The 144,179-nt window shown below is 41.1% G+C and overlaps 6 protein-coding genes across 11 annotated transcripts in view; 2 read left to right on the top strand and 4 right to left on the bottom strand.

Annotated features, from left to right (window-relative positions):
• The window catches only part of mapk6 (mitogen-activated protein kinase 6), a 16,267-nt gene extending 3,401 nt beyond the window's left edge, over nt 1–12,866 (bottom strand). Inside the window, exons 1-3 of one of the 2 annotated variants that reach the window (XM_028574386.1) lie at nt 12,671–12,866; nt 7,430–8,270; nt 6,992–7,309 (exon numbers count right to left, since the gene is read on the bottom strand). In XM_028574386.1, the coding sequence (XP_028430187.1) occupies nt 6,992–7,309; nt 7,430–7,666 (555 nt within the window). In that variant the 5' untranslated portion in view covers nt 7,667–8,270; nt 12,671–12,866. Of the gene's footprint in view, nt 1–6,991; nt 7,310–7,429; nt 8,271–9,103; nt 9,241–12,670 lie in introns of those variants that run through there. The other variant, XM_028574376.1, reaches the window with a different exon arrangement.
• Nucleotides 12,867–34,070: 21,204 nt separating this feature from the next.
• Nucleotides 34,071–49,499, bottom strand: leo1 (LEO1 homolog, Paf1/RNA polymerase II complex component). The gene is made up of 14 exons (XM_028585540.1): nt 48,961–49,499; nt 48,016–48,167; nt 46,978–47,267; nt 46,109–46,311; nt 45,647–45,751; nt 44,966–45,060; nt 44,595–44,743; nt 44,259–44,343; nt 44,029–44,123; nt 43,789–43,923; nt 40,152–40,287; nt 34,945–35,137; nt 34,712–34,809; nt 34,071–34,414 (listed from the first exon to the last, which is right to left on the bottom strand). The coding sequence occupies exons 1-14, from the start codon at nt 49,016–49,018 to the stop codon at nt 34,280–34,282; spliced, it is 1,929 nt and encodes a 642-aa protein (XP_028441341.1). The 5' UTR covers nt 49,019–49,499; the 3' UTR covers nt 34,071–34,279.
• Nucleotides 49,500–51,422: 1,923 nt separating this feature from the next.
• On the top strand, nt 51,423–79,657 carry tmod2 (tropomodulin 2). 4 transcript variants are annotated; one of them, XM_028583542.1, is made up of 12 exons: nt 51,423–51,557; nt 52,227–52,283; nt 52,511–52,604; nt 59,031–59,251; nt 60,709–60,865; nt 73,371–73,493; nt 74,639–74,713; nt 74,799–74,929; nt 75,017–75,124; nt 75,217–75,360; nt 76,425–76,569; nt 77,441–79,657. In XM_028583542.1, exons 4-12 carry the CDS (start codon nt 59,126–59,128, stop codon nt 77,470–77,472), a joined length of 1,041 nt encoding a protein of 346 aa, XP_028439343.1. In that variant the 5' UTR covers nt 51,423–51,557; nt 52,227–52,283; nt 52,511–52,604; nt 59,031–59,125; the 3' UTR covers nt 77,473–79,657. The 4 variants fall into 4 exon arrangements, with proteins under 4 accessions (XP_028439343.1, XP_028439351.1, XP_028439334.1 ...); XM_028583550.1 differs by lacking the exon at nt 52,227–52,283; XM_028583533.1 differs by lacking the exons at nt 52,227–52,283; nt 52,511–52,604.
• Nucleotides 79,658–87,719: 8,062 nt separating this feature from the next.
• lysmd2 (LysM, putative peptidoglycan-binding, domain containing 2) lies at nt 87,720–94,745 on the top strand. Its single transcript, XM_028576150.1, has 3 exons — nt 87,720–88,678; nt 89,800–90,116; nt 93,925–94,745. Exons 1-3 carry the CDS (start codon nt 88,433–88,435, stop codon nt 93,974–93,976), a joined length of 615 nt encoding a protein of 204 aa, XP_028431951.1. The 5' UTR covers nt 87,720–88,432; the 3' UTR covers nt 93,977–94,745.
• Nucleotides 94,746–95,656: 911 nt separating this feature from the next.
• On the bottom strand, nt 95,657–108,838 carry scg3 (secretogranin III). The gene is made up of 12 exons (XM_028583895.1): nt 108,454–108,838; nt 107,565–107,623; nt 107,357–107,399; nt 106,930–107,157; nt 105,532–105,674; nt 105,022–105,180; nt 104,700–104,931; nt 104,228–104,344; nt 100,059–100,142; nt 99,247–99,357; nt 98,047–98,136; nt 95,657–95,775 (listed from the first exon to the last, which is right to left on the bottom strand). Exons 1-12 carry the CDS (start codon nt 108,554–108,556, stop codon nt 95,657–95,659), a joined length of 1,488 nt encoding a protein of 495 aa, XP_028439696.1. The 5' UTR covers nt 108,557–108,838.
• An 8,303-nt stretch (nt 108,839–117,141) lies between these two features.
• tnfaip8l3 (tumor necrosis factor, alpha-induced protein 8-like 3) lies at nt 117,142–138,352 on the bottom strand. 2 transcript variants are annotated; one of them, XM_028582528.1, is made up of 3 exons: nt 137,974–138,352; nt 120,975–121,031; nt 117,142–118,251 (listed from the first exon to the last, which is right to left on the bottom strand). In XM_028582528.1, the coding sequence occupies exons 1-3, from the start codon at nt 138,017–138,019 to the stop codon at nt 117,689–117,691; spliced, it is 666 nt and encodes a 221-aa protein (XP_028438329.1). In that variant the 5' UTR covers nt 138,020–138,352; the 3' UTR covers nt 117,142–117,688. The 2 variants fall into 2 exon arrangements, with proteins under 2 accessions (XP_028438329.1, XP_028438338.1); XM_028582537.1 differs by lacking the exon at nt 120,975–121,031.
• Between the last annotated feature and the right edge of the window lie 5,827 nt (nt 138,353–144,179).

The raw sequence follows: 144,179 nt of genomic DNA, 5'->3' as shown, positions 1-144,179 counted from the left end.
CCTTTGCTGCCCTCTCACTCTCAACATGCAGCGGTGAAACCAATATGGTGGTCGTGCTCACCACTGAGCCCGGCTCCCGTTTCTGCCCGTAGTTCGCTGCAAATGCTTGACGTCACACTATCATGTAGTGTATCACTGAAGCACACCCTTGTTTTGGGGCCTATAAATCAGTCCCTCCAGAAAAAAAAAAAAAAAAAAAAAAAAAAACGCGATTATGCGATCACATAATTTAATGCATAATCAGCCAAAGTCCGCATATTTATGCGGGGGCTGCATTTTTTCAAATACGCCGCACTGTCGGCGCATAAATTGCCGATTTCCGCGCAAAATATGCGGGGCTGGCATTATTTCATAATCCCCACATTTTCATTGCAAAAAAGTCAAATGCATTTTAACAGAAAGTTGAAAAATGTTGCGTTTACTTCACACAAGAGCAGCCATTTTCCCCTGTTGCCATGGGAACGCTATGAAGTGACCGCAGTCAAGTGACCGCAATCAAACCGCAGTTTTTGCAAGTTCCCGCAATTTCATTGCATAAAATTGCATAAATATCCCGCATATTCAGTCGCATTTTTTTAAGAAAATGTGCCGCATAATCAAGAACAACATCCCGCAACAAACACAAAACATTTTTCTGGAAGGACTGATAAAAGACACGCCACGTAGAATGTAGCTGTGACTCCTTCAGGTAACCAGCTACTCAGTTTGTCTGAGTGTAGCAGTGGCTTTCACCACAAAGCTTGTGGAGGGAAATTACATGGCAGGCCACACCCACTGACTGGAACTTGCAAGGCTTTTCAGCACCCATTATAAGAAACCTATGTGAATGTGGTTACAGCTGAGAAAATGCACACCAACAGATTAGCAGGGCATTTCAACAGATTTAGATTAGGTTATCTTGAAAGAGTCATTGCGTTACGACAATTCTGTGTATGATGGACTCTGTACTAAAAGGAGCAGATTAGAGTTTGACTAGCAGCTGAGGGTATTAAAGTGCATTAGCTGAACATTCCAGCTTGCCTCTTACTTTTTAGTGATCTCTAAGTGAGCCACTCACCACAAAGACAGACGCAGGAATTAAAGCATCAGTCATCTCAATACCTCTGGCAACAGTTGGTGAATAACTTAACAGCCTGATCCAGATCAGACCAGGCTGACATTTAGTAGACAATGACACTGACTCATAAAAGGCTCCCTCAGCATTTCTGGCTGCAGTGAGTCATAGCAACCTTTAGCAGGTCTGACCAGATGTCAGTAAAAAGGTGGATGGTGAAGAGTCTATGACCCGTTTTTACCTGGTAGTAAGATCCAGTCTGAGGGATTGGATCACAAGTGGACAGCTCTAAGTACAGGTGAAAACTCTCAGGACTCATTGAGATCGGATCGCAAAAACCACATTTGGAGGTGGTTCGAGCCCAATGTGTCCACATTAAAGAGCGCCTCTCAATTGTAAAACGGAACTACGTACTCATTCAAAGTATTTCTCATGTCACAGGAACCAGAGTGAATTGTGCGTTTTGGATCTTATCATATACAGTTAGTAATCGGTCTGTGTTTTTGTTACTCTACTGCCTGCACTCCTATATCCCTGGCTGTCTTGAGCTCTCTGCAGTGCTGTTGCCTTGAAGATAACATTTTTAGTTTCATAAAAACGTCCCCAAATTCACCAATATGTAAGGCATTACTACAGAACTTCCTGCTATTATGTCTCCTTCTGTTAATTATTAGTCTTGTATGACCAGACCTAAACAGCAGTGTCTGGAGTTGACAGTGAAATTTCCTATAAGTTCTTCACAATAAAAGTCCCGTTATTTTGGTATTTGAACGTTTTTATTATGAAGCAGCAAAATCAGGAAATGTTGGGTCTTCATCAGCAGTAATGTAACGCGACTCCTAGCGAACATAAAATAAAAGGGTTTCCATATGAACTAAACTTTAAGCCACAGAGACTGTTAGAAGCTACAAACGTACTGAGAGTTGAACACAAAAACTTAAAAAAAACGCCACAACGAAACGATCAGGATATTAGGGGTGTCACGATTTCAAAATTGATCGAAATAAGCTTTCGACTATCAAAATAAAAGCAGGATCGCAGAGTCCCCCTGTATCCCCCCCCTTCTCTCCACCCCCGCCTACTTGCGCACGTCCAAAGAAAAAAAAACATAGAAAACAACACTGCTCGGCACTGTCGGATTCAGAGATAACAGAGGAAAAACAGAACTGGAAAATCCTCTTGCTTCCCTTAAGTCACCAGTGTGGCAACGTTTTGCATTTCCCGTGAGCGAGAAAAACAAAAAATGAAGGTAAAGCATTTGGGCTCTGATGGGACTTTACGTACAACTCGATAAACTAATCGTTGCAAACGGTTGTTGTAAAGTACCCTTCAGAATCAGAGTAGAATTAATTGCCTAGTAACAAGGAATTTGCCTTGGTAGATGGTGCATACATAAACATTAAAAGAAAATAAACAATGAAAGTAAAAGAAACTGTATAGCTGGGCCAGAGGGGTGCAGTTCCACCGTTGGCGGCTAAGCCCATGGTTGCTTTAAGACATGGCACTGTTCCTGGGGGCTTGATTGGCTGCTTGACAAGCCGATCGGATGTGATGTGGGGGCGTGGCAGCATCAACGATTCCATTTTTTTATTCGAGATTGTGACTTGACTTAATTGAAATCGTCACACCCTTAGTATATACACACACAGTATTATCTCTCTTGCTTGTTAAAAGGGAGGGCTACAACTGGAAATAAACACAGACTTTAGATTATCTTCAAATAAGGCCATGAGCAAAGCTCCAAAAACAAGACAAAGAGCTGGCTGGAATAGGAGGGGAATCAGGGTTGGAGAAGTTGGATGAGTGCACGCAAATTCTTGCCATTCTTGATCCTGGGCCACCACGAGGGCCGTGGCAGAAACGGCCTGCTTTCTCAAAACAATGGAAAAATATCCCAGAAACACAGGTACTCTTGGCAAGCTTCATTCAGCATACTTAAAACAAAGCCATACAGGATTAATGAAAGCCTGAAGGGAATGATGGAGGTTTTGTTTTTTTTATTAGCCCCAAGCAATACAAGAAAATAGGAAAAGTGGGAGGAAAAGGACGAACAAATGACTTGAGCCTGCCCCACTGATGCACGAATCTATTTACCACATTACTGAAACTACGCCAGAAACCGAGGTTCACTGGCAAAGAGCGCTTCTTAATTTAGAAACAACAGTATTCAAATAACATGCACTCAGTCACCCAGCTGCTCCGCCTCACCCAGCCTACTACAAGTAGAGGGTGGTTGTGAAAGCAAATTTGTTGCTGAGATTCTGCCCCAATGTCCGGTCAACGCCGAAACCCAAATGTTTATTAGTGCCTTCCGCCACACTCCACTGGGCACCCTAGTGTCGTGTGTGGGTGATGGGTTCACTTTCAGACAAGCCTGATTTGGTCCGAGACACCAGCCTTTCATGGCTATGGGGACCATGAGAGATATCAGCGTTCGTCCTCCCCACCACACCACAAATGTTATCATAGTAGAGACAGACCAAGCCCAGCAACACAGTTTGGAAACAAGAGCAGGGTCAAAGCCTATTAAAGTCGGTCTGACTTAGATCCTGACCGATATATCGGCATTTATAATGGGCGATAAACCGAGTGTGAAGCGGTTGGGATGAGGATCAGCACCTCTAAATCGGAGGCCATGGTTCTCAGCAGGAAACCGATGGAATGCCTTCTCCAGGTAGGGAATGAGTCCTTACCCTAAGTGAAGGAGTTCAAGTACCTCTGGGTTTTGTTCGCGAGTGAGGGGACAATGGAGCGGGAGATTGGTCGGAGAATCGGCGCAGCGGGTGCGGTATTGCATTCAATCTATCGCACCTTTGTGACGAAAAGAGAGCTTAGCCAGAAGGCAAACCTCTCGATCTACCGGTCAGTTTTCGTTCCTACCCTCACCTATGGTCATGAAGGCTGGGTCATGACCGAAAGAACGAGATCCAGGGTACAAGCGGCCGAAATGGGTTTCCTCAGGAGGGTGGCTGGCGTCTCCCTTAGAGATAGGGTGAGAAGCTCAGTCATCCGTGAGGAGCTCGGAGTAGAGCCGCTGCTCCTTTGTGTCGAAAGGAGCCAGTTGAGGTGGTTCGTGCATCTGGTAAGGATGCCCCCTGGTCGCCTCCCTAGGGAGGTGTTCCAGGCACGTCCAGCTGGGAGGAGGCCTCGGGGAAGACCCAGGACTAGGTGGAGGGATTATATCTCCAACCTGGCCTGGGAACGCCTCGGGATCCCCCAGTCGGAGCTGGTCAATGTTGCTCGGGAAAGGGAAGTTTGGGGTCCCCTGCTGGAGCTGCTCCCCCCGCAACCCGACACCGGATAAGCGGACAAAGATGGATGGATGGATAAATTAATAATAAATTAAAAAAACGGACAAAAACACCCTTCAACCATGTTATGAGTGTTGCCGTTGCATAATTTGGTGGACAAACTATGCAACGGCGACACTCATAACATGGTTGAAGGGCATTTCGTCCGGGTGTTGTAGGGCGCTCTACAACGTCCCTGTTGGCCACCCTCGTGTTTGACCCTTTAAGTTTCATATCTTAAGTTTGTATTTTTATAAATTTTATTTATCAGAACTTTGTTCCGTTGTGACAATAAAAACAAGTTCATTTTTAAACTGCTTTATCATATTATTTTAGTCAGGACTCAAATAACAAATTTTAGGGAAATTTGTTTTGTTACGAGTTTCTGGAATTTTATTCATTTAATTAATTCATTATTATTTATATATATATTATTTATTTATATATCATTTTTAAATCACCAAATATTTGTATCGATATCTGCCTGAAAAATCCTTTATTGGTCGGGCTTTAGTCTGACTACATCACTACAGCATTTGTCCTTGAAAAAGTCAGCAGCAGTAGTCTGCTGACAATCGTCAAACACAAGACAGCTGACTCCAGCCAAGCAGCGTTTCAATACCCACTTGCCTGCATGTTTCCCCATCAGGAAAAACTGCTTATGTAGAGGGGAAAAGGCCCACATGGCAAACCTGCTGTAAGGGAGGAGTGCAGTAACATTGGGTGGGTGGCTACAGTGATTGAACGGTGTGAGAAATTCTCACTTCTACCCAACATCTACGAACGCTCGCCTTCCTCTTCCTATTGCAGAAAGAGTCAACGTAAGATATGACTCATATGAAAATAAAGAAGTCAGAGCTGAAAATGTGACTACACTACAAAAACAATAGTAGTGGGGGGTTTGCTGGAAATGAACAGTTCTGGTAAACAAACGTGTGCAAGGCGGTCATAGAGTGATGTATGCTGTGGCAGGACCCAGGCCGTGTAAGGGATATGAATGAGGCTGTGCCAGCCAGAGGGATCCCATCACGTGAGCCCACTTTAGACCCTCCAATGACTAATCTGAGACACATGTGAGCATCGGACGACCTCTGTGCTCTAAAGAAATCCTGCAGCTACACAGAGAGAGAGAGACTTCCCAACCTAGAATTCCTCACATCACCATATGGCCTTTGACTAGAATTTCCTTATTTAATTTATTTATTTATTTATTTATTTATTTATTTATTTATTTATTTATTTATTTATTTATATATATATATATATATATATATATATATATATATATATATATATATATAAAAATAAAAAAGGTGACAGAAACACACAGTGGCAATACAGCCCTTCCACCTGGCTACAATTAGACAGGGTGACCCATACTTTTCTTGTACTAAGGACAAAGCAAACTAATTCACAAAACACGGGCCTATAAAAACATTAAAATGTGTAAATTTTTTAGGGCTGGGCGATATGGAGAAAATCAGATATCACGATATTCTTGACCAAATACGTCGATATCGATATTGCGGCAAATTCTAGGGTTGACAATTGGTGCTTTAACAAAATAGCTTCACACTTAGATTTTAGATAGATAATAATCAGTAATGTGGACATAGTGTCTAAGTGGGGAAAAGGCAAATAACAGAACAGCTAGAACAGTCTGGTGTGTTCAGAAAAGTACATCACTTTACTGTAATGCAGCCTTTAAAACCGGTAAAAGACAACACTTATGTCATATCATGATATCCAAAATCTAAGACGATATCTAGTCTCATATCACAATATCGATATAATAGATATATTGCCCAGCCCTAGTATATTCAACATTTGGTTAGTCAGCATCTGGCTTTTATATACCCTGGTTTACATAATGCTGGCATCTGATGAGAAGAGAGACAAGGGAAAGGCCTATAACAACAGAAACAGCCTTCTGTTTTCTTGACTCAAAGGCATGAAAATGGAGTAATGACTTTGTGCAAATGCAACTGGGGTAAAACAAAGTCTTTATGTCATTTACCACAGCATGTCACTAACTGATTTGTCGCAGCCTCAAGCCTTCAACATCATTAGATGCCAATGAAGGCTCAAGGCTGAACTGTGCCTGTTTAGAGCATTCTACATCTGAATATTTGCTCTTTTGTTTTGACCTGGGAATGAGGATTATCTTCATCTTTGTTAAGCCACATCATCATGAACCCACCCATTTTTATATTTAGACTTGGAATTAAGCCCATTCTTACTTGCAACCGTATACACTTGGTACATGGAAAAAACAAAAAAAGTTCCCAGGGTTGTGTTTTCCACAGCCTCACTTCTCCTGACAAGGGAAACAGAGGCGTTACCACAAGGAACCACTCCTGTCGCGTTTACTTCCTGCTGTGAAAGTGCGTCACCCTGAGGGGCACCGCATTACTGGGCCATAACTTAAACTTCGCGTGTCAGTAACAAAGCACTCCTCTTTGGGCAGAAATTGTGCAAAAAAATTGCCATGTTTGCTCTTCTTCAAGCTCTAGTCTATCTGGCATTTCAACGCACACTCACAAACCTCCCCCCCAAAAAAAAAAAAATCATATTCTCCATGTGGTGGAAAGTACTGTGACATGCAATACAAGACTGACAGGAACAGCTACTCAGAGACTGGTCCTACCTTGTGAGAGTAGTGTGGGTCCATGATGCGGGCCAGCCCAAAGTCTCCGATCTTTAGTACCAGGTCCTCTGTGTTGAGAAACAGGTTGGCAGGCTTGAGGTCGCGGTGCAGCACATTAGCAGAGTGGATGTACTTTAGGCCCCGTAGGAGCTGGTACATGAAGAGCCTGGCGTGGCCCTCAGACAAAATGCCCCTCTCCAACAGCTGACACAGGTCTGTCTCCATGTACTCCTGCACAATGTAGACCGAGTTGACCTCTGTCAGGGACACCACATCCTCAGTTAGCCTGCGACCATTGGGGCCCAATGTCTCAAACACCTGGTGACATAAGAAGACAGGGCAGTGCTGAAAGCCAGGTCTTTTTTTTTTTTCTTCCCTCCACCAACTCCAGAAAATGAGATAAATATTCTTTGCTAATTTGAGCAGACCCTTGCTTACCTTGACAGTGTTGTCGTGGTCGAGACGTCTGATAATTTTGATTTCCCGCAGGGCATGCTTCACACTCTGGGGGTCAGTCAAGATAATCTTCTTCACGGCAACACGCTTGTCACAGTCCGTGTCAACTGCTGAGAACACCAGGCCGTTCCCCCCGTAGCCCAGAGGCTTCAAGTCCATGTAGCGAGAACCCAGGTCAAAGCCATGGATGTTCATCAGTGAGTCAAACTTCTCTGCCATGACGACTGTTTTTCAGCTTTTAGGCCAAGCTCCTGCTACCTGTAACGTTTGGAGTCTGGCCTGTGTCAAGTCAAACTTCAACACCTATGGAGGAATTTCTATGACAATTCCCACACTGCTTCAGCAGCTGAGCTAACTGACCCCTGTACGGAAGACTACTGAGTCCCCCGTGTAGACGTCACTGTCTAATGATGGGCACTAATGCGAGGTCAAACTTCTGTTCCATTTTGAATAAGGAGAGAAAATGTAAAACTTCTTAGTAGACTAGTGTTTACAGACTGCAACGGAATGGACTTTGAGGCCAATTAAAAAGCACGGACACTATATTAAACTATAAAAGCATGTAGTTGCATCCTTACAGTGCAGATAGATTCAGTGTATGACAGGTCCTGAGCAGCTTCAGATTATTATTTTTTTCCTCTTCTTTTCGTTTATATTTATTTATTTACTTATCTGTGATTTCCCTGTCAAGTCACCTGATCTATAAAACTGAAATGAGTCTGGCCTTTAAGTCTTCAAAGTAATTGTTCACCCTCAATGATCAGGTGGCTCAAGCTCGCCACAGTCGCAATCAAAGCTATCCTCCATTTTACTTGGGTATAACCTGAAAGACAGAGAAAAACACAACAACAAAAAGTTAGAAAAAAACTCAAAAGTAGTGCCAGCGTGGACGAGTTTAAAGTCCATCATTTCACAATATTATACTTCGCCGAAATAACCTACCGTTCAGCGAAATGTAGTCAAAACCTCAAACTTACTAATATGTTGGGGCTTTCACTAAATCAGCAGACAAACAACAACAACAACAACAACAAACGCACCATCTCATTCACCGGCTATGGTTTAAACGTGGAGTCATTGATTGAAACTAACCCTTCCCCGCCCGGTTTAGGCGCTTACTAGTCCGGTTTTGGGGTATCGATAAAATTATGAGATAACACAGGCTTGGTTAAGGTCAATATACCACTCATTCAAGAAAAACACAGCATTTATTCCGAGCTTTAAAAATGTCCATACGGCCTATTCTTGGCCGTCACCGGGTCTGACTGGCTGGCGGAAAAAAGCCAGGAATGGAAGCAAAACGGCGAGCTGACCAGCCACTGACGGAGCTTCTTACGTTACTTGGTTTTGAAATATCACATACATGCCCACCCGATAACTCACACGTATATCATATTATAAAAGGAAAACAAAGATCTCAACACACTGCCTTTTACGTAAATATCAAACATAACGTTTATGCGAAACCCGCCGACAGCGCGAACAAAGGAGCCGTTGTTGGCTTCTGACTAGCTACGTGGTAACGTTTCCTCGCGCTGAGCAGCACAAAGCCGACCTCGGTTAAATCGCTAAAAAAAAAACGATCGCGAATCTACGGTGAAATGACATTTAATGTTAATAATAGTGACAACATTCGACATATAAGAAAGTACTTACAGTACGTATTCGTCGCATTAGTTTCGTAATGTGTTTAATCAAACCCACACGAGGTTTGACTTCGATCCGGGCTCGAGCTCTGCGGATCTGTTGCAATCGCCATTGAGGCTGGGCGGCGCTATGAAAGGCAGCGTGACGTCACGAGGCTTCCTTCATGGACTGTCGGAAATGAATGTCAGCTATATATTTCCATTATTAATGTACATTACATTGTACTTTTAACATGTTTTTAAGGATCCCAGAAACATACTCACCGTTCTCTGTCTCATCTTTAAATATTCCTATTTGAAAATATAATACAGTATCGATAAAAGTGGCTATATGCATGGATTTGACTATTGCACTGAACTGCCTTGCACTGTAGTTATATTCAAATCTTAAATCTCAGACCATACTGATATTGCACTATTCCTTCCCTCTCTTCAATTGTTATTGTATATTTTTTTGTAAATTTCTAAATTCTATTGTATTGTTATACTGTATACTTAACAGTATTTTATTTATATTTCTCATTGTCCTTCTGTTTTTTTTATTCTGTTTTTTATTCTTATATGTTAAGTGAGTGTTGTACTTAGAGAGCAAGATTAACCAGAGTCAAATTCCTTGTTTTTTTGCGCAAACTTGGCCAATAAAGTTGATTCTGTTTCTGATTTAATAATCTTAAAAATATATACATTTTATAATTAATTTTAAATTATAAACTACATGTGATTTGTGTCAGTAACTAGTAACTAAAGTTGCCAGATTAATGTTGTTATGTAGAGTAAAAAGTACAATATTCAGCCTAGGCCTACCTCTGAAATGTAGTGGAGTAGTAGAAAATGGAATGAAAAGAAAATCCTCAAGTAAAGTACAAGTAGACCTACCTCAAATTTGTACTTAACTACAGTACATGAGTTAATGTACTTAGTTACATTGCACTACTGTCAGATATTGTATTACCATACCATACTACTATAAACCGGTCCTTTTTAAATTACAACTTGGAGCTTCGAGCGGTACTTGAAAGCAGCAGGAGTCATTCAAAATATGTGTCTGAAGTTGGAGATCACGAGACAGCGGTAGATTCAAAATCCAACTCAATATTTACAGGTTTATTGATGAAATTATAATATCATAGCCATGTAGGTCAATATAGGCTCCTAAAATATGTAAAGAAAGATGTTTGTTTGAATTATTTTTGCAGTTCCTTAAAATTTGAACAAAATGATCTATGATAAAGGATGGCAATAAAGGACATTCTATATTGACCCAAAGAGAGATTTAAAAAATCCCAAAACAGGTGAGTGATTAGGCTGCACAACTGCGTAGCCTATCTTACCTGAAACAGAGATCTTAGTATTTATGTTTTCTTCTTTCTATTTCCTGTTTATTATTATAGCCTTTATTAAAATTGATCCAAACGCAACCGAAAATCCAGGCCTGCTAGTGCAGTGAAACAGGCTATCGTCCTAGTCTGGTATCGGCCTAGTCTGGTCCTATTTATCCATGTATTTTTACAGAAGTTTGTTTATTCTTTGCAAATAGGCTGATGTTTTCCGGATTGGTCCACGATGTGTTTTCTTTAGGCTATTTGTTTTTGCTTTTGATGGGCATTAAGGCCTAGGCTATGTGAAAAACAACTTTGTAATAAACTCCATTCTGATTCTGATTATAGGCCTATAGGCTTAATACGGTTGTTTTCAGATTATGTCACGCAGTATGGCATTAATCGTTAAGTGAGAAAAATCGCTCGGACGGACAGTTCACTCACTGCGGCTTGCGGATTTAGAAAGTCCATCTGGCACCGAGATGCGCAAGGTGTTTTCTCTTTCAGCGGTCCGCCCTCCACGAGGCTCAGCCTACTCATCCCGAGCAAAACAAAGTCAAGAGACCAAGGAAGGCACACATTGTCTCTAGGCTACTCAGACTGCGGTTTGTGTCCTATACGGTACAGCGTCTCGTCCTCTCTCATGGAGGCTGTGAATGGCTGAAGGTAGCCTATGGATGGGAGGGTAAGCAGCAGCAGCAGCATCACAGCCGCAGCATCAGCATCCGCAGGCAGACCATGTGGGAACCCATGTGCCCGAGAATGCAGATGCCTCTCTCATGCCGGGATGGGCTCTGCGATGGAGAACAGGAGGTGCATGCGGACTAAGCAGGATGCGACAGACTTGGAGAGCCACTTATTGTCTCGTTTATTGGTCGGAGGAGAGATAAGACACGATATAGGCTACCTTTTATTATTATTTACCCGAGTGAGATAGTAGTTTATGACGACGTTTTGTCTCGTACATCAATCCCAAGACATAAAGTTGGGCTATGTAATAATATATATACTAATTATAATAGGCCATCTTACATAATTAGCAAGATTTTTTTTTTTTTTAAAGAGGAGAAATGGGAGGTGTCATTAATGTGGCCTTATACAGAGCCTTTATTTCATTTTTCGGACTGAGTTTATCTATTGTTTCAAAAGAAAGGAAATACGTGAATGAAACTAGCCTACTTCAAGAAGAGTTTATATTTTTAATTTAGGATATGTTTTATTTAGAAAATCATGTTAAAATGATACTTTATTGATCCAAGTTTTGATTCCCCTCCTCTACTGGAAGGTTAAAGGTCAAGTTAGTGCAGATGTCTTTGCTCTAAGACACTTCAGTAGAGCAGATGCAGCCAAGACACTCTACATCATCCACAAGTCAGAAACTAAGACACAGTTTGAAATTTCCTTTCATTAGAGCACATTATTGCTAACGTGATTCCCTCCCCTCTTTTTTACAAGACGCTTCTGTAGAAGTTCTGTTGTAGATAAGATATTGAAGCCTGCTCGTCCATATAAGTGTTCTTTGGCCTTTTTGGTAGATGAATGAATAGAGGTCAGAAAGGTAATGGCACCCTATCTCTTGGGGTCCTAAAATAATTGATTGTTTTGGAGAAGACAGATTGAAAAAATGATCTTCCTTTTCTATTATGTGTGTTGCAATCACAAACAATTACTAACAATGTGTCTCCACCAGGGTCAATACAAAGTCTGGCCTCCCATTGTCACATCTCCCTAGAAGAAGAGATCTTGTATCTCAATGGGACCTTCCTCCAGGCTAAATAAAGGATTGATTTAAAAAAGTCATTTAGACAAATAGTTGACAAGCCTTTGACTACGTAATAAAGTTTGGATGACATGTTGCATCTATTACTGCCACTTACAGTTAGTGTTAGTCCTGTATTGCTACATTGCTCTATGGTCCAAAACAAAATAAACATTGTACTGTTGCAATCCAGATTTCTTGTTTGTTAAGTACCTCTTGTGTGACTAATACAGTTGCTGTTATTAATGTTCATCTGCTGGTGGTATGACTCTTACTCTCTCATATACACTTTCACCTATACACAGCATCTGAGTGTGTCTAAGACCCATTCCTGTATTACTATCCTCTAGCTGACTATGACACAAGACAAATCACCTGTTCTCTTAGTTAAAACATTTGCCTATAGAATTTGGGGCAAAAACGAAAGAAATGCACACATCACATTTACAGTATGTCTACTTGTCCCTTATGGAAAAAAATAATTCTTCTTGCCACTCACCGAGGCTGACATTCTCCTGAGACGACCGGAGCAACATGGTACAGAAGTTAATAGTCCATGCAGGAGAGTTTACACTGTATACCCAACACTGCTAGTTCGGCAGGCAGACAGGTGGAGATTGCAGTCCAGTACCTCCCTGTGTATGTGTGGGTATGTGGCTGTATTGTCAGAGCTTTGCCAATGTGTTATCCTACGCCATGTGCCTCTGGGTGTGAGGTGGAGCTCCATGGAGAGTTAATATAGGCCAGGCCGAAGAGGGGAGGAGACTGCTCTGTGTATGGCTTGGCCTGTCAGTGTGTCAAACCCACCTCCATTAGAGGCCACTACCTCTCTCTGTCTCTCTCTTTCACTGCTACTTTCTTACTCTTCCCTCTTTCCTTTTTCTTCTAATTTAAATATCTGCTCTTAAATTTTATTTCTTCGTGTTTAGGTCCAGCCCAAGCAAAACAGAACTAATCCTGTCCTGAAATATATTTCTGGGTGAGATTTGCAAATGCAGTTTTGGCGATTCATGATTTTTATCTGTCAGCTTAAACCAAAGGATTACACAGTGCTAATGGGTTGTGAATGTTCTGCAATTTTTTTTGGATTAGGAAAAAGAATCCAAAACACATTTGAATGAAATGACAAGCAGATTGTTGTCACATAACAGCACATGCACGCACTGTATTTCTTTTCTTTTTTAGGCCCTTATTTTGATAGGACAGCTGAAGACATGAAAGGGGGAGAGAGAGGGGGAATGACATGCAGCAAAGGGACGCAGGTCGGAGTCGAACGTGCGGCCACTGCGTCGAGGCAGCCACCTCTGTATATGGGTGGGCGCTCTACCAGGTGAGCTACCCAGGTGCCCACATACTGTATTGTTAGTCAAATATTTTCACAAACTCTTGACAGTCGTCAGATCATTGTTTTGCAAAGAACAGAGCCTGCAATATATGCCTGTACATGAAGAGATTTTTATGTGTTTGCAGTTCATCCTCTGAAGGGGAGTCTTTGGGTTTTATTGCTTACTGTAATGGTCAGTATCACTGGGGGGTTTATGAAGTTGTGAATCTACAAATGCCAGAGAAGAGTCAGTGCTGATCTTCCCTCCAGAATGATGGCTGCCTGTTTGCCTCCTGTCCCACAAATCCATTTTTTCTGCTCTCTTATTACACTCACAACATCACATGGTGTCTGCCACTCTCCGCCTGCGAGACGGGTCCTGCTGGCAGGACTCCCTTCTTCCGTATTGATCTGTTTGTCATATGGCAGGTTTCTAAGGATTCTGACAGACAGGCATGATTGGACTGCAGGAGGAAATGTGTTGCATGTGATATTTAAACCTTTAAACTGCTGCAGGGTCTGGACCAGCTGTTTGTTTAAAAAATATCTGAATGGATGAGGAAATGAGGGCAAAGCTGTGGACTTTGCTTTTCCTCTGACTGTGCTATGATTACTTCAACCTAAGAGATTTATTCATGATCTGCGATGCCTGCATCACAAACCTGTGTTTGTGCGTGCTTGCAGGCCATGTGATTCTACTGTAACTAACGCTGAAAGGATAGCGTGTATGGGCAATGCTGGATTATTGGGTGTATTATTGGGTGTTGGGTGTATGAGCCATCCTCTCTACGATGTGATATAACCGCTTTTGCCTGCTCCACACCCTCAGACAAACAATAAAAAAACATTGTCAAATCTCGAGATATTCTGCAGAGATATGATTAGGGGATCTGGCAGGGCCACTGTTTGTATTGTGCGTATGTGCTGTGTGTTTGATGTGATTACATGTGTTTGTATGGGGTTAGAGATAAAACGCCATCTGTTTTATCAGGGACAAATAAAGTTGAAAGCTGAAAGTTTGGTGATGATGTTGGAGGATCAGAAGCTTTGGAATCTGGAGGTGTCTGAACAAAAATAAGCGTATGCGGGACTTTTACCCGCATCCACCTATAGGTGCTCAGTGTGTTTAAAACTACCCAACAGTCTCACTCTTCAAATGTTATCACTAGTATGCCTTGTGGCAAACCTCATACGCTATCCATACACACTATCATCCTCAGGACAGGCATTACCCAGACAAAAAGAGCAACTTTCATGTTTTGCGAAGAAAGTTGTAAAGGATACTCTTCCCAATGTTTGATGACACTTCAGTGGAAATTGTTCTTTTCTTTTTATGGCAATAAAACCATAAAGATTAAAAAATTAGGTCAAAGTCAGAAGCTGCCCTTGATTTCTTTCTCAGTAGTGACGGAACAAATCCTGGAGAAGTTCATTGTGCAATGTCTGAAAGAGGCCATAAAACTGATAATTACACAGAGAACACACTGTTCAGAGCATTACAATGAAGAGAGAGAGAGAGAGAGAGAGAGAGAGGTAGACAGAGGTTGATAGACATGAGAGCTGCAATCTAATCTAATCTGGTTATATTACCGCAGCACCTCTGTCCTCTCACTCTCTTCTTACTGTCCACAAGGTCTTATTACTCATAATATTTGGGTTTCAAATAAGATCAAGGACATCTCATCATCATCAGTAATCTGCTGTCTGAACATATTTCGTAACTCCTGCTTTTGTCTGTGTTTTGTCCACGTTATTGGTAGTGTGTTAATGATCTACCGTACGTATGTGTGACGTGACAGTAAATTACATATGTTTGCATGCAAACACTGGTGTTTTCTGTGAAAGAGAGTGCAATATCTGTCTGTGCTTGTGTATACATTTTCAAGTTGAGGTCATGATGCTGTTCCCATCTAGAAGACCTGTTACTTAATTTTCAACAATTACACAACATTCCCCTCATCTCTCCTCCCAGACTTTCCTTCAATAGAGACAAATTTCCATTCGCTGACTTTTAGCAACTCCCTCCAATCCCCAACAGCCGCAGAATCAAGCCTCTTATCTAACATTGGGTCACACCAGCGGTATGTATAGGATCGATAGGCCTCTTTTCACATAGTGTGTGTCACAGGCGCTGAACAGCAGCACTCTCCATTAATCACAGACTGATCAAAGCTGAACCTGATACTCACACAGATTGCTCAGCGTGTTGGCCTCCATTCCTCTTCAGTTTCCCTTCAACTCAACTCAGAAGGATTACAAAGTGGATGGTGCATTGATAGCAATAATGGTATTGTGTAGAACACAGCCAAACCAACAGTATTAAAGTTACCAGCATGGGTTTCAGGCCTGTCTTTTAAATGTGGCAGCAGTCAGTAAATAGTGCTGCAGTTGCTCTAACTGCCCTGCCTCCTTGGCCTCCCAGCATTGGCTCTGTGTGTCTGTCACTGCAGATCAATGCAGCACTAGAGAAGGCAAAAGCACCCAATGTTCAGTTCTATCGGCAGAGTGGCAGGTCTAATGGGGAGCCTGTCTGGCCAATCTTGGCTTGACCCAGCCAAGCTGTCACTGCATTCTGCCCACCTCTGCATACAAAGCATTGGAGAAAAAGATTCACAATGCTCTGCTAGGATTGGCTGGCTACACATCACTGGCCACCTGCCACAAAAATGCGAAATCCTTATCTGAAATGAATCCTTCATATGCCAGGATCTGAAAGTCAATATGGCTTCCTCTCCAGTGACCAAATAACACGTCTTTGAAAAGGGGATTTTTTTCCAGTCACATGACAAGCAGGTCTGTGACAGTCTATCGATTGGCCTGTGTAAAGCATCAATCATTAACCTGTGCTACTATTGCATGGTGTGATAGGAAGGGAAGTGGAAAAACACATTACTGGGGTTGCAGGCCGGCTGCACTGCATCCGTCCTCTATCAGGGGACACTCAACTCAGGTTTGTTTTGCAATAACATGTAATCCTGTACCACGGAATGCTACAGCTCTTGGATCAACTGAGGCGTGTGTTCATTGGGTAATCTGGAGACGTGTGTGTATGTGTGTGTTTATGTGTGTATATGTTTTCCCAGCTGCACTACATGCTCCACATTACACCCTAGTGTGGGATGATAAGTTGGAGCAGAGTTTTTTGGTAGATGGGTCATTGCAGTTCAGTTCATCTCTGCTCCTCTGCACTGCTGAGGAATATATTGCATAATTTAAAACAAGTGCAAATGAAACAGGATCAATGTTCTCCTTTGCATCAGTTTGACTCTTCTTTGCAGCCTGCATAACTATTATGAGGATTAGATTGGCAGATTGGAGAAGCGCTGAGTTCACCCAAAAATCCCTTTGAGAGCACATCAGAATTTAAGATAGAGGGATTGTATTATACTCCAATCGTTACATAAGATGAGAGAGGAGCCCCTACCTCTGCTCGCCTCTCTATATCCCGCTGAACCATTTTCTCTTACTGTCTAAATGAACACGTCTCCTGTGATGTCACAGTGAACTAGGAATGTCATGAAATATCTCATCCAAATGAGAGAAATTGTGAATATTTTGCTTCTTCTTTTTCTTCTCTGCAGTTTGATCAATAATTTGTATTTTTGATCACAGCTACATAAACTATTTTACGCACACCTGCAGAAGAGCTCAGCTGAGGTGGTTTCCTAAAAAGGACAATTCTGTCTCCTAGAAAGATATGTTAATTAAGGACATAGTTTGACATAAAAAAAAGCTCATCTCAAGAGTTAGATGAGAAGATCGATACAAGATCGATTAGCTTAACTTAGCATAAAGTTTAGAAACGTGGGGAAACAGCTAGCCTGGCTCTGTCCGACAGGTAACAAAATCTGACTATTACTTCACAAACTGACAAAATTAACACAGTGTATCTTGTTTGTTTAATCAGTGAACACAATCAAAGTCTATTAATGGCAATTTGTGGTTTTATGGGAAGTTTTGTGTTTGAGTAAGTCTTAGCAACTTCCTGGATTCCTATCTTCACTATGGGCTCACCAGGCAACCCAGGTTTTCTCATTGTGTTGATGAAAAACACAATACGGGTGGCATTACGTTGTCCTTCATAACCTAGTTCTCGGTGAAATAAGAATATGGTACAACACTGATTCCTATGACAAAAGAAAAAGACTTGATTAGGTAATCCGAATCCAATGTATTAACATTTCAGGGCAGATAAGAATGAAATCAATGGCTGTTTTTGTTTAATTGCATAACTGGTCTTAGTCATGCATGAGCAGCTGAACTCTGTAGGCTGTTCTCCTTTTCAAACTGCAGAGTAGAGAGCAACAGAAGTGTTGTTGTAGAGTGGCAGCTGAGTTTCATGTAGAAAGCACAAACAGACGGTGGGAAGTTCCAAGTCTAGAATGACGATTACTTGCTACACATTCAGGTGCACATGCAAATTGCACAAGCTGACACTTTGAGACTCTTTCATCATAAGGCCAGTGACAATCTCTGTCTCTCTTTGTGTCTTCTATCTCTCTACTCAATTTCTCCCTTTGTCTCTGAGATTGTTGACATCTCAGGATAATAGGTACATGTCTCACCCAAATGTCTAGGTGCTCATGGCATTGTCAAACTCTGCAGAAGGAAATTACTATGATATGCTCTTTTTATATTAGTATGCTATCAAATTTGAAGGGTGAACAAGCACAAACTCACTCGGTTTAGCTTTTCTCTGGGAGAGGGCCTGAGGCTTTGTTAGCAAGGCTACCGCTTCTGTGTGCGTACTTTTCTCACAGACTGTGCATGAGCAAATATTACCTCGTAATAATCCCATTTGTGAGACAAGAGAGTGTGTATGGCCTGGAGAAAGGCTTCAATGGATATATTTTACGTCCAGAAGATGCTATGCTTCGCTAAGACATAGGAGGAAATTAGAAGGATACAGTACACGGTACAGCAGAAGATTTACATCTTGGCAACTTTTCCATCCAATTTTGGTAACCATGGATTTATTTATTCTACAGTAAGGAATGTTAAACAGCAGAGGAGCATCCCTGCAAAACTATAATCATGAATTAAGAATATGAGTAATTTCCTAGAGGAAGCAGTGCACAACCTTTGATAAACATCTTTTAAGATTTCCGAGCATGGCTACAAGTAATATTTTTATTTCATTAATAATCATACAAGCATATGTGTCACTCGTAGTGACAAACCCACAAATAATTATCAAACAGCTCTAGGGAGCTTTTCTAGTGTCTTTCAGCTCATTGTTTGGGTTTTCCAGCCTGCATCTTTACAGTTTTGGTTCACTCTCACGTTCTCAGTTTTCAACTGCATCAAACAGCAACAACAATTGTGTTTCTGACCACATTCGCCATGTGGTCCAAAACACAACCTGAATGAATGCTAATGTTGCTCTGTGTCTGCTGGATGTGTAAATAGACAAATGTTTGCCATATCAACTTTAAAAAGTTAGTTTACAGTTTATTTATGCTGCCCCAAAGTGGCCAACAAATCCATTATTGCAGGTTGAACAGTAGAATACCTACACACACTCTTCTACTGTAGTAGTATTGGTTGTTGACTATATATATATATATATATACATGTTGTGTCTACCCTTCACGATAAAAGTCATAGACAGTAAAATTAATGGACTTATGGTGTGTTCTTTTTGTCTTGTAATCGCGACTAGTAGCACGAGTGTGACGTCACATCCGTGTCGAAAAACGAGAAACGAACTCGGGGTCCTCTGAGTTCACACGACTTGACGAGTCGTATATACGACCTCGGGGGCATTCTTTTTGCAACTTCCGGTTGGTAACTCCGAAAAATGACTCGTTGATCGACTTCGGTGGACAAAAAGAACGCACCAAAAGCGTAGACTTCCACGTTGTAACTCTTCTGGTAGCTGTGCCAAGAGAAATCTCAATCATTCCCAATCTTGCAGAGACGGAGAGCGTAGGTATATGTAAGGAGATAACATGGGCACAGGCTAATTATTGCTAACTAAAATGCTAGTTAACATTAGTAATTAAACTTAAACAGCTAATGTAAGTCGAAACTGCCTGCGAGCTTCTCCTGTACTGTACAGTAATTCCTCTACTGTGCAACAGGAAGTTGCGTGGTTATGACACAATCGTTAGCCTATTTTTACAAAAACGTTTGCTACGGAGCCATAATGTGAGACACAAGGTAATGGAGCCTTTTATACATTGTCATGTTTCTTTAGAAATAAACAATGGACAAATAGAGTCTTTAAACACTTCAGATGTAAAGTTATTCGCTGTCAAAGTGGCGCCAAAATGAATGGCAGTCAATGGAATGGTAATGGCAGGTGATGGCTTGTTAGCATTAAAATGGCTCCATAGGAGGTACGCTTTGCAGGTGCTTGCTTACCCCCTTGATAAAAGCCCCATTTGAAATTCACTCAGCATTTCCCTAAGCGTAAACTCAACCGACACTAGATTTTAAAGAAAAACCAGACACTATCTCGTATTTAGTTTCTGTGAGCTGTAAATTCCCTCCTTCTAAGCACACAGCAGAAGATACAACCCAGTCTCACTGGGCAAAGAAAGCAGTCTTCCTCCATCTCACTCAGACTCATCCTGGGTCCAGTTGTTGAAGTCTACTGCTAATTTATAACACTAATAACATTACCGTCTGCAAAATTCCCCTGCGAACCAAATCCATACTTCAACGTTTACCGTCGAGCCACTAAGCCTTTTTGGAAATGAGCACCTCTGCTAAAGTATTAGATTCATTAACGATATATGACAAGACAACACCGCCGTCATTAAACACTGACTGTGGCGATATCAACGTTGACAAAAAAGACAACACTAAAATGCTTTACAAACCGTCTCATGTTGAACAGGCACTGTAGCCTACTAGTTCTCTTAAATTGGAAGACACATCTAAATATATACTCCTCATCACTTAAAATACATTTGCAGAAGTGTTTGGATATGGTTCAACGAAAGCCTGTAAATGTTTATGTCTACAAAAGTTATCTTCTCTATCTATAAGCAGAGGCATGTTGCCGTCAACTCTGCTTAACCCAAATCTTCTGTGTATGTTTATCTTCAGTTCTAGAAATAGGTTTGCTAAAATCTTTCCACTTGACATGGAAAAGGGACTGGACAGCAGTGTTTTAACAAACGATATTCAACTATAATACAAATGCAGACCATGCAATGTATTAAGATGCATCAATGTGTTGATATTCAGGGTCTTGCTCGTTATGTAAAGAGGACCTAAGGGCCCAACAGAGGAAACAGTAGCAGACAACATAGATGAGGTGGACAAGTGTCCGGCAGCTGCTGTTCTTCTTCTGGTAGACACGCTGGGAGCGAGTTACTGAATGCACCCTACTAATGAGAAAGCAGAGCCACAAAGTGTGCAACAGTGGTCTAACATCCGCTGCTAAGCCCTCGCCATCCTTTCTGCCCATCAAGTTCGTCTGTGCAACCAAGCAGAGCATCTCCCACATGTTACTCACATACAGTGAAATGGGCTGCACGCATGACAGAACCGTATATATACTATCTACACATGCCTACACACTGACCTCCAGCAACACAACACAGCTCTAAACACAATCAGACACTAAACACGCATTCACACACACACACACACACACAAACACACACACAGACACACACACACACACATTGCCTTTACGTAATGCAGACAAACCCATAGTGACGTGCTGAAGATGTACTGAACGCCTCAGAGTTCATTTATATAATACAACAGTATCAAAACAGACAGCACAGCCTTCCATTTCTTGAAACATTTCTAAGTATGCATTTATGCTATGCTGGTTTAGGTCTATTAAAGTGTAGTCTAACCCCTTATATACATGGCTTAAATGTATCATTCAATATCACATACTTGCATGGCTTTTGGGAATATGATCTCTGGTGAATATGTTGGGTCCAGTCCTCTAATATTAGCCCATAAAAAGGTTTCCCATGACCTACTGTACCAAATGTCTAACACATTGGAGACATCTCTTGATAAAGTCATAAAATGTAGTAGCCTATATCAAGTTAATGTCCATTTTTGTTACAATGGTCAGGTGATTTTACCTTGTTCAAGATATGACATAACGCTCCTCTCACCTCAGCGACAGAACCACTTGTATCCTCATTAAATGTTGTTTATATGAGACTAAATAACTTTGTAAACCAAGACGTTTTGCAGCGTTGGTGACTGATTTCACTGACGCAAGAACTCATTTCGAATCTACATATCTATCTGAGTGTCTCGGGTTATTCTACAGTATATTGCACTGTAATAAAACTAATTCTTACACTTCAACAAGGAGGTATTTACCACCTCTGCTCAAGAGGTTAACAACTTTCACTAGAACAATTCTTGTTTTATTGGTACAACACTACATTTGATGATTTGGCAATCTTGTCAAATTGCAAAACAGCAAAAGTGCCAACAGCTACTATTATAGTGCCTTTGAGCGAGGCACTTAATTGCCAAATGTGCAGGTATTCTGCACCGAGGAGCTGGTAGCTGTAAAAGTGTACTTATATTGATAAAAAATTTGCCCATCACTTATTCAGATAAATAAACAGAACATACTGTTTTTGCACCAATGTGTGTTTTTCTCATTGCCTGATTCCACCTCATACTCTCTCCATTTCTTTTCTTCCAGCGCAAACTTGTCATGCCAATTCAGTGATACAAAGATTTAGCTGTCAGTGGTTTCCAGTGTGGTTTGGATCATGTTTAAGTTTAAAGAAGTTGAAGATATCTCTGTGCGTGGCCAGGTTAGCTCAGTTGGTAGAGCAGATGCACATAAATAGAGGTTTAGTCCTGGATGCAGCGGCAGTGGGTTCGACTCCCACCTGCGGCCCTTTGCTGCATGTCATTCCCCCCCCTCTCTCTCCCCTTTCATGTCTTCATCTGTCCTGTTAAAATAAAGGCCTAAAAATGTCCAAAAAAAATAGAAAGTGTCTTGCAGTTCTTACAATCATGAACATTTTCAACATGTCAGGCTTTGCCCCTCTACCTCTGCTCTCTGTGTGTTGCCGTTCTCAAAATCCTTTCGCGACGGGAAACAACAACAACCTTCAAGCTAGTAAGCAACAGTACACACTGAAAATTGCAAGTTTTTGCAAAGATTATTTAGATGTGAAACAAGGCAGGTCTTCTTGGTTCTCTCAGTGAATGATTGTAAAGATTTACAAAGAATATGTTTACAGCTTTTACTATCTAACTGGAATAATTTGGGACCGATTGGTGGGGATTGCTGTGGACGAAGTAAACATGGCAATACACTGGTGAGAGCAAATTACATTTAACCATGTATTTAGCAAATTTAAATACACATTACATCACATCACATTACTGTGTTGTGTGAACAGTTAACTTCATTTAATTTTGTATGCAACATCTTATTTTGCGGGGTTCAAACGTTCCACCAAAACGAGTTCCTTTCCGAGACTATTTTACAGAGGCACCGGCACTGCGTCCAGAGCTTAGTGCCGCCCAAGATGAATTTGATTGGTTTAAAGAAATGCAAACAACCTCGAGCACACATTTTTTTCTCGTTTCCCAGAATGTATTTGTGGTGTAGCCAGACCTAACTCCAAAGCGCTGTGGAAATAGGTCTTGCAATGATCCTCATAAAATCCTAATATTTCTTATCTAATGAAAAGTTAACCATTTGGAGATACGTAGTTTTCACAGGACAGCGATAAAATGTTAAAACAGAGGCAAAAAGATGAACATTCACTCTACAACACACCTAACACATAGTATGCAAGATATTTGGCCAACAGTCACTGCTCTTCTGATGGTAGACTATATATTTTCAGTGGAGACCCGCTTTAATCCTCTCAACTTTATCAGACCAACAATAAAGCAACAAGACGTACAGTAAGTTTGACAGCTAAATATAGAGTAAATCCCCTCTCTCCCACAGCCATGTGGCCCTCCAGCTCCTATATAGTCTACTACAGCACTGCTTAACTCTCCTGACAGACATAGTGCTTGAGAACCTTTAGCCTACATACCAAAAGAACTACAGTTATTCTGGGAAATAAAGTGAAGCAGAATTACCGACCGCCTGTCAGACAGATTGACACAAAAGAAATCCAGACAGTAAGGTTGTGAAACAGAAAAGAAAGAAAGGCTTGAGGAAACTAATGAGGGGTTTTCATGGGGGATGATGGGGTTTTTTTTTTAGCCAAGGAGACATGTAATGGCCAACAAGAATGCGGCCTATCTGATTAATCTGGTAAGGGGCCAAGGAAAGGAGGTGTAAGGTAGGAGTTTTGCTACTCAGAGTGACATGGCACTGTCTGTGCCCTACAACAAATACAAAACACTTCTTTTGTATTTCAGGTTTTGAGGTGAGTGAGGAAAAGTTTGTCACATAGAGGATGGGAAGGAGAGAGGATAAGATTGATGGGAGAAGAAAAAAAAGAGAAAAACTGTATGGGGCCTGGCTGTCTATTTTCTAACATCTTTTCTGAGAGGCAAAACCACCTATATGGAGCCGTCTATTTTTAACAGCTTGCCATTGGTATCATGCTGGAGTGGGGTTGCATGGGTGTTGACCTGCAGCACGTTACGTTGTCTGCATCATTATGAAGGGATCAATCATTACAGTGAACTTAAAGCTGTAAATGTAAGAGAGATTGGCCCATAGATGATGTCAGCATACTGCAGTGTTACTGATCCACATTGCCAATGCTCCACCAGCTGTAAATGAAAGAATTCATGTGCGAGGGATCTATTTTCTTCACACAGAGATGACTGTGCAGTGAGTGAGGTGGAGGCAATAGGTTTAGTTCAGTGGGTTTAGTTTAGACAGCACGTGAGGAAGTCTTTGGCTCTGGGGAGGAATGTGCTGCTCCATCCCTTCAGGCCTGCCGTGGGGATTCCTCACTAAGACAGAGACAAAGCCTCTCCCAGCATGCAACAGAGCCTGCTGAGATTTTTTAATTTAGTCAGTCAGTCACTCAGTCTCTGACTCGCCTTTTTCTGTGGTGGCATATGTAGAAACAGTGCCAGGAAATAATCAATTACAAGTAAAGGTCCTGTATTCACTGTAACACTGCATGAGGATTTTTAAATAATTAACTACATCATTATTATATGAATCTACAACAATGCATCATATTGTTGCTGTTGGATGAAAAACTCTATATACGTATAATTTGCAGGATGTCATGCTTTCCATGCTTTCTTTCCTAAACTCTTTTAAATTATGTTTTAGAATACTAATCAACCAAATAACTGGTATGTACAGCTGTCAGAAAAAAAGGTAGTGGAGTAGATTTCTGGAAATTAGTAAAAGTAGAAAGTCTTCTGAAATACAAAAATATAAAGCAAGTGTATGTAAGAACTTGGGCATGAAGAAATAACACTATACAAATTACATTTAACTATACAAATAAAAATTGAATTTATAGACAATAGAACACACCTATTGAATTATTTAAATACATTTTGATGTTGCAAAGATCCAACTGGGATTGAAACCTTGTGGATTTACTGTAAATACATGTGTCTCCGATGTCCCTGTCATATAACCTTTGTTTAATCTGGAAACTATGACCAGTAATCTTTGTCTTTTGATTGACTTTGTCTTTGTCAGGATAAAAAAGAAAAATCCACATTAGATGTTTCTTTTATGGCTGCAATCTGGCATTCAATCTGATGTAAACTACATTTGTAGCAGTACTTGTAAATGTTACTAAAGTACTTTAAAGGTAGTCTTTTCTCTAAAGTTAGTGTGTTAACATTACTTTGTCCCTCTCTGGTGTGTTTGATTGTGCTGAGCTGTGATTGTTAATATGATGTTGAAAGAGAAAATCCCTCCATAAAGGTATGTAATCTCACGGATGAATCCTCTTAACTGATTAAAACTTTACCAGAGGTTGCACTCCCTACAGCCATCCACAGGTCAGCTGCCTGCCGTTCCGGAATAAACTGTGGGTCAACACTCATTAGAGTGATTACAGCTGTTGTTATCTTTAAAGAAATAATTATGTATGATGCTAATAAAAAAATTTAACATTAAGCCATTGTATAAACAGCAGATTCTTTTGAGTAGATTTTAAGTGCAATGCTCAAAGGAATGAAACAAAATGATAATTTTGCATTCGTCTACATCCGAATGACAATAAGAAACAAAAATTTGATATCATTGTTCCAATCATTTCCAAGGTCTATTTCACTTTTAACAGGAAATGTGAACTTTCAACAACTTTTTTTGTTTTCTCCAAATTGTGCTTCAGTTTGTACAGTTTGCTCTTATCTGCTATGGCACCATTAGGGAAAGTGGGTCAGACCAAGCATGTGAGGGACCCTGAAAAGAAGCTATATGGACCATTGTTCTCACTCCAGGTATAAAATGTGTGTCTGTGTGTGTGTGTGTGTGTGTGTGTGTGTGTGTGTGTGTGTGTGTGTGTGTGTGTGTGTGTGTGTGTGTGTGTGTGTGTGTGTGTGTGTGTGTATACCTTTGGCTTCTCTCAAATGCACTGGGTGTTCTCATTCAGCTGATGCTCTATTTGTGGAAGTATCCATGGTGATGATTTGCAGTCATGAAAAAGGGGCGAGTGGACAAGTGGATGCGTCTATGAGGCACACATGGGTGAGATCTTTGCTCTCCCCGCCAGTTTATTTACCTATTCAAACAAGAGTGGGGGGGAGAGAGTTAAACTGGCATAAATGTTAAGAGGGTAAGGATGGGTAAAAAGTTCCACAAAACCACAGTATATAGTATAAGACCAAAGGCCTGACACAGAGGCCCAGTCAGGCCCCAGGGGGTAATTTGTGTTTTCAATGAGACAAGTTGCTGTACATTCCTAACACGACTAAAGCTGCTGCATCCTGCTTTCCTTTCTATTCTACAGTATAGGCCATTATATAAACAGTAGCCTACGTCAATAATTATACAGTTGACCAAACATGTAGAATATGAGAAAAGAGAACACTGCACATCAGAGAAATCCCAAAGTTTGTTAACCTTAACCCTACAACAGACATAAAGGAACTTCTGAGAGTGAGAAGTGGGGACAGGGTAGAAAAACAGATAGTTAATGGAAAGATCTGTTAGACTACAGATGAGAATGACACACACACACACACACACACACTTAAAATCATAACCAGGTTTTAGAATTCCCTCTCTGTCAGGGGTTCTGTTTTGAGCAATGAAAAGGTGTTAGCTTCAGCAGAAACCAGCTCCTCTCGCTCTCTGCAGCAGCACTCTCAGCAGTCCACTGCAGAGTGATTTCATAACTGCAGTCCAGAGAAGATAAAGACAACAGAGACCAGGCCTGACCATCAATCATCAACCAATCAAAGCAGACGTCTAGATAAAAGTGTCCCGAAGAGCATATAATTGTTACCCTGTGCTGTCACGTGACCAGGGATGAAATAAAACGTCACTGTTTGTTCTGATACTTGACAGTTGCACATTTGTTCCAAAATATTGAGGACATTATAACAATGTAGCATCAGATGTTAAAAATACAAATACTAACCCTTTCTTGCCTTGTTTCCATTACACACTGTGTAGAAGAGTAACTATTTCAGATTTCTTCAGGTTTGTTTCAGTCTGGCTCTGACATCAAGGACTCTAACAGTTAAAGAAACTTCACAAAAGAATTTATTAAAACTAAAACAATTATCCCAAATTAGACAGTAAAGTGAAGCTGGTATCCAGGCAACAAGCCAGGAATCAATTAAACTAAACTGATCACTCAACCAAAGTCTGTGGTGCACTAGTCATCCATAATCCTGCTCTAAATGCTTTGGCTTATCTAACTGGGGAGGTGAGACAGAGGGTAGACGATAGACAAATAAGATGGAAAAGAGAGAAAGACAGACAGAGAGAGAAAGAGTGTTTCCTTGGCTTGGTGCTGTCAGGCCGGTTAGATAACTGAAGGTCAGAAGTAGGGTGTAATGTACTGCGAGTCACACTGGGCTCTGAAATACCACAGGCCCAGGGGGACTGGACCAGCTCTCGGCCCACACCTGACCTCAGCACCTTTTTTTCCCCATCCTCCGCTCTCTTCCACAACACTCTTCTCCTCTCTTCTGGCCCCCATTTCAGGGCTAACCCTAACCATTTCCCCCTTCTCCTTGTGTCTATAACCTACATCCTATGGTGGGTGTGTATCCTCTGCTTTCTCATTTTAACTCCTTAAACCTCACTGACAGGCCGATGACCCATCAGCAAACTGAGAACAAACACATCAAACTCACGCTGTGCAACCAAATTCAATTTTATTCAACCAGGATAATGCACTCAAAGTCAATACTGTTTTTCAGGGATACATATTTTAAAACCAAACAATGAAACGCATGAAACAGTAGTAACATATGCAGAATCTGTTGGTAGTGTCCAGATTTCAGACAATAACACTATAATAATGGGGGCTGTTCAAAGCAGCATTTTTGGCTGCAACTAAACACTGTTCAAAGTCATTCAACTTTATTGTAGAGATCCCAACCCAATTATCCAAAGACATCAAATATGTGAAATTTGGAGAAACAAAAATTGTATAAAATTAGGCATACAAGACAGCTATACTATAGTCCCTTACTGACCAGAGGGATTTTTGCAGTTCCTAGAACATAACGTTCCTAGAACCCTTTTTTTCTCGTGTTCCGACTGGACCAATTTGGGGATTATTAAGTTCCTCTGACCGCAGTTCCTGTAACTCTTTCAGCTCCTACTTCAGGGCAGGGTCTTTTCCCTTTTCCTCATAGTGACCTAGGTTTATGTTGATTGGTCCAACTTATAAGTCACACCCACTGTCAACCCGGCACTTGCACTCCCATCATATTATTTAGCATCATATTACGCTGGAGCCTTTGTCTTCTGTGTTTCTCTGTTAAGTACTCCAGCCTAGTCTTTAAACGCCGCCGTTCAAACTCCGTTATGAGGATCCCGGGAAGGCACAACAGGAACATTCCCATGGCCTCCTCCATGCTGGTTTGTTGTTGTATGTGGCGCTAAAGTCAAGTGACGACGCTACAAAGACCGTTGCCGTGCTTGCGTCACTCCCTTACCCCTCCTGCCAGTTCTTATGGCCACTTGGCCAGTGTGAATGCAAATGGAAAAACTGGTTTTGGGGGAGAGTAGCTAGAAGAACTGTTTAGAAGTGGACTGTTCCTATAACTACGTTCCTGTAACTACTTGGTCGGAAAGAGGCTTATCTGGTGGAATAGCACAGCCATAATCAGGCACTTTTTGACCTCTTCTTACCCTTTGGAGGAAGGCTAAAGAACTTGTAGGTCAATAACAATTTAGTAACATTTGTGCATGGCTAATTACAAAGTGGAAACATTTTACAATCATACCCCTTTTTATTGTCAACATGACTGACCCATGTGGGACCCTTTCATGCCAAACCTGTGGTCCCGTGATGTTCCTCATGTCAAGCTGTTTACACACACAACTGGGTCAGGAATTGTGTCACATCATTGTCTACTCTGTGTGTAATCACTTGCCAAGCCAGGGATGGAGGACGTATTCAGATTCTTTACTTAAGAGTAAAAGTACCAATATAACAATATAAATAATCCATTACAAGTAAAAGTCCAGGATTAGACTCCTACTTAAGTAAAAGTACAGAAGTATTGTCAGCCAAATGTACATCAAATATCAAAATCCCCTTTTCTGCAGAATAATGTCTCTTCTCAATGATATATTATTATGACATTATTAGATTATTAAAATGTACGCATAAATGTGTATGCAACATTTTACTGTTTCAGTTGGTGAGGGGTTAGCTATATTAACAAATTATAAAGTTGAATTTAGTCCGGTGGTACCCAACCCAAACCAGGGGTCTGGTCCCTTTCAGTTAATTTTTAACAATGTGTTATATTTTACAAGCTGATCATTTGTTTTGTAAGGTGGAAACTCAATCTGAAAATTAACAAGTAACTACAGCTGTCAAATAAATGTAGGGGGGTAAGGGTACAGGATTTACAGCTAAAGTGTAGTGAAGAATAAGTATAAAGTAACATAGTAAGCAAAGTACAAATATCTCAACGTTTTACATAAGTAGTTGAGTAAATGTGAATAGTGACTTTCCTGTGAGCAACCCATGTTATGTGTGTGGGTGAACCAAATAATGTCCGTATGGACCGCACAGAAAAAAGTCAAAACTTTCAAAAGTAACTACCATCCTTTTCATGTGAGCTCAAAGTGTGACAAACCAAAACTGTGTTTTATTTATTTATGCATTGTGATTAATGATAAATAGGTAGATAGATAGCATATAGATAGATACAATAGATAATGATGGAGTTATGAATAGTGCATTTAAAGGGCAAACTACTTTTTGTGTTTAATGAAGTCGACGAGTGGCCCCTGCTCTGGAGAAGCTGTGCCACAGAGAGTCACCTTGCTTATTTGTTTTGTCTGTTTTTGGAAAGGCTCAAGTGTAATCTGTGTGCAGAGCAGCTCACAGCTGAAGGTAACCCGTTGTTTACAGACTAAGCCCCATTTCTTCGCCGGAACAGGCTGACCCAAATCGTTAAGGTCAGAAGGGAAAAAAAAACCCACATCATACTGAATTGTTACAGTAATGTTTGCGTGTATGTGCATGTGAATAATGCACACCGGCTTGTGCGTAAGGGAAAATGTTCCTGCTAAGACCCTCACTGCAGTCTCTGGGCCAGTGTCATGTGTGAGTGTTTGGGGATCCTGTGGAGAGAGTAGAGTATTGTGTTTCTATTTTATTTATTAGCCTCTTATATAAGCAGCAGCAGGGGGAAGAGACATACTGAGGCAGGGGTAAAGGGCACCGAGCTATGAAATACAGTCAGGGTACACAGAGTTGCACTGTTAGAATTAAATTAAGTGAACAAATGAGATATAACAGATAGAATAAAAATTGAAATATTTTGACTAAGTCTGTGAAATTAAATGGGAACTACATATAAGAAACACTTATATATTGTAGGTTTAGTGCAAAAAGGTTGTTTGTTTTCTCCCTGTTTGCAGCAGAGGAAAAGAACCTCAGGGCTGCACTGTTTGAATCTCTTTATATTAATTGTAAGGTTACTAATGTGTTCATCTGACCATCTTATAGAGCTGAACAATAACTTTCCAATCATCATGCATGCAGTATTCATTTTCAGTTAACACAACTTCCTCTCTGAAGAGGGTCAGTGACTGTAATTTACACCATTTTATTGTATTTTGAACAAGTACAACACAGCAAACAATGCTCTAGGTGACATTACAAAATGTAAAAATATAATACAAAAGATGAAAAAGAACGGGAACAAATTGTTAATGTTAATAAACCCTGTTAATAAACCAATTTCATGAAGAGGTTGGGAGGAGGTACGTACGTTAGTTATGTTTGATGTACTGGTTCAATAAATGTCTTGAAGTGGTGTGCAGGAATCACACCTCTCCAGCATCAAACATGAAACCAACACATAAGTCAAGGACCATAATATTACCTGAGCATCCTTTCACAAAGAGATACAGAGGTGGAATAATTGACCCCTCAAAATCCACCTAATAAAAAATAAATCAATCTTTTTGATTGATGTTTTTAATCTTCATGTCATGTATTGAATGTCAGGTGTGGACCCCAGGAAGATCAGCTGATTGCCATGGAATATAAACAATAAACAAATAAATGTGCGTGGACACGGACACACACACACACACACACACACACACACACACACACACACACACACACACACACACACACACACACACACACACACACACACACACACACACACACACACACACACACACACACACACACACACACACACACACACACACACACACACACACACAGGTCAACATGGGCATCAGTGCAGGCAAACAAAGAGGAGGCTGAGATTAATGAAAACACATCTCTGTTTACTTCAACAAGCACCTGACCCAGGCGCCCGTCTCCCCTCGGGCCTAATTGGCAGAACAGTGGCCCAGTTACCCCTCAGCCGTGTTTCGGTGTGTGTGTGTGTGCCTACAAGGCTCTAGGAATAGAAAACATACCCTCTTTGCTCTGCTTTGCCTCTGTCTGTGCTTTCTTTTACAGAGAATGGGATGTTACGGATTCCAGGTTCAGGCTGGACGGTGGGAAAACGGGGTAGCTGGTAGAAAGAAGTGATACAGAGAGAAAGATGAGATGAAGGGGGAGGAGAAAACAAACAAAAAGTGTGTAAAATGCTGCAGCCCTCCCCTCTGCTATATCCCCCATCAGTCAGTGTAGCAGTGCCTCCCCCTCTCCTCTCTTCCCGTCCCCTCCCTTCCTCACTCCTTGCTGTGTGGAATTGGGTTTACATAACCCACTGCAGTCTGAGATAATGCAGCACACACCACTACACCTTCTCCTTCAAGGCAACAAAGACACAACATTTGCATGAAGCGGCATTAAACATTCACAGTATGCACTTTATATAGCTTAGCATTTGCTATACTGGGGGTTCTACTCATGGCATAAATATGCAAGTGCACACGCACAGGCCTATGCTGAGTAAATGTTAGAAATGCTAACGCTGCATGGTACAACTCGACCTAAGGAATGAGTGGTTTAGTTGCACAATAACCTCACTCCAAACTAGCAAAAAAAAAAAGCAGCTTCATTATTACTTTTCTGGGAACTGGTTTCAGATTCCAAACACTCAGAAAAGGCTCTTTTAAACACGGCTGTCCTGACAGAACCTGTCTCATATTCAAGCCGTGTGAACACTACTCAAGGGGTCTTTGATACTTTACCCTGTACTGACAGTAGTCTGTGGCCATTTCAATGTGGCCCCAGATAGGCCGTTGCCAAGAGAGAAAATGCAGCCAATTTATGTAACTCTTACTTAATCACTCTTTTACCAATCAAACCATCGCTACAGCCAGTTCTGTCTGGAAAGGGCTGAGGGAGAGGTCAGATTCAGGGGTTGTTATCTATCTCTGGGAACCCATAAATGCTTGTGTGTGTGTGTGTGTGTGTGACACTGTGCGTCACTCTGGCTGATGAAGTTGAATCAGTAACAGGGACTGTTGTTCTCTACATTCCCCTCTCACTCTATGGCTCAAAGGGATCAAGTCACAATACCTCACCCAACCTAATTTGCTTCCTAACAACTGGAGCACTGACGCACCTAAACAGACTGAAAAGCTTTCTGAGAGTCCTCCAATTTCTATTTTTAAAATATTCCACAACCACATCACACAGTAGCTATGTTTTGCATTATACTATTGGCTATGGGATTTGGCATTTGTATGAATGACACAAAGGCCGCAATGATAACATTTACTTTTAAAATATAATGCTGTTGAGTAAATACCAAATAAATAATTCCACCAATACAGATTATTGTGGTTTTTAACAAGAAGCTTTTAGAAAAAGAAAACAGATATTAACAAGCCACGATATACAAATGTTTTTCTCTCCAAGTTATCAATATGCTCACATAATACATGCTAGCAGCGTGGCTCCATGATTGGCAATGTCGGTCTGTCGTCAGTCCACCAACTTGGTCCGGACTGAAATATCTTATTGGATATATTGCCATGGAATTTTGTTTTGATATTTATGGTTCCCAGAGGATCATGCCGTGCAAATTAGCTCATGTTAGCATACTAACACGCTTAACCAAGAAGGCGAAAAAGGTGAACATTATAGGCTACCTGCTTAACTTCAACATGCATGCTAACATTAGCAATTAGTTGAACCAGTGTGCCTGTAACATTACCCACAGCATCACAGAGCTGATAGTGTGGCTTTAGACTCTGCCCTGTTTGAGTACATTTTGCATTTCACATTTGGATTTAATGTTATAGACAATAACATTTACATTTTTAAATGTCAGCATTTAAAAAAAAAATCTCTATAAATTCAATGTTTAAATCTTTGTTTCCTGAAAGTATAGTTATGACAGCCAATTAGTGCTAGATATATGTATTTGTTAATAACAAAATGTAAATAAACGAGAAAGAAAAATAATGAAATAACGATTTGAAAATGTAGGATAATAAAAACACAATAAAGCTAAATGGTTATATCTACGGTGGTCCTTGTTGGAAAGCTATCAAGCTATTCAACAGGTATATTTATCGTCATGTAGCAGTGTCTCCCAGTTGTGGATATTAAGGCGGGATGATGGTGAGGAGGTGAGTAGGAAATGGTAGTGGGTACCAATGTCAACTTGTTTTTATAAAACCCATAATTCCTAGAGAGGCCTCTGCTCCCTGCCTGGGCAGCAGCTCAATTCCCAAATCCCCCATTCTCTAGCCCCTCCTGTCAGGTGGGTTTGGTTGCTTCTTTCAACACAAGTTGATTCTTTTCCCAAACTACCCTCTGCAGTTCTTTCCTCAAGGGCACATTTCCATCCACATGAACTCATTTGAACTAAATTGGCACACTGGTAAAACACTGGTCAATGATGTGTTTTGTTGTGCGAGTGAGCGGCAGGCGATGCGGTTATGCCATTTACCCAATTTAATCCCAAATCAATCCACAGCACTTATCCGATTGACCTTCTTTTTGTTTGGAAACTGGACTAAGCACTTTGTTTCATTAACTCCCAACAGTGTGATTCATGCATATGAATCGTTATGGTAAAAGAGATAAAAGGGGCCTTTGGAAACATTGGTTACATAAGACAACCATTTCTTTATTTCTCACCTCTGCTATACACAACATAAACAAGCAAACACACAATCACACCTACAGACACACTCACCCACACACAGGTCTTAAGAAAATATACAAAACAAAATATGGCTGTTTATATGCCATGTGGGCTGAGCACTGATAATACAGTGGAATGATTAAAAAAAAAAAAATACGTGAATTATTCGTCATCTTCTTCCTCCTCCACCACCTCCTCATCCTCTTCTTCTTCGTCACTGATGACATATTTCTTGGCCTTCTTGGTGGCCATTTCCTCATCGTCCTCTGCCTTTCTCTTGCCCGAACCTTCGCCCTCCTGCAAAAAAACAGAAGAGGAGCGATGACGCTCTGATGCTGACAGCAGCAGTCATTCTGTACAGCTTCTCGGTACTTTCAGTCTGTCATGTTTCAGTTGCACTTTGTTTTTTGGAAGTCCCACAACTTTGGTTTGGCATCAACAGTCAGTACATACTTAACTGCAAGTTCTATAGAAGGACTAGTATTTCTTGTCTTGTTCAGCTCACATGACAGGCGACAAGTAGGCTTTTTTTTAAGCTCCACAGTGAACTGCGTCACACTGCCCCCTCTCTGTCCAGCAGGATACTACACCTACCTCATCGCTGTCTAGCTTCTTGGCCTTCATCAGCCTCTGGGCCTTGTCATCATCAGAGCCTTCATCACTGTCTGACGAGTAGATCCTCGCTCGCTCCTCTGGATTGGGTCGAGACGGGGCAACAACAACAACAACAAAAAAAAAGGAGGAATATGCATTAGATCTCAGTGACTTCATAAAAATGTTGTGAGAAATAATAAAAAGGGAGAATGTGACCGTGTATTAGTCCTCACCTCTCAGGCCACCTCCTCCCTTGTATTTGCTCTTGATGGCTGCCAGGCTGATGGCTTCCTCGCCCTCCTCCTCGTCATCGTAGCGGTCGGGCTCCAGGTAACTGCTGCTCAGGCCTCTCTGGTGCTGCTTCTCCCTCATCCTCCTCTGCTGGGACTCTCTGCGGATAGACGCTCGCAGCCGCTCCTCCTCTTTCTGCCAGGAGAGACAACGGTGGGAATGACTTTTACTGGCTTCAAGTTTGACATTTTGTTTAGAGCTGGTAATCTAAGTGCATCATTTATGTAAGAGGAAATTCACTCTATGGAACTTCTATGTAAGAGGGGGGGGGGGATTTCATTCATGTCTTTTAATATAAGCAGTAAGGTGGTCTGTCCACATTTTTAGATATATTACAAGAATGACCATTGTTTTTGTTGAGGTAGGATGCAGTCATCTATTCAAACTAATCAACAGGTTTGGCTTTGTCAGCTATTTCTTCAATCAAATAATGTGTGGTCCACTAGCCCAAACATTTTTTTTTTTTTTTTTTTTTTTTAAATAGAGCACAAATATATACAGTACTGTGCAAAAGTTGTAGGCAGGTATGAAACAATGCTGTAAACTAAGAATGCTTTCAAACATGGAAGTGTTAATAGTTTATTTTCATCAATAAACAAAATGCAGTGAATGAACAGAAGAGGAATCTAAATCAAATCAATATTTGGTGTGACCACCCTTTGCCTTCAAGACAACATCAATTCTTCTAGGCACACTTGCACAAAGTTTTTCAAGGAACTCGGCAGGGAGGTTGTTCCAAACATCTTGGAGAACTAACCACAGGTCTTCTGTGGATGTAGGCTTCCTCAAATCCCTCTGTCTCTTCATGTTATCCCAGACAGACTCCATGATGCTGAGATCAGGGATCTATGGGTGCCATGCCATCACTTGCACGACTTCTTGTTTCTTCTTTACGCTGAAGATAGTTTTTAATGACCTTGGCTCTATTTTCGTCTTCCTTCATGTCTGCAATTGTAATCTGAGCCGTCAGTCTTGTGTCCACAGAAGCGTCAACCTGTTATGTGCTAGTATTGTGCTAGTAATAATCCTCCGTGCGGAAACACAGTGAGCCGGACAACCTTAATTACATTGATTTAACGAAGCTTCGAGGCCAAGAATTTTGCTTCGAGGATTTTTTGTAATCAAATTATTCAAGGAATCGTTTCAGCCCTAATTGTACCGCTCTCCAGCCCTTCGGCGAACCTGCCTTCTGCTACAGCCAAATATTTCATTTCATCAGTCCAGAGCACCTGCTGCCATTTTTCTGCACCCCAGTTCCTATGTTTTTGTGCATAGTTGAGTCGCTTGGCCTTGTTTCCATATCGGAGGTATGGCTGTTAGGCTGCAACTCTTCCATGAAGACCACGTCTGGCCAGACTTCTCCGGACAGTAGATGGGTGTATCTGGGTCCCACTGGTTTCTGCCAGTTCTGAGCTGACGGCACTGCTGGACATCTTCCGATTTCGAAGGGAAATAAGCTTGATGTGTTTTTCATTGGCTGCACTAAGTTTCCTTAGCCGACCACTGCGTCTACGATCCTCAACGTTGCCCGTTTCATTGTGCTTTTTCAAAAGAGCTTGAACAGCACATCTTGAAACACCAGTCAGCTTTGAAATATTTCTCTGGGAGAGACCTTGCTGATGCAGTATAACTACCTATATACTATAATTGGTTGATCATACACCGGACTACAATCCTACAAAATCCCTGACTTTTTGCTTATAAGAATTGATGCTGATTTGAAGGAAAAGGGTAGTAACACCAAATATTGATGTGATTAAGATTTTTCATTTGTTCGCTCACTTCTCATTTTGTAAATTGTTAAAAATAAATATATTTATATATCAAATATTTATATTTTTGAAAGCATTCCTAGTTTACAGCATTTTTTCACACCCGCCTAAGACTTTTGCACAGTACTGTGTGTGTGTGTGTGTGTGTGTGTGTGTGTGTGTGTGTGTGTGTGTGTGTGTGTGTGTGTGTGTGTGTGTGTATATATATTAGGGCTGTCCTCGACTAAAGAAATTCTTAGTCGACTAACACTTATACGATTTTGTCGACTAATCGATTAGTTGATTTAATTGACAGAGCTGTGCGCTTTGAGAGGTGGTTAAGACCAGAAAAGCACAATATAAATGTAGTTAATTAACCATCTGTAAAACTGAGTTTCTCCACAATTAATCCTGCAAAAGCACCACTTTAAATCTTGTGTTTACCATAAATGTGTTCAGAAGTTTCTTGGAAATAAGTCATTAAGCATGAATAAGCATAAAAAATGACTAATCGACTAAAGAAATCTTAGTAGGAACGGTCCAAAACGACCGATTAGTCGACTAATCAACTAAGAAGTAGCAGCCCAAATATATATATATAAAAAATAAAATAATGATTATACATTACATTATACATGATGAGGGTTTCAGCTATAGTTTACATATTAGTTTCAGGTATTTTTGACTCAAATATTAACCAATATTAACCATATGCTATTTGCACCATCATTGTACAGTATATTTTCAGAATATATTTAAAATTTTAGTATTGGCCAAGCTCTTCAGTTTCTCGTCTCAGTCTAGTCTGTTATTTATGGTTGTTACTGTACTTTGTTTCATATCTACCTCGTTGAGTACCCCTATCCTGCTTATTGTTTTGTGATTGATGTAACACGCCTGCTATAACAAAGCCATTTCCTACTGGGATTAATAAACTACTCTATCCATCTTGAATGGTCGGCTCAAGGCAGAGACAGGAAAGAAAAGGGAGAGTGGGGTAACCGTTAAAAGGCTGAGGCTACAGTCAAACTCAAGATGTTACAAGCACATGAGCTGCATCCAACTCTGAAAATACACTAGAAATGTAACACAAACAAGCTGAAAGTGCAGCTGAACAGCAGCCATGTTAATCGGTTTAACTCACTACAATGGGAGCGCTAAACCAAAGAGTTCTGTGTCAAAACTGGACTATAAGCATGACTGTCACGCTGGTCTGACAGATGAATCACATATCAGTATACAGAAGCACTAAGAATATATTCCCTTGTCTAAGACTTCCCAGATGTCTGTAACCAAAATATCTACAATATTTTGACACTATACTCACTGCATGAAGGTTTTTTTTATTTCAACATTTTCCATCCTCCAAGTCACCCCCCTCCAACTGAATAAGCTGTACTTTTGAATAAAAAGCTGCTTTCAAATGGTAATTAAGATATCCATTAAAAAAAAACCAAAAAAAAAAATAATCAATTTTCGACAAAATCGTTGAAACGTTCTATTGTAGTTAAATGTACAACTGCAACTTGCCCGTACAATTGAAAATGACGAGGAAAGTGTCACGCGTTATTAAGATTTTCACATTACCAGCTCCTACGGATCCGGCTGAAGTCAGACTTCATTGATACTTACCGGTTACAAAGGATGCAGGTATTAACCTGTTAACCCCCACCGGCCCGCCGACGGGCCGATGGGGGTTAACAGACGTGTTCTGATGTGTTACATAATAGTATTTACCCACAAAAGTTCAAAACTTTTGTCAATATGGACATGCTGTATATTGTTTGATTCGTAAAATTCTCTGCAATTGAATCATTCAGTTCATTTTACTGAAATCATAAGCACCAAAGCATTATTCATGATCTTAGTGCTCATGCTATTTGAAAAAAAAAAGAAAAAAAAAGAAAATTGATGCTTCCCTACCTGTACGCTGTCCTAAACGCTCAATCCGCGTCCATTCCTGGCTTATATATATTCCTCTAGTCCGTAAGTGTCCACAGATCAAAAGGATAACAAGGTTTTTTCACAAGAATTAATCCAGGTTATGAATATTGTCCTGTAGAACCCATGCTAATTGTCCGCTAACTGTCTGCTAACTTCATTAGCCGATCTCGTTCCGTCTGAAATAATATATTTCTCCTTGCCCTGCACCGTGTTGCTGGGTATAGTTGTTTTCCTCAGGTTGCTGCCTACACAATGAAATTATCCCCACCTTTTTCTGTTAAGTTTTCACCCCGGGACAGCCCCGGACGCCCAAACAAGCGCTCCCACTGTGGGCGTCAATACGCCTGCGTCATCTCTCTGAGCAGCAATCTTAGAAAAAGCTGTCATTGGCTATCAACACGTCAATCATGGAAGTTGTAGCCAATCACATTCCCTTTCCAACGGTATATAGCATGATAGGAATATCCAATGGGAACCAGTCCAAATGAATGGGTAACAGACCTAAGCCCCGCCTCCCAGAGCCAGCATGCGCATACATGTGATTTATGAGAAAAAAATATGATCAACAGTGTTTGAATGAATGTAAAAAGGTTTTTTAAGTCATTTTAAGTATTTCGTATGTTTTTTCTAATAGCATAGAAGTGAGTAAAAGCATTTAGCAACATTTGGTCACTTGGAGAAGTTTTGGAGAGGTTTTGGCACACCGGTGACACTTGTTATACCAAATACAGAAAACTCCCTAGCTCCCATTAGGTTAGGACTAGAGTTCTGAAACTTTATATAGGTCTTCTTGACAAGGTGTAGAAGGTTTGTGTTGTGTCCTTCATAGTGTGGCACCAAGTATTTTTTTGTTATTTTTTTTCAAAAATTACGTTTTTTTAGAACGGACCAAAATAACTATTTTGAACCATGTTTGAACTGCTGTAGTGTATGTTCTGTTTTAATCACATGCTAATCAAGCACATGTCTATAAAGTAGAAGAAATTAGGTTTCAAATGATGCCTCATACATGTATTTTGGCCTTACAGTTCTTCTGTTATAAGCGTTTCCCTTTGGGAACAAGAAATAGGCGAAAATCAGGCAAAAGAGGTGGATGTTAACAGGTTTTTAAGCAAAGCTGTGTTTCTACGTTCAACAACCACATTAGCCAAACACACCCCAGGTGAGTGCTGAGCACAGTGAGACTATAAATCAGCACTACTTGTTAGGTTGACACTGACAATAGAAACATAACCAGCCCCCCCTTCCAAACTTGCTGACACTATTTTCATTTCACTGACCACTGCAACCCCATTATGTAAGCACATCCGCTTATGTCATTATGTAACTGGCCGTGATGCTTGTCAACAACTGGCCTCGTGCCACATTTTTTGGTCCCTGTGGTAACAAAACCATTCTCAAACAGGGCTGGGGAAAAGACAAGCAGGACAGCACAAATGGACAGAGCGTGTTACCTTGATCATTTCGTTGCGATGCGACTCGGGATCTCGGCCAGCCATGGGAAGGATCCTGATCTTCTGCGTCTTTGAGCAGCGGTCGGCCAGAGACAGGGTCATCTTCCTGTGGGTGGCGCTGTCTGTGGAGTGGGGCCTGGAAATACAGAAGAAACACACCACCAATGTCAGACTTAAGGAGACTTCTTTTTTTTAATAGCATTCCTTCAAACAGTTTTCACCACTTTCTTTCATTTTCACCTTCAATTCCACACTCGTTTAAAAAGGTCCTGTGGAGTTACCATTGGTGACCACTAGTAGTGCTACGGAACAATGTTTTTATGAGTGGGCTATGTTTCTATCTAGAAATAAGATAGATTATTTATTCTTTTACCGTCTTTATTTATCTGTAATATTGCTGTCTTTGGGCCGATGTATCAACCGAATTCCCCCTCTGGGATCAAGGTTTACCTTATCTCTAACTTGTGCACACGGGCAATGTGATGCATATTCCTGCCAATGGTTTCACGCTCTTACACTGATTGACACTTGGTGGCGTTTAACACCCCAAGAAACGTAGCAACAAGCCAGAAAAGAAAGAAAAGGAAGACTGCTAGCAGGCAAACATGGATACAAACAATGTAGGGTTATATTCAAAAAGTCAGATTTGCAAATGTTTTTATGAGGAAGTCAATTCATTCATTCGTTATTTAGCTCAATGGTGCAATAAGAAATTCTGCAAAGCAAATAGAAATGGGTTTCTTTGCAGGAAAACGCCACAGGGCACCTTTAAGCATCACATACCTCAGACTTGTTGCCTATGGCTTGAAACTGGCAGCAGACCTCACAGGAAACCACTGTTGCTGCGGTTTTCCCCACTGTCCCCAAACCAGAACATCCTCCACCTCACAATTGTTTTTTATGAAATTGATCGTTTCTTATTTTGGCACTACAGTGGTTTCAGTGGAATCAGCATTTTTTTTTCTACCTGCATCGATGGCCTCAATTTTCCTCAACAAGAAAGAACTTTAATGATTTCCTAAATAATCAGCTCTCAGAGATATTTTTTCAACATATTTTTTAAAAAGAATTATGATTGAACCTACTGCTATCATGATTTTGCTCCGAGACTACTAGGAAGCTATTGGAAGCATGAAAGTGATGCAGTGAATGAATGCATACCTTTCGCTTTCAGATCAACGTCGGTCATATTTAAAATCTATTCTGTTGGAAAATTGAGCCTCTCAACCAGCTGTAAACAGAAAATCTAAGCCCAAACTCTGTATCCATCTTGCTTAAATGCTTTTGCTCCATTATGTTGTGAAGTCACCCCTTATATAAAAAAACAAAACAAAAACAAAAACACTGTTACCTAACCATTTGTACCCTGAGCCGCTTCAGCTCTAATCCTAATCAAAACTCTGCTCTGATGATAATACACAATCAGAACAAATGGCAATGTCCTGTCTGGCAGCGTGGAGGACTGTTTTTTGCATTAAAGCAGCTTTGGCCAGTGTCCCACTAGCCCCATGTGGTCTTAGGAGACAGAACATCCAGGTGGACTTGGGGGTGCTAAGAGGCTTACATACTTCTTCTCGGGAGAAACCTGGGCAGCTTGCATAAGGTGATCCAGGATTTACAGCATAGAGTACAATTCGGAATGGAGCTTGAATGTAGGCTGATATTGTTGTTTGGAATAAGAGACAGCCTGGGGCTTATTTACTGCACGGACAGAATGTCAGCGAGCCAGACAGAGGAGGAGTCTCTCCAACCACTCATCATTTTTTTCCTCAAGTGAAAACATGGCTCTGTGTGTGAGACTCACGTCTTAATAGCAGCCTGTCACCACTGACAACAATGGCATGTTGCCAGTGTTGTAATGTAACAAAGTACAAATACTTTGTTTATGTACTTAAGTAGAATTTTTACATATCTGTACTTTACTTTGTTATTTATATTTCTGGAAACTTTTCCTCCACTACATATCCAAAATAAAATGTATACTTTTCCTCCACTACATATCCAAAATAAAATTTATACTTTTCCTCCACTACATATTCCCCTAAGCAACTTCGTTACTTGCAAGAGATGTTTTCGTACGTTGGAGAGAAAGATTCTTTCTCGCCAAAAAAATTTAATTGTTTCTGTTTTTCTCTTTGTTGATGTCAGACTTGATGTTTAAGAAAGTGTGGAAAAACCTGAATATTATGCTTCACTATAAGGAAGCCACAATAAACTTCATAATCAAAGTTGTGTTTTTTTATTTTTACATCCAATAGTTAAGTACATTTAATATTAAATTACTTTTGATACTTAAGTACAGTAAATATCAGATACTTTGAGACTTTGGATGTGTCTCAAACCGCCTACTTGCACACTTCAAACACTTAGTTGTAAGTATATTGTGTAGACAACGCAAAAAGCCAGTGCACTGAAAGTACCCGGATGACCCCCTAAAAACGTTCAAAATGTTCAGAGTGGAACGATGGACCCTACTTGCACTAAACGGGCGCCATCTTGACTACAAAGCGGAAGGGGAGGGACCAGGGACGTCGGCAAGTTTTAAATCAGTTGAATCCAGGCTACTTTATGCAAATGAGGAGCGGCCGGCTCGGCTCGCCGCCTCTGAAAAATCTGACGAAAATCTTTTAAACTGACCTTTGTTGATCAAAAAAACAGACAGATTCAGCCACCGTATGACCCATTTCTCACTTAAAATGTTTTCAGAAACACGTTTTGGGGAACTACATTTTGGTCGGTTTTGAAATTGGGGAGCAGCCAGACCCACGTGACGTGTTCGTCCAATCAGCTGCCATGTGTTGTGTTCGTCGCGCTCATCCCGCTTGTCATTTCCACTGAGTGTTTTAACATAAGTGTTCCGTTTGGGACAATACTAGCCATCAAAAGTGGGCACTACGGCAGTAAGCGGTCAGTGCTAGAGCCCCACCGATATATCGGTGGGCCGATATTAGGCATTTTCCAAACTATTGGTATCAGCATTTATAATGGCCAATAAATGAATATTTAAAAAATAAAATAAAAACGGACTAAACACCCTTCAACCATGTTGTGAGTGTTGGCGTTGCACAGTTTGTCCACCAGAGGGCGCTCTACAACGTCCCTGTTGGCAACACTCGTGTTTGACCCTTTAAACTTCATATCTTAAGTTTGTATTTTTATACATTTTATTTATCAGAACTTTAATATATTTTGATGTTCCTCTGTTCTGTTGTGACAATAAAACAAACAAGTTTATTTTTAAACTGCATTATAATAATATTTGAGTGAGGACTTATAAATAACTACAAATAACTAATGTTAGGGAAATCTGTTTATGTTTTGCTACGCGTTTCTGGATTTTTTTTTTTTTAAATATATATCGGCCGATATATCGAATTTTTAAATCACCAAATATTTGTATAGATTTCGGCCTTAAAAATCCTTTATCGATCGGGCTCTAGTCTGTGCACATTAGCAGTGTACTGACGGAAGTATGCGGAATGAGACACAGCCTTTTACTCAAGTAATATTCTAAAAGGTGACTTTAACTTCTTCCAGTGGGTTTCGACTCTAAGGTCAATTTCTGGTAAGATACTTTTACTTTTACTCAAGTATTGCTTTCGAGTACTTTACGCAAGACTGCATGTGACTGGGTTACCTGAATGTGAGTTTGGTTTTGAACACGGCCTGTCCCTGCAGTCCGGTGCCCTGTCGGATGAACAGGTGGTTGTGGTCTCCCTGGAGAGGAGCTTTGTAAACATCAAACACTTCGTTCCCAAGGTGGAGGGACATGCTGTGGCAGGAAAAAAAAAAAGACATTTAAAAACCACAGAAAGTACAGGGCCTGTCCTGCTCACGGTGCAGTAACCTCCCACATCCAGCTCGACATAACACACACCTGCCGTCAGACCATTTGACAATGCGTGCGTTGCTCTCTCGTGCTTCATTTCCGTCCTCGTCTCTCTTGGCTCTCCACCGAATTGTATTCTCCACCTGTGGGAGACAAAGAATAAACTCTGGTCACTTTCTTGACGTCACCAGCCTTATATAAATTTTTTTAGAAGCTTATAATCGCTTTTTATTTATTCCCACACGGACAACTAAGCACACATGATGTGGACTACATACCTTCAGCTTGAGCCTGGTCCGTCCCTCTTCATCCAGCATTTCTTCATCCTCAAATTCGTCCTCATAGTACTGAGGATCAAAGGGCCTATAAAAGGGCGATTTAATTTAAATCTAAATGAGTATACCTTTAAGTTACACAGATGCTTTTACGCTGATCAAGACTCAAAAAAGTTAGCTGAACACAGTAAGCAAAGCTCCCGCAATTCTCCTCCTCACTAGCAGCAGAGTAAAATGATCAGAGGCAGTAAGTGTCTGAAAATATGCCTTTCATCATCCCCTTTCCTTCTTTTTTTAATGTGTTTATATTGCATTTATTGACAGTGTCAAGGTTCTGACCTAGGCTCCACAGACAGAAAGTTGGGCAGCTTGACGAAATAAAGGTCAGATCCCAGGTCTGTGCTGACTTTTGGGATCTCTACTTCGATACGAGTTTCGGGCGCAGGCTCCTCTTCTGCCTGATCCCCCTCCATCCCATCCTCCATATCCTAGACACAAACGCACAAAGAGAGGGAGAGGAAGAGAACATTTCAAAAAAACACTGTATGATTCAATGAGCCATGATAATAGGGATCAGCTCAGAGAGGCTTAGCGTGAAGCTCTGAGAAAAAGAGATTTGGGAACTCTTATCAAATAAGAACTGGGCACAATTTAAGAGACGTGGTGATCAGAGGAGGAAAGAGAGAGAGAGGGAGAGGACAGACACATACCAGGGGCTGTCCCGGGGTCGGAGGCTTCTCTGCATCGCTGTCTGAGGAGATGTCGTCAGCCTCTCCAAACAGATCGTCTGCTGCCGTCTTCTTCACTGTGAACAGAATGGAAGAGGGACTGCTTTAAAGTACATGAGAGCAAAACGAAGGCCAACTTCAGCTGCAACTAATAAAAGTAAAACTCAGATTTGAATCGTTGATACTACTGTGAACTAGAGATGGCCCGATACCATTTTTTGCTCCCCGATACCGATTCCGATACCCAAACTTGCGTATCGGCCGATACAGAGTACCGATCCGCGTGTCATATATTTTCTTATGTTTTAACAATTGTATACTACCTGCGTGGATGTGATATTATTTCTATCTTTGTTGTCTGTGTGGCTCAGGTTAAAAATGAACAAACACAAACAATGAATGCCACAGAACTTTCTTTTATTATCCAATTTGACATTGTCAGTTAGAATGGAAAAAGAACATAAATGAACTACTTTGACGTAGATTTTCTATAGGGCTTTATTACGTGGTATCGGATTGGTGCATAAACTCCAGTACTTCCCGATACCGATACCAGCGTTTTAGGAAGTATCGGAGCAGATACTGGTATCGGACCATCTCTACTGTGAACCAACGAGGTTAGGTTAGGAGCACAAATATTTCTTTGCTCAAGCGGTTTCTTACCTTTCTTTGTTCCGATATCGCTGTCTGAATCAGAGTCGGAGGCGGCACTTGCTTTGGTTTTCTGTCTGAGGAAATCATCTTCACTATCACTGCCCTTTGCAGACTCTGAAAAAATAAAATCACAACAGGTGATGAAGCAGTATAATTTCCACCTGACGATATAAACTGAAGGTGCAGGACACATGAACAAATCGTACAGTTAATTAAAAAAGGCTCATTACCACGTACAAAAAGTCTAAGAGAAAAATGTATCTCCTATTAATCTCAGAGTCCTGTGAATTTATTCTCAGAGTCCTGAGATTAATAGGACAGCAGCTCTGAATACCTCAGAGCTCAGGATACCAATTTCAGATTGGGCCCTAATCCTCTTCCACAAAATCCAATGTGCCAAGATTAACACAGATGGATGGCTCGGGATCCAGTCCATGTACAATATTTCCTCCACCTGGACCCTGGGAGTACCTGACTTCCTGTTCCTCGGCCCCTCGTCATCGGAGTTCTCCCGTTCTTCGTCAGAGTAATGTCGTTTCTCCTCTTCATCCTCTGACTGGTCGCTCTTAGCCCTTCCTCCCCACTTCTCATCATCTGACTGGTTCTCCCTGCCCGAAGCTTCAGAGTGAGGGGTGCCCGGCCCTGACTGCGGAGTCGCAGGATCACTGTGCACGCTGGTTTAAAAACAAACACGTTGGTAGAAATCTATCAAGAAATTAAAATCTGGTCTTCCTACAGTGAAGCTGCACAATTAAATCGCAATTTTATCGAAATCGTAATATGAACTAGTGCAATATCCAAATCGCATGGGGGGGCGCAATATTTGTTAAAGGCAAAATATGTGTCAAACCATTCTAAAATTAAGTATTGTGGTGCTGCAGAGACGTCCCGGCCTACAAATCGTATCCTACAGACTAAAGAAAAAAATATCTTTGTTTGGTACAGATCCTCGCCAAGAAAATAAATAAAAATAAATCACACTTTTCTTTTTCCAATGAAAATGAGAATAATGATACAAAAATGATATCCATTATCGTGAATCATATTGCAATCGCAATATCAGTCAAAATAATCGCAATTAGATATTTTCCTCACATCGTGCAGCCCTACTTCCTACTACAAAGGAAAGTGTCTCATAACAATACAGGTAGTTTTTTTGTTTTTTGTCCTCCAAGATGAAGAAATACAAGTAAAAATGTTTTGATAAAAGTTTAACAAATGTCAACTGCCGGGCACTGTAGTTTTATAAACCTGGAGGAAATAGTGTATTTGTTGGGGTCCCCCTCGGGCATCACTAATGTTATCTCAGTTAAACACTGACGCAGTGTGTGTCGGCGTACCTTCTGTCTGAACGGACACTGCCCCTCTCAGAGCGAGGGCTCCCTGCTCCTGACATCCCGCTGCCAGCCGGGCTTCCACCGTCTGACCGGCGGCCCCCGTCCTCCTCGTCTTCATCCTCGTCTTGATGTCCGCGCTCTGAGCCGCTGTGCTGCTCTGCATCAGAGTGGTCGTTGTCCTGCTGGTCCGAGCGCATGCTGGCGTCCGACTGGTTCCCTGAGCGGTCGGACTGGTTCTCGCTGCCGCTGTGCTGACTGTGTTGCTCATCCTCGCTGTCGTCTCCAAACAGCTCCTATGCAGTAGAAGGAAAGGTGAGTACGTTTGTAAGAGAGGCGCACACAATGTTTGTCAATTACTCAGTGTTTCGAGCAGCTTGACAATGCATTCATGGTGGCAGACCCCTGGTGTAAAAAGGTAGGGTTAACATGCTGCTGGGAAAAATAATTACGCTATAGCATATACTGGCTGCAAAACATTTCATTATTTATTTTTTTTTTTCAATCTGTCTGAGTGCACATGCACCATTCCAGCACTTTTCAAATCAGCAGCACATATTTATCTTGCCATCATTTTTGGTGAGGGCAAGATAAATAGTATAAGACTGTGAAAATACGTAATTAGAAAGACCACACACTTCAAAGTCTCATGGATGACGTCTCGCTGAAGCTACGATGTCTGTGTGTATCGTACCGGGGATGTGACGTTACTCAAATGAGCAGAGGATCTTGCTTGTTCTTTTGCTTATCTGCTGATAACACTTCACTGGATAAAACACACCAGTTCTTTGGTTGAAAAATTATCTTTTAAATTGACAAACATCATATTTGTAATCCATGGCTCAATTCAAATGGGATCAAAAAATAAATTTGCCTCTCTCCGTTCACTATCATTCATATTTTTTTCTCCAAATGAAGGTCCCATGAGGTCCACCATAAGGGGAGGGACTTTGACTCTATTAAATGTTTGAGTGACTATTGGATAGGGGTAAGACTAAATCCACACTTTTGGTGCTGGGTGTCATCAGTCAAACAGGCACACACCTTATTAATACTGGGTTTCCCTGCCTCCTGGCCTTCCTCTTCCTCATCATCATCATCTCGTTCCCTCTCACTGTTGCTGCCACTGCCTGAGGCGTTGCTGGCGGATCGGGGTCTCTCGGGCTCCGAGTCTGAACCGGAACCAGAGCCAGACTCTGAAACACAATAATGCAGTTTATCATTTTACAGTTGGTTCATGTTGTGGTGACTTGGTGACACGATTTTAGCACATTACAGTTCTTTTCGTAATTACTCTAGCACAGTTCTATATCAAATCTCAGGGTTTTTCCTGGCTAAGAACGGGCCAAATGTTTAATTTCTTGCGTACTGATTAATTTTTACGCACCAATTTATGGTGAAAATGTCTTTATATATATATATATATATATATATATATATATATATATATATATATGTGAAGGAAAACACAGAATTCCAAATGTCAAAGTTGTCAACCGGTTATGGAACTGTCTAATAACTGTGCAACAAATGGTCATGACACTAACAAGTTGGTGAATAACTCAAGTATACGAAACTGATGTGAAACTGGGAATTTACTGATGAAATTAACAGAGCTGAGTTGTGCTGCACATTTGATGAGAACATGTGCTTGACAAACAATGTAACGTTTACGTTGATGCAGTCGTGTAACGTAAGTTGGAACGACTTCCAGCTCTGCTAGCTAACAGAAATAGCCTAGTTATTTATGTTTTTTATATATGCAAATAGCTAGCTTGTGAACGCTAGCTAACGTAAAAAGTTAACTAAATGAAGGATAAAACAAACGTGTACTCGTTTATAACAAAGCTAGCTTTTAGAAAACATCCCGTTAATGCATAATTTCTAACGTAGCTAACTTTCAGGATCATCCTTCGGGCAAAGCTAATTTCTGCTTAGCATCAGGAAAAACTCGATATCCCTAATAAGCTTAACGACTTTCAACGTTACCTCGCTGCTCATTGTCGCTGTCTCCATCACTCCCGAACAATTCATCGATGTCCGCCATTTCTTCCAAACTGTAGTAAAAATGTGACCTACAGGAAATGATCGCCGGGCTTCGAGGAAAGGTTTTGTTTCCGAGTTCAAGCTGAGGCGGACATGTTGGTGTACTGAGCAATAACGGCCACAAGGTGGCGGTAAACTCACGGTCTGTGCTTGTCTCGTAGACTGTTAAAAACTAGGGTTGTCTCAACATAAAATAAATGGAAAAATGTCATGTTTGACAAATATTTTTTTCTAGTTTAAACGTACAAATGCCTTTTTTCCATCATATATTTTTGAAGAGCATATAGGCTAAAAATCAGACAAACAAAAAACCCTTCCCATCCGGTTTCCATCACTTTCTTCACACTTTCCAGCAAACATTTGGACGTTTAATGACCGTTGAAAAGACGTCCGTCCGAGACGTCCCGTCATGGTTGAAAAATAGTTCCAAAATGAAAGTTGAACCGACGTCTTTGACGTCACTTGGCCGTGAATTCCACGTCTTTTCTGGCCGTGAATTCCACGTCTTTTCTACGCGTCCCTGTACGCCAGAATTAGTCTTCTTCTGGATGTTTATAAGGTGTGTTTCTGCATAAGTGTAGGCTATAAGCCTGCATATTAAACAATCATACACCCATTGTGTTAAATCGTGAACGGCGATCTTGACGTTTACACATCTAAACTTGACAAAGGTTCTAAAAAGGTCTAACCCTAACCCTAAAAAGAGAGACAATTGTCTCTCTTTTTACAACCACTTAAATTATATTTTTATATATAAAAATCTCTATGCTTGATAATGCTTGTAATTAATTATATAAGCTTTGTTTTGACACAAGAATGAACTTTATGTTTATCATAGTGATGCTAGACTAATGGTTCACAATAGGAATATAGCAATGTTATTGTGATTGTATAAAAAAACAAAAACAAATTATGAATGGACAGATACCTAATGTAATTCACTCTGGTGTATAACTTGTTTAAAATGGCAGTGAAGAAGTCTTCCTCTCGGTAGGCCTACCTTTCACTGATTATCATTCATCTGATTTCAGCGGCCACATCTCTTACCGAAAGGCATCTTGTTTCAGTGCATATATTGTGTGAACCGAGAGGGTACTTGAAATTCTATCTTCGCTGTTGTGTAACAGTGTAAAAAGAGGATGAGCTACCCACACACTGTGTTTTTTGTGTGCCAGTGTGTGTAGGCCTATGTGTGTGTGTGTGTGTGTGTGTGAGAGAGAGAGAGAGAGAGAGAGAGAGAGAGAGAGAGAGAGAGAGAGAGAGAGAGAGATATTTTTGTTTCACACGTGTATGTGTGTGTGTTTAGTCTATCTTTCCAGGTCTCCGTGGTAGTTTATAGTCCGCTGCTTCTTGGCAGCACCTGGAGAGTTGCTTGATATCGTCTTTGATCTACAGACTTCACTCCAAACGCTTTTACATTTTGCCTGAAACACTTCAACTTTCTCTGTATTAAACCTAACATTTACTCAGTGTAACAATGTTAATTTGTGCTTAACTACCTTATTTTTAATTACTATTCTGTATCTTAGATCTTTTTATTTCTCATATTGTAATTGTAGACCGCAACTTGCACTAACTGTATTTGACTATACACTTCAGCATTTATCTAGACTGTCTATTCATATACATTGTGTTACAACTGATCTACTTCACTAACTAGCTCACTAGACTAACTGTTTATTGACTCTTTACACAATCGACTCTTAGTCTTTACACCATCTCAGCAGTGATATTTATCTGTTCATGTATATTGCACATCCATCGACTTACTTACACCTCACTACGTGCCGGCATTTGTAATGCCCACTACTTATGTAGCATATAATATTCTGTATTCTTGCACTGTATTGAAAGTGAAACTAATTGTTGTCTTGCACGCCTATGCTTTTCTTGGCCAGGTCGCCGTTGCAAATGAGAACCTGTTCTCAACGGACCTGGTTAAATAAAGGTTAAATACAAAATAAATAAATAAATTCCACCTCTGCCACATTGGTCTAGTTGTGGTGATATTATCTCAAAGTCCGCTTTTTCAGGGGTCTTTAAGTGCTTTTTCTGGTCTTAAACAGCAGATGTTGTTTGCATAGTTATTATGGAGATGTCATAATGAGTGTGCAGTCATCCAAATCTAAATAATTGGCCTACAGTGATACAATTGTTCTTGGTGGCAATACATTTTCAGTCCTGGTTCACAGGATACAGATACATCTTTTTCGTAGACAGTAAAAATGTATTAGAGCTAAACTAGTTAACACTAGGCCGTTCATTTATTTTATTGTATGTATCTTATTTTCTTTCCATATATCTCATCTGATTGGTTCTTCTAGATGAAAAGGGTGGGCTAATTTACACCATTGGTTCACGCCCGACAGACTATCTGTCTATTGGTTCAGTCAGACATCACTGAGAATGCTCTGGCTCTCCCTATCTAGCTATGGTTACCGCCCTTGGGCTGAGTGAGAAATCAAGCACTGAAGATATCGCATTCAGTGGGAAGACGGGCGTTATTTTGAGATTCCTTAGTTAGGTCCCATTAGCCTCAGGTAAGGACATAGATAGCTCGGGTTATTGGAATTGGTATGTCAAATCAGTGAACTTGCTAGCTGTACTGTTTTACTTACTGCCACTTGCATATGTGCTGGTTTAGCTACTAGGCTAGCAACTTGAGTCAACTGTTAACGTTAGCGTGTTAGCTGCTAACGTTATATGTCATCGGGCTGTTTCGCATGGTGTTACTGTATCCGAGAAATGTAGCTAAGTTGTCAAAGTAAATGTCCCAAAAACCGATAGGTCTGGCTGTAACTATTTCTAGCTAATGTGTGGTATCTTTTGCTAGGCGATGATAATCACGATCAGCGTATTTACTGTGAGTGTGATAATCATAAACATATCAAGAGAGAGTTAGCTTACGCCGTTCCGTAACCCGCTATGTCCACAAGAGATGGATGAAACTATTTCAGATAGGGCAGCTAACTTACGACCAAATGAACATAACGTTATTATTAGTAGTGCGATATGTTATGCCATTTTATGTCACTACTGATTCCATCTAATGATTGTGTTATCTGTTCGGTTGATGGTTCTTTCATTGTGTAACCTGTGACTTGCTTGTTTGTATATAGGGTACATTTAATCTTAGCTGCCCATCCCTGTCAACTTGACGAGGCATTTTACAGACAGGCCATCAATACCGTGATTGTCTGTTTCACAAGAGTTTCAGTGTTAACGAGGACGTGCTCTTAGTGGGATGACTCACACCAGTGTGCAGGGTAAGGGCAAGGCTGTGACTTTAGCTGCAGTTCTGCTTGTTTGATAGGTGCAAGGCCATTGTGTCACTGAGTCTACTGAAACGCTCCTTGTTCAAGAGCTAATGCGAGGGTTTACGTGTGTGTGTGTGTGTGTGTGTGTGTGTGTGTGTGTGTGTGTGTGTGTGTGTGTGTGTGTGTGTGTGTGTGTGTGTGTGTGTGTGTGTGTGTGTGTGTGTTCACAAAGTTAGTTCGGCCAGCAGCAGGGCTCAATGGTGAATGAAGGGTGTGGTCCAAGTCTTAGGACGCCTGAAGCAAGGCGACCTTCCTGAAGGTGTGCAGCAGGTAACTTGAGTGGAATGTTGTGGTGACCGCTGACATGGCATTTTTGATGATACTGCCTACCATACCAAGCTCTGCAGTGCAGTATTGCAGATAAACAGGCTCCTCAGATAGGATTTGTTTAACCTGCATACCTATCCACTGGAGAGTGAAACCTGGCTGTGAGTGTTTGGTTACACCCTTGGTGTAATGCAGCCAGACTAGACAATAGCGATTGTTGAGCTGGGCAATATATTTATGTTATATTGATATCGTGATATGAGACTAGCTATGGTCTTAGATTTTGGATATCGTAATATGGCTTAAGTGTTGTCTTTTCCTGGTTTTAAAGGCTGCATTACCGTAAAGTGTTGTCATTTTTTGAACTTACCAGACTGTTGTAACTGTTCTATTATTTGCTTTTACCAACTTTGTCATTATATCCACATTACTGATGATTATTTATCAAAAATCTCATTTTGTAAATATTTTGTGAAAGCACCAATAGTCAACACTACAATATCGTTGCAGTATCGATATCGAGGTATTTGGTCAAAATATCGTGATATTTGATTTTCTCCATATCACCCAGCACTAAGCGATTGTCATTCGTTTTTAACAAAGTCGTGAAAGTGGCAACCTTTCTTGAACCTGTATCTTTACTGCAGCCCTTGCAAGTCCGTGTTGAGCTGAAAGGCAAGGCACAACTTGAAATCTGTGTGTGTGGCTGAAACAGGGGAGTATACAAATCATGTGTGTTTGTTTGAGATCACACCACTTCCTGTCGGGCCCTTGCCAGTTCTGTACAAGATTTGGAGGGACAGAACATGCTTGAGTGGATAAACAACATAAATGTCGCTTGTTTTATTTTCCAGACACATTGACTGATGACAAAAAACAAGACAAAAAAATCTTCTCTATTGTTTCTACTTGTTCATGTATTGCAGTGAACATACCTTAGCGACTGCATAATCAGACCCTCTGTTGCTATCTTGGTCTCTTTCCATCTGTTTCCTATCATTTCTGACACTTTAAGGCACCTTTTTAAAAAGGATGAAGGAGAACTGAGTAACAACAGGGTGGAGAGACAGAAAGGTAGAGAATAAAACTGTAAGTGGGAGGAAGTGCAGACTCTTGTCCCATGGGTAGCAGAGCTGGGTCATACTAACTATAGTCTTTTTGTGCGTTGATGGGACGGTGCTCTATAATAATGTAATAACCAGTCAGTACTTCCTGTTTATCTCCGAGCTGCAAGTTGCTATTCCTCCTCCTGCCTCTGAGATCTAAAATAGTGCAGGCAACCTGGATATTGATTGCTAATGTTATACTTGACAGAGATTAACTTTTTAGCTGCTAAGGGTAATATAATATAAGCCAGAGATATCTGGGATGGCGTCTGGTATCATATCACATACTTAATGGCCCAAATAATCTTACAGTTGGTCTGTCAACATCGCTTTTTTTGCAGATGCAACCCCACCATTTGACCTCAAACATGTTCAGACATTTCACTTAAAAACATGGTTAAGCTTTGTTCGAGGTGGTGATGACAGAGGTCGAAACGGATATTTTACATTTCACTTTCTCCTCTTCTATTAGAGATTTAAACGTGACGAGATTTCTCGTCTCGGTAAAAAGTGTCTCAAGATCTCCGTACACAAGTGCAGAGCAGCAGCCTCGAAATTAGCATAGAAAATCCCCCGCTAAATAATGGAGCTAGTAGTACTAGCTAATGGGTAGCTAATGTTAAAATAATATCTTATATGTCCCTAAGAGCCACTTAACCAGAGATGTCTGACTTTGAGATCCAGGAAGATTTATTTACAACTCAAACATGAAGTTAACTATGAAGTTGTATCTGACATTACATGTGAACTTGGATGTGATTCTGAAATATAAGCAAATAATAAAGCACATTAATAAGCATCTGACTTACTATGAACATTATTTACCTAAACTAAATGTTATAGCCACCAGCTTATTAGAAACAATACTAAGAATTACATGCATTTCTCTGTAAAAATTAACATAAATGTATCATATTGCTCAGTAACACAAACTGAGAATAAGCCACATCTATTACAGCACACATATCCATAGCTGAGCAAACCGTGTAATATACCTTTAATAGCTAAGCACGTGGTTCCACAGCTCTAGTCTGTTTACTGGCGATTGCACGTTGCTAGATAATTGCCCTAACACAACCCGAATATCAACACGTGGCTGGCTGCACAAGTAATATTAAACAATCTGCACATCTGTCAGCTATACGAAACACAGCAACAGCATTATTATCAAGGCGATAATCTCTCTCTCTCTCTCTCTCTCTCTCTCTCTCTCTCTCTCTCTCTCTCTCTCTCTCTCTCTCTCTCCAAATAAATGTCACATCATAATGCGGGCTTAACTTATCCACACAATATGAATAAACGTAGCTTTAACGTTTACACAGATAATGAGGAAGTAAAACCCATGACAGTTTAGCAAGCTACAGAATAGTTTTAACTTATGTTCTAGGCTAAACACACTTCACTTCAACAAGTCTGAAAACGGGAAAGGAATGATAAAGAAAAAAGTCAGTTTACAGCTTCTGTTCTGTCCCCTTCTCCTGTCTGAGCCAAGTGATTGGCAGGAGATCAAAGATATGACTCTCGTCACTGATTGGTCAATCATCTCAGGAGAGAGAGCAAGTGTTACTATGGCCTTTTTTACAAGGCTGATAAATGTCCTGAGCGCTGTCATCTCCTCCTTCCGCCATGATTCCAACTTCAAGAAACGCATGTTGTAGGCAACGCAGTGCATCCGCGCGGCAACTTCAGGAGGCTCTGATGAAGCTGGGAAGGATTAAACACAGGATTTCCACACCGTGGTAATCCACGTGATAATAATGATATTTTAAATGAAAACGCTAATTCATGTCATCAACTTTTTTACCGTGGTTTACCGTAACACCGGTAACCGTTACATCCCTAGTTGGGAGTTGGAAGGACCACTACCCAGTCAGAAGCAGAGTATGAGGGCGTGCCACGCTAGCAGCTAGGCGAGCATTAAAACGTGTCTTACAAAGAGACGCGCAATGCCATGAGTCCGTGACGCTAATGTCTGATTACGCCACATTACATTCTGAATCTGCAGCGTTCTCTGTCAGGTAAATCAGTAAGTCACTAGTAGGCTCAACAGTGGAGTTGCATATTAAGTGGTTTGGGGTCCTTCTGTAAGTAATTTTGGGGTACAATTTGGTTTTGAAGAATTCTACAAGCAGCAATACCATCGGCCAAGCAATATTTAACCTGAGACAGCAGTCGTATCACATCTATACAGGGTTAGTATTATAAAAAATAAAATAAATATAAATGAGTTGAAGGAAGGATGGTAGGCGATTATTATTATTTTATTATTATTATTAAAAAATAATAATAGTATATTTATTTTTAAATGCACTGGTATTGGATTTGTACCCGGTGTCTACCGATACGCAAGTTCAGGAATTGGTATCGGGAGGGAAGAAATTATATTGGAAGTGGAACATCTCCAATCACAGGCATATCTGTATCTATTGTTATCAGTGTAGGCCTATACGTTGTCCTATGTCCGATATGCGCCGATATGAAAACCTTGTTTACAGAACGTATAATGCAGAAAACGATGCTTGATGCTTGCATGATCTTTATTTCTAGAATTGGTTGAAAATGTAATGCGTTGTGTGTATATTATTGTAAAATATTCTTTTAACAAAGTTATTTGTTTAGAAAAGCAGCCTACTGCGTACCTTGCGCAAAATCGCTACACAATCCACACAGAGCAGGCCTATTTTTATTCCAGCTCAAAAAATCACTATATTGGCCGCCATGTTGGTAATCACTGAATCTTTCCCCTCTAAAATCAGTATTGGTATCGGTCTCAAAAAGCCCGCATCTGTCTGGCCCTAGTGATCATACATCTTACATAGCCTTTGTTAATTCAGCCAGGCTTTATCACTTGAACTTTTATCACTAAACATTTAGCCTGTCAGATGAACTTAAGTGGTTATATTTGTGACTTGTGCAGTCCCCAATAATATGTTTGTGCCCCAAAATAGCCTGAGTTGTACAGGTGTGTGTAAGGTGACCCTTGTGTGCAGACAGGTTTGCAGTATTATTATTGGCTCAGAGCCATCTGTTGTTATCTTGAAGGATTAGTAGAGAGAAGGAGAAAAGAATCCATAAGGTTGGACTAATAGATCCTCTCAGTGTCTCCACTTCAGTCGCAGCCCACCCATTGCCATCATTATCTCTGTCCGCATGCTCTTCTGTCCAATACTCCAAAGTACTGGACCTCGCTGTAAACAGTGGCGGTTGTTTTAGATGTGTTGAGTTATATGTCAGCAAAGTGAAAAGTAGAATAATATGGTAAATGGTGTTATTTTGAGCTGATCTTGTCATAAGAGCATTATGTGTATGCGCGACTGTGTGTGTGACTTAAAGCTTATCCAAGACTGACGTCTTTGCTTTTTCCAGATCTTGGCCAGAAATGTCATCTCATCATTGCCTTCTGCACATTATTAGAATTAGTCTGGGTAATTTAACCAAAATTAGAACCAAGAAAGCGATAAATCAAACTTCATTTGATGCAAGAGTAAGACCAATCTTTTCACATGTTTTCTCACTGGCTAGAAAATATTTGACTGGAAGGAAATGAAAAGTTAGGCATAGATATGAGGGCTTTTTTGCAGAATACACCAGAGTCTCATAATGTGTTTTTTGTGTCCCTGGACATCTCGGTGTTGATTATGAAAGATGAACAAAACATCCCTTTCCTAAACGTGCAAACAAAGGCTTGTAATGACGTCATGAGAAACAAATCCTGGCTCTATTCCACGATCATAGCACAGACGACCGCTCTTGTGGACCCAACACTCACACACAACATTTTCATATGATTTGGATTCATGGGATATTTAGAATCGGTCAGATATAATGCTCAAGTTAAAACTGTACTTGTATAAGTGTGAGGTTCTCCAGTTTAGCACTGTGTTCATGGTTCAAAATTGATTGTTTATTTATTTTGTTTCACCACCTTGCTTGTCTAGCACTAGCATTAGCTTAGCTTCATTGCAGCTTGAAAGGCTAATCTCCTTCCTCCCAGGTAGCTGTGATAATATCCTGCAGTAGCTGAGCGCTAGTACCGACTCTCTTTTCCAAAACTACTGTACAGGGGAACATTATGGTGAGATTATTATTGTGGCTCATTATATTCATACGCTGTCATAAATGTCATCATTGCTGACATTTGAGCCCAGCTTCATCTGCTGGCTCTCAGGCTTGCAAATGCCCCTGCCTCTGTATGGCTGTCCGTAATAAATAATAAATGTGTGTAGTTGTAGTGGTCTAATGGAGGAAGTGAGGCAAAGAATTAGACAAAGACAGAGCCTGGATTGTGGAGAACCGAACGGTACGAGAGACGCAGACTGCGTCAGACTCGGACTCTGGCAGCTCCGGGGAAATGGTACTAAAAGTTTAAAGAATCCTGAACCAGAGTTGAAGAACAGGGTAATTTTGCTGCTGTAAACGGGTTTAGTGCTTTGCGTTGATGGTGCTGTATTTCCCAATTGACATGCATCGGTGAGACTGTTGCGATATTTCTGCAAGTAACCACTTGTTGTGCTCGTTTGTTGTTGTTTTTTCGACAAGGGCACGAGCAAGCCATTTGGGAAAGTAGAGTTTGAGTTTAAGTGTGTATACAGTTAAGTGTGTGTGAGTGATTACAACTACGACCATCTGTGGGAAATCATGAGGTCATTTAGTGTTCGGACTGTGGCGTGGGAGAGGGAAGTAAAGGCTCTTCATTTAGTTTGACGGGGTGCACACTCACTCCCTAACTCATTCACTTATCTGAGCTTTATTTAATCGTAACTGTGGTGTTATGTTCTTCTACATCTACAGTACTTAGAGTTTACGCCAGGATTTCCTGCCACTGTGACAGTTTGCTTCATTTGCAGGCCCTTAGTCACTACAAGGAAATTATAAACATGCATTTCATATCCAGTAGAATAAGCTTATTTTGAGTCTTCTTTAAAGTCGTTAATGTTTTCCAAAGTAGCACAGATTTGGGGTTCTCAAAGAGCTGTTGAGGTGATCCTCATGGGAGTGGTCAGATGACTATTTTGAGCCTGAGAAAGTGCTTCCTTTGTTCAGCTGTGTGTGTGTGTGTGTGTGTGTGTGTGTGTGTGTGTGTGTGTGTGTGTGTGTGTGTGTGTGTGTGTGTGTGTGTGTGTGTGTGTGTGTGTGTGTGTGTGATCATTGCAAGGCCTCATTACCCAGCCCAGCTGTGATCGACTATTGTTTCACGGGGATGAGATAAACAATGGGATGAGATAAACTAAATTTATTTTAATTTAGACATTGTTTTAGTCAGACAAATTCAAATATATGTTTTGCCCCATCGTCCTGAATGTTTGTTTGTGTGTGTCTCCAGGTAGCCTCTCCCTCTTCTGGAGCAGTTAGCCTGAGAGGTAACATTGTGGCTGTGGTCTGCTGTTCAGTGTTGCTTAGCAAGCTATAGCCGGCACCATGGCGCTGTCATTCAAGAAGGACCTGGAAAAGTACAAGGATCTCGACGAAGATGAAATCCTCAACAAACTGACGGCGGAGGAGCTCAAACAGCTGGAGACGGCCCTCGAGGAGATAGACCCTGAGGTCAGCACTCAGCGAGGATTGGAGGAGCTCCAGGGCTCTTTAGTGGGAGGAAGTTCTGTGGCAAAGGGATTTATTGGGAAATGGCCCAAAAAAAAGACAAAAAAATGATCTTTGCAATCATAATTCATTTTCTCAAATAAGGGACACAACTACAATCTTATACATGCCCCAGTTTTTACAAAAAATACACCTAGTTTTACCTTGCACCAAAAAGTATATGCTTTTTTGTCGGAATTGTAGTACGTCTAGTGAATTGAAGTAGAAAGTGGACATGGTTGAAGCAGATTAGGGAAATGGAATCCACCAAAATATAGATTATACCACGTGGTAACAGTTTAACTTCCTGGGATGCATTGAACATAATCCAATGGTAGCTTTTTCCTTTGCACCCTCCAACCACATCTCCCAGCCTCCATGGTTGAAAAAATCATTTAAAGGGGTAGTCTCAGCTGCAGCAGCTCTGTCAGCAGACTGCCAAGTGTTTGTTTGTTTATTTGTGAGTAGAGCCAGAGAGAGTAAACTGAAATCCCCTCCCCAAGCCCCCCGGCGCCTGGGCGTCTTATTTAAATTCCATCTAAACCGAGGAAGATAAATCACCCCACATGGTGACCCCACAAGGCCCACAGGAAACAGTCAGCAACAGTGGAAAAATAATAATTTCTGGATCCCATGTCATTAAATAGGCAAAGTAGAATTTGCTGTGTTCACAAAAAGAAGCACTGCATTTAGTTTGAATAAACCCAGGCTGGCTGGACAGACTTTTCTAAATTTTCACACATCCTTGTTCACCTCCCCCAAGTTTTGACTCGCCTCCAACAAACGTCCAGAGATGGTTGCATTTTTAGCCATGAGGTTTTGGTTCACATGCATCAAATTCGACAAGTTCATAGTATGTTTACTTCCTGTTTTGAGGAACTTGTAATTAATGTCTGTTTCCCCATGTGACTCTCAAACTCACATCTGGCACTGATACCATCTACCACACAGACCTAAAGATGCAACAAGGAGTATTCTGGCATTTGCTAGTCACAAACTTCCCCAGCAGTTAGCATTTAGTTGGATACAAGCAGCTAATTTCTGCACAAGTCCGTGTTAACAAAATCTCCACTCTTACCCGGCGACATGTTTCCACAACAAGAAAAACACAGTAGTCTCTGAACTCGCAATGGGAGTTTCGTTCAAGTTGGATGTACTCCAGTTTGTTGTCTAATGAGCAGACACTTGCAAACAGGATTGATGGAACAGGTGGCTGGCTAGCGTTAGCTTTCCACCTAGCTAGGTTAGCTATACTCCAGCCCCCGTTTGCGTTTCACCGCTGAGAATGTCCCCCCATGATCGCCGCCGCTGCTGCCCACTTTGACCATTTAGCATTTACCTTTTACCCAAGTCTAGAGTGAGTGTATTAAAGTCTTCATCAGTTGACAGGTCTAATGTGTCTCCTCGTCTCTTCTCCTCAGAATGCTCTTCTCCCAGCGGGCTTACGTCAGAAGGACCATACAACTAAGACAGCAACAGGATCATTCAACAGGGAAGGCCTTCTCAAGTACCTGGAGAAGGAAGCCATGGAGTACAAGGACAGAGAGGATGTAGTGCCCTTCACTGGGGAAAGAAAAGGTGTGTTTGTCCACAGAGAGTCTTTCCAAACTGAATATTAACTATTTTAAAACCTTCTAATGACTAAAAATCAAAACAGAGAAAGTTGAAGAAGAACAGTCCTTGGTTGACTGATAACCCTTGTGCGGATCAGGATCTGTATTTTTTTAATTGTTATACTTAATTGTTATAGTTAAGATACCGGTGAACAATATTACAAACAAAAAAAATATTCCAATTGAGAAAAAAATATTAAGTATTGTCATTAAAATTATGACCACGAAACAAATTCCAGTAGGGATGTTATACAGTGTTGTATATTGTACCATGCCTAACTGTCATTAAGAACATCATTATTGTGTTGCCATCACATGTTAGTAATGTGTTTCTCAGGGGATGCAAAACCCTGTGTCTGTGTGTGTGTGTGTGTGTGTGTGTGTGTGTGTGTGTGTGTGTTTCTGTATCAGCAGTACAGACACACAGCAGTAATTACCGTTCTGCTGTCTTAGCAGGTATTATTATTAATGCGTGTCTGCGCTTATGCAACATGCAGCCGTGTGGGGGAGGTGTGTTTGTACCAGGGGATAGGAGGTAGGCTGTCCCAAAGGGGAGCCAGGGTTATGATTAAATGTCTTGAATACATCTGTGTATGTTTTAGAGTAGGGCTGCACGATTATGGCCAACATGATAATCACGATTATTTTGATCAATATTGAGATCACGATTAATTATCACGATTATTTGTTGATTTTAACCAAAACACATTTTATTGTCACATAGGCTAATTATAACTGCTTTCACATGCATATTGCGCTACATTCCTCCTTTATTGAAGGATACTATGAAGAAGTGTGCCATTTCAGCTGTTGTGCGACCGCTTTCCACACACGCGCGTTTACTAGGGGTGGGAATCACCAGAGGCCTTACGTTACGATATCATCACGATGCTTATGTCACGATACGATATTATTGCGATATACAGCGGCTGCTGCCCACTTTTCGGCCGCCGCTGCTGCCCACTCTTCGGCCGCGGCTGCTGCCCACTCCGGCCGCCGCTGCTGCCCCCTGGTCAAACTAACCTGTACGGCGGGCCGCAGCAACCGAACAGCAACCTCTTATTTCCGAACATTCATCTCTCCCCCGCCCACCGAGAGCCGGTGGTCTACTAAAGTTTCCAGTGTCCCACTTCGCCGCAGATTCCGTCGGAAAAAACCAACATCCCCGCCCACACTTTTTCTTCTTCTTCTGATTTCAGCAGTATAGACGCTGTTAAGCGTATTACTGCCCTCCACAGGTCAGATTTAAATCTAAATTCTCACACACTCACATCTAAGCCTACACATGTCAAATACACAGGAATGATTCACATCGGCCCTATTCATCGGCCCTATTTTGACATCGGAACGATACCGATGAGTAAAAAAATGACCATATCGGCCGATATTATATCGGCTGCCGATATATCGTGCACCACTAATTGCAATTCATTAACTTTTTTCCAACTTCAAATTTTTCCCAATTTCAAATTATGTCCCCAAAAGGAAACTTTGTCAACATCTGTTTCATCTAAAAAAGATACATTTCTCTGTTTATTCATCTCACTTCAGTTGTATTGCCGCAAAATCAGATTGTCAAGCAGACAAACTGACCAACACATATATAATAAAAGATCGATACTTGGTGTCTGTGTATTGATACAGTATTGCCACAGAAAATATTGCGATACTATGCTGTATTGATTTTTTTTTTTCCCCATCCGTAGCGTTTACCCGTGAAAAGATACAGGCAACGCAATTTTCTGTTCATGTTAACGGCGCATGTGGTGCCCGGTATCTACCGGACAAAATAGCGACGCGGATTTCGGTGCCTCATTATGGTGCCACTTAAATGTCTGCGTTGCGCTCTGATGCTCCGAAACCCACGTTAGAGGCAACATAAACATCGCTGCATGTCACGCTAGTAAACACTAATAACACGTTACACAGCAGGTAACGTTAGCCTACCGTTAGCTACAGTAGTAACTGGATTAAACACGGCTAAAATGCTGACCTCTAAATGGTGTAGTGTGACTGTATTTCACTGTAGAGGATTCCAACAGCGGGACGTCAAACAGTCTGCCGCTAAAGCTATGAGCTTAAAGACACAAACTAGCACTTGGTCACTGCTGTTGTCTGATAAACAACACAGAGGGGACAAAATGTTCTGTTTACTGGTGAACTGGAAAACATTGTGACCAGCTTATGACAGACTATCTGTTGTGGAATTTTCCTCACGTTACTCTGTCTTCTGTGACTCAGACAGTGGTTTACGGAGCGCTAGATTGGCTTTGCAAAAAAAAAAAAAAAAAAAAAAGCTTTGATACAGAGCGTTCTGAATGATGCATTTTAAATATCGCTCGATCATGCGAATTTGATCGTGAGAAGCCAAAATCGTGATTGTGATTAAAATCCGATTAATTATGTAGCCCTATTCTAGAGATTAGTAAACCTTGAATCAATGTCATCAGGCTGAGGTTTTTCCTTAGACAAAATTATGCAAATCTGAGCCTAGAAGCTTATTTGAATGGGACCGATTTCTTTGTTTGGTTTTGCTCATTGATTAAAACTAGTACAGTGCCCGTTTGGAACGGGCAGATTGCTTGGCCTGTGGTGTTGCTTTCTCCAGAACCATTGTACACCAAAATTACTTACAGAAGGACCCCAAAGCACTTAATATGGAACCCCACTGTATAGTCTGCTACTGACTTACGGTGTACTGAAACCATTGTGCTAGTACATTTACCTGATGGAGATAGAGAGTTGCAGATTCAGATTTTAAAAATGCCTTTTTATTGAGTTTCCTCTTAGTAAAATGATCTGAGTGAATTTAAGCTGGGCTTTTATTGTGAAGGGTAGACACAGAAGAACCAGCGTTATGGCAGCGGGGTTTTTTTCTCAACATTTTTTCCTCAATCTTTTCTTGTTCGCTTGTTTAGTTTAATTCACAGTTTATTAATATCCGATATCCAACGCTGCCTGAACTGCTCCAAATTCCAAACCCCAAGTTCATCGGGTACCCAGGAAACCAAGTGTGAAATAGATTAAACGCTTCTCGAAATATTTGAAAGACACACACACACACACACACACACACACACACACACACACACACACACACACACACACACACACACAGATTCCCCGATTTATTAGAGAGATGTCAATCAATGACAAATACCTTGGAGCTTACTAGTTAAAGATGCATACTGTGACTTCAGCTATGGACCTTTTGACTCATGTTGTAACTAAACAATAATGTAATTTTAAATTAAATATTTGATATCAGTTGTATGTGATGCTCACACATTTGCTGTATATAATCAGGCCTTTTAGCAGGCCTTGGTTTTGGCATTAAAGGAGTGAAAATAGGCTTTAAATGTGGGATGTGTCATCATGGCAACAGTCTGTGATATGAAGTTGTCTACCTAAAGGGGAACACAATTGTCAGAGGACCCCTGAGTTTTGTCACAACACAGTAGATGTTTGGGGCAGGAATTACAATACAGGAAGGCGAAATGAACACCCACCGCTGATCCAGATGGGATTAATGTTGCTGTAAGTGAAATAACGATAATGATCTTCTCAAGGGAAACCAGTACTGTTCAAACAGGTTTTAAGACATACTTGTGGTAATCTGAGTCACTTTCTAAAAGAGAGAGAAAGGAGAGCCTTTATGTGACAAAATGACAGAAAAGAAGGCAGTAGAGTAGAAATATTTCTGGGTGCAGATCTCGTCTAGAGGAATTCCTTTTTGTTGGGACCTCCAGAGATCTAACCACTACTCCCTCACTGGAGGGGAAACATGGAGCTGACATCTTCCCCCTGACCCAACCCTAGCCTGTTAGAAATTAAACTCCAGCTGTGTGCGAATATGTGTGTGTGCGCTTGCCATGCATGAGTGTGTGTGCACACCCTCTGACAACATGGAAAACTCAGATCACTGTGGTGGTTCTGTGGAATGTAGCTGATTCTCGTCCCCTTGTTAAACTCACCCCCCGCTGTGTGTGTGTGTGTGTGTGTGTGTGTGTGTGTGTGTGTGTGTGTGTGTGTGTGTGTGTGTGTGTGTGTGTGTGTGTGTGTGTGTGTGTGTGTGTGTGTGTGTGTGTGTGTGTGTGTGTGTGTGTGTGTGTGTGTGTGTGTCCTTTCAATAACTCACATAATTCAGAGGAAAACAGCCTACTTAAATGCCATGGCAACCACTACAGCCTTCAGACCATTATTATATTGGATCAGTTCTTCTTAATATATTCTATAATCCATTGTCCATTCCTTCTGTCGTCCCTGATTTCCTTCAGAGTTTGGGAACATTATTAACATTATAACGTTCTGGCTAAATGTTTATGTATTTTTCAGCGGGGTTCAGTTGAGGTTTAAAATGTGTTGCCGCAATGGAATATTTATTACTTGTTGCGCTAATTGGAGCATTCAAGGCATGCTTCTGTTCAAGTCTGATAAACATCATGTTTGTAGAGGTTACAGTAGAGGGTGGGGCTGTTGGACCAGTGACAACACACAAACACACAGCAGCTCTGTGCCAAATGCCTCAAGTGTTCAGTTGTTATAAATTGCTTTCACAGTTGAAGCATATGCCATTAAGCAGCCTTGTGTAACCGGGAACTGGTACTGCAAAGGCAATAAATCAGGTGCTGCAAATTTGCTGTGCAAGATGTAATAATAGTTCAGTTTACTGGTTGATGACATCATATTTTCCTCATTTTGGCCTCATTTCTATGTGGTCAACCACAAACCCACAGGTCACAGTTTAGCTGAACTTATTTGGAAGAGAAAACAAAAGCCAACCTTTTATTGTAAACACCACAGACCAATGTCTAGGTTCAACTGGCCCTTCTGACCGGCTGTAGTTGTACTGTACGTGAATGTCTTATTTTCTGCACGCTGATCTTTCCTACAAAAGTATGACATAGGGCTGGGCGATATATCGATATTAAAAATATATCGATATATTTTTAAATGAGATATGGAATTAGACCATATCGCATATATCGATATAGTTCAAATGTGATCCTTGCTCCCATAGATATATACACAGATGTCGCCTTGAGGTTCTAAACATACGTCAAAACCGCCGCCATCTTGGAACAGGGGTGCGAAGCATTCAGATCAACGCTAAAGATGCCGGACTTTTGTACTGCTTAATTATGTTTGATAGAGGAAATGAAAAGAACAAACAGCAATGAATAACATTTAACAGGTGACAATGTGTTTTATGATTATGTATGCCGCCGACCAGCAACCTGAGCTCCGGCGGCAGCGGGAGGCGGAGAGCTCCGTGGCCGGCCGCAGCGTCTCTTCCCCGGGAAAAACACAGCTTTGCCTCGCTGCTGCGCGGGTCCCCGCTGATCCAAATCGGACCAGCCAAAGACAGAGTGGTGATCGGTAGGATCTACACGTAGTCCAGGACGACCTGTATGTCGATATCGGGGAAAGTTCCAATAAGTTTGCCGGCGGCAGGCGGACGGAGAGAAGCTACAGCGGGGCAGCAGAGACCGTCTGCAGCTGCAGGATCTGGAGCTCAGTGCCCGTTAAAATGACACACGAACGCATAAATACATACAGAAATAAATAGTGGAGGAATGAGCCTGGACATTTCAGTCTGTTTTAACTTCACCTTGAAGCAGAAACTCTTAGTTCAGAAGGGTGAAGTTTCCGTTTGGACTCAGATCTGTGAACCGATCATAATAAATATTCTTTGTATTAACACATTAATTAGTTTCTTTGTTTTGTAGTCGATAGTTCATCTTTTAGTTTACTTAAGTGGAAGCAGTATCAAGTGGAAGAATGGGACTATAAACCTAGGCTTACAGGCATGAGGCATTACATTTTGAACAAAGTAGATTATATTAATATCAAAAGCTTAATTGACCTTTGGAACGAATCACAAATATGGAGCTTTGATTTCAAAAAAGGTACTCCTGTTATACAGTATTTAGGTTTACATTTTATTGTTATTTGAACAGCTGAGCATTTAATCATGAACCAGGTGAAGAAACCGGTTTATTATTTATTTGATTTTGCAACTGTCTCTATGAAACTACTTGTGACATGTCATATTTGATTTTGGCTTTGACTGAACATTTGCTCTCACTTTGCGGAAAAAAATATCGGGATATATATCGTATATCGATATTCAGCCAAAATATATCGGGATATGACTTTTGGTCCATATCGCCCAGCCCTAGTATGACACAAATTTGAATAAACAGGAATTATCCTTTTTAAAGGGCCAGTGTGTAGAATTTAGGTAGTCTGGCTATCACCAGACCAAGCTCAATCTTTTAAGATTGAACATTTAGTCTGGGGAGTCTGCTCTGTATTTTCTACTGCACAAGAGGCGTGATCAACGGGCATAGTTCAAATGACTCTTGGATAGTCGCAATTGGATAGTCCTTCAACCAATCAGACCAACGATCCGTGTGACGTAGCAGCGACAGCGGCATCAACGGGTTGCTGCCATGGAGTGCTGCGCTTCGGTAGCCGCTATGTTGAATGTAAACAAAAAGCTGCTTGGTCGTTTCTCTATCGTCATCGTGTTAAACCCGCCAATGGCGCGCCAGGTGGATAAGCCAGTTTGTGATTGGTTACCGCAAATTTGTAACGGAAGCAGGATAGATAAACGTGCAGGTTTCCAGCCTGAGCTGCTGGGCGAAATCAAATCGCCGGCAGATTGGGCTAGTTTACCCAGCCTAGAATTTAGGGTGATCTTTTGGCAGAAATGGAATACATTCTTTGTAATAATGTTTTTGTGAAAGGGCAGCTGACAACAAGGGAAAGTCTTTGACAGCATGGAAAGATAGCTGGCAGGAGGGAATAGACCCCAACGTGGCTGCCATGGGCTAGCTACCCGTGGCGGCGGGATCCAGCACGAGTGGTGTATGGGTCCCACCCACAGATTGCTACGAAAAGTCATAAGAAGAAAATACCCCTTGAGCCAGCGAGAGCGGGGGCGGAAGATGGCTCGTCGGCAGACAACCCGGTAACGAACACAGGAATGGAACAGACTACGAGATTGATGATCAGCCTACCTGAGGCTCCGACAGCTACAGCAGGACGTAAGCTCCAGAACTGCATATGTGGACAAAGGTTACTTCTATCCTAGGCCTGAAAATACATCAGGGCAAGAAAGGGTGCCTAAAGAAGGGGCAACAGGGAAGTCGCATCGACAGCTACTTTCTGAGAAGCAGGTCGAGTCAGTCGACAGAAGTTCAGCAGCAAGACACACACCACAGTCTGCAGGACATCGACACCTCTGCCCCAGAGGAGGAAGAACAAGGCACAGGGAAGCAACCCGAACCCAACCCATCACGTCCAACAGCAGAGAAGAAGATCCAGGGGCGACGGCCCTTGGTCAGGTGGCCAAAGGCCTGCGACAAAACGCTGTGGAAGGAGGTCAACACTGATCTCTGCAACATACTGGAAGGGATCAGAGATACAACCATGAAGAAGTTGGAAAGAATGGGCGATCTTATCTATGCCTATGGGGTGGAACAGTTCGGAGTGGTCGAAGGTAAAAAAGCTACTCTCTCAATCCCCACAAAATCGAGAAGACCGACAGAAATAGACCGCCTAGTCAAGGAGAGGAGACAGCTGAAGAAGCAATGGAGGAAGGCCTCAGAGGAAGAGAAGGGGGGGCATAAACCTGCTGCAGGAAGAGATTCAGAGTAGGCTTGTAACACTGAGGAGAGCTGAAAACCTTCTGAGGAAGCACAGAAGGAAGGAGCAAACAAGATCACACTTTTATAAAGATTCCTTCAAATTTGTGAAGAGTCTCTTCACAATGGAGAAGAGTGGAAGTCTCTTGGTATCAAAGGCCGACCTGGAAGAACATCTAAAAAATTCCTGCACAGATGATAGACACCAGGAAGAAGTTACGCTCTCTCCTGACATGCCACCAGCCAATCCACCAGAGCACAAACTGGATATCAGTCTACCCAGATGGAGTGAGTTAGAACAAATCTTGCGTAGAGCAAGGGCTGCATCATCTCCAGGTCCTAACGGAGTTCCATAAAGGCTCTACAAAAACGCACCTGATGTCCTGCGATTCCTCTGGAAACTGATGAGAGTCGTGTGGCAAAAGAAGGAAATACCAACGTCCTGGCGGAGAGCCGGAGGGATTCTTATCTCCAAGGAAAAGGGCTCATCAGTGATTGGGCAGTTCCGCCAGATCAGCCTTCTAAACGTCGAGGGAAAAATCTTCTTCAGTGTGGTCGCTCACAGATTGGCAGAATACCTGCAAAGAAACAACCTGATTGACACGTCAATTCAGAAAGCAGGCATCTCAGGCTTTTCTGGTTGTGTAGAACACGCTAGTGTCATCTGGCATCAGATCCAGGTCGCCAAAAAGGAGGGAACAGATCTTCACGTGGTATTCCTGCATCTCGCGAACGCTTTTGGTTCAGTACCTCACACCCTCCTGTGGACAGCCTTTGACTACTTCAGGGTTCCAGCAGCTCTCACAACCCTTGTTGAGGCCTACTTTGAGGATGTCCAACTCTGTGTGACAACAGCAGAGTACACAACAGCATGGCAACACCTGGAGGTGGGAATCATGGCCGGCTGTACCATCTCTCCGTTGGCCTTTACCATGGCCATGGAGGTCATTATCCGGGCCTCGCGATGGACGGTTGGCGGACAGCGAATAAGACCTGTGCTGAGGCTGCCACCGCTCAGAGCCTTCATGGACGAACTCATAACTTTAACCACGACCAAGGTTTGCACTGTACGGCTACTAAGAAAGCTACAGGAAAACATTGAGCGGGCCTGCATGAAGATCAAGCCGAGCAAGTCCAGAAGCATCTCCATTGTCAAGGGGAAACTGTCAGAGCACCGCTTCCATATTGGCGAGGAACCCATTCCAACGGTCTCCGAGAAGCCTGTGAAGAGCCTAGATCGGTGGTATGATGCCTCCCTTAAAGACAAAGAGCAAGTAGAGCAGCTCAGGAGGGAGGTAACCAGCGGCCTGAAGAACATCGACAGAACCCTGCTTCCTGGCAAGCTGAAGCTCTGGTGCATGCAGTATGGACTACTCCCACGTCTCCTGTGGCCGCTAACCCTCTATGAAGTCCCGCTCTCAAAGGTGGAAAAGCTGGAGAGACTGGTTAGTTCATATGTAAGGAAGTGGCTTGGCCTTCCCAGGTACCTCAGCAGCATTGGGCTCTATGGCAAAGGGATGTTACATCTGCCCATTTCCAGCCTGGCAGAGGAGTACAAGTGCGCCAAAGTCAGACTGGAGATGATGCTACTGGATTCGAGCGATCCATTTGTAGCCCAAGCTGCTCCCATCCTGGCTACTGGGAGGAAATGGACTCCATTGGCTGCAACTGAGCAGGCAAAAGCAGCACTCAGACACAAGGACATTGTGGGTCGAGTGCCGGAGGGGAGGAGTGGTTTTGGCCTGGGTGCCAGTACACCAGTGTGGCGTAAGGCTTCTCCATTTCAAAGACGCAAGCTGGTGGTCCAGGAGGTACGTCGGGAGGAGGAAGCAAGAAGGTGTGCTCAAGCTGTGGCACAGGCAAAGCAAGGGCAGTGGATGGAATGGAAAGGAGTGGAGAAGAGGAAGATCTCCTGGAGTGAATTGTGGGAGATGGAGGCATTCAGGGCAAGCTTTACCATCAGGGCTGTCTACGATGTCCTGCCTTCTCCTGCAAACCTAAGCCAGTGGTATGCTGAAGACCTCACATGGCCTCTATGTCCAAGTCCAGCAACACTGAAGCACATCTTAGTGGGATGTAAGACCAGTCTCACCCAAGGCCGTTACACCTGGTGGCACAACCAGGTGCTAAAGTGTCTTGCAGCAGTGCTGGAAAGCCGACGGACAGGTGTGAATGCCCTTCCTCCCCCGTCATCTCGGTGGCGGCCAACACCATTTGTCCGGGAGGGTGAGTAAAGGCAGCCTCACTACTGTAAGACCAGACACTGGGAGGCTGAGCAGAGCATGCGACTGGAAGCTGCTGGCAGACCTGGATAAGAAACTCTGCTTCCCAGCCGAGATTGCAGCTACCAACCGGCGACCAGACCTTGTTCTGTGGTCAGCCTCGCTGAAGCTTGTCTACATCATCGAGCTCACCGTGCCCTGGGAGGGTGCAGTGGAGGAGGCCTATGAACGGAAAAGGCTGAGGTACGCAGAACTTGCAGCCGATGCGCAACAACAGGGCTGGAATGCGAAGGTACACCCAGTGGAAGTAGGTTGCAGAGGGTTCGTAGCCACCTCAACATCTAGGCTACTCAGGGAGATGGGAGTGCGAGGGAAGGCCCATCGACAGGCAATCAAAGACCTCTCCAAGGCTGCTGAAAAGGGGAGCCAGTGGCTGTGGATGAAAAGAAAGGACTCCGCCTGGGCTTTCAAGTGAGTTGATGGCATCTAGGGAGTGAACCTGGGACGCTGGGACTCACTGCTGAACCCTCTGGAGGTGTCGTGGGCCTATCAGCGAAACACCTAAGAAGGAGGGTGCCCACTTGACAACCCAAAGGGTGCCATCACTCAATTGACCATCCCACGGAGTCTCATCGGTGCCTCAAGTGCGAATAATTTAGGGATATTAACATCTAGTCCTACACAACAGACCTTCATTACTGTTTAATCACGAAAAAGTTAGAATAAATGTGTTTTCGTTATCTTAGAATGAGCCATATATATCTACATAGAGAGAGCGGCCCTACATGTTGCCCTGCTTTGAAGCCCAGAACGGACACGCCAAACACTGGCTCTAGAGAGGGCCTTTCTTGTTTTTACGGTACCTGAAGGCCACCCTATATTCTGCTTCAAGCTTGAAAAGGGTGGGTTGGCCGGAGGGGTATTCAGTTGATTGCAATCCTCAACCTCACAGCTAGATGCCACAAAATCCTACGCACTGCACCCTTAAGTGTGTTACAATGTCAGCTGTTATCTTCTGTTTAAAAAATCAGTACAGTACTGCTATCAGCATGGACAGCACCAGGGTCATGTATTATGTGTCTAATTTTTTGCATCCGACTAATGGCAGTGATGAATGACTTGTCACATGGAATTAAAATAAGGCATTGGTGCATGAATGACAATGTTTTCCTTTGACTGGACAGAATCTCAACACCCCCGATACTCTAGTTACAGGCAGACACTGTGTTATTGACGTCATGCCTATTTTCCCATTTGTACATTGTTGTACCATGATGTGTTTTCCTCATTTAGTCCATGATATCTTCTCCTGTGGGATCATGCAGATGACAAGACTTTAGGGCTGTTGGCCTCCTGGCTCGTTCTTCTTTTTGCTCAATGGCTAAATGTCGCTCCAGAGGGACTGGCATAGGATGCTGCCTAATGACTGTATTTTACTGTTTACTGGCTTTCAGGAAGTGCCAGAGCCCCCACTTGGGACCAGTTTGAACAATTTGACTGGCTTGACTGACTTAGGAGGGAAAGAGGGAGGGCCTGTTCTTGGGGTGTTTTTGTTTAAGGAGACAGGCATATAAAAGCAAATGGCACCCACTGGATGCTCTCTCCGTCCAGTGCAAGTGTTTGTTGCCCCGGCAGTGCAGTTGAGATTAGACTCCAGTCTCGTCATTGTTCCATGACTTCCTTCGCTCTTTCCGTTTCTTTCCTCAGATAGGTTACTATGGCAATACCATAGTTGTCAGACAGTCATGGCTTGACTGAGTTCAGCTAGACTGAACCACTGGTGGTTGGGGAATGTTGTGTAAAACAGCAGGAGGCCCAGACTTATTTAAACAGCCCCTTTCTGTTGTTCAGACTTCACTTCCTTGTCAGAAACATTATCATTATTATAAGCTGGCCTAAACAAGATTTTCTTTTTCTTTCTTTTTTCAGTCAATCACAGCGGATGTAATTAGATTTTGCAAAACTTAATAACAAAAAGAAATACAGAAGATGCCAAAGTGAAAATATGTATGAAGATCTGTGCTGATTCTCTGTGCATGATTGCAAAGAAGCATAAAACATTTAATGGATTGAAGTAAACAAGCCAAGAAACTCATAGTGTAGAAATAACTAGAAATGTGAGAAGAGCAAAGGAGAGCGATGGCCATTTCAAGGCCCTGCTGTGCTGTGAAGTGTGCTGTCTGATGTCAAACAAAAAGAGCAAGACTCGAGATACAAGCCCTGATTAGTGTTGGTGTTAATTCCAAATCTATCTGTGTTTATTATTCGCTTAATATGGAAATGTGTCCATCTGCTCGTAGACTCACACAGCACTTGGCAGTCATGCAGTCTTAGACTGTGGCACAAGGCAAGAGGATAGGAATGGCTGTAGGAGAATAACGAGGCACATTAACTGACAGGTAACAGTTTTTTTTATAGATATCGGAGGTTGTGTAACATCTCATAAAACCGTCACCTGGCCTGCATATACCCGTTTCTTCCGCCTGCGTTGATGTTTAAGTAATTTATTGCCTGCCCATTTTTATGAGGGCTGAATCATGGTCTTTGAGTTTAGAAGTTCTTCTTTCCTCACTGTACTTTTCTTCTTTCTCCATAGGTAAAGCATTTGTTCCTAAGCAGAAACCAATGGAAACCCGCCAGGAGGAAGTCACAACCCTCGATCCAGAATTAGAGGAAGCCCTGTCAAGCGCCACAGATACAGAACTGTGTGATCTAGCAGGTAAGAATGAATAAATACCTGTGAGAAAGCTAATAAAGTCATTGTTAAAAGGTTTTGAAAACATAACTCCGTATGAGGCTTTCTTTAAAGGTCCCATGGCATGAAAATGTCACTTTATGAGCCCTGGGTATCCTGCTCTGCCTTTGAGAAAATGAAAGCTCAGATGGGCCGATCTGGAATCTTAAGAGGTCATAAGGAGCAAGGTTACCTCCCCTTTCTCTGCTTTGCCCGCCCAGAGAATTTGGCCCACCCATGAGAAAAAGAGAGACATCATGGCTTTCAAACAAGCAAAGTGGCAGTTGGTCAAGGCCCGGTCAGCGAGCTTGTTACGTTTATGCCCGCAATCTCTTGTGGAGCATTATAACTTCAAAAAAACCACAGGTTCCAGTTAAAGGAGAATTCCGGTCGATATCAACATGTAGCTCTGTTGTTCGTGGTCCGGGAGTGCTGTCAGTAGCGAGAAAAACGAAAATAATCGGTGTTGCCTACACCGTGTTATCCAGTGTTTTTAGCTGAGCTGGACCACAGAATATTTGGTGTAAAACAAACCGGTGATGCTGTTCTGCTCTCATTGTTCTCCGTGTAGTGAGACACAGTCGGACAAAATTTGCAATTCGCCATCACGTTTCGTAAAACGGCCCATATTTGAATTTAGTGATGAAATAGCAGACAAACAACGTAAAAAGTTTCCAGTTGTTGGCCACGACAGCAATCCACGGTTGTTGTGATTGTTGCGGCACTTTGCATTGTGGGATACAGTAGGCGAGAGACTCATCCGAGGCATACTGGAGATTTTCTCAGAATCAGTACGACCTCCGGGTATTTTTGGCATACTGCAGATTTTGCATTTTTTTTGCATACTACATGCTACATTTTGGCCAAATCGGTACGCACTGCAGTGCTAGTATAGTACGCAGTTTTGAAAATGGCCTGTGACTGTCCTTCCCAGGGCTCCGTCCTGTGTGTGTTGATGGGGGAATAAAAGGGCTTACTGAGCAAAATAACACTACTTCTCTTCTATGGCCTCTAGATTTGGTTACCCTTCATTCACTTACTGGTGCATTTTTTTAACCCTGGAGAATACATGCTTACACACTGATTCCTTACTAAAGCTACTGACTCTATGGTTTGCTTTTGTTTTGCAGCGATCCTGGGTGTTCACACGCTGGTCACCAGTAGTCAGACATATGATGGGACTACATCTAAAGAGGGTTACAACAGTAAGTACAATCTGAGAATTTAACCGTTCATTCAAAGGTCCCAAAAGGATCAACATCTTGACCTCTGCGTGCGTGTCTTTTCTAGATGTGATCAAAGGGGAGAAGATGAACCCAGTGTTTGATGAGCCTCCCAATCCCACTAATGTAGAAGAAACTCTGCAGAGGATAAAAAGCAATGACAGCTCCTTAACGGAGGTCAACCTTAACAACATTAAGGTACACAGAAACACAAGCTTTCAGACCGTCCGAGTGTGTATATGCTACTAGACTGCTACAGCACTGTGTTTTTTGTTGGTTTTCTAGAACATTCCAATTCCCACACTGAAGGACTTCGCCAAAGCCATGGAAAAGAACACGACCGTCAAGAAGTTCAGCCTGGCAGCAACGCGGAGTAACGACCCCATTGCTGTGGTGAGAGCGGTTTGCTTGTGTTCTTTTAATGGCTTCATTGACACCTGGCGTGACCATATTTACGTCTTTGCTCCATTTCCTCCTCCTCCCAGGCGTTCAGTGACATGCTGCGAGAGAACAAGACGTTGCGAGCATTGAACTTGGAGTCCAACTTCATCACCGGGGCAGGGGTGCAGGCTTTGGTTGATGCGTTGCGAGACAACGACACACTCACAGAAATCAAGATAGACAACCAGGTACCGGATCCTTTTGTGACACACACACACACACAAACCTACTGTACATACATGCATCGGCACGCCAGCATCTGAAATGATCAGAGTTTATTTTTGTATTTCTCCTTTTTTGTTGCTGTCATCATTCAGGGTCACTGTAGGTGATTACAGGGAACGTATGACAGAGGAAGTTTATGCACTCTTTTTTTTTTTTTTTTTTTTTTAATAAAGTGGTTTCACAAAGCCTTAAGTAGTATAACATGTCTGTGTTATGCAGTGTGTAGTTGACGAATATGCCAACCAACACAAACCACTGCCCGAATTAAACGAGTGAGAGTTTCCAGTAGTGGAGAAGAAGTTGAACCATATCCCTGTGGTGCAAGTCTTAAGCTGCAGACACACCAACCAGACGGCCGACCTTCGGCAGAAAAGGCAGTCGGACTGATCAGTCTCCCCGAGTTGGTCAAAAAAGTGCCTCGGGACACACCGAAGAGACGAGACGTAATACATCTCCATAACAGCAGGCGGCGCTAATCTGTATTGTCGCCCAAAAATGAAAACCGGCAGCTGATTGGACGAACGCGTCACGTGGGTCTGGTTTCTCTGGAAATTCAAAGACGGACTGTCATGGCGGCTTGTTCAGAATACGAGCTCATATTGTACTAAAATAGTTCACTGAAACGTGTTTCTGAAAACATTTTAAGCGAGAAATAGGCCACGCAGTTGCTGAATCTGTCTTCATTTAAGATCAACAAAGGTCAGTTTAGAAGACTTTCGTCTGATTTTGAGAGACTCTAGTCACGCTCATTCCGCTCCCCGTTTCCATCAGATGGGTCATTTGAGTCCAACTGCCGGCAGTGCCCACCCCGCCGATTATACATGTCAAATCAGCCAAAATGAAGGCCGACGGCCCCTCGGACGGACGACAGCACGGAACACACCGAACCGACTCGAGTCACTGACCTCGCCAGACCGTCCCAACGGCCGATTATCGGCTCGGTGTGTCAGCGCCTTAGGTCTCACAGTCTTTAAACCAAAGTGAATGTTCAGGTCTTGACCGCTCTATATTTGTGTGTGTGTTTCAGAGGCAGCAGCTGGGTACTACTGTAGAGATGGAGATAGCTAAGATGTTGGAAGAGAACAACAACATAGTGAAGTTTGGCTACCACTTCACCCAGCAAGGACCTCGCTCCAGAGCTGCTGCTGCTATCACCAAGAACAATGATCTGGGTATGACACACGCGCACAAGAATTGTTGAGAGTTGTTTAAACTTGCTAAAGTGGGTTGCATTTTTGCCCATTACGTTATCCTCCACCTGGTATCTCTCTCTGTGGGAGAATGAGTCATTACAATTCCAGCATCTCTGCAGTTTCATCTGCATCTGTATCTACAATGTGTTTTTTTTTTTTCTCCATAAGACGTCAGTCCTCAGTGACGACCTCTGCTCTCTTTTAGCTCCTCATCCTGTCAGAGTCGCGGTAGCACAGGTCTGATGCATGGGGTGTGACTCCGAAGTGTGATCACAGTGTTTGAATGAATTAACAGTATGGAGATTTGACACGGTGTGATCGCACAGCTTTGAGAGTGATGACATCTCACTTCCTGTTTTCTGCACACACTGACACATGTTGTTGAAATGGGTCTAAACTTTGACCGCTTAGTTCATGATAGAGAGAGAGAGAGAGAGATTGCTCGATACATAGATACGGCTCAATACATAGATACGGATAGATACGGATATATACAGATACATAGATAGATACAGATAGATAGATAGATAGATACAGATACATAGATAGATACAGATACATAGATAGATACAGATACATAAATAGATACAGATACATAGATAGATACAGATACATAGATAGATACAGATACATAGATGGATACAGATACGGATAGATAGATAGATAGATAGATAGATAGATAGATAGATAGATAGACTAACATGCCTGTGTAGGTTCAAGGTTGCGTAGCATGTTTACAGTTCATTCTTATTGTGAAATTATTATTATATGTCAGAACTAAATATTATTTCATGTGATTGATTTTGTGGAATAATTCACGCTTTTTGCTCTTTTTCATTTTACTCTCTAGTCCGCAAGAAGCGAGTGGAAGGGGACCAATAGGGACGAAGCCCAACCCGTCTCCCAGCCAATCCTGTTGTTTCATCTCACCATGTGGAATAATTTCAGCCAATGCCCTGGTCTCATCTCACTGTGTGGAAACTTTAGTCTTGTGCCAAACTGCGGGGCAAGGCGCGCTCAACCAGAACATACATCTGAGAAGAAGGGAAATAACTGGAATTGCCCTCTCCCATTTACATGTTCATACTTATGTTTATTATTATGTTATTGAAGGTGTAAATCTGATTTGTTTTTAGTCATTTCATTTCAGCTGCTTTTTTTTTTTTTTTTTTTTTAGCCTTTATGTGATCTGTCCAGACTTTTTACTTGCTTTTTTCCCTTTTTATACTATGCTATAATCATGTGGAATAAACATGAACATTACCAAGTAACAATAACATCTTTTGAAAAACAATAACTAACATTGAAAGAGCCCTGTATCCAACCATGATAGTTTGAAGCCTAAGCTCCCAGTGGAATACCTGTATTGAATCAGCAAAATAGTCATTAGAACAATAGGTATATAGCTCTAAAGTCGATCTTAGGCTTAAGCATCAGAAAGTGACGTGAAACAAAGTCAGACCAGTCTGTTAGAGCCACAGCTTACTGGCAGAATAGTTATAATCTAGCGTAGCCATGACTACTGCAAACCTTGTCTGACTGTAGATACCACAAGTTATCCTAAGGTAACATTAGTCAGCATGTGGTTAGATCACTGTTGTACATTCCATCTGCATGGTGGTTTGCAGGTGTTTATTGGAGTTGCCTTGTAAAGCCAGCTTGATTGTCTGGCTGGTTATGTAACGGTTAAGTTTGTGCTGTCCTCAGAACAGATGCTGGCTCGCCCCCTTATATGAATTAAATTCTGTATGTATCAATGCATAACGTTTTTACATTATTGTTTTATTCTAACTCAAGAGCTTGTTTTTTATATACGGTTCGATTCTGATGTTGGTTATTGTAATCATTCGTATCCCTTAACAATCAAATATAACTAGCTTTGGATATTTTGGATCAAGTAAAAGGGGGATTGTACTGTAAAAGGAACAGGATATTAACTCAAACAGGCTTTGACCTGCTCTTACAAATGATGCCGTAAAATGTCTGCTCAACACACTGGGTTTCTCTGATGCTTAACCATGCCAAAGACTAACACATGCAGTGCTTAAAGTTTCAATATGTAACGTGAGGGTTACTGGTTCAGGTTTTGGCTTTGTCAGCTACAGTCACTTCCTTGCAGTAAACATCCGGGAAAGTCTGAGTCTGTGGGTTAACAAAAATGATCTATACATTTCTTTAGATCTCATCATGCCATTACGTTTTTTATTTTGTGGGCCATTTGTAGCTTAAATGTTTAGCAAGTAGTTCACTAAGATGCGAGGAGGAGTTGGCAAACACTTTGTTTTACTTCTCAGGTTGGGACTATGACGGTTGTGACATGTTTTCTGTGAACTTTATCTCCCAGATAGAAAGTTTTGTACGGATCTTGAATTAGAATGTTCTACTCCCTCTTTCACACTTTGACTTGGCTCCCAGCACTAACATGTCATTCATTCATTATGTAACTGAAAACAACATGCTACGCGTGCCTCAAACTGAACTTCCTGAGGTACACTAACCTGCTTGAGATGGGTATAACGGGACTAATTCAGGATTACTTGAAACATTGTATATACTGTTTATGTGTAATAGGAACAGTATGCTGGCATGAACATCACTCATGTACATCACGTTTCTATCGACCAAAAATGTTCTTTCATCCTCACAGCCTCACGTTCCCTGGACAAGAGTTGTATGGCTGAATTCAGTACTCCTGGGTTTTATATCTGTGTGCTTCTTCTGTGGTCATATCTGCTACTGCTATTTTTCTTTTTTCTTGGACCTTTTGTTTTTACATTACTGTGCTTTGCTGGTGGACAGTCAGCTTAAGTGGAAAACTGATTTTTGGCCTGGGCTTGTTAAGAATATTCTGTGATTCATAATATACATTAATTGTGAAATGCCATCTCAAATTCAAAGTGCACACACACACACTTGTATGTGTATACCACCTAAATCTTCAGTTTTTTTGTACCTTATAACCCAGGTTTAGACTCAATATAAGGAATATGTACTATTATAAAACCACAAGACTGGTAAAACGCACTGCTGAATATAAGACATCCTCAACAATAAATGTTTTTACATACTCTGTGCCAATTTTTTTAAATGTTTTAAAGCTACAGTTGGTAATTAAAAAAAATAATAACCTGATCGTACAACATGAATCAGGTAATCTGTGGTGCTCGGAATGCCATAAGGAAAACAGCTGGGTTGGTTTTGGCTCGACTTGGTCACAAATTTTCTCATTTTACAACCAAACTGTACACTTTACATACGATCTGAAAACATTGACACTGCGTCAGAGACTGCTCTGCTCTGATTGGTTGTTTATCTTCGGGCGCAGTGGAAACCAGGTGGAAGTGCTCCTAATTTATTAATTTAAATATTTTCACAGGTAATCTGTCTCATCTGCTACTGTCAGAATATAGTGGCAGTTTCAGCAAATATGACAAAAAGTTATTTTTTTTTATAAAATGTACAAATTGATTTGACAAAATAAATTCTCAGCACAAGGTCCACTTTTGGAAAATGTCCATAGCCTTCAGCTTCATCTAGTGGTTTCATCATCAGCTGGAGTTCCTCAGTTGTCATAGAGATGCTGTTGACAAAGGAGCAAACTCCATTCACTGATAAGGTCAATAATGACATCAGCTATATTGTAGCTATTGTGTGCATATTCATAGATAGAAAAAGATAGGTGGAGATGGTGTTGATATGGATGTTAACATGCTAACATTTTATTTATATTAGCACTAAACAAAGCTGAGGCTAATGGAAATGTCCTTAGTTTAGCAATAATTTAACCAAAGTATTTGACAAATGACATTTTTGACCTCATGGTGGCACTAAAGGAAAAGTCAGCAGGCTTTATTCTCTGGGGACCATGAATGTCTGTACCAAACACTGAGATATTTCCATCTGGACCAAAGTCAGACGCTAGCATGAGTAATAAACTGCCTATATACTGTGTACTGAAGTGCATATTTAAAGCTGGTTGTGGCTAAATCTCAAGTTCCAACAGCATATTGACTGATATGCAGGCCTTTTGGTTTGGGAGGTACTCTAGGTGGTGTACGTATGCATCCTTTAATCAGATCCAGTTTTTCAGGTTGTTTGCACATGCCTGAGAGATGATGTAATGTATATGACTCCATGCCTCTCTGGGTTTCCTGTGCCAGTGTGCTGCGGTGAGCTGCTGTCAGAGAAAACTCTGTGAACTGTGGCTGGTGGGGGGAAGTGAATGACTCAAGTATTTCCACTCTGTGAGAATAGAGAGGACGAGAACAGGAGGTTTATGCCGTGCTGTTAATCCCACCACAAGGCATCATTTCAAAGGAAAAAAATCCAGTGAAATATACAGTTGTGTGCTTATGTAAGTACAGTACAACTTTTCCCTCAGGCCATGACCATTAATAAGCACTGCTCCTCTGCATGTGGAAAAAATAACTTACAGCTTCTAGCCCATGTCTTCATTGCAGGTTGATGTCCAGAGAGCACGGTCATAAATAGGATGCTAGGGAGAGGCTCAGGCAATAATGAAGCCTTAAAGGAGATATTCATGCATCATCCAAAACCAAGCTTGCATGCTGACTGTACAGCCCAGCTTATTGCAGAAATGAGACTAGTTGTGCTTAAAATCAAACAGCAAAGCACCAGCTTATAATGAAAAAACCTACTAAGTATCAGTAACTGAATGTGATATTCTCTTTAGCACGGCCATCTGATTAGATGTGATATTAATGCAGCTGCTGGTCAGGAGTTTGGATTAGGTGTAGCCCAGGCAGTGATGCTAACAGGGCTTAAACATCACTGGACTGGACCGACTCCAACACCAGAGTTGCCCCCACATGAACTGGAGTGATGCAAAAAGACAGTAGATGTTTATGTGCATTTGCTTGATATGAACTTCTTTTAATACTCTCCAAAAGTGTTTTTTCTGACATATTTATGTATGTTATATTTATTTTTGCCCCCAGATGCTGTCCTTCCTATTCTCTCCCTCTGCTAGTTTTCACACAGAGGCTTTGTTCTTAAACAGGTATGTTTACCTGCAGTCCTGCAGTTGATTTTCCATCAGAATGAGTGAGTCAGTCCCTCTCTATCATGACCTCATCATGCGCTTGGTAAACAAAGACTCATAGATTACAGAGAGAGGAGAGAATGGGAAGGACACTCGTATTGTACTGTACTTACAAACAGCCAAGCAAAGAGGTGTGAGCAGTGGCGCAAAAAGTGGGTATGCGCTATATGCGGCGCATAGGGGCGCAGCACCGTGGGGGCGAAAAAAAAAAAAAAAAAGTTAGAAATATTTGTTTTGGTGTTTTCTATATGTAGCTGCTTTTGTGCGTTTCTAAATCATTTCTGCATTTCCTCAATGTTATTTTATAACATTGTAGAGGACTAACAGGCTTGAGTAGGCGCCCTGTCTCATAATATTCCATCATAAACGCTCCCGTTTATATGTCAATGGGCGCTCCCTACTATGGCCACGCCAAGACCCGGGCTATTGAAGGGCGGGTCCGGTCTTGGCGTGGCCATAGTAGGATTCGTAATATGGCGAGTGGGGGCGCCGTGAATGCTGAGCGAACAGGTACAGTAGTGAGTTGTCGTCTGTGGAAAAAGATGGATAAAGCAAAAAAGCTGTCGGTGGCTAAAAATACAAAAAAGAAAGAGGGAAAAGGAGATAGCATGTCAAGGTTAGGTCTAACATTAGGTGGAAGTGTAGGGGGAGCCACTTGATACCAACAGTTTAATTTCTTAATATTATGGAAAAACTAATGCATAATGTTTGTTTGACAATATGTCTTAGTGGAGAAGAGCACAGGCAAGGAGTGAATGAGACAGACATGAGGTCGGCGATGGCATCAAGTAGAGATGAGACCAGTGATGACATCAGGTAGGAGTTCTATTAGTTAGACCACACAAAACTAAAGGTCCACTATGGTCTGAAGTTCTGTTGACCAACCTATTCACTGTGTCCTTTTTGGGGAAAAAATAGTGCAGACAGAGATGGAAAATGTAACAATTAGCCTATGTCTGACAGCGGGGACGTAGTAAACATATCAGAATGGGGGGCACACTTATTTATTTATTTATGTTTTTTGTGGGGGGGCGCCAAAATTGTTGTTGCATACCCCTCTGACACTGGGTAGTTGCGCCCCTGGGTGTGAGTCAATATAGCTGGTGACATGTTTATTTCAGAGTAAATAACCCTTATTTTAGGTACGAAAGAAATAAAAATCAGCAGCAATAATTCAGCTGACCTGAGTGCTCCTATCAGATTCCTGACATGTTATCAGGACCAAGAGAGTAATGAGGGTGTCCACCAAACACTGTCTCATACCTGACTGGGATATGTAATCGCCCTAACTGAAAACACCTTGAGAAGAAGTAATCCTTCTAATCCTGAAGCCATGCAGCTGTTTGGCTATGTGTGTAGTTGGTTTAAGTATTAGGAAAAGCAGACAGATCACTGTTTATATAAGAAGTGATGGTGGATGTGAAGATGTATAATGAGCCATGATGAATAAAAAGGGCTTCCTGCCCTAAATGTCAGCTTTAACAAGAGTAACAGCCATCTCTATTACAAGGTAGCCAAAGCAACACTGTAGTATTACACTTCCCTCCTTTTGTGTTCAAAATAGTAACTTATCCCAGCCTCGTAATGTCAAACACATTCTGCCAAGAGAACCTTCCGGTGCAATCCCTGTTTGGAATGGAAAAATAATTATCAGCAGTGAAATCTTCTCTGTTGGGTTCATTGTAATAAAAAGTTCACAATTTAACCCTTGTGTTGTCTTCGCGTCAACCTTGAAACTTTTTTTTCCAAAGTTTTTGACACCTTTTTTTCCACAGTTTGTATTTGCTTTTTCCAACGTTTGAAATTGTAAAATGTTTCCTCTACACATTTACAGCGCTTATTTCTACGTCCCATATTTTATGATATAAAACAAAAATTGAAAACGGGTCAATTTGACCCAAAGATAAGGGTTAAGGAACTATGACTAAACCATGACTTTCTATGGGTGGATCATTGTAGCATTTTGTTGCTTGGTACCCAGATTGAAAAGTACTATACTATGATTACTCAAACTGTGGTTATATGGTTTTATGAGGTTTCATAATGGCTCTGGTTGTTGAATAATTTTATGTAAACTATCCTCCAAAACAGTTTGCATGTATTCAAATCAAACCAAACCAAACAGTTCCTTCAACAAAGAAGCTCCTATTCTTCTAAAGTGTGTGTGGGAACTCTTAAATGCAGATCATGTAGAAATATATGGACTCATTTCTAAAGCATTAAAGGTACACTGTGTAGTGTTTTAAGTATTTAATCAGCTAAAATCATTGTCTTCATTCATAAATATGTCCTCATTGGTGTAAAATTACTTCTGACAATGATCTGACTTATCCTCGTAAGCGAAGATTTTCTTATCTGTATTTACATTGGACGGGCAAGTCCAAGGAGGCTTCCATGTCGTTCCGCCATTTTGAAAAACTATAATGGCTGAGAGGGACATAAAGCACTAGCCTACCTGTCTAGCTAATACGCAACGCGTTTTCGTTCAGAGCCAGCGTCACGTGACTGAAACCAGCTGAAACGGAGGAGATCAGTGAGAGCCACTTGTCACTGCCCCGGCAAATTTGAAAGCGTGCACTGCACTTTAGTTCATAGTGGAGGATCATACTTATGCGGATCCACAGGAGAAGGAATCCTCGTCGCCAAAAAAGTGAAGACATGTTGTCACAGCTTCTTGGTACATAATGGCTACCGTAGTTGCAACACGCATTTGAAAAAGCGAGGTGCTAGAGAGCACTATTTGTTTGAATGCAAAATACAATTTCACTGCTAGATGGGAGAAATTCCTACACAGTGTAGCCTACCTTTACATTATCAAAGACAGGAATGTTTCACTTCATTTATGTGTTTCAAAAAGTTGCAGGATTGACTGGTGATGAAATGGCTCCATCTGGCGGTTGGAAATATATGGGACTTGACACAGGTGCAATACAAAAACATGTCCAGTAGGGGTCAGAAAATAACTGACTGATACATTATTGTTGACAGTATTGAAAGAGATCCTGTAGGTGTCTCATTTCGACCATGTGCTGATGGATAACCTCTATCCAACCTCATTATCCTAACATTAACCTCATGTAGATGCATATATTTCATTTGATTGTAGTCCACAGGCAGCAGTGCATCACTTAACAACATTTAACAATTGTGAACTTTTAAACTATACTGTCTTTAATTAGGACAAGAAATGCTCCCATCTGATTCACTCGCTCAACCTAGGTTATTCTCCTCCAACAATTTATGCGGTTGTGAGGACTGACATGAACTTCAGTCCTCACAACAGCATAAAACCTGAAATGACCTACAGGCTTAACCAGATGTGGCTTACTTCCCTCTTAAGAACTGATGGCGTGAGTGCACTGCTTCCACTGTCTCCTCTACCGAGACCTGTGACTGAGATGGATCAGGAGGCGGCTTGAGAGATTGTTGTCATGGTAATGTTGTGACATATAACTCACAGCGTTGTTGCTTCTCCTTCTTCTTTTTATACAATGCAATTTTTATATTTCAATATGTCTAGCTTCCTTGTTATCATTTTGCCTTTGTTTCCTTTGTTTTTGCCTATAAGAGTGACATAATCTGTGTCCTACTGTAGGTCAGTCTGCCAATGCAATCTCCTGTTGTTGTTGTTGTTGTTGTTGTTGTTGTTGTTGTTGTTTAGACCCCTGAGTATAGATTCCAGGAGTTCACTGTGAACACAATGAACTTTTCTGGGAGAAAAAAAATATTATTTGAGATATTTCAATGCTTTTTTACCCTCACAAAACCCCAGTGATTTGTGCTTCTACTCCAGCATATACAACATGAACAATGAACTGATTTGCAGTTCAATCTAAAAAGTGACATCTTACAGATGTATAATTATATATAATTAATGCACTGAGCTCCCTCCTCTAGGTCTCTCTTTGTACTGTTACATAAGTTTAATGACCTGATTTCCATTAGAAAATGCCAGACAGTAATATCATCTATAACCAAGAGGGACTATTTGAATAAATTAATCATTCAGACATCATGAATCCACTTGTTGCTTCCCAGTATTTGTTCCTCAGCGGTTAGATTCCGTGGGGGTACATCCTGTGCATCCCAAAGTAGCACCTGCAGTCTTTGTTTTCCATATTAAATTGCATATTACTCCCTTTCACCAACATAACATTAAAATTACTTATTATGTTAATATTTGTACCATCATTGCCTTTCACTGCCAGCACCGTTTATATGAATGAGTAATTACATGGCTTGAACTTCCTAACACTGTGATTCAAAAGAGAAAACAACCTCAGGGAATTCAACACCATTCTGGGTTTTGAATACTCATGAACCATACCGACTGCACAGACGACAGGGACAGGGGGCAATGCAAATTTTCCCCAGCCACTCTCTATTAATGAATAATGAGAGGAGTAACAGTCCAAGTTCACATATTGGCTATCATGTAACTTGGTTATTTAACTGGGAATAATCTTGTTGTTCATTTATGGTGATTAACTGACCTGTTGCAGGGTGCAGGTTGAGCTCTCATAATGATAAAACATACTCAGGCTTTTATCACTCCATTTAGAGATAAAAGATTAGATAATAATGGAGATTTTATTGCATGAAAAACTAATGTATGTTTGCTATTGTTAGTGTCATACACTTGTACAAACAATGTACTGAAAACCTGACATGCACAATATGGTTACTAAGCTTTGTCTTAGTGTAACCAAACAAATACAATCCAAATTATATTATAAAACAGTACAGCCAATTGTAGAAGCCAGAATGGAGGAACATAATGCAACTTTGTACTCTTGAACATGCCCGTATGTACTTTAAGCTTCATATGGGTCAAAACATGATTTTGAAGGAGGATATATGGACCGTAAATGACCGATTATGATTACACATTTAAACCGAAAGAAACATTTTTCCAAGAAATGAAATCAAAACCCACATTCAGTACACTGTAGATTGGAATATTAAAATATATTTACTACATAATTGTAGTAAATGATGTAGCTTTTAATGTAACTACATCACCACAATTTAATGTTGCTGTTCATTCTCAAAATAAAGGTGAATGTTTTGTTTGTGCAACTGATGTTATATGATTGCAAGGAATACATAAATTCTGTTTAGTGTATACACAGTAAGGTCCTCATTTAACTTTATGACACTGATACCCCATCTTGGGGAAATCCCTTATATTTTTGTATAGCTTCTACATGTGGTAATAGTCATAAACACATTCTTTTTATGCAGGGCTGGTCATGGGACTGTTAACCAGGTTCCTCTTACAGAGGCCATCTAAAGTGACCATGCACTTAACAGCATTGACTCCAGATGTCACATGCAGTGGTTAGTGGTCACAGAGACTTGTTAAATGTTTCCACACAATGTGAAAGGATCTCTCCAGTCTTACTTAATTATGTGGTACACAAGGAAAAGTGAGGTAAAATAATAACCAGCTGAGTCTTGGATCTAAGGACCTTTTATTGAAGTCATCTAATGAGGGACTATTTTATTGCTGTTTTACAAGGTCAATGCAGTTAACATCAAGGCCTAAAAAAGGGATATAGCTTAACTCTGAGTCCAAACTCCTAGGCCAGCTTTGTCTTAGTGAGCAATAATTGATTTGTGTTAACTTTATCACTCACAACTTTATTTAGTAAAATACAAAATACAAGCACAATATAAACTGAAACAATACAACTCTTAATATTAGATTTAAACTAAGGGCCCATCTATAAGATGCAGCATCAATATTAGGTAATAATGCAGATGTTGTCCACATTTCAGTGTATATTGTGATTTAGATTTAATTTGCAATTAATTAAATGGCTAAATGTGGTAATTAAATAGGTGTCAAGCTACATTTAAAGGTGACTACAACAGCAACTCTTTTGTGTCCCTGCTCTGCACATGAACTGCATTTTGACATAACTTTACAGTGTGATGAATGTCTGGTTTCTCGGGAATGGCAGATTAATAGATTATAGTTTGTGTAATTTCAGTTTTTAGAATATTACTATGCCAATAAATGTGTCGATTCTTAAACGGTGTATCTCACGTTAGTTGCCAACTTCCGGGCATTGGGTTGGTTGGTGCAGGTGGCTGAAGGGAGCTAAACATTAGCTATCGTGGCTAATGTAACTTGGGTCTGGAGCATGCAAACGATATTCCCGGATATGTAACATATCTTCTGTATTATCAATTAATTGTCATCCATTTTTACGTCTCCTTTTTCTTTTTGTTGAGCTAATGTTAGTAAGTGACTACTACAAATCTACTATTTTGTTGATGAAAGTTCACTAGCTAACGTTACTAGGAAGTTGCCGGAAGTTAGCAACTGGTCTTTTTTATTTTATCAAAAACTCGACGATTAACTAGCATTAACGTTAGGTCTATTTTATTTTTTTCAGTTAAAGCAAAACTTAAATTTTAATTTACTGAATTTTACTCCAAATACTTGCACTTCACAGCCATGTAAATACACCAAAACATTTCAACAAAGGTTCGTATGTATTATTTTGAAAGTGTAACCGGAAACTGTATTATTGTTCTACTTCCTCCTGGACGTTTTTACGTAAACGGATCTATCTAGCTATGACAAAAGCTACCCGTGAGGTACTAGTCCCCGAAACATGTCTCCTGTCCCCAGGGTTAACATGCTGAATATGACCGGGGACGGGAATCTCCCTGCCGCCTGAACCAGCGGTTTACTTTACTGCAGCGAGTCAACTAGAGCGTTAAAACAAACCGAGGTAACAGACGGGCTCTTTATTTATTCAAGAGAACATGGCGGAGTTTTCGCCCGTCCTGTCGATGCGGGATGGAGGAGGACGATTTGGCCAACCCATCTTCCCTCGGTCCAGGTCTGGTTCCGAGTCAGAGAGCGAACTGTCCCAGAGCCTGGCCCGGACCAAGATCCGCTCGTACGGAAGCACAGCTAGCGTCACGGCTTCTCTGGGGGAGAAATACATAGAGCATCGAGTTACAGACAGTGATACCCTGCAAGGGATTGCTCTCAAATATGGTGTTACGGTAAGGTTGCCACACAACCACTGCAATGTTAGTTTGATGTTAACCTTGACAAGAACATAGATCTGATGAAATATAGCATCTGTGTTAATGCATTATAGCAGTCCTTACTGACTTAATTAGAAGAGGCAGACACAATCATCATGCCTATTTTCTCTATCATGTGGACATCACATTTACTTCTGAATTCAGTGATCGGGCAGGGTACCATGGTTTGATTTCCCTTTTAAGTCAGTTCATGGAGCAAAATACACTTGACCCAGAAACATCACATAAAAGCATTTGAACATTCAGTAGTATGCCTATATTGGTGGAGCTCTTTAGAAGTGTTGCTGCTGCATCTTATAGGCCCAGTGAAGGAAGATGTTATTTCTGTATGTCACTTCACTTTGTGGGAATAGAGTTTACTTTTTGATTTTACTCTCTATACCACAACAAGTCAGTCCACTATAAATGCAATAGGATTCTTATATTTCAACATTAAGGGTGTGGAGAATGGGACCCAAAAGCCAAAGGTTCACTGTGTGTTAACTGTTTGTCAGAAATTCAATAACATGCACATTTTTTGGCACCAATATTTATTAAAACAGGTGCTGCATCATTTTATTTTAGAAAATGTTCTTTATTCTACTTTTTAAAGAAATAGCCTATTGCATATTGGCCTGTCATATTTCATTCACTGATGATTTGATGGGGATTCCACTTTGAACACAGCCACTAAGTACTGTCAAAACATCATCTAGTGAAATGTGCGTTTCTTTACACATTTTTAAAATGTAAAACATTATTTTAATGTTTTGAAGAAGTTAAACAACTCAATTTAAAGACTGAATTGCATAGGTTTTCCCATTCATTGAATTTAGCATGCTCAAACGGCGGCTCTTGATTTAAAAAATGCACATATAATCTAGTACTTTTTGTTCATTTGCAAGAAATCAAAAATATACGAAGACTGACTGTCATGTGGACAAATTAACCCATATATTTATATCAGTGACACAACATGTTTGTATTTGGTGTTATCAGATGATTTGGTTCTCATCAAAACAAGGAAATTGGTTGCTTAGTCATAGAAATTATACTATTTTAACACTGTCATTTTTCCTGTCACCCTGATATGCCAGATGGAGCAAATCAAGAGAGCCAACAAGCTGTTCAGCAATGACTGCATTTTTCTGAAGAACAGCCTCAACATCCCTGTGGTGTCGGAGAAGCGCTACATATTTAACGGACTGTCTCTGGAGTCTCCTGATGGGGACAGTGAAGCAGCATGCCAGGAGGCAGATACACCTTGTGTTGTGTTGCAGGATATTGAGGGACCCTCGCCAGCCCCATCCCCGCCCCCAGAGGAGCTGTCAGCCAAAGACTTCTTACACAGACTGGACTTGCAAATTAAACAATCAAAACAGGCAGCACGCAGGCTGAAAGAAGAGGAAGTAAGGTGAGGTGGTAAATCCCCCCCACATGACCAAACCTGCTTCTTTTCTGCCTGTTGACGAGTACACTCTATCAGATTCAGACCAGGCTGTGAACGCTCATTGCCACTAATTAACTTTCAGAATTTGACCAAATTAAAATATGAATACGTCAAAATGTCACCTGGACCCGTTCTTCCCTAATGGTCCAGTCAGGCGTCCCAATCAAAGGATGTTTATTGTGGGTGTGAGGGCCGACTGTCGTTTCACAGCCCCTTTTCCCAAAAAAGCAACTCATGGACTTACACTGGGTCTAAAGATCATCTTAGCCTTGAAATGCTTTTGGGAAATCGGGCCCAGATTCTCATCCCTGAGCTCTGTAGGTGATTGTAAGAAGTCCTAGTCAGCAGGAACAGAGACTGGGAAGTGCCAATGTTCTCAGAGAATGAGGATCGAAGATAGGAATCAGGATTTTGCCGACCTGTTGTACTAGTCAGATGCCACTTTATGCAACAATCAAGCATTTAGCAGAAGATTTGGCTTGCTGAATCAGGCCTGAGCGTGTCTTCATGACACTGCATGTTGAGACAGAGAGCGCTCACACGTCGGTTCAGTAGTGAGGGTAGTAGTGGATGCCTGGCATACCCCCATTCATAGACCGTTGTTGTTGATACTATCACTTTAGTCTGGACTGAGTCACCCTGCTGCAGTTAGTGTCTTCTACAGACAAATAGTGTTTCCACTTTAGGTTCTCTAAAAGTGCTTTGTTGATACTACAGTGGATGCAGGCGCTCCTCTAGCAGCCGTTATGTTAATGTCCTTCCTGTTGGCTTAAGGGTAACATTATCTGACCGATTTGGCAGTTGCACTGGCATTAACTGTCGCTTATCTCTGATTTCTATTATCACTGCTAGTCTGAAACCATGTTACAGAACTCTTAATAGATCTCTAATTTCTCCCGAAAGACTAAGGAGGGTCCAAACACGTTCATCTGTCTACTAAACAGTTCATACCATATCACACCCAATTCAACCATAGAATAATAACATTTAGGGCGATCGATGTTTTCCTACATCCTGTCAATTGAATTTTTTTAATTTGGTGTCCATTATGATTATGATGATGTAAAAGAGCCAGAAGAAATCATCATGGCAATATATTTTAGTCTTATTTCCACGTAAAAATCTCATTACTAAATTCAACTTTTAACTAGGACTATCATGTGAACTACAACTAAATACTGTACATACTACTGTATGTGTCAGTGCAAGATAATATTGTAGCAAGTATTTCATAATTATGTGACACATTTCCTAACGTATTTTATCGTGTGCCAGTAACTCTAGACATGGGTTTTGTGCTTACAAAGGCACGAGCCTTGAGTAAATGTACACATACAGTATTTAATTTCTCTTTAAATGTTTACCTGCCAGCTGAGGCAAAGCCAAGCTTTGTGGTAAAGCCCTGTCTCTGACTCCAGCAACATCAAAGGTCAGCTGTGGAGCTGTTGTGTGTTTGGACAAACAGAGACACACTCTGGTGTCTCCACACGTCTGTTTGGCAAGGGAGGACCCTTGGATGGAATAAACCACAAACCTCTTAAACTGAAAGGAATAGTTGTCTGGTTGATACAGTTCCTTTAGAAGACATTATATCTTCATACAGTATAGTTTGATCAGTAACTATAACTAGCTATATCACTATTTATAATTTAATTTATACTTTTACACAAAGGCCTGAATTACACGCACATGCTCAAAACCTATGCGTACTAATGGAGAGATGTGAGGGAGCTGCCCATGGAAAGGCGCCCCGAGCTGTTGGGGGTTCAGTGCCTTGCTCAAGAGCACCTTGGCAGCGCCCATACCTTGGTCCGTATGGGGACTTGAACCAGCAACCCTCCGGTTCCCAACCCAACTCCCCACTGACTGAGCTACTGCCACCCCATTCCCCATTTACATTTATGAAGATCTTTTTACCCTGAAAATGTGGCCACAATACTCCATAAACTCAGTCAATACCGTGCAGTCTTGCAACTTGCTTTAAAGTCTAAAGACATCCTTCTTGTCACTTATATTTATGGTAAACATTTGTATAACTTTATTTCTTCTACGTATATCACTTTTAAAAAAACAACAGGAGTTGCAGAATGATAAACGGGAAAAAAAAAGAAAGGAAGGTGTCGAAAATAGGGTAAAAAAAAAGAAACAAATACTCCTTACACCTAGTAACTGTTAATATGCAAGTTAGAAAACACATGAGTCAGAACAAGTTTAGAATATGTTTGAACATTTTTTTGAAAAAAAAGTTATGTACATGTAATATATAATGTAACATATATCACCCAAAAAGCCCCAATGTATTAGACAGATCCGTGCAGCAACATTCTATTTTCAAAAGTAATTAAAACGACTTTGCGTTAGCCAGCTTCATCTCATCAAGCGGGTCATTCGAGAACGCCAGGATTCCCAGATCCAAACTGCCACCAAAATTGAACTGGTTGCTCGATATAGATAAGTAGATTGAGAGCGATCCTTTTGAGAGACAGACTAACTAAAAGACAAGGTCAAGTGCATCATTTTCTTATAAATAAGAGAATAACCTGGGATTAGACAGGTTTTCTGTCCACCAGATCCCTGCAAGAAATGAATCGATTGTAACCCGTTTTCATGAATGGTCTCTTGAAGACCAAACCACAATGGGCACTTAATCCTGTCAGCCATCGGGATGTTTTTTTAGTCAAAGAAAACCTCCATCGCTCTATAGCCAGATTCTTTTAGCCTCCTACTTTTACTGCTCCATCTCTTCTTTTGAGTTTCTCCTGCAAAGTCATGGTCTAACGGTGACTACACACCGAGCCGATAATCGTCTGTCGGACAGTCTGGCGAGGTCAGTGACTCGAGTCTGTTCGGTGTGTTCCGTGCCGTCGTCCGTCCGAGGGGCCCATCTGATTGGTGGAGTGCTAACCCGGAAACGGGGAGCGGAATGAGCGTGACTAGAGTCTCTCAAAATCTGAGGAATATCTTTTAAACTGACCTTTGTCGATCTGAAATGAAGTTCTCGCTTAAAATGTTTTCAGAAACACGTTTCGGTGAACTATTTTAGTACAATATGAGCTCGTATTCTGAACAAGCCGCCATGACAGTCTGTCTTTGAATTTCCGGAGAAACCAGACCCACGTGACGCGTTCGTCCAGTCAGCTGCCGTATTACGTCTCGTCGCTTTGGTGTGTTCCGAGGCACTTTTTTGACCAACTCGAGGAGACCGATCAGTCCAACTGGCTTTTCTACCGAGGGTCGGCCGTCTGGTCTGTGTGTCTGGGCCTTAAAAACGTTCTCTTCATCTTCTATTGATTTAGATTTTGTATTTCTTTCCCTAATTAACTGTGATCCCTTGCAGCTGAGCTGTTTTTCTCAACCTTGTGAATAGTTTATACATATACACTATACAGTAGCTCTAAAGAAAAAAAACTATTTCTTTTAAATGAAGGAATTTGGGACAGCTTTCATTTCTGAATTAGCTTTTCTAAGAGAGTGGCCAGTTAACAGCAAAGGTTAAACTTCACGATTGGGCTCAAGATATTGGTGTCCATGTACTGAGAGGCCAAATGACCCTTCAGCTTTGACGGGAGGACAATGCGGCTGTTTGGTTCACCTCATCTATTATTCACACACCGTGCGCTCACCTAGACACTGTGGTGACCAGTTAAGCAGAGGGAGAAAGAGAGGAAAGGAGTTAAGGAAAGTGTGTGTGTGCAATTATATTAAAAGGTGTTTTTCCACTGTGGAAAACCTCCTAATCATTAAAGGTCATCTATCTTGTTCTCATTCGCAGGAACAATGAGGAGGACTACACAACCCCAACAACATCATATCAGGAGATATAAAGGACCAGTTCGTTTACTGCACACGCACGTGCACACGCACACACACAACCACAACCCCATTGCTTTTTTTGTCTCTTTACCTTTTTGCTTTTACCAAACCATGTTGAAGAAAAGTGCGTTTGCCTTTTTATTTTATGAAATGTTTGCCTTGTTATTTATTGATATGCAATTATTAAGATGTTTGATTGTTTTCGTTTTGTTCTACTTGGAGGCTTGACAGCGCGGAGGCGCATCTGATATGCTGTACAGAGCATCTGAGCACACATGCTCTACTCATCCTGTGCTTCTGAAGCTGCTGTACAGAACCCGCCTGCCACACACACACACACACACACACACACACACACACACACACACACACACACACACACACACACACACACACACACACACACACACACACACACACACACACACACACAGTGCTAAGCAGTTCCAGAAGGATAAGCTTGTTAGACTTGCTAACTGCTTCTGATGTGCTTAATCGCCACCTAGAATAGTATCATTGGGAAGTATATTCGGGCCTTCCTCATCAGTGTTTACCTTGTTTCAGCACACCCCAAACAGAAGTGGTGGATGGACTCAAACCTTTGAACAAGTTCCATTTGCCTCATAGATGCCTTTTCTTCGGGGGAAAAGAAGGGACTGCTCTATTTTTGAAGTGTGAATGCATTATTTATGTGTGGAGAACTGTCTGTAACAGTTGTGTTATGTGCTTTTAAATTCTATTTGTTTAATTTGAGGAGAATAAATATGTCATTTAACCAGACCCGACAATCTCATGTGTTTACATGACAATACAGGTTCTTGTGACCATGTGGATGTCAGTTATTGGTGTTTTTTTTCTCCCAGTTCATTGTCACATGTAAGTACAAATATAAAGAAAAGGCAATGTTTTAATTGCTTTTGAACTTTAGGAAAAAATCACAAATATTTACATTTAAAAATACTTATCTCGAGTCTCTACATAGATGGACATGTTTAACTCACAGAGACATGCAGAGAGAATTGACGATACAAACATGGCCCACTAGTGGGCCTCAGAAGAATTACAGCAGAACATAACGTGAGTATGGAGGGCACTGACACGATACATGATACAATATATTTTTGGTAAAATAAAAAGCAGGAATACTTAAAGATCTTACATACACTGGAAAAAGAAATATAATAGGCTAAGACAGGTTACATATAATGAGTATGATTTGATATATGTGCATTTTGTTGCAAAAAATGTATTTGAAACAGTAGTTGCTGACAACGCTACAGCATCATACTCTCATAACATTCATTTCCCGCAGGAGTCAGGTTGGAGTAAATGGTAGCATTTAGTTGAATGTGTGAGTTGGTTACATAAAATACTTTGATTTCTCTTTCAATGATATTCTAGTAATGAATACTCTGTGATCTTGGCGTGCAAATCTAATCAGTTAGGTATAGCTGTAAAGACTCATTTTACTGTTTTGTTGATAGTATTATTAAATCTTTCTCTTGATACATTTTAGGAATGTCTGAGAGGGTAAACAAGTTCCCCTAAGCAGGTAATTTTGAATACACAGTATATACTTTACCATGCCATGGGAAGTAACTACGTAGTCAGGGTTTTGTTTGAGATGTTAATGTCGGATTCAGTCAGTCCTGTGTTTTAGGCCAGAGGTTGGGGGGGGGGGGGGGATGGTGTTACAGGCTGCTGTAGATCCTCTTGATGGTGTCTCCTTCATCCTTGGCGATGATGCCCTTCTCAATGTAGGAGTCAACCTGCTGGTCCATGAAGTCCTTCAGCTTGGACAGGTCATAATCTGGAAAGAAAGAAAGACAAAACACAGGATTGGTTTATAATCGGAGAATCAAAGAGGAAGATCACAAGGCCATGGTGGTTAGCAAGGTAGATCAGACATTAAAACCTCTTAAGGCGGAACACCCAAACATGCCATAATCTGGTACTGTAGTTCCTTATCAAGGAGGATTAAGGTCAGAGTTAGCATGTTTGTCGGGGGTTAAGAAGATACCACATACATAATAAGACGGCCAAAAGATTGAATTGAGTAAAAAAAAAAAAATTTAAGTTTCAATGAATTTCAATGTAATCAGTTTCAGGTAGTAATTCCAACAAATCAGGTTCCCTCAAATACTAAAAAAGCTTGATACACCTTTAAAAATAATAAATTTACCTTTTTTTTTTAAAGCACCATTTGTATTCACCTTGCTGTTGATGGGGCATTGTCATTTAACAAAGCACCATAAGGCCCCAGCTGGATGTGGCTATATTTAGAGACGAACACAGCCTAACTCTGTATTATCCATCAGAGTAACAAACGAGTTTCAGAGAGCAAGCTAACAGCTGTTGCTGCACCACTTCTCCCTGCTCTACCTCTGACTCTGATTAAAGGGGGAGGGTGGGAAGAAGAACAGAGGACAGCCAAGAAGTCACACAGCAGCGTTCCTAATGACATTTCTAACAGCAGCAACTTATTGCATTGCCTCAAGATACAGTTGCTTTGCAGATGACAAACATGACGTGTGTAAAGGATTAACCGAAAGACCAGGATGACGCTTCTATGTCCATCTGCTCCTATGGCTAATCTGTGTAGTGTGTAGGTCGCCACACTCACACATACACATTCGTACAATTGAACGCACACAGAGCGTCCTCTGAGATTGTCCAAATGGGTGCTTCTGGCAGAGTAAACATATTAAGTGGCCTGTCGCCCACTCTGTTACTATGACACTGCTTTTTGGTTGAAAGGGCTTTTGTTCTCCTCCAGCTGTACTTTCTCCGAAGAGAGAAAAATAGAGAGAACAAGGATGAGGTGATATTTAGAAAGCAGTTCTGAATTCCAGTCCAACTACCAGAATATTGGGTGATTTTTGGTGGGGGTACATTTTGACTCTGTGTGTGTTCTGACACCATTATCTGTCTGTCTGTGTCCTCTGCCCAGATCACTGACAGGCAGGCGGGGAGGCCCCTGTTGCCCCAGACAACCACTCCACACACCAGAATGCTAATGAAGTGTCCTATATAAAGCCAGGTCGGAGATGAGCACCAAACAAAACTTCCCTGCTGCTTGGGCCTCTCTGCTCCGGACTCTGCAGCACTATACGCTCAGTGTCAGCCTCTTTTTTTTTTTTTTTTTTTTTTTTTAAGATGCTCACAAGAAACTAGGCCAAACTTCTTCCTTTTTTTTTATTAACTCACTAGTGGCTGAATAAACAGCAAAATTGATTGGCACATATTGGATCAGGCTACTGAATATTAGCAGTAAATATAAAGTAAATATAAATCTCACTGAGCAAGATTTTTTTTTTTTTATGTCCGAGATTGCCTGCTGAGATGATCAACAGTGGACGGATGGCCTGAATAGTGAAAACTCATTAACATTTCATTATCTGCTGCTTAATTAAGCATCACTGGGCATTGATTTTACTCAACAGCAGGCTTCTCCTGCAGACTGGTTCAGTTTCTTGGTCACACGCTGACACTTTATGAACACTGACAGTTAGAGTAAGGCAGTAAATATAAATGCACACTCACCAACACAAATCCAGAGACACGAGCATTGATGACTAAGACGTGATGGTCTTTTCATGGCTTTTTTGTGTTGTTGTGATTAAAGCACTAATTATGAACCAGGTTCAATCTATACACACACACACACGAACACACACACGCACACACACCATAAAAGTTGAGGAACAGGTAGGAGGGAATAAATGAATAGACCTTTGTCTCTGAACAAGAAGGCTGCATCACGAGTAATTAGGACAGACTCATCAAGAATGATCCATATTCATGAGATCTGGACTGGAGTGAAGCATTTATCCTGGTATCCCACACTCATTTTAATTGCAAATTGAGGCTAACAAAAGACGCTTCAAAATGTCTGTTCTTCAGTGCGTCGCCTCAGAACTGTCTGTGTGACCCACCATAGTTTAGTGAGGAGACGAGGGTTGGCAAATGAGGATGTTTTCTTGGTTTGGCTCTTAAAACTCAGCATAGATTGGGGAAGGTAGAGCAGTTTAAACTGACTGGTTAAAAAATAGAAATCTTCTAGTAAGTGAGTGTGTCTCACCCCCTTTGCCTTCTTCTTTGTTGTGTTTCTTCAACCACTCAATGTTCTTCCTGATGGCCTCCAGATAGGTCTCTGACTTGCCGGGCTGATCTGGTAAGGAGAAAATAAAGAAAAGGGGAAATGAAAATCTTCCTCTTTAATGTCTTAAAAAATAAAAAAATAAAGTGAATTTCCCTTCACTACTTCAGAACATTCACTCAGAAGTGCCTTGGGACACCAAATTGTAAGATAGTGCTAACTTATCAATTATTTAAACCACAAAATTTGCCTAAAGCAAGACTTTATGCTTTAACTTTGAAATGTCTGTAGCAATGGGAGCACGCTGACCGCCAGGATTTTACTTTCATATTAAACTAGCAGTAAGACACTCTTTTTTTCCTTTTTTATTGTGTAAAAGTGGTAGCTACAGCAAGTGTATGATATCTACAGTTTGAGATTTAAGTTGACATTTAACCACCAATCAAGATCAGACTATTAGATAACCACAAAAGTTAAATTTGGATTATAACGCATGCGCCAAGTTTTTCCATAAATATATTATGCCACTCGGTACAGCCTGTTTACATACAGATAACCCAGAGTTTAGTTGACATTGCTCAGGATTTACTGTACGTCATTTTGTTCTGAAACAAATTTCCTGGTGGCAGTCCTGCTCCATGTTTCGTTTGTTTGTCTTTTTTTATGCATGTCTGCGTGTGTGTTTGTGTGGATTAGACTGATGAGCGGGTACAGTAGGCTACAGTGTACAGGGACAGATAATAACGGCAGCTGTGACCAGCTTTCCTGTGAGTGTTATCGGACTGGCCTAGTTCAGGGACAAGCAGGGACTTAATGATTGGCCTGGACTACACAGTGCTGTTTACTTCCTGTCAGCCCTGCTGAGTGAAAACAAAAGGTCGGAAATGGTCTCGGCCATTACATTCAAACTCATTTTGCAGACCTTTCACTAAGGTAGAGTGGAGACGATGTTTTGCTTCATCATTATGTGGTGGGAATCCGCTCTATTTGAGAATTCTGCATTTATTTGGGACATTTCACACAAAACAAAACAATGAAAATCATAATGCAAATAAAACAAGTTTCACAAGGCACATAGTTCATATATGGTGAGGGGCAAAATTATTTTAGCAAATCATCAAATCACTAAACAAAAAGCTATTCATGTTTCATCTTGTCATCAGGATTGGCTAGTGGACTGACTGGTCTCAGTTGATGGCTGCTCCTCCTTGGTTGAGTCTTTCAGGTTCTCATACTCCTTCTGCATCTTGGCGGCCTCAGCCTTCGTGTTGTCATCCTCATCCAAGTTTTTTCCTACAGCAAAGAAACAGTACATGGAGCTCGGTGTTGCTTGGTTGCTGGTAAAGATACTTAAAGCAGCAGTTTAACATTTTGGGAAACATGTTATTATTATATCATAATATTGTTCACTTTCTGGCGGAGACTAATTAACATGTTGATTATTGTTTGCTTTTAACTGAAAACTGAAATGTAATAATGACAAACTGCCGTTTTATGGAGGGATTTGAGGAGTGACTTCCTGGAGACTCCCCTGTACATTTACGTTATTGTAAAGATTAAATAAACAAGATACAATGAGGTTTTTTGTTGAGCTTTATAGGTGCTGGTAGGCGGATTTTGTTATCTTCTGACTGAGTGAGGCTAGCTGTTTCCCCCTCTTTTTCCATCATTAAGCAAAGCTAACTGGCTGTATAATTAACAGACAGATTCGAAAGTGCTATTGACCTTCTCATTTAACTCTCCGCCGGAAAGCAAATAAGCGTATTTCCCCAAATGCCAAACTATTCCATTAAAGGTAAATTTAACCCCCTAAAACCTACAGTATATCTAATACTGGTTTATCATATCATCCTGGTTTTGTCCCACATTTTTCTAGGTCTATGTAGCTCCACAGAGCCAAACATAAGCTACTAATTACATCTGACCACGTCAAATAAAATGATGTGCTTTCACTGATGTGACGTGTTTGGAGAATAACTTGCGAGGCTGTTTACCGTTGGGTCCAGTGAAGTCAGGAGGCCCGAGAGCCTTGCCCAGCTTGTTCTTGGTCTGCATGGCTATCATAGCATCCAGGTTCTCTGCAGGTGGATGAAAAAGTTTACTTTAGATTTGATCAGCACCGTGACGTCAGTTCACTCTACGGTCAACAATTGAATACCTCTTAACTGTTTGAAAGTCTCACGCTGTTCCTGTGTGACTCAGAGAGTGATTATGATTAGAAAAGGGTTTCATTGAATTAATGAAAAGTAAATTCAGGAGTATGACGACAGCGATGAAAAAAACCTTGGTCTTTTCCACTGTCATATTCAATAATTTAGTTATGCAGTAGACTGAATATTGGAAAAGAAAATACAGTTTAAGAACAAACGTCACAGGGATAATTTATCCACAATTAATCCAAAAAACACATTTATTTTGGGATTTAGTGAAATTGTAATCTGGGTGTTACCACTAACAGTGGGTTACGCTTTCACAAGGAGATTAGAAAATATAAAAGACCCCAAATCAGCCAGGGAATGACACAAACAGATCATATGGTTCAAAGATACTGAAATTAAGTGTTAACTGATCCTCTCTGGATTAACAACATTATGTTAAAAAATAGAGGAAGCAGATGTTCTGTAGATACACACATCCCAAAGTTCAGCTGGAAGTTCATCTACTATATCATATTCCTGAAACACTTCACTATAAGTCCCCCTATTTAGCATTTGTAAGCACTATTTTAACATTTAACATATGGATTATCTCACTCTATAATGTAGTTGTAGGCAGCTATAAGAATAAGTGTTTATTAATGTTTTTTAAATTTTTCAGTAAATTCTCCTATTGAGACATTTTATATAAATACAACTTTTACTATATTATCATTGATTATCTGTTCATACACCAGTCTCCACTTATGGGTATCTCACAGGACAGTTATATCTGCTTACAACTACATTATTGTTTGTTTGAAACCATTAATTAAATTTATACACTAGGGCTTATAAATGCTAAATATGGGGACCTAAAAAACCCAAGTTTCTGAGAAGCACGTCTTCAACTGGGTGATATATATTCTGCATTATAACATATCTTTTGGAAATTGGAAATTGTGATCATTTAATTTAAGCACACTTCTGTGCAAAGTCAAAAAGAGGAGAACATTCGATTACAGGTTAAGGCAGAGGAATTGTTTTTTTCTGCATTGGGTCCAGATATTAAGGGAATTTTGCATGGTGACAGGATATTAGATATCTGGATGTCAGGACAAAAGGACAATAAAGAGATAAGAGCAACAGGGAGGCTTGATTTCAGCACCGTAACTGAGCATCAAGGAGAAACACAATTTCCTTTCTCATCTGCGTTCTGTTCTCTGCATTCTCATCTGCGTTCTCTGCAGCCTCCTTTTATTTCTTATTATCTGAGCATCTCACTTGTACGTTCTGTGTATTCCTGTAGCACAGTGGAAGCCCATCATTTCACCCTCTCCCTCTGCCCCACACACACACACACACACACACACACACACACACACACACTCTCTCTCTCTTCCTCTACATCTCTCTTTCTCTATCTATCATGGGGCCTGTATCAACCGATTAGCGTTGATTGACAGCCCTGTGTGTATTCAGTTGTGTACCTGGGTGACTCATCAGAGCATCACAGCCAGTTGGGGGTGGAAGTTGGGAAGGGGGGCATTAACTCGTTGCTAGGTAATGGCGGAATTCCATCTTATTATCGCTGCACGACCACATGAAGCCAGGGGGCGTTGCCTAGGAAACCCACATCTTTTGCAATGGTATATGCCTGTTTTGTTCTGGTGTTTAACGTCAACAGTGGTCATTTGTTCTCCCGCTGTAAGAGACACCAAGCTGTATAAGGGTCATCTGAATGAGTATTGATTAATCCTTCTACACCCTACATAGGGTCAGCTTTAGTCATAATACTTGATCGCGGGTCTTAGAGTAAGATAAACACATTGTAAACCTTTTCTGTTTAGCTACAAATCACATTTCCAATCTGTGTTAAGACTAGTGGTAAAACACTAGTTAAGAAATTGATTGTTCAATAGTTTTTGATTAATCGTTAAAGTCATTTATCAAACTAAAATGCCAAGCATTATTTGTTCTAATCTTATCAAATGTGAGGACTGGCTTCTTTTCAATGTGTTATATCACTGTAAATAGAATTTCTTTCCGTTTTGGTTTGTTGGATTGAAAAAATCAAGCAATTTGAAGTCATCACATAGGGCTCTGGAAACATATGATGACATTGGATTGGAAAATAATTGACACATTAAGCGATAATGACAATAATCTTGCTGCTCTAAACAGGACCACGTCTGCCGAGCTGATTTTAAAGCACAACTAAACCCTCTCCCATGTATGAAAGAGCCCATAATCTTTTATGTAATTTGAACAGAGCGAGGGAGAGAGAGAGAGAGAGAGAGAGAGAGAGAGAGAGAGAGAGAGAGAGATGTTGGGTCTTGGGTTTCCTGAGGCTCACACAGAGAGATGACAGCTGTCCCTTCCTTACAGGTGGCTGACCTTTCCACTGGCTACTGATGTGATGGCCAGCCAGAGAAACTAGCCTAGTTACATAGGGTGCCCATGACACTAATCTGTCTGTGCAGGCTTTACACTCCACTGCACCGGCTGATAGGGAACATTAGCTCGGCTGAACACACATAGAACACAAGGAAAAAAACACATATATAACACAAAGAGTCAGAGAAATGCATGTGCATTAGTCAGCTAAGCAATGGATGGATACTTAGATGTTAAACCTTTCATCCACATGTAAGCCTACATACGGCTGTTCAACATGGTTGGAATCTATATCATATTATTATAACTATTATTAAGTAGGCCTAATAATGTATAACGTAATACAGCAAATGTATACAAACTCAAACAAAATAAGACTGTTTGTGTTCTGCTTTATGCATTACATCAGAAAAACTCTTTGCAAGTGTAAAACAAAACCCCCCTTTTTGTTAGTTTAGTTAAAGCTTTAGTGCGTAACTTCTTTATATTAATGAATGCCCGTTATGTTCAAGCCATTACTAAATGAGAAATGAGTTGATTCAAAGCTAATTAAGACCATCAGCTCCACAAAACTCTCTCTGTATTTCTCAGTATGACCGTGTTCAGAAAATGGTGTCATCCGGCGACTTGTGCGCGCAGAAAATAGAGCGAAGATAATATCCTCTTCTGAAGAGTCCATCATGTTTTTTTTAATCCTCCGTGTCCTCCTTGGCTACTAGCAACTGTGTGGAGGAGGAGGAGGGTTGGGGGTGAAGTGCGATCACGGATGGCTTGTATCATGTGGACGCGCCGACAGTTTTGTTGTCATTACTTATGGCGCTTTTCCATTACGTGGTACCTGCTCGACTCGCCTCGACTCTACTCGCCTTTTTTGGTTTTCCATTACGAAAAAAAGTACCTGGTACCTGCTAACAGGTACTTATTTTAGTACCAAGCAAGCTGAGGTGATACCAAAAGGTGACGTGAAAGCAACAGAAGGGGGTGTCCTGAACAAACCTGCCATTTTTAAATAGTTTTTTTGCTGCCTCCAGCTTCATTTGAAACAAAATGTGTGTTCTGGCTGTGGCAACAGCAACACACCTTTGGACGTTCTGTGTGTGTGTCGCATTAGGTCACGGCAGTTTACTGCGGCGCCGCTATGACGACCAGCCACGCTGAGGCGGTACTAAAATCTGCAATGGAAAACGGACGCACAGTGCGTCGAGTCGAGGCGAGTTGAGCAGGTACCGTGTAATGGAAAAACACCATTAGAGTTCCTTCTGGGGGAGACAGAAACTACGCACTATGGCTTTAACATTTGCTAGGAATCATTACATAACATCATTTTGTAAAACAATAACATTATGTGGTCATATAATCATGACATGGTTGGATGTACAATAATTTGATTAAAGAAATATCAGTACTAGCTTTAATGGGACATTTCCCTGGACCTTAAACTGCTATCTCCAAGGTCAATGAACTCTCACACTAACGATCCTATCATGAAATGATCGCCCTGCCTTACGTACAGTATATAAAATATTATTTACCATAAAAGAGCGAAGTCTTCAATGTCTGGGGCCCTTATTATATGATTCTATGCCTCACATTAGATTGATAAACAGTGCTGGTATCGTGTTATTTCTTACCCAGATAGGACACTCCTTCCTCGGGCGTGATGGTGCCGTACTTCACCATCATCTTCACAAAGTCAATCAGCGTCTTCATGATGGTGATCAATGTCTCTCTCTCCTGAGTGTCTTGATCTGCAACAGCAAACCAGAGGACACATCTAACATCAATGATCTCTTAATGGCAACTGGTTACCATGGTGTTAATGTTACCACATGGTGTTTGGCAGTAGGGGTCGATGATGGGATAATAAATAATTTGTTATGTGTGTGTGTGTGTGTGTGTGTGTGTGTGTTTCATCCGCATTTCCTAAGAAGATGTAGGGGAAACAAAACAATCAATGACTCCTTCAGAACAATATCGCCATGACAACAACAGCTCTGATCTGGGGAACTTCTATCTTTGGATGAAGGATGCTGTGAAGAAAAGATTTTTGTAATTCTGATCTAAAGTGGCACAGCGAAACCCGGGGTGTGTTTGTGTTTTTACCTGAGTCGAGGCTGCTGAGCAGACGGTAGAAGTTGGGGAAGTACTGCAGGTCCTGGAGCCCGTCTTCGGGTCTCACCTCGTTGCCCTCAGCATCTTTGTCCCAGGTTGTGGTGGCTGTGTCACCCCCTTCTTCTTCTGCATCCCTGTCCACTTCATCCTCAATCTCGTCATCATTTTCTTCATCGTCGTCCTCGTCTTTGTTGTAGCGCCGCCTGGGTGGCTCCCACGTGTCCTGGAAAACCCAGAGTATTTTTGTTGTTGTCAATGTTGTCGTCCTTATTGTTATCATAATCATCACTACCACTTCCTTACAAGTTTTTACCTTGTTTGTGTCTGAGCCCTGGTCTTCCTGCTCTCCCCTGGTTTCTTGTTCGTTGCTCTCAAGGTCCTCAATCTCGTTGTTCTTGGCGTTTTTGGTGATGAGATCCTGGAGAGCCTCGGCCACCTGGTACTCCAGAGTGTCTGCCTGACTGTCTGTGATCTACAGATGGATAAAGAGAAAGACTGAGAACAATTGCGTGCAATAACAAATGTGGGGTAAAGTGTGGAAGAGAATAGAACAGCATGTACTGTACTGACTATAAACCTCTTTGTATCAAATATTGATCACTGTCACTGAGAGAACCATCTCACGGAGCAATTTGGACACCTCCAAACTACTTATTGAGTGTCAAAAAAGTAATTTACAAGGGGAATTGTCCTTAGCAAGGACAATTCACAAATCTCTTCCTCTCCCGGGGGAACAGGGAGCACAGAGAGAGAAATTTCCTGTTGAGTACACGTCATGCTACACGCTGTGTCAAATCGAATGGCATACAGTCTCACAACCTACCAGCCCCAGTTTGAGCAGTTTTGAGACAATCCTGTCGAACACCCCTCTGTCGTCCTCCTCGTAGATCTTGTTTGCGATCTTCTGGACAATGTCTTCTGCTGTCAGTGAAGTGCCGTCGACCTGACGGAAACTTTCTGTTTCATCTGAGAGGAGACAGTACATATGTTATCATTTGTAACTTTCTAAATGCGCCTATCAGCTGTGTGTGGGTATAAAGCAGGTGTTTCTGCTTTAATTCTTCATCTATTTGACCGAATATACTTTTTGGGTTACATCATACTGACAATATTCCTGAATATTTTGTCAACTGTTCTCCATTTCTAACAATCAAAACAACACAACATTTGTAGGAGATTTCATTAAAGCTCGTTTTCTCCCTTCTCTACTCTCTACTTTACGCCTTACTTCTGTCCTACTTCTTCCCTGTCTCTCTAAAATGTTAAACCTTGACCTAGAAGTTAAGTCTCTCTCTATCTCATTAGGTGGAAAAAAAGATTTTTCAGTAATAAATTATTTTCCCTCTCTTGTCCTTATAGTCAACTTATCTATATCCCCATTACTGAGTAAGAAATGTGCAATTGTTAGAGCTGGACTCTTACATAATAATCCCTGCTGCTTACCAACAACCACGCACAATAAAAATACGCAGTGGCGGAATACTTTTGTCTGTATTGGTGGATTGAATCATCAGTGATGTATTTTAACTTCAAACTGCAGGGCCTATTTCTGTCTCACTCCAGCAAATAAGAAAATGACATCCAGACAGCGCTTGCCAAATTTAGATGTAGTGTAACCTGACGAGCTGCTTGTCATTGCTGGGCCGACCACATGAATTGATGAAGTGTAGCACTCAGCGCTTTGTGTCTGAGTCACCTCACCTCAGAGACTTTGCTTTATGCTGATAATTGGACAGGATATCAAATTGCACACGTATACAGTGAAATGTGTGCTGAGCTGACAAAATCTATTGAGACTCAAAATCTATGTAGATATCAGCAAATGATTGGATTTTGAGTGACTTACAAATATGAATTCAAAATGAATGGTATCGGTGGTGTCTCTGGGAAAAGGTGTCCTGTGAAGAGAAGAAGCTGGTACAGTAGTCCAGCATGAGCTTTGACAACGGCAGTGTCTGAGAGGGAGAGGGTAATCTTTCTCTCCTGCATGCACGTGTTCTGTCTTTGACTCTTTCTATCTGACTCTGCTCATCCCCATCACATGCACTTGTTTTCTCTGCCTTCCCTTTCTTAAAATGTCTGCCAGGTGGCCTGCCAGTGAAAGACAGAAGCACGCGGCGTGACGCCTGCCCTTGGCAATGGGTGCAAAGGTTTGGCAGCTAACTCACTGAACCTTTACAAACAATGCCAGGACAAGGTGCATGGTGACAGGTGTGTGTACCCTGGTACTTGCCATAGTCCATCCCGCTCTTGGTGGAGTCGTAGTCCTCAGTGAGACGCCGGCTCTTGGTCGAGTCTGATTCATCCGGAACGTACTGGCCCTCCTTCTTGAGTGGCAGCTCAGTGGTCTCCTTTGATTTCTGGCCATCAGCCAGTGACTTCAGCACGGTGAAGTCATCAAGGTCCTGCTCTGACTCCGCGTCCTTGGAGGCAGTGGGACGCTTGCCCCCTGAAAGACAGCAGAGAGCCAAAATGATCAGACTGGAGCAATACAAGTGGTAAAGATGAACTCCTCTCACATTAATGTGGTTCTTAATAGTTGTTATTTCTCAGTAGAGATGAAGCCTGTTTTACTGGAAGTGCTGCAACACGATTCCAGCAGGCGGAAATAAAGTCATTGATTGATTGGCAGGAAGGTTTCCTCTTACCAGCTGACTGTACTGCAGCCTTCACGCTGTCCGCCTCAGCAATCTGCGGAAATGATGAACATCAAACAAATAATTTCCACTCAGGATGTAAGCTCTGATTAATACTGTTTACTGGGCTAATACCTAGATTGACAAGTGACCATAAAGTCCATTTGGCCGAATATTGGATGGGAAAATTTGCTATGAGTCAGGGAGAAAGAGAGCTTACCTGCTCTTGTATTGGCCTTTCTTCTGTCAACTGTCTATTGTACACAGTTTTATCTGCAACTGAAAAAAAATGCATGTAATAACTAAACTGGTGAGTCAAAGCAGACTTTATTATTAATAACACAAGTCTGATTATCTAGGTTACAATTGTAAATGGCACATTGATAAATATGCTTTTTAACAAATATATAAGACGTAAGATCTTTTTTTTCCTTGTCATTTTAATACCTTTGCATCTATCAAACTCGTGATCGTTTCTGCTTTCCCAACTCACCGCAGAGGCAGAGCTTAATCGGATTATCAAACAAAAGATTAAACTGCAGCGAAAATATCACGATATCATGCGACCAGGCGTCGTTCAAAACACCGCCAGTCACTGCGGAGCTGGAGCTGAACTTTAAAGGCACTGCTTTTCTCTGTATCTTATTAGTCAACAGATTTATAAATGGATAAAACAATGGAGTTCCTGAAACAAAAATTATAAAACATGTACAAAGATGAACAGAAATTGCAAAGAAATTCCAATAATATCTCTTTAAATGCCCATACGTGTACTGTACAAAGTGTACAACGTGTAATAGTCAAATTTAGTTTCTCTGCAGATATTCCTATGCTTCTTTAAAGCTGATTTAAGGCATATATGATCGGTAATGAGTTGATGGTATCCTTGTAGTATTTTCTCTGTTTTAATTTCAGGCACCATGCGTGCTGAATAGAGAGTTATGACCCTTTAGACTTTATGTTTGTAAAACCTCCTTTGTTATCACTGACCGCCTGCAGTTACAGTTTTCAATAACATGTCCACATTATTAAATAGCCTACCGAACAATGCTTTATAGTACAAGACTACTACGTTACTATCACACGGTTAGAGGCGATCGTCAACTCACCATCCGTTGAGGCTGTCGGTGTGGGGAAGGCAGATATCTGGCTCATTACATTCAGGGCTAGAAGCTGGAAAAGGACGAAAAGGCCAACGTATTTTGACGCCATTCTGAAATAAGCTGTCCCAGGAAGATAGATATATCCTGGCTGTCTTGCTGTCTGTGTGTGTGTGTGTGTGTGTGTGTGTGTGTGTGTGTCTGGTTCCCTCCTCCAGAAGCTAAGTGCTGAATGTGTGGACAGCTCCGCTGTGCTCCGTCCGGCCGCTGGTGCTGAAACTGGCGCGGAGGCTGCGCCCTGGAGTACCGGCTCTGTGGTGAGACGCACCGGTGGTGAAGGGGCTGGCCAAATCTCCGCTGCGCACTGGAGCTGTTGACGAGCCGCGGTGCTGAAACCAGGTCACCTCTATATAATTATAACCGGATAAGCAGGGAGGCTCTTCAAGCCCCGTGTGAGCTACAACATCACCTGCAAAGCCAGTAATAGAGCCCACTAAAACAAGACCTGCCCCCCTCGGTCTTTACAGAAGAGGAGGAGGTGAACACTGCAAAAAGTGTCCATTATCCGAGTAATTTCAGCTGGTGGGAAAGGAAAATAGTATTGTTTCCATTGTAGATCAGAGGGAACAACATAGCTATAAAGCAATTTGATGATTTCACTTATTTCTAGTGGAAAAATATTTTAAAAGTATCAATATTATACGATTCATATGTTGAAATAGGCAGAATTGTCTCGATACTAATAGTGGAGTGAACATTTTTATCCATTATTCAAAATATTCAGAAAATCCTAAGAGACAAATGAGACTGCTTTGCTTTGGAAATAATTTGGTAAATAATTTGCTTAATCGTTAACCCATGACATTGCTACGTGTGCAGGACAGTGAACAGAATGCTGAGTTGAACATTTTTCGCAGCGTTTGAGCAGAAAATCCGCCCATTTCGTGCGTCACACACAACACAACGTGCGTCATGGTTGTAGATCTTCCACTGCCCAGTCAATAGCAACCGTTATTAAAACGGCAAACAATTAGACACGTCCACAAAGGGAAAGATATATTCGGCCAGTGTTATGGCCGCTTTGCTTTCACAAGATCAGGGTAATGCTAATTAGATGCAGGCTTACGTGTCCTATGGGTGATTCAGGTGTTATTAGGTTCAGTTTCCAGTGGCCTGTTCAGTTGCCGAAGTGAGGCTCCCAACAAAACTAAGTGGTTTAATTTCCCAGTACTTGTATCAGACTTTAGCAAAAAGGAGAGAAGAATAATATGTTAGTCCTTCTTCTCCAAACTGAAGATACTGCACTTATGACAGCAATATAAATGTCTTCAAATAGGGGATCATGTTCGATAACACACGTCAAAGGTAAAATCAGAAGTCATTATGGAAAAAAGGCTGAATGCAACAAGCAAGCCCTCAATTGGCATCAGGGCATGTGATTTGGATGATGTGACTGTTAATCCTTCTGGTTTATGTCTGAGATTAAAACGCATCCTGGACAGTGATTGGACGATTCTTCTCAGAAGAGTCATTTCACATCACATTATACATGTATTGGTGTTTGTCATTATGACAATAAGTAAACTGAGATTAACTTTAATAATGTTCCTGTTATTAGCAGAGTCAGTGTAGGAAGCACATGTACTCAACTGTACTCAAATACTGTAAACTGTTGACATACTTGTACTTTTCTTTCCATTAAATACTAATTTAAATTTCCCTTTACATTTCAGAGGGAAATATTGTACATTTTACTCTATTACATTTATACCTTTGAAAGGAGCCATTTTGCATGATGAGTCATTTTACTTTTGATACGTTAAGCACGTTTCTTTGATAATACCTCTATACTTTTACTTAAGTAACATTTCAGTGCTTTTACTTGTAATGGTGAATTTTTAGACTATGGTGTTTCCACTTTTACTCAAGTAATCTTATGGATCTGAGTAGCCTACTTCTTCCACCACTGAGCAGAGTAAATGTACTGTACCTATGATTTAATGCTGTCAGTTGTTCTTTTCCCCACACAGTATGTAGGAGTGAAGGTGTGTTAGCCTTCACCCTGTGAAGATCTAGTATCCTCGTTGGCTGGCTGTATGCCATTAGTGGTGTGTGTGTGTGTGTGTGTGTGTGTGTCCTATCTGTTACTGTTGAGCTTGCTTTTAGGTACATGCAATAGAATGCAATACAACATGATGATGCCAAGCTATACCATGTAATATAATGCAATAGTCCTTTTTTTTTACAGCAGACACATTATCATAGTAGGAGCAAAGGTTTTACCAACAACTTTACAGATGGCCCCATTCTATTGAAGCAGCATGCACAATACCAGGACCCCGAGATCTTATTAGTTACACCCCAGCTTTTCCTACCATGAAAAAGGCCTATGCCATACAGAAGGCCCCTCGCAATTGCTAATTAGACCTCCAGTCAGGTTGAAGCTGTGCAAAACTTAAAGGACAGTAAGGGTGAAGTCGATTTAGCCCAGTTTGTACACACCCACACAGTCCCGAGAAGAGGTCTAATCAGGCACCTCTGACCGAGTACACAGGTCTTTATTTTCAATATTATTTCCACACACATTAAAAATTAAGATTCACTGTATCATAATCATCCTCATCATTATCTTTAAATATTCATAAATATATATATATATATTTTCTTCAAAAAGGGCAATTTTTCTGACTGTAGAACTAATTCTGCCCTATCACTTTGTCCTGTCCAGTGCAGGATGGGATGTTGGATGGATGCCACCTCCTGTGGGATGTACTTCCTGTCCTCTGCCTGCCTCAGCAGTCTAAGAACAGAAGTGATGCCAAGAGAAAGACCTATCAGCTACTCAGTTCAGTAAGTAAGAACACCAAAACCACCTCCAAGGCATATCATGTCATCATCATCCAAAGCAGTGATAATCACCAAAACGGATGGGCTCGTTGTCCTCAGCTTTACATACTATATTTTTTTCACTACAATTACTACCAATCCGTCATATTTGATCTTTTCTGTCAGTCTTAGCTCAGTCTGTTACCATATGCTATACTATACTACATAATATACTACACTACTGACATCTTGTGTGTAGTAACTGTAATTACACTCACTCCTCTGTTAAATTTTTCCTTCAGAAGCACCATGACAAAATGCCAAAATTGTAAACTCAGTCATCTACGTTCACACTGCACGTCTTAATGCCATACATTAAAATGTGGCTTACATCTGATTCCAATGTGAACTGTTTGCGGTTTCGAACTGATGCGCAAAAGAACAATAACAATGACATCAGACACAGAATGCTGTTGCACTAAAGTTAGGGAGGTTATGAAGGAAGTAAGCATTTTCGCTTTTATTTCAAAATGTTTGTGTAATGGCAGCTGTAATATTAATGAGCATACACTAATTAGGCCTAACACCTCACTCTCCCTCCATTGACTTGCTCCATCACTGTTCTCCATTTTGTAGGCCTAGTCAAGTTTTTAATTGTACTGTCTGTGTCTAGGGCTAACACCATTTTAGTTTTATGCACATTATTCAAATTCAGGGTGTCGTAATTTCAAGGTATTTTATGTAAACTGTTGCTGTTGGAGCATATTTTTAGGCACAGACCTAATTTTCATCAACAAATGTATGCGTGTATAGGCTGATGATTATTCCCAGATCAAGTCTGTGGTATATAGTGAATATACTGCCACCATGTGTTCACTGAATATACCACAATTAGGCTTTCGGTGTACATGCATGTATCATCAGGAATGGAAAGAGTACTAGAATATTGTACTTAAGTAAAAGTACTGTTTCTTAAAATACATTTTACTTCTGTAAAAGTAAAAGTACTAAACTCCACACATATTAAAGCTAAGGAAAAAGCACATTTTTTGAAAACACCACGCTACCTTGGCAACGCAGTGGTTGTTGACGTTCTCATCTGGATAAAGAGTTACATTTGTCAGTAAGTTTGTTGTTGTCTGTAAATCATTCTGTGAGCCTCGTGCACCGTCAAGTCCTCCTTAATCTGATCCAGGTTCAACTTCTCAGCACATTCCTTCTCAAAGCAAAATATAACCAGTCTGTCCCAGTATAACCAGTCAACTCAGCCTCTTTGTCCCAGTATAACCAGTCCACTCAGCCTCTCTGTCCCAGTATAACCAGTCAACTCAGCCTCTTTGTCCCAGTATAACCAGTCCACTCAGCCTCTCTGTCCCAGTATAACCAGTCAACTCAGGCTCTTTGTCCCAGTATAACCAGTCTACTCAGCCTCTCTGTCCCAGTATAACCAGTCCACTCAGCCTCTCTGTCCCAGTATAACCAGTCCACTCAGCCTCTTTGTCCCAGTATAACCAGTCCACTCAGCCTCTTTGTCCCAGTATAACCAGTCCACTCAGTCTCTCTGTCCGAGTATAACCAGTCCACTCAGTCTCTCTGTCCCCATATAACCAGTCCACTCAGCCTCTCTGTCCCAGTATAACCAGTCCACTCAGCCTCTCTGTCCCAGTATAACCAGTCCACTCAGCCTCTCTGTCCCAGTATAACCAGTCCACTCAGTCTCTCTGTCCCAGTATAACCAGTCCACTCAGCCTCGTCCACTCAGTCTCTCTGTCCCAGTATAACCAGTCCACTCAGCCTCTCTGTCCCAGTATAACCAGTCCACTCAGTCTCTCTGTCCGAGTATAACCAGTCCACTCAGTCTCTCTGTCCCCATATAACCAGTCCACTCAGCCTCTCTGTCCCAGTATAACCAGTCCACTCAGCCTCTCTGTCCCAGTATAACCAGTCCACTCAGCCTCTCTGTCTCCATATAACCAGTCCACTCAGCCTCTCTGTCCCAGTATAACCAGTCCACTCAGCCTCTCTGTCTCCGTATAAGCAGTCCACTCAGCCTCTCTGTCCCAGTATAACCAGTCCACTCAGCCTCTCTGTCTCCGTATAAGCAGTCCACTCAGCCTCTCTGTCCCAGTATAACCAGTCCACTCAGCCTCTATGTCTCCGTATAACCAGTCCACTCAGCCTCTCTGTCCCAGTATAACCAGTCCACTCAGCCTCTCTGTCTCCATTATAACCAGTCCACTCAGCCTCTCTGTCCCAGTATAACCAGTCCACTCAGCCTCTCTGTCTCCGTATAACCAGTCCACTCAGCCTCTCTGTCCCAGTATAACCAGTCCACTCAGCCTCCCTGTCCCAGTATAACCAGTCCACTCAGCCTCTCTGTCTCCGTATAAGCAGTCCACTCAGCCTTTCTGTCCCAGTATAACCAGTCCACTCAGCCTCTCTGTCCCAGTATAACCAGTCCACTCAGCCAGTGGGAAGTTTCTCGAATTGATATTGTCAGAGATATTAAAGTTATCACTGATATTATTAAATATTAGCTCATGGTAAACTAGACTGGCATCATTTAATGTTGGCTAAGCAGTTTAAATTTGCCCAACCTTATCAGTAACCGAATGTGAGGCTAATACAACATGACGTGTTTTGCAGTTTTTGCATCAATTAGCTAAGGTACAGGTTCAGAGGGATCAACGAGTAGAGAGCACCACTGCTGAACGCACAGTGATCACCTACACACTACAACTGTGAAGACGATTACCAGGTGAAAACATTTGTCTTTTATGTGATTTCGTCTGACTGTGTAATCATTTTTTATGGCATTTGAAAATTGGACAGATTTGGGATTAGAATGAGCTCTATGTTTATTTAGTAGCTTATGCCTACCTTACTCAAATGGTCATTACAAATGACATTTTAAGCGATTCCACTGTCGCAGACAAATTTCCTATAGGCTATCGGAATGAACTCATGAGAGTCTTGCTAGAGTTGGGGCGCATTCATCGTCTTAATTGTTTGTGTGGTCTTAATTTGTGTGATCCTCCTGCCCACTTCAGAGAGAAACCTGGGGGACTCATTTTGATGTACGTTGTGCACTGTTGACATGGTATTTATTTGTCTTTTGCTGTTGTTTGTGAATGCCCTTTGACTTTTAGGAAGGTCTAAACAGGCAGTCTCCAGAGAACAAAGAAGATATGAAATGAATTCCCTCTTCATATCAGACCCAAGGGCAAACTGTTTGTAGGACTTCAAAGACTGGAGCGGTGACTTTCTGGAGCAGGGTAGCTTTTGATTTGTCATCCTTTTACAGCCTTTTTCAAACACCATGCAGAGGACACTTTATTTGTTCAGTGTTTTCCAAGATATCATGTGGTTATATGGTTCAAACAACCCCTTGTGTGGACATGTCAATTCATTTTTTTTGTCTGTGGTCACCAGGTTTGTTTATATAAAAAGGTCTCATTTGAAGTGTGTTCTTTGTTCCATTTGAACAGCAGTTTGGACAGAGAAAAATACCCAGCTATGACAATGGAATCTATTGGATAAACCTTGATATGATATGATTTCTAATAAGTTACACTGGTTTTGTGACTGATAGCTGTCAGCTTAAGAGTATCACACTCATGTGTAATGAGTCACTTCACCACTAGAGGTCTATACTTTCCTCTGAAACACAGTGGAGAACGCAGAGTAGATAGAGAAGTTACACAGAATTAAAAGAGGAATGAGGCTCAATAATTTACAAAATAGACAAAAAAAGCAAAATACTTACGGTCCTCTTATTCGTTTTCATGTACACTGGTTGAATGAAACTAAATTGTGGGTAAAACATCTGGCACATCTGTCTGTCACACTGCCAAATCCAGGTCTGCAATTACCTATTTTTTCAGTTTTAGTAGCTGTACTAGTTTTACAAAGTTCAGGCAGGTTACAGCAATGAACCAGTAGTTCTCTGTTTCTCAAGGACATTTCGAAAGGATCGAACATGCGACCTCCCCAGTCGTGTTATCAATTAGCTGACATTAAGTGATGATGCTGCTCATTCTTCCTCTCCTCTGATCCTCTGGATGGCAGATTTGAAAGGTCTTTAAGCCACAGGCTGTTGTAGTCAACTGACAATCTTCGGCATTGACAAGATCTATTCATTATTTGTTTAGTTTGTGTGGTCTTGTTCAACTGCACTTCTGAGAACCAGTTTGAGATTAACCGCTTTATAACAAAGACATATTTAAACTGTTTCGGGTTTTAAAAAAAATATACTGATGGTTGCATTATGGGTATTATAGTACCCAACATTTTAAGAGCTTGATTCACACTACAAAAGTCAGCCTATATCTTGCTGCTTCGATCTGTCTCTTGTGAGTCTAACTGCCCTTTTACGATTAAAGGTCCAATGTGTAGGAATTTCTCCCATCTAGAGTTGAGATCATATATTGGAATCAAATCTCTCGCAAAAAGCCGGTCTCTTGCTCTTTTCAATATCCTTTTTCTTTTTCTGGGCGAAGAAGAAGACTCCTGTTCCTGAAATTTGGATTTTGAATATGTGTGATCCTCCATTAGCAGCACCTGTGAGTTTATCATGTGACAGCGAAAACGCGAAAGGCGGAGCAGTAGGTCCTGTATGTCCCTTACTGGCTAACGTTTTTCAAGATGGCGCATGAATATGAAGCAACTACCCCTGTTCATGCTAATGCAAATGTAAAATTTCAAGCCAAAAGGAATGCTTGGAATTCATGGTGGTGGTAAATATTCATAAAAAAAGGACAAGTTTGTGAACGGGCAACACAGATTTTGATAATGAACAACTAAACACGTTACACACTGGACCTTTAAGGATTATTAGGTTTACGGTGTGATGGAAAGTCAGATCTTACATAATGACAGAAATTACTCCCTGACCAAGACGTGACTTGTTTGTAAATGTACCTAACTACGACAGTGAAGCCACGCAAAAAACAAATTAGCTTCTAAAATCTTAGTCAACTCCAGGACATGATGTGTGTGTGTGTGTGTGTGTGTGTGTGTGTGTGTGTGTGTGTGTGTGTGTGTGTGTGTGTGTGTGTGTGTGTGTGTGTGTGCGAGCGCATGTGCTGTATACTCCTCCTACAGTTCTCTACATTATGAATTATGTTTTTGATACACTTCACACTGGATATTTTTTTTTGTCCAACTGCAGGAGAATAACAAAACAAAGGGGAAATTGAGTACATGGTTAATGACACAAATGCCAACTTTCTCTTAATGTCCACTAACATTTAAATAGACTAAGTCTACATAGCTGACTTAATGTGTGCCTGCCTGACAGCAAGTACGTTGAGTGTACATGGAGGCTCAAAGGCTGGGTGGTCTGTCTGTTTCATGTTTCTACAAGGAGACAGAGACATAAAACGGGACTTCTTCTCTACTGGCTGACAAAATAATTCAGCTGGAGTCACACCCAGCCGCAAGTAAAACATTTTCCTGGACTGGAGAGCAGAGTAGACCAGAGGGCATCTAATGAAGCAGAAATGACAAATCACTGATTTTCCTGCTCATTTCAAAATCAGTGTTGGCAAATGTATGCCTGTCGGGCATGTGGGTCAAATGGACGGGAAAGTAGTAGCTTCATGCACCATTTGTGGCTTATTTTCCAGATCTGATCCACCCATTCATTTTCTGTCATGCTGGCTTCTAAAAAATAGGCACCAACATTTGCCATTTTAGTTTGAATAAACTCAAAGCATTATTCTAAAAGTAACTGGTTGGCAGGCAAATCATTGGTTTTCCTTCACATGTTGTTTAAGAAATGAGCTCTGAGAGAAAATGGTCATCATACCCATCTTTCCTAAAACAGTTTTCACTGTTCACATGGATATTGTTGTCAAAAGAACTGCAAAATAATGTTTACAAGAAATCTTTAATAAAAGACAAGTGTTACACCATTGTAGAGAAGATTGACACAGATACATACTGTAATACACACACCATGGTCTTATGTACAAACACATTTTTCAAACGAATCACATACACATGTCGCCACACACACACACACACACACACACACACACAAAGAGAGACTGATTACTACTACTAATTATCTTTCATATCCAACTATACCTAATGCATGTTTTTTGGCCATTGGTACAGTACACGTTTGCACACAAAGGGGATGACTTGGAATGCTATAATGCATACAACATGATACAGGCTGTCCCAGTGTGCAGCCATGATCCGCTGAGTGAAAAGACAGTCTAAAATATTCCACAGCAGCAGGATGTTACAGCGAGCTTCATGGTAAGGGATGAAGAAGAAACAGGAAGACGAGAGCAGAAAGAGGGAAGAGGATGTAAGCAGTCAGGGTTGAGCAAGTCAAAAGGAAATAGAAGGAGGAGGGAGAAACCAGCAAGAGAAGGAGCACGAGGAGAAAGAGTTCAGGTGTGTGTGGTTAAAGTGTTCCTTCATCCAGCAGTTTGTTGATGCCATTGCAGATCTTCCTCAGGGAGAGTCTGTACTCATCTCTGTCCCCGTACAGCTCAGCCAGGAACTCTCCGTGGGCAAAATGGTTGAAAACGTGATCGATGCGTGCATGTGAGCGCGCCGTCAGGTGCTGCTCGACCAGGGTGTGAAGCAGGTCCCTGCACTCCAGCAGAAGCTCTGACAGAATATTCCTGTCAAAGGTGTACTCCACCTCGTAGAACGACACCGCCGTCATGGCTGCCTGGTTCATCTTTTTCTTAAAGCGCTCCACTGTGTCCAGCTCGTCGGGGCTGAACTGGTGGTTGCGGTACAAGATGCCGATCTTCAGGGCAATCTTAATGACGTCCTTGATGATCTTGTGGGCCTCCTTCTTGCTCTTGGTGAACTCCCGGCTCGTCTTGTAGAGCTCGTCCAAGATCTCGCTGCTGGTGTCATCTGTCAGCATGTTGGCCACTACCATGGTCGCCATCTTGCTCAGGATCTTCTTCTGGGCCTGCAGGGCCAGGGAGCGAGAGTTAAAGCTCTCCTGTCCTGAGGGCAGAGAAAAGAGAAAGACAGGTTGTTTGGGGTTAGACCTAAAGGTCACAAATCTTCCCTCCAACGTTACCTTTTTAAAGGAATATGGGACGGAACAAAACCGTAAAATAAGGATTCCTGCTGAGGTAGCTTGTCATGCGCTGATTCTTCAAAGCAGGATAAATAGATTGTTTTGGCCACTTGGGGGTGGAAGAACAAGCTACAAAAACAACACATATTATCACCTCATGAAATTGATTTGACAAATTTGTTAGCGGACAGCAGTTGCCTATTCACACATCCAGCAGACATGGAACATCATTAGCATTAGTTTGGAGTCTGTCCACCTGATGAATGTAAATCCAATATTAAATCTGCTTTTAGCTCTGTTTTGGTTTCCACCAACTCATGGGGGAAATATATGGCTCTTTAGCTGCTAAATGCTCCACTATGTTCACAAGCTAGTAGCTACTCTTTTTTTATTGTTGTTGTTGCTGAAAACAGCTGCCATGTTCATACTTGTATCATTATCTCAATGCTCTTTATACCAACAACTTTATATCCCACTCAACATCAGTTAAATTGTTAAAATGTGCAGATGATACCACTGTAGTAGGTCTTATCTCTGATGGTGATGAATCTGTTTACCGGGGTGAAGTAGTACAGCTGGTGAGGTGTGGTGAGAACAATAACCTAATCCTCAATACATCTAAAACCAAAGAACTGATAGTTGACTTTAGAAAGAAGGCAGCCCAGCACTTTCCCCCTCTCCATCAATGGCCAGGTTGTTGAGAGGGTCCCCTCCTTCCACTTCTTAGGCACCACCATACACCAGTCTCTCCCATGGGACCTGAACATCAGTGTCATTGTAGTTTATCTGTGTTTTAAGCCCTCCACTAAGATTAGGCTATGGTTATGGTTAGGGTTAAGGTTAGGGTTAGGTGCCTTGAAGTCAACAGTCGCAGCACTGCCTTGAAGTCATTTAGGCAATGGTTATGGTTAAGGTTAGGGTTAGGGTTAGGGTTAGGGTTAGGTGACTTGAAGTCAACGGTCGCAGCACTGCCTGGAAGGAGACGTTTGGGGGCTTAAAACACCATTGAGCGTCATTGTAAGCAAAGCCCATCAAAGGCTCTACTTCCTCCGTCAGCTGAGGAAATTTAGGGTTAGCCAGAAAGGCATGACTCATTTCTACCGAGCTGTCGTGGAAAGCGAGCTGACCCTTTCTATCCTGTCCTGGTACGGTAATGCGACCAGCCAAGATAAGCAACAGCTAGAGAAAGTACTGCGCAGAGCCTCCAAAATTATTGGCTGTAGTCTGCCTACCATAGCCTCACACTATGACACTAGAATCATCAGAATGGCTAGAAACATCACCACTGACCCCGACCACCCAGCACGTCACCTGTTCACCCTTTTGCCATCAGGGAAGAGGTATAGAAGCATCACCAGCAGAACATCACGCTTCAGAGATAGCATCTACCTCCAAGCTATACAACACTTAAACATGGTTTAAACTTGAACTTGAAACTTGCATGCTATATGTGGTTAGACGTGGACAAAGACTTTTGTGCAATTGTAGATTTGGTGGCATGGAGGCTATATTGCTAGATACGTTAGCCACCTTGCCAAGCTGTGTGTTTGTGTGTTAATGAAATGTTTCTATATCATCATTGTTGAAGATACATGTTCAAGAACAGTTCAGTGACTGCACTTTTTGTCTATTACAAGAACCAACCAACTCAACTGGGAATTCTGGCCTGTGGAGTCTTTACATAACACAACACAACATCATAGCTGTTACTCTGAGGGCATTAATGTAAATCTTGGTACATGTTTTTATTATAGTCTTTAACAACCGCCCTCAAATTTCAGTATGTTTACATGAAAAAGCTGACTTCAGTCTGAACAAACAGGCTATAGCAGCTCTGTTGATAATAAAAATATGGGTCCTTCCTTTTTCCAGTTTTCACTGACATTACTTTGCCCTTGGATAAAGAACTCTGTGTGCTCATAAAAAGTCTGATCTTATGTATTGAATTCTTTGTTATTTAGAGGAAGACTTTTTCTTGTGGTTGAGACACAACTTGCTGTTGTTGATATTGGTATTTAGCAGTATTTAATGTGATCTCAGTAAATATGAAGGCACAGCACTGGCACAGCATGCAAACTGCTTGGATGATTCAGTTTTTTTGGCATGGACAAAGGCTCATCCTCCAATCCATTCCAAACTTGGATATACAGAACTGCTGCTGACTAAAGGTTTATTTTACAAAAAACATCGTTCTTTGATTTTAAATAAAGTTACAAAAGTAACTAAATGCAGAACACAGTCTGTCAAGTGAGAGCTGAGGAGTAGATAAAAAGCGGTGCAGCCACATTCAACACAGGGCGGCGTCCTTCCTGGAGCTGCCTGTGGTGTGGTTGGCTGAGTATGGGAGGAATGATTATCTGCTCTGGATAACATCAAATAGCTGTACACCGATAAGAACCTCTTTAAACACAGTGTCTCTCTTCAGACTTCAGTTTTATGTAGTGTCCCACTATGTCGCAATTTATCATAGAGGAGAACATCAAAGGCTGCCTGTGATATCATACAGCAATTCCAGCATCATAACATGTGTCTGTGTAAATGTGAAGAGTGGGAGGATGGAAAAGGGTTTTTATTTAGGTGCCACCCAGCTACAAATTACACACCAGATAACTCCTATTATGATTAAAGCCCAGGAAAGATGCCTCACTTTTTTCCTCCTGTTCCCTAGGCATACTGTCAGACTCGTCCTCCTCCACATGTATGTCTAGAGAGAGAGAGAGAGAGAGAGAGAGAGAGAGAGAAGAGAGTGTGGATGAGGCCATGGGGGTGTCAGTGCCCAGTAAGCTTAGCACAAAACAGCAGATGAGCCCAAATTCAAAGACACCTGCTTTGTTGTCATTATAATTTTTATCAAAATAGACAGCTATGTGACCATTCACACCATCATCATTCCAAATCCTATTTGTGGCATTTCATGTGAAAGTACAAAATTGACATTTGATGTGCTGGTCTGAAGCTAAATGACATTTCATGTACATATAATTAGCCTGCTATGACATTTACAACTACCACGGCAAATGTCCTTGTCTACAGTAATTTCCCAATACATAAGATCTGATGTTCAATTTCTTTGTGCAGCTTCATGGGAGTGGGGGTGAAACCTATTGTATGTTAGACAAAGGTAGAGTGGGTGCGTATGAAGATGTCAAAGAAAGAAAGTTTTATCAAAGCATTTGTTATCAGGGGAAAAAAAGTTGAATAGCAAATTGAAAGTGAATTAACTCCTGATTGTGCAATTATTTCTGCTTTTTTAGATATGTATTTGATGTTTTGGGGACAGCAGAACAAGCTTGAAACATGACACTGACATATTCACACGTGTAAAGTTATTGTTATCGCCAACATAATTAGCTTACAATTGCCTATTCACACACTGCAGACATAGAGTAACATAACCACTCAATTAGAGTTGTGTTTTTGGTGACCTGGCAAATGGAAGTCCACTATTCTTTTCTTCTAAATCTGTTTTGGTCTCTAACAACTTCCAATTTGTGGCTCTTTGGCTGTTAAATGCTCCACTATGTTTCATGCTAGTTGTCTGTCTGCCTTTTGATGCTGGGCAGGTAGCTAAAAGTGGGTTTATCAAAGCTTTCCCCCTAAAAACAGCAGCCTGCAGCAGATAGAAACAAGGTTGACGAGAGTGGTGAAACTGAACCAAAACTCTTAAGTTGCAAGAGGTTGCTGATCTAAGAAAGTTATCAAAAAGTATGTACAGAAACAAAAAAAGTTAATTAGTGGACAGTTTACACGTTACTGTTCTGTGCTTTTTGTTGTGTGGAAGGATGCATATAACATATATGAAGGATCTTATAATATACTGTGACCACAACCAACTAAGAATAGTCTTCAATGACTCTACAGTCAACATCAGTCTGGGATAATGACTTTGTGTAACCCTATCCCTGCAGACTGCTGTTCATAGACTGCTCTTAAAAATACCAAATTTAAACTATATGGCCTGAGGTGACGAATAGATAGCATGCAAATTAACATCACACCAATACGGTAGTTTCCATGATTTCTGAATTGCAACACCAGGACATATAACTGTGGTTCTCATTAGGCAGATCTGTGCCTCTCATCAACAGGCTCTCTTTGTCACTGTTATTTCCTGTTTCTCTGAAGCAGCTCTTTGTTCCAGTGAGCCTCTGATATTCAGAAACCCAACTGGATAGATTTCTGAAACGCTGGCACACTGATAAAGGTGACAGCTTGCCCCATAAAGCCGGCCTTGTCGGACCAATCGTCGTGCAGGCTATCTGGATTTGGATCCTACCAGTGTGTGTGACCAGTCACTGGTGAATTTCTCTTCTTTGCAATTAAATAACCAAGATTTGTGATTCTCAATGCTGAGATCAGTTAAACTTGTAACTTTAAAGAGTGATGCATGAAAGGATGTTTTCTGTTTTTAGTGCAGAGCTAAAAGTAGACTAATTATTCTTCGGCCACCCCCCATCATACCGCCTGGAGCCTGTTTCTGAGGACCAGCAGGTGGCTATCCACTAACTTGCCTTCACCCCTGTCTCAAGTCTGTTTGCATATACCAGAGTGGCGAAGAATGTTAGCAAAAGTGTGTGTGTGTGTGTGTGTGTGTGTGTGTGTGTGTGTGTGTGTGTGTGTGTGCGTGTGCGTGTGTGGGGGGGGGATGAAGATGAGGCTGCTTGAGGTGTGAGTCAGAGTGCTGGGGAAGAAGGTGCGAGAGTCTGGCTGAAGAATTTACAGTAAGTGAGTGTAGAGGATTATAAGAGAGCCCATGGAGACACCGAGAAGTCTCTCACGCACTCTCGTACAGCCTGTCACCCAGAGGCTGATAGGAGTGACATGCATGAGCCAGAGTGTCAGAATGAGTTAGAGAAGAGTCCAAGCTGTCAGCAGAGAGACGGTCAGAAAACTGTCTATCCTGTTACTTATCTCTCTCCTGCTCTCACACCTTCTCTCCTGCCTGCTTATTATATTCTCACTTGTTCTCAAGTGGGAAGGTTTCACAATATAAAGTGACTATTCTGTGTAATGCAGCATGTGGGAATAAGTTACTGAAAACAAACCAGGAGCAGGAGTAGGAGTCCATCAAAGTGGTTACATAAGAGTGTTTGGGAATTGGTGAAGTTTACTTTTAACATCAGGATTAGTAAGGTGCTTGGTGCTCTCTGGCCGTGGCTGTTGACTAGACAGTCTCTCTTTGTTCCGCCTGATGTTTTTAGAGCGCTGAGTCAACAGTTTCTGCTGCACTGCATCAGAACATACATACAGTGTGGAACATGGAGACAAGCCAAACCTGCCCCGGCTAAAGGTGGTACCCTGCAAAAAATATCGTTTTAGGCTGATATATTTTTCAATTCACTCAGAGGCACTTATATCAATGAAATGACCATTTAAAGCTAATAGCCAAACAATATAGCTATCACAAAAAAACGGCTTCTTCTAGAAAAAAATAATCCTCCCCCTTAAAGTAATAGTTTTATTTTTGGTAAATATTTGTGACCTTTGTGGTTGCAGCCAATCACTGTGTTGACCACTGCTTGTACTGAAAGATAGATGAAAAACTAATTGTGTTGCTGAATTTCCAAAACTGTACAAAAACAAACTGGCCTCTTATTGAGACCAGACAAAAAAAGATTAACACTTATATCTTTGCTACCAGGTTTGTAACAAAAACACAGTTTAAGTGTCTGAAAGGTAGCATTCTTTGGAAGTTAAGTGAGCTGATCCTGACCCCTTGGCACATTTAAAGCGACAAAACTCAACAATTGAAACTTGAACATGAAATTAAGAAAAAGACTTGCTAATCTGGAGATTTTTTGCAGCATGCTGGGCGGCTGGGCTTTTGGAGAGGGTCATGAAGCTCATGTTGGTGACTTTCCAGAGTAACCAGAGGAATGAACCACTAGCAGGACCAGTAGCTAACACTGATGAGGGCCGACTGGCCTTTACCGAGTCAACGCTGGAGGGCTTATCGGCTGGAACGCTGCAGAACTCACACCCCTGACCGAGCCAACTGTGTGAATGTGTGTGAATCTGTGCGTGTGTGTCTTTTATCGGCTGTTTTTTGTCTGTTGGGTTTCGTGTATCGACAGCAGAATAAAAAAAAAATAAGTAGAATACTCAGTCATCATCATCAATTTTATATTTACAGTGATGATGATCAAAGATATTGATCACTAAATAGACATCAGTTAAGTTATTAAAGGCATGGTTGGTAACTATTTCCAATGGGCTCTGAAAAAGGAGCGAAAAATATCCGTCATCTGCAGCTGCTTTACCGATCACTGCAGTGGTAGAGCGGTCGCCTGCCAATCGGAAGGTTGGTGGTTTGATCCCTGGCCCTGCAGTCCCATGTCGAGTGTAAATGTGTGTGAATGTTTATCTGATGAGCAGGTGGCCTTGTACGGCAGCCTTGGCCACAGTGTGTGAATGGTGAATGGTTCCTGTACTATGTAAAAGCGCTTAGAGTAGTCGTTAAGACTAGAAAAGTGCTATATAAAAACAGTCCATTTACATTTGAGTGAACCAATGAAATGCCTCCTAGCCCCGCTGCACGTACTCCACCCCTCCACTGTACGAACCTCAGCTCAATGCGCATCGTCGCCGCATTGCTAACAGTAGTCATGTTTGTTTTAAACATTTGGCATGATAATATCAGGTGTTTGTTTACCGGTGAGTTTGCTCTTCTCTGGAGTAGCGACGCAGCGGTGTGTGGGTCGGAGCCCCGAAGAGATGCTACTTTAAAATCTTGCTAGCTTTTCAACATTACCAACCGTGCCTTTAAATGATCTGCAGCCACTAACCAGTTAAGGTCATTATCAACTAACTACTACTATTAACTAAGATGAAAGCCAAGCATATAAAAAACATCCTATATATATATATATATATATAATATGTTGTATAATATAATATATGGTAATATATAACAACATAAACAAAGGCATTTTCACCTAGATTTGTTGAACAATTTGAATGAATGATTAAATGAATAGGGAACTATGGTATCTAAAGATTAAAAGTAATGGAAAACCAAAATAATCCTGAAATAAAAAATGATGTAACTGTCTTCTTCTTTGTTTTCCAAATCATTTTCTATCCTGAGCTGTGAGTCATTTACTTCTGCAGCTAATAACATAATATTTTAGCTCTGAACAATTCAGAGGTTCTGCAGGGCTCAAAAAGTATTAGGTATCTGAAACAACACACACACACACACACACACACACACACACACACACACACAGCTGTTTGGGGTTGCTAATGACAACATGTAGAGACAACCGAGTCACCCTCTCTGCACAGGTGCATGGAATGTTTTTTTGCCAGACCGACACTGATACTTGTTCACCACACATGCCTGTATGTGCTCACACGACAAACACAGGTGTTCAAACACAATCATTTTTCTATTAGGTTTGCATATTACTGTAGCACAGGATGAATGTGTGACGTTCGATAAGAAGAGAGAAAATAAAAAAATAAAAATCTCAATTTGTCATACTCTCGATTGTTCAGCACAGACACTCCTTCCTGTAAACATCATTAGTTCAAACAGCCAAACATGAAACGTTGCTAAGAGACAATCTGACTCAGAGATGCACAGAGGTAAGAAAGGTTAGGAGTGTTTTTGTTGAGTGACAAACAAAAAAGCTATCGAGATCTGCAAATCTAATTTGTTGCCCAGTGGGAGTCATTCCCCTGCTGCACATTTACTTTTCAGGTGCAACCTATCATTTTAATATATTTTATAACTGAGTAGTCAATACATGCCTCTCTAAAGTGAATAGTTGCATTATTTGCATTTTGTTTAATAAGAGAAACCCTTTTGCCTAATGTTTACTGAACTTCTGCAGTAGATATTTTCATATTTCATATATAAAAAAAACTTTAAAGTCTGCCAGCTTGTGTGCTCATGCTTTGGCACGAAGTGCAGGAAAAGCCTCAGTAATAAATCAACACTGCCATTTCACAAAGAACAAACACAAGATGAACAATGTATCAATACCAAGAAAATGTCAGGGAAAAGAAAGGTAAAAGACGTAAACAAGGGTGACAGTTTGACTTCCTCTTCTTTTGCCTTGACCTTTTCGTTTGCTTTTGATTTCCAATGAGGAGACACTGCAGACTTTCTTTGGCTGCATTGAGGAAAACAATGGAGCAGGTCATTCAGCAACTGTAAAGAGGTTTTTAATAGCCTGCAGGCAAAGTGTTAAGTGAGCCTGAGGGGCCAATAGACTGGAGTGGGGAGGAGAGGGATGGTGCGTTATGCCAGCTGGTACCAGAGTACGACCAGCCATGTTGGAAGAAGTATTTAGGTGTTTTACATAAGTGAAAGAAAATATCACATAAAATATACCCTGTTACAAGTAAAAGTCCTACATTTTACTTTAAAAGTATAAAAGTATGAGCAACAAACTGTACTTTAAGTCTCAACAATGTAAGTACCCACACTTTAAATGCGTTACTATTTGTAATTCAACCCTTAATAATATATATATTTTTTTAAAGTCATTATGTTTTCTGTGTAAAATTTTAAAAGTAGCTAAAGTTGTCAGATAAATGTAATGTAGTGAAAGCATAACATTTCTCAGTGACTTGCAGTGGAGTAGAAGAATAAAGTAGCTTAAAATGGAAATTCAAGTAAGAACTGCAAGTTCAAGTACATCGAAATTGTACTTATGTACAGTACTTGAGTAAATCAGAATGAAGGAAAGAGCTGCAGAAGTATTCAGACACTTGAACAAATTAAGGCTCAGAAGATGACTCAAACATATCACCCCTGCACACTCTGTCTGTTGTAATGCAGTGTGTGTGTGTGTGTGTGTGTGTGTGTGTGTGTGTGTGTGTGTGTGTGTGTGTGTGTGTGTGTGTTGTGTGTTTGTATCTGGATAAAACTAACTGATGATAAAGACTGAGAAACAGAGAAACATATTTCTACTGAGAGAAAGAGAGTGAGACAGAGTACGGAGTAGTGCATTGATGTGCATTATTCATGACATGTAAAATCTGTCTCTCAGCCAGTTTCCAAAGGGCACTCTGGAGCTGAAATAGGTCATTTGCCGTGCCATTAACAGCTGCTCAGAATGTAGAGGGGCATTCAAACCTTTAGGGTTAATAAATAACTCCCTTTTAATGCCTTAATGACTCTCATTCATGTGAAGTGGGGTCACAAAGTTTAAAGTTCATTCCCTTTTGTAGACGTGGATACTTTAGTGCCTCAGACTGAAACTGGAATGTACAGCTAACTCGTGCTTTACTGAGAGAAAGTGTAATAGCAGGAAATACAGATTTACCCTCCTCACAGATCCCCAAGGCTTTGAAAAGGCACACTGCTAACTTCGTGTAAAACACATGACAAATGAATGTTAGGAGTTTTTGTGCCGATAATGGCTTGTGCATGTGTTACCTGTCTCTGCTTGAACCTAGTTTCCATTTTTTCTCACATGGGGATCATGTATGAGGTGAGGCATGAAAGAAGCTGCATCCTCACAAAATATTGGTATCATGATGATATTATTGTATTTTAGCTGAGCTGAGTTTAACTGTAGTACAGAAATGCCAAATATACGTTTGATGTAGGTTAAAAAAAACAGTTTGTCCTCTATATATGCACTAACAAGTTTGCGTTTCATCTGATAAACATCCCATTCAGTGCAAATCTGACAGTTCTTTAATAACCAAAAAATGTATCAAAATTGTTTATGCTACAAAATAAATATTGCTGATATATCATTATCAGATCTTTTAAAAGCTCTCACATATAGATATTGGCCAATATATTATCTATCTATTATCGGTCAGGCTCTATTCATAAGAGCTAGTTATACACATGTTCATGTTTATGTTCTGATGACATTACATAACTGAATGGCGGCAGCTCAATCCCAGCAGGCTTTCCACATGAGCTTTGACTGTGGCTGTTCAGAACAGCTACAACTACTTTTGCCTTCAGGTGTGGTTGGACGACATGTTTTACAAACTTGTTTGTTTCAAGCAAACTGAAACCTTAAGGCATAGTCTGCTAGGTGTGGACGTTAACAACTAATTTTTGATTAGGATTGTGATAAGTTTGGTATGGATAAGCTCTAACTGTTCTGATTTTGTGATCTATTAAAACCCCAAATAAACCTTTTCTCTAACGTATTCCTGCCCGTTGGGTTTGTGAGTGTGTTGGCTTAAGTCAAAAGAAAAATGGATTTAATTGAATGGTACAGTCAAAAGAAAGGCATAACAAGCAGTCTAAATGAAGATGGTGCACTTTAGGATGTTCTCTGTGTATTGGTTAGAATACATGGCAATGTGCAGCCAAACACGGTTTGACTCAGCATTACTGGCAAATGCATAATGGAAGAAAATCATAAACCTGTTACTGTAAGAGTGTGTTTCAATAAAAGCAAATTGATGTAGGTCAATGTAGCTGTAATGAAGAGGTCTGATATACAGTAGGAGACAATGTTTGAACCTACAAGTGTGTTTATCCTGGGACGGGTTTAAGTGTCTCTAATGTGATTAACAGTCCAGGGAAAAGCACTTAGGAGCCTCTTGGAGTCAGGAGGGATTGCCTATTGCACCGTACAGCCTCATTTATTGCTCCATCCCTCATCTCTTTCTCTGCCTCTCTCTGTCTCTTAGTTGCAATGGCCATGTCCCTGTAGAGCTGAACCACAGAGATGAGGCGAAATGAGGCAGTGGCAATGTCTGATTGATTGCATATCACAAGGATCGGGAGAGAAAAGGGCGAGAGACAGAGAAAGATGGCAGCGTTTTGACCACCACCTTTGGCTCTGGCCTTGGCATACATCGTAGTCACTCCTCGTTATGAAGACCAGGAAAGCGGCTAGTCTGCAGAGGATTCGAGGTGGTATCCAGGACATCCTGTTAGAACACAGCCTGGACTGCAGGGCCCTGTGAGACTTGTCCTTTGACCTCTTCTTTGCCGTAGATCTAATGTCTTTACCAGCTGTGGCTCACTGAAGTCTTCCATTGTTTAGCAAATAAAGAGCCAGGCCACAAATAGCTGGTTAGCCAATATACCCAGCAAGCATCATTGCATATCTGTATATGACAGAAATACCAAAATCATTAGGAAATTATTCATTTCATTGAATATTTTTTAAAGTTTATCAAATTTCTACTGCCTCATTTACCAAAAAAAAGAAAACCATGACTCTCTCTATGGCTCGCCCACCCCACGAGCTCCAATGCAACTGCACTGCCTGTACTGTCTATATCTACGCCTCTGGCCGGGCATGAGAACTGGCTGGAGACTGTGTCCCCTCTCTGCTTCCCTCCTCTGGGAGCTTCTCTGGAAAACTAATCTGCCATGATCATCAGCTGTCAGGTGGGCGTTGGTTGAGGACAAAAAATACTGAGCATTTCTACATGGATACATAAATGTCCACTAATAATTTGTACAACACAATAATGATCCAAACTACAGTACATCCAGGTTTTGCATTTACAGCTCTAAACAGCCAGTGTTATGTAAGTCTCTGAAACTGTGGCTTCAACTGTGAAAAGTGATGCTTTTTTACATTTTTGTCAGCGACAGCAGCAGTTTGTCTGGAAGAGAAAGTGGGCGGATAACCACTGTGACTGCAAACAAAGAAATAGAGTGGCAACTACAATCAAACTTCACTGTGGAAATGTGACACAGCACAAAAATGCTTTTTCGTGATCGCTGGTTAATAAAAGCCGTAATCCTGTAGATAACCACCTCAAAAATGATTTGATTCATAGAACACTATTTATAAAAAGCTTGGTACAAATGTGTGGGTGTGTGTGTTTGTGTATGAACCATAATGATAGACTGAGACTGAGGCCTAATAAAAAACAGAGGATGATAAAATATTAGGGCTTTTCTTACTTTATCTGGCCTGCTACCCAGACAGAAGGTTCCTTTGAAATAAATAAACTATTTACAGAGAAAGGAGAAGTGCACAAGAAAGAGGGAGGGTTGGCCAGAGCTGGCAATATCTAGGCTACATTTTCATTTCCACTATTCAGTCAAGACTAATAGAAGTAAGCAGGAGAAAGTAGAATGAATGAGAAGAAAGAGGATATGTTTGCTTCAAAAATGCTCTGAATTAGCATAGGAGAAGAAAATAAAAATAAATATACAATCACAGCCATTCTGAAAGCCTGCATATGTGTCACTTCCTTTAAAACCAGCGTGGAGGAGTGATAGAAAGAAGGATGGAGGAAGTAGGGGTGTTAAAGAAAGAGATATGTCCATATGTCCATATTTTGATTGTCTCCAGTCAAAGTGCATTTACGTCAGACACAGACCCACACAACATCAAACACAACTTGTCACCATCATTCCCTTTTGCATCATGTGCAGCTGTATGAAGAACCAGATATAGCACGTTTCTTTGTCTTGTATTCATGAAGCTCTCGTCTTCTTTTTGTTTAGCTGTTTCTTTTCTCTGTTCATTTCTCATCAGATCTACATTGAGCAGAGCTTGAGTGGCAAGGAAGTTAAGTGTTTTCCGGGACTGGGTGAGTCGCTCCTCTCATAGACTTCAGCCAAGTCTCAGCATGCCGTGGCATCGTTTACAAAGAAAAAAACACACGTGCCTGCACGCACGCACACACGCATGCACGCGCACACACAAATACACGCGTGCACACTCATCCAGACCTTGCCAGCTTTCCCCATAACTTTGGCCTCCTGGTTTATTTACTAGCTCACCCACTATAACTGAGTTTACGTAAAAGTGAGGCACTGGGAAGCTTCAAATAACTAGAGGCCCAGTCTGTCATTGGCCTTATATAGAGCTAAAGCCCCGCCCCCTGCCCTAGCTACCCTCCCTACCACTAGCATCCATAACTTAGTGGGTCTTCTGTCAATCATCTATGTTAAATGGGTGTTTACTGTAGTGCAAGGTAATATATGAAGACCCTGCCACTTTAACAAAGTTAAAATAATGATTTTGTTAGAAGTCCCCAACTACAGTCCCCATGATGATTGACAGCATGGCAATGGCTAATTAAATGCTCACAGGGGTCACAGTGACATTTGTAATAACCGGTGATAGAAAAAGTGTTTACGGGGTTAGCGTTAATGTGTTCAAAATTTGCTGTACTCAAAATACTGAAAAAAAAAACAGCAGGTAGGGATTGCCTCCACGCAGCTCTCATAGACCGCTTCCCAATATGTGAAATACCTACGTTTCTTTTCACAGCCACTTGCACTAACATGTAGGGATGGCCGGACCAGCTATCAAACAAGAACAGATGAGCTTGGATTACAACATACACAGAGGGAGTGTGACTTCATTCACTGGACGCCATTACTCCATTATATCTTTACATAGCAAATATTTGTTTTGCGGCTTCATTAATATTCTGAATATAGAGTACAGCCCCTTTAAGTAAAAGTATAAATGTATTAGAAACAAAAAGTACTTAGAGTATCAAAAGTTAAAGTACTCATTAGGCAGCAGAGTGGCCCCTGTCATTGTAGGGTGTATAATATACTAAACTATCCGACTTTTATTACTATAGCATTGCTATTAATATTGCAGCTATTTCAGCATTCAGAATAAATTTGAATCTGAAAAGTAACTAAAGCTGTCAGACAAATGTAGTGGGGTGAATATACAATATTTCCTTCTGAACTGTAGTGGAGTAGAAGTATAAAGTAGCTTTAAATGGAAATACTCAAGTAAAGTACAAGTACATTAAAATGGTGCAGTACTTCAGTAAATGTACACTGTTAATAATGCAAATTACAAAAAAAATCCAGAATCCATATCTTAAGTCATTAGTATTTCAAAGTATTTCATGCAGCTCAATCAATTTGTCAAAAAACATCGCAAGTATTTTAAAAACAATGTAGTATTGTTGTTCATTTAATAATTCAGTTTTTGTTTCATCTCGACGTAATTAGGGAAGTCACTGGGTGCCTTAAGTTGCTGCAGCTAGTTCAAATATGGCTGTAATAATAGGAGGTAGAGGGGCCTGGAAGGTCTATATGATTTTAAATATCGATAAAATGACATATGAAGAGAGCATTACAGTAATGAGTACCATAAAGGAAAAAAAACAAGTTACAATCACATACATACGCTAAAACTAAGTAACTTAGGTTTTATGTATACTAACAAATGATATGATGTCAACTTTGTTTAGATGATAACTTTTAATAGTGACTTCAGGACTTTGGCTATGTATTATGATAGCATTTAGCATTTAACAGCTGCAGCTCCCATGAGTGAAGCAAACACAGTTTCCCACTGGCGAGCATCATACATTGTTTGATTTTTAAATTATGAGGTGTAAGAATCCTACTAGCCACTGCAGCAGTAGATGTTACAGATTTCCTTTCAAGAAGACAGATGAAATAATTACTCAATGAGAAAATTATATGGAGCTGTAAATTTTAGGGGAGCAAAGGTTAGCCAGGAGAAGGGGCGGGGTTTCAGCTGTCTATGCTGCCTCAATTAAAAGGTTGCTCTTGCTTTGACTGGAGTGATAAAAGTGGATATACTTTAAGCTTTGGCCTTCAAGGCCCTCACTGGCATGACACGCTTTAGTGTGAAGCCAAAGTGCTGCTGCTCTCCTGGCTGCCAACCCACCACTAACTAATGACCAGGAAATAACTGTGGTTACACACACACACACACACACACACACACACACACACACACACACACACACACACACACACACACACACACACACACACACACACACACACACACACACACAGATTTGTTTCTAGAAACTACATTCCTTCTTTTAACTTAACCCTCTCCACTACCATCCAGAGCCAAATCCTTCCATATTATGTTAATTTAAATCCTAACCTTTAAAGATAACAGAGTGTGGAACTTTAATTTCTCTCTGTTTCCATTATTGCCCATGACTTCTGTCTGTTCCACTGCCTTCTACCCCTTAGAGGCAAGCAGTTTTAAATGTACACTAAAAGCAACTTAATGTGACATACTGCTACACTAACTGTTGAGATAACTGTGCTGAATATACATGGGTATTTTACTTTTCCCTACCATAATCTTATAATGCTATAATTAGCACAGTTAGTTCAGTTGTGCCAGATTTAAGTGTGAAACGCTTTGTATGTAATTGCCTCCCACTCCGCCTTGTTTTCTGTTGCCTTTTTGTTGCATAAATTGGGAGAGGAAAAGTTTATTCACTTGATATAGTCTGCATGGTGAGCTTATATTAGGAGAGGGTAGGTAAGACAAACCCACACTGCTGTGGCTTCCACTGAACAATACATTTTAAGTTTTAGCAGAAACTGTACATAAAACAAACAAATAACTTTCCCCAACATTTTTTATCAAAGATTGGGAATTTACTTGAATAAATAAAACAACAAAGATACAAGTTCCAGCATCACAGCTGCTATGTTCAGTATCTACAGATACCTGTACAGGCTCAATGCGCCACTGATGCCATTCCAGCCTTTCCTTACAGTAATACACTGCTCGCCCTCAAATAGCTCGCCTCTCACACCAGGCGCCACTAGTGACTGTTTGCTTTGCTCCGACTGGCCCTCCAGTGAAACCACAGCCTTCTCCTCCTCCTGAGTGTGTGTCTATGAGGCCTTGTCAAAATGCCTCTGCGGTCTAATTTCATGTTTCAGTAATGGCTCAGCCGTGGGGAAACGGTTCTCTCTCCAAATGTCCCACAGACACTATGAAATGCCACAGTATTATTTTGTCAACGCATGCATGTGCATATGAAGGAAAATGCTCACACACACATACACACACACACACACACACACACACACACACACACACACACACACACACACACACACACACACACACACACACACACCGGTCAGGGACCTGAAAGTTTTAGGGTTTGTCTTTCACTGCAGTTAGAGGAAGAAAAAAACTTTCTCCTGAGTCGCCTTTTCCACTTACGGCTTCACTCCTGTTTTCTTTTTTTTTTCTCAGTTCATGTTACAATTTTCCAGAACCAGCTCCTGGTGTCTCGAGTGAGTGTGTGTGTGTGTGTGTGTGTGTTTGTGTAGAGGGCTGGGGTGCACTAAATACTCTCCATCTGTGGGCCAGATTAAAGGCGGAGAAAAAAAAATCAGGGATGCATGTGTTGGGAGACCAAGGAAATGAGCAAGAAGAGTGCAGGCTATTTTAGTGAGTGTGTGTGTGTGTGTGTGTGTGTGTGTGTGTGTGTGTGTGTGTGTGTGTGTGTGTGTGTGTGTGTGTGTGTACGTGTGTGTGTGCGTGTGTGTTACAGTGTATGCAGTCTCTCATGTGTAAAGCATGTGGCCAGTCTGCCAACATGGCAATAATGAGGCAGAAGCTCTCCTCTGATGCTGGGTGCTCCTGACTTGTTCTATTGCAGCACGGATCTTTGAAGTGCTTGTGGAAGTGTGGATTAGTGGCAATTAACAACAGCAATACAGTTGTCGCGTTTGTCAGTATGCCAATGTGTGAATACTGACGATTACCTGGCCGAAGATTACATTTCGGTTTTGCCATCAAACATCTGCAGCTTTTTTGTTTATAATAGAACCACATCAACAGCCCTCATGCCATTATGCATCTCCCAGCTGTTATTACAACAGCCAAACAGCTTCTCTTTTCAACAACTCTGTTATCCATAGAAAATTCAAAATAAACACAAATGGCTGGAAATAGCTCTGAGGATGGCAAATTGGATTATGGTGTTATAGTGAGTCGCATTCACCATGATGAATCAGCCAAAAGTAGACCGTGGGCTGATTATTCACCAACATAATGTCAGACAAATATAACAACTAACAAACAATTCAAACCAGAAAGTGTCATTGTTTAGTGAAATGCAATGTATATTCTCTGCTGTGCACCCATTATATGGACAACAGCCCTCCAGCAGAACAGGTGTGTTGACATCCAGCCTCGCTTTGACTTATAATAAGGTGTGGTCATCTCCACTCCACCACAGGAAGGAAGGACAAGGACTGCTGGATGAATCAGTTTGTGGGTATTGGGATGGCCAGTGGCGTGCTCATTGCATGACTCGCTGACTGGATGATTATGGGAGGAAATGTGAGCCTTTATGTGTGTGGATTTTTTGGGCCTAAAGGGTATTTCTTTCAGAATAGTTACAGCCGAGCTATGTGTGTTGTAGCTGATCTTTGTGCTTTAACACAACAAAAGTTACAGAGAACTGTGGAGCAAAGATAGAAAAACTTTAATGAATGGAAATTAAATTATAACAATTGAATTAAATATACTTTTTTTCATCATTATCCAAATTCAAGGACCTTTTTTGTAGCCTGACGTGGTCCTACTCAGATCCTAGTCTGAATGTGAACTTCCCGATCTCGAATGTTGTGGGCGGGGCTAAATTCAGCTGGTATCCAGGCTACCTTTTTTGCATATTGTAAAACAATCTCCATTCACCTGAGAGAAACCAGGAAGAGGAAAAGACAATTTCCAGCAACTCACTCATGACTTAAACCACTCTTATGCCAACCATTATGTGTTTTCTTGACTTGACCCACAACCTCACAAGTTTTACTTGGAGGCCGTGTAATCTGGAGCTGAATGGACCAAGGCCAGCCATGTTCTCTGGGACATTGTGGGGAATGTTGAACTGAAGAAAAATACAAAATGGGTTGAGGGAAAGTTGGTTCAAACACAAGTGTTATCTAGGAATCTACCAAACATCACTAATTGCCAATATAGACAGTATCTGAGGATAAATCTAATGGAGCATAGGACCACTAACAGCTCAAGGGCAGAGAAGGCCACCTGTAACTAAATACCTCAATATTTACACTAAAGTTTTGTGCCAGAATCCAGATTAAAAGCACAGATCAAACACACATCCCTCATGCACATGGAGGAATAAGGGTCAGTTTGTGTACAGCAATGCTTTCAAAATACTCCTGTTTTCAAAATAAACTTTGCTCGGGTTTCATTGGGACATTTGACCTCATAAAGTGAGCCATACCAGTTTCTTTTTAACTGACAGTTGACGGAAGAGAAGAAACTGCAGCGCAGCCACAAAACGCAATGCATTTTGAGTACGAGTCGGGCTCTCTCTTTCTCTCGACTGGGAAAATATTCATTCTGCTAGTGCTCTCACGTCACGCTTCCTTTTCAACGTGTGTAACATAGCGTTCACGTCCAAAAGACATGAGAGTTAAATCCTCTTACATTACAAACATTATGTCACGTTACATTGCTGGAAGCGTTAGCAGATCAAAGCATTTTTTAGAAAAAGGAACATGTGTCCATGATTTACCACTGCCTCAGTCTCTGGAAAACGTGTACATCACTTCACATGATAAAGCCTCTGTCTCGAGTAAAAGCTCTGGTTCATGTTTTAACATTGAACAGTCTGCGTAAAATCAGCAGATGATACAGATATGTCATCACCTACTGATGATGTTCCTAAAACTTTCTGGCTCTCATATTAAGGTTCTTCTCTCTCTCTTTTGCAATGGACCAACAGACAGACAGACAGACAGTGAGCCAGATGGATAGACAGATGGCCAGAGTTCAGCAGAGCATTATTAACATACAAAGCTCTATGCCGTCAAATGAATTGGCAAACAGCCACAGGATCATTATAACGCTATCACTAACAGGGGCAACAACACGCCCTAAAAAATTAAGTCCATTATTTGACACCTATAGCAGCTCTGCTAATAGTACCCAAGGACAGTCCATACATGAGTCTAATGGAAAATCCTTTTAGGGGAACCCACATTTCTCTAATAGAGGTGAAAAAGTAATTTAAGGAATCAGTCTAAATCTCTACAGAGAGTACGTAGCAAAGCAAAGACTCTTTGACCATTCCAGTATGCTGCGCTGTGTTTTAAAAAGCTCTTGGAGATTTGATTCATGATCGTTGAACTCAAACTTATCTCCAGGAGGCGGTTTCATCTCCTGGCTTGAATTCTCTACAGGATCACAGTTCAATAAATCGCCCACTCGCTTGGAATGCTGGGAAATATCCAATGAGAGACACTAAACTTCAAGGTGTGTGTGTGTGTGTGTGTGTGTGTGTGTGTGTGTGTGTATGTGTGTGTTTAAGGTTTGAGTCCAACTGTTATCTCATGGCACTGCAATAAGTCTTTGATTTCCTTTACTCTGACACCATAAAACAATTCTCCCAGAGTGTGCAATGCACCACGGAGAAGAGGAAGAAGCGTTCGGAGAGGCTGTGCTCCCTCAGTAGCTGGACGTGTTGATGAACAAACTGGCTGCACGTGTCGGAGCTTGCCTGTTCCTGGTGGTGACCGAGCTTTCATTCGCACACTCAACGAGGCTCTGTCAGTCACCAACATCAGAGCTCACAGCAGCTTGCCTTTGATACGTCTCGGCAAGACGCTACAGATACTGGATAAAGTGACTCTTAAAAGTTCAAAAGTGTGTGATCCCTGATTTGGGAAGGGGTTCTTAAAAAAGTTTTCAGATGTGTAGGTAAAAAGCTGATCAGTGTAAGGATGCCTGCATTGTGAAATAAATTGGTACAGAGTTGATGAAGCTACAGCCCCATTAACAAAATGTGTGTATGTTGAGGTTCCAGTGCCGGATAAAACAAATGCTGGAAAACAGGCAGAAAGAACCCACTGACCCTCTGGATAAACGAATACACTACAATGTAGAGGTCTATTTACCACAACATGTTAGTGGTGTAGTTGCAGTAATGGTCTTGAGGCTTACCTGGAGACAGGTCTCCGTCACTCTGCTCTCCAGAGTCTGAATCCATCTTCCCCTGCAGGACAATTGGAGGCTGCAGAAGCTCTCTGATTCCTATTTCTTCTTGTTCCCTTTCCTCTAAAGGGAGTCTTCAGATTTCTTCACCCAGGGAAAAAAAAATCTACAAATGCACTTTCTTGTATTTTTTTTTTTCCTTCTTCTCTTGGTGCGCTAAACTTCCCCTCCCAGTCTGGATCACTGCATCTGTGAAAGGAATGCTACTGGACTGATTTGCTGAGCTGTCCTCCTTTTTTTGTTGCTCTCTTTGCTCCTCTCTTCTCCTGACTCCCTCAGTTTCCCTCTTTCCTTCTCCCTCTCATCTATTTTCCCTGTGTCTGATGCTCCCTCCCTTTGCTCACTCTCGGTCCGTCCCCCTCTCGGTTTCTCCCTCCCTTGTTCCTGCCACTTGGTCCCTCCTCCTCCTCCTCCTCCTCCTCCTCTCATTCGGTGCTGTCACACTCAGCCTCTTCACGCGTTCCCCACTCAAACTCTTTCTCTACCTCTTTCTGTATGCTGTAAGTGCCGTCTCTTCCTCTCTCTCTCTTCCTCTCTCCCTCCCTCTCTGTCTCTGGGTAAGAGGGCTGTCTGTGTTTTAGCAGAGCAATGGGAGAGACTCATTCATGGCAACTTGAAATTCATCTCCAGCAGTAAAAATCCCATGACCCCTTGTTACTGGCTGTTATAAAATCAGTCACTTACTATCTGTGGTGTTCACATGAAGTCAGGCCAGGTTACTGTTTTACTTTGTACCATAACCACTGGATGGATCTGACATTTCAGTGTGACAGGAAAGTAGTTTTGGATTTGTATTAGTCCTTTCCCTCACTGATCCCTTCCACCCAAAGCACAGGCTACTATATGTTTAAATGCCTTTCTTTCTTATAGTGAATTCATTTATTTCCATTTGTCGCAGAGGCTAGTTACTTGGTTTTGATAGATGTTTAAGGATGTTCAAGGATGCACCAGCATAAAATATTTCATCCTCGACAAAACAGAAGCCTTCTCAAAGCATATAAATTATGAAATTCAAAGCATTGTTTTAGTTGATTTCCTGATTATAAATGCCCACTCAGTGTCAGTGTGTCCTTGAGTGCCCCAGAAAAGAGAGATTTCAGAACACTTGCTGCTTTGAAATGCATATATAACTTGAAGAATTGTAAATTTTGTAAGTCTTCTATATATATGGTATATAAAATAGTTAACATTTCTTTTTCCCAATGTAATGTATTCACAATAAGCATGCAAAACCGGTGTATTCTTTGATTCTGCACTAAACCCACATAGAAGTACAATATGACTATGGCATTTCCTCTCAGCTCTACACAGCATTTTAATGTCTTTCAGCTCATTATTTTGGTTTTATAGGCTGTGATTTTACTGTTTTGGCTCATTCTCACCGCTCTCAACAACTTTTTCTTCCAGCATGGCAGGTGTTTTTAAAAGAAAAAGCTCTGATAAACCTAATTCATGCTAACTGCATGCACCAAGTGGCACACAGACAAAGTTTGCGATCAGCTAGTGAACATGGTGGTGCAAATAGCCATATAGTTACCTCAGGAGCTGGTGGAGACAAAAAACTAGAGCTAAAATGAGAGGAAATATTGGACTTACAGGCAGTGTCTCTTGGTATTTCCAGCACAGCTGCATTAGATTTTCAGCAATCAATCTCAGGATTTGGCGTCAGAATCAAACAACAACAGATTCTTTGTTGACTCACACTTTTACACAATCAACAACCACGCACAGAGAAGATATAGTTATATAGTTTCTCCACCTAATTAAAGCAGCAAGGCACTGTGTTTTGAATAAAGGTTATAACTCATTAATCACAAAAAATCTTACTCTCTCTCTCTCTCCCACAGCTGAGAACAATTAACAAATATAGGGATTCTGGGAAATACTGTATGTAGGCAGATGTATAAAATGTGTAATACCATCTTTGGGTGGGTTTCTCTTTTCGTCTGCAGTCTGTGAGACACCATAAAACTCAGATTGAAAAGTGTGGGGGCAGGTGAGCGTGCAGTCGGTGGTCTGCCAACAGTTGCAGGCGATACCATCTCCCAGGTGTGGAGCTGACTGTTGCTCAGCATCCACACTGGGCACCAGATGGCATTGGCCTGTCTGCCCACTGCCCAAGGCTCATTTATCTTTGACCCTGTGCGCATGTGTGTGTGTATTCTCTTTTGCAATATTGCAGTGACTAAAAAGATATGCCGGTGATCACAACAAGCTGAGCTACTTTGATCCTAGCAATACTGCTGTGTATTGTGCTATATCCCTGAGACAGATAAGCATAAAAGTGAGTCTATAGTATCTTGGTTTGCTTGGAAGAGTATTTTCTTTTAAACGAGTTTAAAAGAACAAAAGTTACAAGAACCCAAGTATGAAATTGAAGTAGAATAGTATTGTTATGCACAGGTCAGTCCCTCTGGCCTTGCATTAAAACTTGAGTTTGGATCAGCCTCAGTAATTCAGTTTCTGACATAATCGCCATCATCAGCAGCTCCAGAAATGTGCCCTTAGTGATGTGGGGCCATTTAGTTTGTGAGTTGTTTAGCTTGTGTAACTACACGCTACTGACAAATCTACTGTGTCTCTGAGTGATAGGACAAACCAACCACACTAATAGGAGACAATGACCAGTGGTGAAAGAAGAATTCATTGCCATCCATTACCAGTGAAAATCCTGCATTCAAAGTCTTACCTAAAGTATAGGTACATTTGTATTATCAGCAAAACACTTCAATATCAAAAGTAGCAGTCATTATGCAGAATATGGCCCATTTTAGAGTGTTATAGTATAATTTCTATTGTAGGACCACTTTCACTATCTAATTTATTTGTTACTAGCATTTTAATGTTGTAGCTATTTGAAGCACATTTAGGTACATTATATACTGCTGGGTAGTTTAAACCATCCATCCATTATCTATCCTTTGCAGGGTCACAATGGGCAGGAGCCTATCCCAGGTCAATCTGGGCTGGAGTCGGTCACACTCTTGACAGGTCACTATTCTGTAACAGGGTTGACAACCATCAAACTTACAATCACACCTACAGGCAAGTTCGATGCATCACTTTACCTAAGCATGTCTTTAGATTGTGGGAGGAAATGTAGTAGTTTAATCTATTACATATTCAGTAAACTAAAATATAAGTCTCCCTTTCCAATAACTAGTTACTATAATTATTAGTAACTAGTTATTGAGCCTTATTGTGAAAGTGTTATCAGGTATGGGATGACGGCATGGTTCGGCAATCTCTCCACACAGTCCAAATCAAAGTTGCAGCGCCTGGTACAGACTGCTATGAAGGTGATGGGGAGGACTGATAAGCTCTCCCTTCACTCCATCTATGAGCGCTCTGTACTTAGGCAGGCGCGGAGAGTATTGTTGGACCCGTCCCACATCCTTCAAATGGAATACAAGCTCCTGCCTTCTGGCAGAAGGTATAGAATCCCTAAAACTAAATTGAACCATTTTAAATACTCCTTCGTACCAGTCTCCATCAAAATTTTAAATCAAAATTTTAAATAGATTGTACGATTTGTAATAGGCCTGAGAAGTGCGCAATAACCCGGTGTTCTGCATTTTTTCTTTCTGTGTGTATGTAGCCTATGTGTATGTTTTTAGCTGTTATTTGTATTTTTTATGTGTATCTATTGTCTGTAATGGCAGCTACTACTATGCACTACGCATTTTTGAGTCCATGACAAATTTAGGGACAATAAAGTATATTCTATTGTATTAAATAGATATAGCGAAATGTAGTGGAGTAGAACTGTAAAGTATACAAATGTTAAGTAGTAACATGTAGGGTGTATGGCTGTACTTTAAGGGTTGAAGAAATCAAAACTTGTTTTGTAGCAGAATTTATTTTTAGAGCTGGGGAGAGGAGACAAAGTTCTTTGTTTTCAGTGTTATATTTAAGAAGTTTTATGTTCTTTAATGACACATCTGTGTTTTTGGTGTCTTATCAGTGTGTGTGTGTGTGCCGGGCACATAATGAACACTAATATAAAGTAGTACGCCTAATAGTTGATATATAGATAATCGCTGAGTTGGACATTTTGGAAATGTTTTTAATTCCATAACTTTCCCAGTCAAACACAAACGGGTGCTGACAGACAAACGGATGGGCAGGAAAAGAAGAGAAACAACAGCACTGATGTAAAGACTAGCAGCTGTAGCAAACTCAGACAGAAACCTTCATGCTGGCTTCTGTGGAAAGCGGGCAGAAAAGGGGGACTAAAAGAAGAAGAAGAAGTAGAGCTACTGTAAGGATGAGCGTCACCGCTTTCCTCTGATGTTCAATGAGAAACAAATGAGCTGACTTTGCAAAGCGGGCCGCATGAAAAGGCCATGAGGTGAGAGTTTCTCTGTGATCCAGTGCCTTCACTGGCAGAGAGCCTTCCAGTCTGGGATTTATTCAGACGGACCGGACTGATGAAAAAGATTCCCTCCTGTTTAAATTACAGTTTTCTTTCGATTGCTAAACGACAGTGGGCACAACTAGAGCTACATGTGCAAAACTCTAACTACAGTCTCCACAGCAGCAGTTCATGTGGACCAAACTCTAGTTCGTTTTTCATTGCTTGAACACAGTTTTCAAAACTCTACAGACTTATCCCATGGCTTTAACCACAACCTGCACAACACTGTGGATCTACAGCACTTTGTTCAAATGCTAACACACTGCTGTCATAACCACACATTCAAAACAGTATGGATTTCAGCCTGGTGCATTTCAAACACTGCTGATTGCAATAGTTTCTTGTTTTAGACTTGTTAGTGAACACATACTGTATATACAGTATATAGGGAAAGCTCATAATGCCTTTTTTGGAAATAAGGAAACACCAAATAAGAAGGAAACAGTTATACATTGTACCGTTTGAGAGAAACAAGTAAAAGAGCAAAGATACCAACATGTCCAGGTAAGATATCTGAGGTTACATACACAGTTGTGAAAATGTGAAAAACACTACCTTTACTATAGTAAAACTGCGCTCTTACTGTTTATTTTAGAAAGTAATGGAGATGGAAGCAATGGAAACACCACATTCATGGCAAGAGAGGACATCCAATGTTCTTTGTTATTACGTTATTTAGTTTTTAACCTTTTTTCCAGTCATTACATAAACTACTACAGGCAAAATAAAATAGCTATTGAAGCAAACTGCTGATTTTCATTCCTTTTTGTTTCCTAAAAAAACTGGTATGTTATCAAATAAAAATGTTCATGTGAAAGAATTTCACTCTTTTCTTAAAATAAATTATTGTGAAGTGATTATTGTTAGTGTGAAGTCACTTAAATTGTTCAAACTGTAAAGATGAAAAGTGTTTTTACAGTTTTTCTTGATTGCTTTGACCTGCTTAAAGAAACTGGGATCCACTCGGTTTTCATCACCACCGTCTCAGCAGAGCAGAAGACACCTCTTGCAAACGTGTTAACCCTTTCTCATTGGATTGACACATTTCCTCCACCTTTTTGCAGAACAGTTAACACGGATGTCATTCAATTAGTCCAAACTCCATTGTTTTAGCTATGGTAACCAAACAGAAACCATCTATTCCTATTCCAAACTCCCTACATCAGTATGAAATCACTGAAGCACCTGTTTGACACTCCTTCACACAAATCTTCAATTAGCAATCAGTCTGCAGGCCTTAAAATGTGCAGTGGCTATTTCTCATACTCTACAGTAATAGATGTTTATACTTTACTGTAATAGATTTTTTTCTTTTTCATAATTTCTTATACTCCAATAGATTCTGTTTTCATTTACATTAATATTAATGTTTACAGTATTTCAGTTTTCAGCCACAGTTTGAAAATAAGAATCAATGTAATCAAAACAAATTTGCATCAAAGCATTTCTGATTCTGGATCCAATTCTTTGCAAGAAGGCAAATTTAACAACAAATGGCACTGGCATGAAAGCTGCGTACAGTAATAGGCTACAATGACAAGCAATGGTGCACTGATTCGCAGTGTGTGTTAACTGTTTTGAAAATGTGGAGTTTGAGTTGACTGCTGCATCAAAGCAATCAAGACAAACTGTAATTTCTGTATTGGTGTTGACACTAGCGTTTTTACTCTCAGTGTGTTCTGAGTGGCGGTGTGTGTTATCTCAGTGAGGATTGTTCTGAGTTTGGCTGCACTGAGCC

The sequence above is a fragment of the Perca flavescens genome, chromosome 1 (assembly GCF_004354835.1).
Source record: "Perca flavescens isolate YP-PL-M2 chromosome 1, PFLA_1.0, whole genome shotgun sequence".
Taxonomy (NCBI): Eukaryota; Metazoa; Chordata; class Actinopteri; order Perciformes; family Percidae; genus Perca; species Perca flavescens.
This window is presented reverse-complemented; position numbering and strand designations above follow the sequence as displayed.

Excerpts from the sequence above, each read along its gene's own strand:
- leo1 (XM_028585540.1), bottom strand. The coding sequence starts at position 49,018 with ATGGCGGACATCGATGAATTGTTCGGGAGTGATGGAGACAGCGACAAT. Across the intron at positions 44,344-44,594 it reads TTTCTGTCTGTGGAGCCTAG|GCCCTTTGATCCTCAGTACT; the intron begins GTCAGAACCTTG and ends GCCCTTTTATAG. Across the intron at positions 43,924-44,028 it reads GTCAAATGGTCTGACGGCAG|CATGTCCCTCCACCTTGGGA; the intron begins GTGTGTGTTATG and ends TTCCTGCCACAG.
- tmod2 (XM_028583533.1), top strand. The coding sequence starts at position 59,126 with ATGGCGCTGTCATTCAAGAAGGACCTGGAAAAGTACAAGGATCTCGAC. Across the intron at positions 74,714-74,798 it reads ATCTAAAGAGGGTTACAACA|ATGTGATCAAAGGGGAGAAG; the intron begins GTAAGTACAATC and ends TGTCTTTTCTAG. Across the intron at positions 76,570-77,440 it reads CACCAAGAACAATGATCTGG|TCCGCAAGAAGCGAGTGGAA; the intron begins GTATGACACACG and ends TTTACTCTCTAG.
- lysmd2 (XM_028576150.1), top strand. The coding sequence starts at position 88,433 with ATGGCGGAGTTTTCGCCCGTCCTGTCGATGCGGGATGGAGGAGGACGA. Across the intron at positions 88,679-89,799 it reads CTCTCAAATATGGTGTTACG|ATGGAGCAAATCAAGAGAGC; the intron begins GTAAGGTTGCCA and ends CTGATATGCCAG. Across the intron at positions 90,117-93,924 it reads CTGAAAGAAGAGGAAGTAAG|GAACAATGAGGAGGACTACA; the intron begins GTGAGGTGGTAA and ends TCTCATTCGCAG.
- scg3 (XM_028583895.1), bottom strand. The coding sequence starts at position 108,556 with ATGGCGTCAAAATACGTTGGCCTTTTCGTCCTTTTCCAGCTTCTAGCC. Across the intron at positions 107,400-107,564 it reads AAAGGCCAATACAAGAGCAG|ATTGCTGAGGCGGACAGCGT; the intron begins GTAAGCTCTCTT and ends TCATTTCCGCAG. Across the intron at positions 105,675-106,929 it reads GGACTATGGCAAGTACCAGG|ATGAAACAGAAAGTTTCCGT; the intron begins GTACACACACCT and ends GTCTCCTCTCAG.
- tnfaip8l3 (XM_028582528.1), bottom strand. The coding sequence starts at position 138,019 with ATGGATTCAGACTCTGGAGAGCAGAGTGACGGAGACCTGTCTCCAG. Across the intron at positions 121,032-137,973 it reads TGACGGAGACCTGTCTCCAG|ACATACATGTGGAGGAGGAC; the intron begins GTAAGCCTCAAG and ends CTCTCTCTCTAG. Across the intron at positions 118,252-120,974 it reads TAGGGAACAGGAGGAAAAAA|GACAGGAGAGCTTTAACTCT; the intron begins GTGAGGCATCTT and ends CTCTGCCCTCAG.